The following is a 144,179-nucleotide window of genomic DNA, read 5'->3' as shown; positions in this document are numbered from 1 at the left end:
GGATAATGTGGAGTCTAGTATACAGTCTTGAATTTTTGAGGTTTTTTTCTATAGTAAGTATGCTGCCTGATTGAATTTCAGTGCTGGTAATAAGTATATCTTTGAAACTATTTCATGGTAGTCTTAAATTTCAATTTACTGATTTTAACTTTACCTCATTCATTGTATCTATGTATATATTTGGACTTTTTACTATTGTTATGCTGTTAACAAAATTGTAAGTTTTAAGTTGAATTATACCTGCTGTACACCACCTTGGGTGAATCTCTTCAAAAAGGTGGTTAATAAATCCCAAAAATAAATAAGCTTTCCAGAAATACTAGGATTAGGGAGCATACAATGAAGCTACTAAGTAGTAGATTTAATAATAATAATACTAATAATTTTATTTCTTATATACCGCCAAAGCCATTGAAGTTCTAGGCAGTTTACAGTAAGAAGAGCTGGACAATCAGCAACATACTTACAATGTAGAATCAATGAATACAAATACAAAGAATGCAAATACAATAAGAAAAGCTGGCATACATCCAAGGGTTCTGAAGGAATTAAAGGAGGAGATAGCGGAACTACTGCAGCAAATTTGCAACTTATCCCTGAAAACAGGCGAGATCCCGGAGGATTGGAAGATAGCCAACGTTACGTCCATCTTTAAAAAGGGATCAAGAGGTGATCCGGGAAACTACAGGCTAGTGAGCCTGACTTCAGTTCCTGGGAAAATGGCAGAAGCACTGATAAAAGAAAGCATTGATCAACATTTTGAAAAGCACGAACTTCTGATAGCCAGCCAGCATGGTTTCTGCAAGGGACGATCGTGCCAAACAAACTTATTGCACTTCTTTGAAGGGATTAACAAACAGATGGACAAAGGAGACCCCATTGACATCATATATCTAGATTTCCAAAAAGCCTTTGACAAGGTGCCCCATGAACGCCTACTCCGGAAACTAAAGAACCATGGGGTGGAAGGAGACGTACATAGATGGATCAGAAACTGGTTGGAGGGTAGAAAACAAAGGGTAGGAGTGAAGGGCCACTACTCCGACTGGAGGAGGGTCACGAGTGGTGTCCCGCAGGGCTCGGTGCTCGGGCCGCTACTATTTAATATCTTCATAAATGATCTAGAAACAGGGACGAAGTGCGAGATAATAAAATTTGCGGACGACACTAAACTATTTAATGGAGCTCGGACTACAGAGGAATGTGAAGAATTGCAAAGGGACTTGAACAAACTAGAAGATTGGGCGACGAGATGGCAGATGAAGTTCAACGTTGAGAAATGTAAGGTATTACATGTGGGGAGCAGAAACTCGAGGTACAACTATACAATGGGAGGGATATTATTGAATAAGAGTACCCAGGAAAGGGACTTGGGGGTATTGGTGGACATGACAATGAAGCCGACGGCATAGTGTGCAGCGGCCGCTAAGAGAGCGAATAGAATGCTTGGTATAATCAAAAAGGGTATTACAGCCAGAACGAAAGAGGTTATCCTGCCGTTGTATCGGGCAATGGTGCGCCCGCATTTGGAGTACTGCGTCCAATATTGGTCGCCGTACCTTAAGAAGGATATGGCGTTAGTCGAGAGGGTTCAGAGGAGAGCGACGCGTCTGATAAAAGGGATGGAAAACCTGTCATATGCTGAGAGATTGGAGAAGCTGGGTCTCTTTTCCCTGGAGAAGAGGAGACTTAGAGGGGATATGATAGAGACTTATAAGATCATGAAGGGCATAGAGAGAGTAGAGAGGGACAGATTCTTCAAACTTTCGAATAATAAAAGAACAAGAGGGCACCCGGAAAAGTTGATAGGAGACAGTTTCAAAACAAATACTAGGAAGTTCTTTTTTACCCAACGTGTGGTGGACACCTGGAATGCGCTTCCAGAGGACGTGATTGGGCAGAGTACGGTACTGGGGTTCAAGAAAGGATTAGACAAATTCCTTCTGGAAAAGAGGATAGAGGGGTATAGATAGAAGATTACTGCACAGGTCCTGGACCTGCTGGGCCACCGCGTGAGCGGACTGCTGGGCACGATGTCAGCTATATAAAATGAACGCTGTCGCCATTTTACCAGCGATTGAGAAAACTGGCAGGTCTAAAAGCACACAATGCCTTAATGCCCTTTGGTTAGTGGCCCTGACGCAGTGGACTGTAACTGATATCCACGAAACGCTGGCCGCGTCGGCCCAGATAGGCGAAGGCTAAGGCTTAACACTCAAGCTTCAATGAATACCACTTGAGATAAGTGATCTAGCTGCCTGCTAAACAATTCATATGCTTTGTATTTCACTCGATAATATAGAGATTTTAGGATGCACTTAGGAAACTTTTGGACCTTTCTATTACAATATTAGTGCTACACTGTTTTGAAAAAAAGAGAAAGAAAATGAGAAAAAAAGTATAAGAAAAAAGATATTGGCATTACATTTTTGATAAATTTTTTTAAAAATAAGTTAAAAACTAGCTAATTTAGGGGGGCCTATGACTGGAGTGTGGAGCTGGGAATACGCTGATCGTTCAGTCCATGATAGGACTTCGCGTATACTCCGAATCTGAGGCCTCAGTTTGATACAGAGTGTATTTTCCATATTAAGTGGTTATTATTGGATGGGCTAGTGAGCCATAGAGAGGAGGACCTAGACCCATAAGCCACTCTAACTGCTACATTTATGGTGGAAAGTGTGAGGCCACCAAAACCCATATCTACTGCCATATAGATGCCACCTGTAGCCATGAGGGCTATTGGGATGGTAGACATGTGGGTATACACTTCTCCCTCTGTATTCACTGTGCTAGGGGATTAACAGAACCACAAATACAGAAAAACCGCGAATAACTTTTTCATATGTTATTCGCTGTTTTCTATTAAAAACCATTGTGAATATAGTGAAACCGTGAATAACATGGGGGGAGACCTGCTCTGTTCCTGAAGGAGAAGCTAAACACAGTGAAGAAAGTGCTGGGAATCAGTGATTTTCTCTGTAAACGCTTGGAATCAGCAATTTCTCTATGCAAGCTGATGTAATTTGGAGGGAGGAGCCAGCAAGCTAAAAACCGTGAATAATCGAAACTGCGAATGCTGAAACCGCGACTATGGAGGGAGAAGTGTAATAGGTTTTGGGAGAGTTTTGAAGAGCTCACTATATGGGTATATGATGAGATGTACTTCTGGTACTCTTTATGTGAAGTTCACAGCAGTGCCCTCTAAGGTGTCTCACTGTTCTGTTGGCAGTCCACCACAATGATGGTCACTCCCATGTCCAAATGGTATGGATTTGGTTTGGTTTTTTTTAAATTCTTTATTCATTTTTTTATGTTACAACAAGTGTAGCAATTAAACTCATATGAACTTAAAGATACACAATTGATTAACTCTCATATAAGCATAAAGTTTAAAATTTAGAATCTTTATGCTTCTTGAACTGCCTTTAATGGTATGGATTTGTATGTTTTCAACTTGGATGTTTGGTTGAAAATGGGGTATAAGGAGAGAGTTTGAGGACAGGAGGTTCTGGAGAGTGTTGGAATTGAGAAAAGTCTTCCATCTCAGCCTGCAGTATTTACAAACTGCACCCCTCTCCCTCGGTATATCAGCCAGCTCTGTTTCAGAGTGAGGTAAGAAAGTTTGAGGACAGGAGGTTCTGGAGAGTGTTGGAATTGAGGAAAGAGCTTTCCATCTCTGCCTGCAGTGTTCATAGATTTCACTTCCCTCACCCCTCTCTCTCTTTGAATGTGTTATCTCTGAGGCCTAACACTAGATCTCCTCTATCCCTGCCTGAAAAAGTAAATATTTAGGTGGAGTCCATACCTAAGGGGTTGCAAGACAAACCTGAAATAGTGCAAAATCCTATTGTATCATCTCAAGGGACTGGTAACTTAGCTAAATTGTAACCAGTCAGGTTGTTTTTGGGTTGTTTTTTTTTTTAAATAAATCTTTATTAATTTTTCAATCAAAAACAATGCATTAAAATATTCATATACATATAATAATCTTCCAAATCGCATTTTCATCAAACATAGAAGTACTTCAAAAACATTTTTCCCCCTCCTTCCATCCCAATATAAGAGCAAAACAAAATGCATTATTTCAGAGAAGAACAATCTTATTGATCAATGATGACATCAAAATACAATACCCCTTCGCCCACCCACCCGCCCACCCTCCCTGGATGTGTAACTCAATAAGAAATCAAGAGAATAATCCAGCTAATCAACTTTAACAATTTATCAATGGACTCCAAGTTAATTTAAATAACTTATTATTACCCAAAATTTCTGAGTTCATTTTCTCATATTTGTAGCATAAACAAAAAGATTCTCACCAAAAGGGGAAATGAAGTTGAAATTGGGCAACTAGTCAGTTTTGATATGCTTGAGATGGTTTCCACTCAGGATGTTCTTCTCACTCAAGATGTTCCTGAGGGTAATATTTTCCTAAAGGATATTTGGTGTTGTCACCCAGACTGAGAATTTGCTTAAAGGAAAAGTAGCACAATTATGTACTTTTTCTAGTCAAGTTGTGTCTTCTATCTCTGTATTACAAGATGATGGTACAAAAATTAAAATTTGCTAATGAGGAGAAGCAAATCAAGTGCAAGTACTTCAATCACTTGGTACCTCAGCTGTGAAAGATAGTCTGATTTTGCATCATAAATTGGAACAATTGGAAAATCGTTTGCGTGTTAATAATCTACATTTTAAAATTTCCCTTGTTCACCTTTACTTTCAGCTGCAATATTGCTTAGAAAATATTTTAGGGAAATTTTAAAACTAGAAATATCTGAGTCAATTGTATTTCAGAAGGTTATGTACCTGCCATCATCACTAGCAATGTTAACTAGAAGAGCAGCGGAATTTACTTTATTTCATTTATTTTATTTTTATTTATTGTTTTCTCAGGTACTTTAGCTAGATTGTGAGCCTTAGGGACAGCTAGGGAAATCCAAAGTACCATTTTTATTTATTTTATTTTAATGTATCTTTAATCTATCTTCATTGTAAACCGCTTTGAACCTCAAGGTATAGCGGTATATAAGAAATCAAATCAAATCAAATGTAGCCCCAGCATTAGCAACTGGGGAACTCACTGCCTTCTTAGAGGCCACTCAAGATATAATTTCCACTCATTCAACTTTGTTGGTAACTCTCTTGTTAGAAAGAGATAAATTGCTAGTTTTAAAGAATTACTTTAAATATTTAAAAAAGTTGTTTTTTGTGGTCAGCCAATTGAAATTTTTCCAGATGAAACAAGAGCCACTCAAGAATGTAGGAAACAATTCTTGGCCCTGACATCCAGGGTTTTGGCAATTGGAGCATCGTTTTTCCTGCGTTTTCTCTGTAGATGTATTTTACATTTATCAGGATAAACAATTTATATTTTTTGACCATTCTCATTTGGAAAATTTCTATTGGAATACAAAAAATAGGTAAATAAAATAGAAAATGGATCTCAATATTTATAGTTAGAATGCTAACAGGATTTCCATCAGGAATTATTTACTTTTAGTTTATCCTCACAAATCTTTCTTTGAAGTGGACTTTAGAATTAGTTTCTTTCTATTTGTAATATTTCTTATAAAATATGTATATCTATACTTGATATGTATAATTGAAATTAATAAATACAAAATAAGAAAATGGGGTATAAAGTTAGGTGTCCTAAGGGTTGGATGACCTGTCGGCCTAGATGTGCAAGTAGGTGATTTAAAAAAAAAAAATAATAATAAATAAATATATATATATATATATATATATATTTACGTTTAGCAGTTCCACTTTTGAAAATGGACATTTCTGTGCTTCCAATTATGGACGTTTAGCGGGAAATTTCCAGACTGGACTTAGATTTCCTTTTCAAAAATGGCCCTCCACATGTATTGTTTGTCTCTGCCCAGGTGATAATTTTCCCTACTTATCTGAGGCTTTAAAACATTGACATGACTTTTGATTCACCATCTAAAATTCTTATTCTTAACAGCCTCTTATAGGAATCAAATGAAATATATAAACAGGAACTAGAAGGCTTCTAGTTCCTGTTTTTAAGCAGAACTCTTCTTTAAGTCAGCAAAAATTTCTACATACTGAACAATTCCAGAAATACTATGAAACGCTTAATTTTCTGAACGAAAGAACAAATTTGCTAACAGTGTGAGGAAACAATTGTCTATTTTCCCAATGTTATTGTCAAACATGAATGAATAAGTATTGCATTATTTCAGAGGAGATGAAAATGGCAGAATTAAAAAAAGCATGGGATGAACACAGAGGATCTCTAATTAGAAAAAGAATGGTATAAAATGAAAAACTAAGGGCTCCTTTTACTAAGCTGCGATAGTGGTTTTAGCACGCACGCTAGACCTTAATGCCAGCATTGAGCTGGCATTAGTTCTAGCTGCATAGCTTGGGTTTAGTGCGCGCTAAAATCCTGCGTGCGCTAGAAACGCTATTGCAGCTTAGTAAAAGGAGCCCTAAGGCTGGTTATGGATCTGAGCACATCACAAAATTAATTTAAGACTTTTTGGAAATAGATTTTTTGATTTATCATTTGTGTTTTTGGTGTGTAGTATTTATGCATGGCACAAGTATTTATTTAATATGCTCCTAATTTTTTGATAATTTGTATAGATAGTATGAATTTTATTAACAAATATTCTTTTCTGGGTTACATGATGTACTAAGCACATAGGCCCTGATTCAACACATAGCGACTAAATCATAAATAGCGACTAAATCATAGGTGTCAAGGAAAATGGTGCATAGTTCACCTAAATCGAGCTTAGGGATCCCTATTTTTCTTGACCATCGCCTAAGTTCAGTTTAGGCACCTACCATTCCAAACACACATGGGGTCCTTTTATCAAGCTGCGCTATCGGGGTTAGCGCGTTGGACATTTCATCACGCGCTAACCCCTGCGGCCGGCAAAAAAAACTAACGGGTGCTCAATGCAGGCATTAGCGGCTAGCGCGGCAGGTGGTTTAATGTGCGGTATTACGCACGTTAAACCCCTACCGCAGCTTGATAAAAGGACCTCATGATCTCACTCCTAACCGTACCTACTTTCTGGTAGGCACTTACCATCCAACTAATTTTAATTTTTACCAATTATGAGTTGCTAATTGCTCATCATTGCCGATTAAACTTTTTTTAAAATTCCCCTGCCCCCTTATACAAAATCGTAGCATGGAGTTTAGTGCCGGTTGCGGCAGTAACAGCTCCAACGCTATAGAATTCCTATGAACATTGAAGTTTAAAGTTTTCAAGTTTTATTAAAATTTGATATAATTGCCTATCAATAAATTGCTAAGCGAAGTACAGGTATAAAAAAAAATACAGATTAAAACAAGAAGTACATAATAAATAAACCTCAAATATGGGATAGCAAACATCTTGAAACATGAAGGGAAAATGGGGAAGAAATACAATCATTATAGGACAGAGAGACATGTAAGGTTATAACAGCTAGGAAAGGGTAAAGAGAGAGAGAAGGTCTTAAAAAGGGATAAAAAATTTTAAAAGCTAAGTAGAGGTTAAGATGAAAAAGCATCCTTAAATTCGTGACATTTCAGTTTGCCTTTAAATCGGTCAAGTATTTTTTCCTCTCTTAAATGTAAAGGTAATGCGTTCCAAACATGAGGAGATGTGACAGAAAAAATTTCTAGACGTTTTGTACCAATTATCCTTAAAGATGGAGCAGATAATAGTTGTTGGTCTATGGATTTAAGAGCACGCGAAGGTGTGTATGGTATCAATAGTTTATATATAAATTCAGGCACCTATGAGATAATTGGTTTAAATGAAAGCAGTATTATTTTATATGAGATCTGATGTAACACTGGAAGCCAGTGAGCTTTTTCTAAAAGCGGTGTTACGTGATCGTATTTTTTTGCATTTGAGATTAGTTTTATTGTCGAGTTCTAGAGCTGGCTGGCGCTAAAATTTGCGCTATGGTTTTGTAAAAGGGGGGGAAAGGTAGGTGCCTAGATGTACTACGGATGTTGATCTAGGTGCCAATCTTTAAGCATCTTTTATAGAACCTGGGTCTTAGTGTGCACACCCATTAAGAAGAGTGCCCCCTTTATCACATACTGGCAAATTCTGTATAATCCGCCTAAAGTTAGGCACCTAAATCGGCACGCCTAGGCAATGTAGGCGCCTAATGTAATTGGATTAATAGGCTTAATCGGTGCTGATAATTGGCACTTAACACCTCACAATTGGCCTTAACTGGACTTAATTGAAAGTTAGATACCTAACTCGAAAATACGATTCTATAAAAAGTAAGCGCCTAGTCCAGTGGTCTCAAACTCGCGGCACGGGGGTCACATGTGGCCCGCCAGGTACTATTTTGAGGCCCTCGGTATGTTTATCATAATCACACAGTTTCTTGATCATATGTCTCTTTAGCTATAAATGACTATTATTATTGGAGACTTGGCCAAAAGGAAAGATTTATAAACTATGAAGAGTTTTACCTCATGCAAAATTGTCATTTCTTTAATAAGACGTTAACTATTTTTTCTGCGGCCCTCCAAGTACCTACAAATCCAAAATGTGGCCCTGCAAAGGGTTTGAGTTTGAGACCACTGGCCTAGTCCATACCACCTACATAAAAGTGCACATGGTTAGGATCAGGCGCATGTTTTCGAGTTAGGTGCCTCTTTATGAATTAGGTGTTATTTGGTGCCTGTCTTCAAGGGCCTGATGCTAGCGTTTAAATCCTTGCACGACATGATGCCGGCCTATGTGACAACCAAGCTTCCCCCTTATGTGCCGAACAGATCCCTTCGCTCCCAGGATGAAATACGCCTCAAAACTTCTCCTGGCCATGCCCTACAATTGCAAACCAGCAAATGATGTTCCTACTCCCACTTCATACCGAGCCACTGGAATCGACTGCCCCGGTAGATCAGATCCCTTGAAGGACTCCTCACCGTCAGGAAAGCAATAAAAAAAACATACCACTTCACCTAACTCCCCTGCCCAGGACCGATGGATTACAAAGAAATGTATGTGTCACGTTAGGATAAAAACTTGAATTGAAAAATCTTCCACTGTAACTATGGAAAATTTAATCTGAAAATTGTGCATTATGTATATTATAATAATATAATAACTTTATTTTTCTATACCGCCATAGTCAGGTGACTTCTAGGCGGTTCACACTGTAAGAAGGCTGGACATTCAGCGAATAACAAGGTCACAATACAATACAATAAGTCAACATACAATACAAGACAAAACAATACAATACAATACAATACAATGAGTGTATACAACACAGTACAGTATAATACAACGAGTCTAAATATAATACAATACAATAAGTCTAAAGACAACACCATACATAAGTCTAATACAGTGTCGTACAATGAGTCTAAATATAATACAATTGTGAAGAGGGGAAAGTTACAGATTGGGGTTCAATGGGTAAAGAGTAACTGAGTATTTCTTTAGAACTTCCATTTGAATTGGAGTACTATGGATAGCGAATATCTGAATACATATTGGTATTAAATCCCTAATATTTGTCAAGTTAGGCCACCTGTGTGGTTATTTTCTTTCTGTACTCAAGTGGTTGATTCTTCTGTTCTCCTCTATGGACAGTTTGCTCTGCTATAGCCTATTTTGTGAGATGGATTTTGATTTTTTGTTATGCTGTTGATTGCACTAACAATAAAAATTGTTATAAAAAAAAGAATAATAACTTGTTTTGGAAAAAAAAAACTTGCACTGTAAGGATAACTTTGACAAATTGTAACCTATAAACTGTTTATTTTATATAGTGGCATTAGACCCCCTAGTATGTATCGAGTTAGGATAAAACTTGTATCGTAAACTTGTTCTGTAATTATGTCAAGTCGTAACCTGTTAACAGTGGCGTACCAAGGGGGGGCGGGGGGCAGTCTGCCCCGGGTGCACAGCTTGGGGGGTGCACAGCCGGCCAGGCCCTTCCTTTCCCCCGGCTGCGCCACTACAATCTTACCTCCCCCCGCCGACAAGAAGTCTTTCCGACATCAATTCTGACGTCGGAGAGGACTTTCCGGGCTAGCCAATCACTGCCTGACTGGCCCGGAACATCCTCTCCAACGTCAGAATTGATGTCGGAAAGACTTCTTGTCGGCGGGGGGAGGTAAGATTGCAGCAGTGCAAATCAGGGAAAAGGCAGGGGAGAGGCGGTTTTTTTTTTTCCGCGGCAGGGAGGGCAGAATGTAGGCAGGCAAGCTGTCTGGCTTTAGCGCGGCAGGGAGAGAGGGAGATAGGTAGACAGGCAGGCTGGCTTTGGGGGTGGCCAAAATATGGAAGGTAGTGGGGGGACATAAGAAGGAGGCACTGGGGGCACTAAGGACATGGGAAGGAGGCACTGGGGGCACTATGGACACGGGAAGGAGGCACTGGGGGCACTATGGACACAGGACGGAGGCATTGGGGGCACTAAGGACACAGGACAGGGGCACTATGGACACAAGACAGAGGCACTGGGGGCACTATGGACACAGGAAGGAAGCACTGGGGCACCTATGGACATGGGACGGAGGCACTGGGGGCACTAAGAACACAGGACAGGGGCACTGGGGGCACTATGGACACAGGATGGAGGCACTGGGGGCACTATGGACACAGGACGGAGGCACTGGGGGCACTAAGGACACAGGACGGGGGCACTGGGGGCACTATGGACACAAGACGGAGGCACTGGGGGCACCATGGACACAGGAAGGAGGCACTGGGGGCACTATGGACATGGGACGGAGGCACTGGGGGCACTAAGGACACAGAACGGAGGTACTGGGGTCACTAAGGACAAAGGACGGGGGATCACTGGGGGGAGTGTATAGGGGTCTGTACTTTGTCCCTACAGTGGTTATCTGGTCACTTTGGATACCTTCTTGTGACTTAGACCTGGCCTAAGTCACAACGTCCAAGTTCCATCTAGGCAGTGTTGTTATACGTATGACTAAGTCTAGGATGGCCCATGTCCTGCCTAAATCCCACCCTCACCACTCCTCCTAAAATGCCCCTTTTAGCTATGGGCATACTGCAGCACTGTGAAAGCCTAAATCATTTTTAGATACATCTTAACCCGGTTCGATTATTGGCACTTGAACGACTTGTCTCACTGATCGTCTAAGTGCTGATTTAGGCCGGTTTGTAGACGTATTTCGATTATGAGCCCCTTAGTCTAGGTTAACATCAACCAGAAAACTCAAATAGCTTCATCTACTCCTTCCATCTCCCAAAGGGGTTGAATACAAACACACATTGGCACCAAGACCTGGAACAACCTCCCAGCTGACATCAGTATGGAAACATTCCTCAACAGATTCCCAAAAAATTTAAAAACTCTCTTCTTTAAAAGCATACACACAGTAGACAACTAACTCAAAATACCTAATGTCACTAAATCCCATACTCAATTGAAATGTTATACCAGTACAGTCATAGAACCTCTGTGCTCCCTTTCCTATTCATTATAACTCTCCCCTCCTCAAACAGATGTAATGTAACATAAACATTCTGAAATTCCTTATATTGTAAGTCACCATGAACCTGTTTAGATATAGCGTGACTCAGAAATACTAGATTAGATTAGTTTAGCAGAGTTTGCATTAACAGTCAGTATGAAAGCCAAATCTGTTTCATATATTAAGAAATGTACAAATCTGTTTTTTATTTGTTGAGGTTCATGAGGTTTCTGAGCAGCAAAGGATCCCAGTTATAATGTGACATCATGACATTCAGAGGGGGAACCTGCAAGGACTGGAAATGCTATGCCATCAAATGACAAAAATGGAAACAAATCATTCTTGTCAGAGCCCTCTACAAGTTTAGCTGTGGCTGAAAAAGTGTTAAGTATATTCTCTGGTTCTGATCTCTATACCACCCAAGTGCTTCATGGGAGGTGCAGATAGTCAGATCGAGATGGAAGAAGGAAAAGTGGAAATCTTTCATTATTTCTGGGATTATGGGAAAGGGAGATGCTGGTGCTGCTGTTTTCCAGATCCTGAACACAACACAAACAGAAATGTGCTTGCCCAGATTTTTTTAATCAAATCTTGGTAAATCACTTTTATTTATTTAGAACATATGCTGGTTCTGGTTCTAGTCTAATTTTGTTTTTAAATATTCTAGCTCACAGACTAATGATTACTGAAGATACGAGTAGGATATTCCTGATTTTATAACCTTGGAAAATATAAATAAAAGTATATAGTGGGTCAAAAAATAGCTTTGGACTTGCCTTACATTTTACTTTTTTAGATCGAGTTAAGCCAACAACAAAAAGGCAAAGTATTTTCCCACCTAGATCAAGAATAATCAGAGTGTCTCAGAAACTACAGTGGTCTTATTTACCTTGTGTTTATCACCCAGACAGCTAAGTTCATCTGCTAAATATGCAACTTTGAAGTTTAAACTATTTTTGCTTTAGTGTCTGAACTGTGCTTTAGATAAATCAATCATTAAAGAAAGAGCAATGTGAACAATACTAACTCAATAAATTCCAGCACCGGATGACTGACCACAACCACAACCTTCAAGCGAAACTAATGGTTTACTCTTCCTAAATGTATATCTTACATGCCTAAGAAATTCAGTATCAGTGAATCATTCTACACTAGATGAACTTTTAAGGTAAGAAAACAATGCAGCCTTTATTACACTCAATCCTAGATATATTTTTAATTCTGATTTCTTTCAACGTACTATAACTCACAATTAGCCTTAAGAACAACAATTTGAAACTACTTTATAGGAAATAACCTAACACTGCCAGTGTTTCGGCTATTAAGCCTGCCTCAGGGGTCTGCTTCCAAAATAGTCCTGCTTAGGAAGAACCAATGCTTTGAAATAAAATATCACGCATTAAAAAAGCAACTTGTGACTTCCGGTGATGTCATGGGGATGAGTGGTCGCTGAAAAGCGCGGCTCCCGTCCTCGCGTGCCCTGCCGTCTTTCTTCCCCAATTGTATTCGGGATCCGAGGGCTCCGGAGGTACCTTGTGGCTAGTTTTGCCAGGGAACGTTTGTGCAGCGTGATTTTGCAGCGCTAATGGCCTCAAAACCGGCCCGTCCTGCTCGTGATCGGGGCCGACTTCAGGATCCCAAGATGGCGTCGGACGCAGCTCCCTCTAGCCCGACAGCATGTCCCGCGCTGACTTCTGACCTCGTGGTGGAGGTCACAACGGTGGTGGAAGCAGCATTTCCTGGACAAAATCAATGCTGCACATGAAAGGCTGGATAGCATGGGGCTGGAGCTGGATGAAGTTCAGCATCGGATTAGCACTTTGGAGGACCGGGTGCAGCCTGTGGAGCTGGGATCTTCCCGGATGGCCAAGGAGCTGGCAGCCCTAATTCAGAAGGTGGATGACCTGGAAAATCGGGCTCGCCGGAGTAATCTGCATCTCGTCGGTCTCCTGGAGCATATCCTCGATACGGAATTGCCTGGCATCTTGGAAAGTTGGATCCCTCAATCACTAGCCTTGGATGCCCGCTTGGGAAAGTTCCGGGTGGAGAGGGCGCATCGCCTGGGGCCTCGGGGACCGGAGGGTTCCAGGCCTCGTGTGGTTATATTCAAGATCTTGAACTTTGCTCACAAGACTGCTATCTTACAAGCCCTCCGAGCTGGCAAGGGTCTGCGCCACGACAATAAAACTATCCTTTGTTTTCAGGACTATTCTACTGCAGTGGCGGCACGACGCCGGAAATTTACACCTATTTGCTCGGCTTTGTTTGCAAATAAAGTGAAGTTCGCCCTGCTCTATCCGGCCAAATTGAGGATTCAGAAGGATGGACGCACACAGACTTTTGATTCTCCGGCCACCGCTCTGCCTTTTGTCACCACTTTGGGTATTGAGGTGGTCCCTCCGGCAGTGTACAGGAGGCAGCCGGACGTAGCGGTTGTGGCTGTTGGGACCCTGTAGGGTTTGTACTTGGGCTTAGTGGTCTGTTGGGCTTGTTGGTTGCTCTGTTTGGGGGATGTGTGATGTGCTTCTGGGGAGGTTATTTTGTGGGTTCCCATGTGTGTCTGGCTGTGGGGTTTGGTGTGTGGGGATTGTCTGGGTATGTGGGTTTCCCATATTTGGTTTTGTTTAGCAGGGGCGAGGATTAGGACATCGTGAGTGAAGTGGATTTGGGGGGGAACATGGGGGAGTTGGGGGATGGACAGGGGGAGTTTCCCTCGGGGGGTGGGGTTGGGCTTGGGAGGGTATTGCACTCCAGTGTCGGGGTTTTTTGACTATGTTGGGCCAAGGGGACCTGTTTCTCTGGTGGTGGACCTGGGGGGTCTTATGTGGGCTGGGCGTTCGACCCCTCTCTTCATTTTTGGTAGTTTGGTGGTTGTTTTCTTTTGCTATAACTATGGGTGATTCCGCTCTGAAAGTGTGCTCCTGGAATGTGGCGGGTATAAACTCGCTGGTTAAAAGGTCTAAGATACTACAAACTCTTAGGCAGAAGGGGATGCATGTGGCCTGTTTCCAGGAGACGCATCTGTCTGATGCTGAACATGAGAAACTGTGTAGGAGATGGGTTAAGGAGGTTTATTATTCTACGGGTACTACCCATAGTGCGGGGGTGGCCATTCTACTTAGTAAACACCTTCCCTATACAGTGCATAGAGTGGTTAAGGATCCTGGGGGGAGATATTTATTTCTTCATCTGGACATTCAGGGTCAAGAGCTGATATTAGCCAATGTTTATGCCCCGAATGTGTTTATCCTGGATTTCTTTCAGCAGCTTGTGGGTCTGTGCGCCATCTTTCCAGATGTCCCCTTGATGCTTATGGGGGATTTTAATGCAGTCCTGGATCCTGATATGGATAGATTGGGAGGGGCCTCTCCTGTGGATTTCAGAGCGGCCAGAGGGTTTGCTCAATTTTGTAGGGTTTTGGATCTTGTTGATGTGTGGCATTTATATCATCCTTTATGCTCATCCCATCATGTCCAGATTAGATTATATCTTGGTTGTTTCTTCTTTTTTATCACGGGTGACTAAAGCGGAAATAGATGTACCTACTCTCTCTGATCATGCGTTAATTTGGGTGGAGGTTAGGGGTCTGCAATTCGGTGGTACACCTGGTCCGTGGCACTTACCTCGCTATTTGTATTGGGATAAACATTTTAGGACACATATAGTTCAATTTTGGAAGCAATTTTTATTAGACAATGCTTCTTCGGCCTCCAACCCTGTTTTGCTGTGGTAGACTGTGAAAGCGGTTCTTCGTGTTGAAACCATAGCGTATGTGGCCGCACAGCGCAAGGCTCAAACGCGTGATCTTTTATATTTACACCGGAAGGTGGAGGTCTGTAAACGTCAGTGGATTGCTTCCGGCTCTCAGAGGGACCATGATTCTCTTTTGGTGGCTCGGGTGGCCTTGCAGGTTAAGATTCATGAACATAGTCAACGGTCCCTTCATTCGTGCCGTTATCGGTTTTATAAATATGGTAATAGGTCTGGTAGACTGCTGGCTCGCTTGGTCCATCCTTGGCAGGGTCCTCATTTCTGTAAAGGTCTTCTTCATGGGGGTGTTTTTGTCACTGACTGAGACCGCTTGACGGAGATTTTTTATGACCACTTTCGGGACTTTTATGCCAAGCGCCAGTCAGTCCCGGAAACTTTGCACTTATTTTCGGGCTCTCCATCTGCCACGGTTCTCGGAGGAATCCACTCAGTTTTTACATGAATCCATCACTGCCTTGGAGATTGGCCAGGTGATTAAAAATTTGCCTTTGTCTAAGGCCCCGGGGCCTGATGGTCTCTCTTCTGAGTTTTATAAGATTTTGCAGGACCATGTGGTTCCGCATTTGGAGGCTTACTTTGCTTGGGTAATGTTGGATGGACATTTTCCGGCCCATGCCAATCGCGCCCATGTGGTGTTGCTCCCCAAACCGGCTAAGCATCTTGCGTCGGTGGATTCTTATCGTCCTATTTCATTAATTAACTATGAGCTTAAATTGTTCGCAAAAATCTTAGCTATGCGTTTGTCTTCCATCTTGCCTGAGGTTGTGCATCCGGATCAGGTCGGTTTCGTTCAGGGGCGGCAGGCGGTGTGGAACGTGCGTAAAGTTATGGCTGCTTTGGGACATAGTGTGACTTCTTCTATCCCGGCCCTCTTGATTAGTTTAGATGCCCGGAAAGCGTTCGATTGTGTAGATTGGGACTACTTGTTTTTGGCCTTGGGTAACTTTGGGCTGGGGGGTCTATTTCTGGACATGGTGCGGATTCTCTATGTTAATCCTAGTGCGGCGGTGCTGGTCAATGGTGCTATCTCTGCTGGGTTACAGGTGGAGCGGGGCACCCGTCAGGGGTGTCTGCTCTCTCCTCTACTTTTTATTTTATCCCTGGAGCCCTTGTTGTATCGCATTCGGACGGACGGCTCTATTTTGGGCCTTCCGGTGGGACAGGATGAAGTGCGGTGCCTGGCTTTTGCAGATGACATTTTGTTACTCTTGACTCAGCCCCGCCGTTCTTTTCAAAGGGTTTTACGATTAGTTCAGTGCCATGGGGTGGTTTCTGGTTTTGAATTGAACTTGGACAAGTCGGAGGCCTTGCCCTTTAGTGGGTATGCTTATGAGGATTGGACATCCCCTTTTCCATTACGAAAGGTGGCGCACAGACTTAAATATTTGGGGATCTATATTACTGGTGATCTCAAAAGGGCTTATGGGGAAAATTTCAAGGTATTATTGCACAAATCCCGGGATTTATTGGCTCTCTGGACCAATTTTTCTTAACTTTGCGGGGGAGGGTAGCATTGTTTAAAATGGTCCTGTTTCCGAAATGGCTATATGTGATGCAAACTTTTCGTAATATGTATATTACGAATAAGGACATTGGTCTGTATCATAAAGTGTTACGTAGATTTCTTTGGAATAATAAGAAGCCCAGATTGACTTTAGCACAACTTTCCTTACCACTGGGGAGAGGCGGTTTGACATTGCCGGACCTGCGGAAATACAATGTTGCCTGTCTCCTTCGTCACCTGATCGACTAGATCAAGAATACTACCTATTATACTCCTGTATCCCTGGAACAGCAATTGATGGCGCCTACGCACTTGTTGTATTATCTCCATGCGAAATGACCCCATCGGATTTTTCCGACTCGTTCTCATCCTTTGTTGAAATCTATGCGTCAATGTTGGCAATGGTTATACAAACGGATGCAGGTGCCTTTTACTTCTACAGTGCTTTTACCCTTGTGGGGAAATCGGGACTTGGATCCGGATGACTCTAAGACTTAGTCGACCAATGGCCTTTGTTATGTGCGGGACGTAGTGACGGCACAGGGCCTTCCAGTTTCCTTCCCTGCTCTCCAGGCTCGGGGTGTTGTACAGGCTCAGGATTGGCTTTCCTATGGTCAAGTCAGTCACCATCTGCACTCCCTGGATCGCTCTACTTTGCATGAAGATAAGGCGGACATGGTTTGGGAGACTTTGACCCTGTCCCGTTCGACCAGTATGAGTATCTCCTTTCATCAGATCAGCTTGGGCAGTTTTTCGGCACCTTGGAATTATGATGCAGTGGCTGTTGTTTGGAATCTGGACCTTGCCTCTACTGAGCAGATCACTGGTGAGGATTTGCGTCTCCTCATGCGACATCTTCCAAGACTGACTCGCTCGGTTGTGTTGCAGGAACAGCACTATAAATTCTTGTTGAGACTTTACATTTCCCCAAATAAGGTCTTGGTGGCTGGTATTGCTACTCATGCTGCATGCCCTAAATGCCATTCTGCCCCTGCTGGTTTGTTTCATATGTTTTGGTCCTGTGACAGAATACAAACCTTCTGGTCTTTTGTTGGCCTTCATCTACAGATGATCTTAAAGAAACGACTTCCCCTTGGAGCGAAGGTTTTCCTTTTTTATCACTTTACCTCTTTGGGACTTTCTAGGGGTAATTCCCTGTTGCTGAAGAAGGCTTTTTTGTTATCTCGTAAATGTATCCTCTTGTTATGGAGGCAGGCCGAGGTGCCTACCCTCACAATGTGGAAAAATGAACTGTTTACTTTGTTGAAGTATGAATATTTGGATACTAAGAAAAGTGGCCCTGGTCGATGGAGGAAATTCCGAGCGATTTGGGCTCCGGTCTGGGACAATTTGTCTCTGGGTGCCCGAAGTGCTCTTCTGAATTTCTGACACTGGAGTGCTTGGGGGGTGAGGGGTGGGGTTGGGGGGGGGTTTGGGGGGTGGGTTATTCTTGGCTTTTGATGAGTATCTTTTGTCTCCGTGCAGAAACCACGTGGTAGACCCTTTTGTCTTGTGTTTTGATTTGTTCCTGATTCTTTGTATTCAGATTGTGGTTTACTTCTTTGTATTCTTCTTTTCTTAATAAAAGAAAATTTAAACAAAAAAAAAAAAGCAACTTGTTAGTTTCTCTCCCATCTGGATTTTGTTGTACAAATGAATAGTCAGAGAGAAAATTTTATCTGCTGCTGGGTTTTTTCATCTTCAGATCCCTCTCCTTTGGTGTTTAATGTACTATAATGCGATATGCTCTATACTTGTATAGGCATAGAGGAGCATAATCAAAAGAAACATCTAAGTCTGATTTGGACATAGAGTGCTAGTCACCCAAAGTCAGCAGCGGCAAAATGTCCATTCTTGAAAAGTACATGCAAAATATAAATTTTGAAAATTGTCTATCTGTATGTCCAGGCTTTTGATCATCCAGACTACCAGTATGTCTATCTTTATACCACATTCTCAACCAAAAATTTGTCCAAGTCTGTAACATCTAGAACAAGACCTTTTGGACATGGGAGGGGCAAGCATTGTGATGGACTGGCCACCCAGACATGGCAGTGGGGCACCTTACAGGTCACTGCTGTGAATTTCACAAAAAGGGTACCACATAAATATTTCACCAGAACTCCCTTATAGGTTATAGTGAGCCCCCCCCAAACCCAGTATACCCACCTGTCTACAACTCCAACAGCCCTTATGGCTGCAGGTGGCACCCTTATGGCAGTAGAGTAGGGTTTTGGGGTTTTTGGTGGGTTCACATTTTCCACCATTGATGTAGTGGTTAGAGTGTCTTATGAGCCTGGGTCCTCCTCTCAATGATTCACTAACCCATCCCCCAGACTACTTAATCCACCTCTGTGCAGCAATACTAGGCTTTCCTATGCCAGGGCTGATGTTCCAGAGGCAGGTATGTACATTTTTATTCTGAACTTTGTGGGGGTGTGTCAGGGTCAGTGAACAAGGGGGGGGGGGAGTGTGTGGGCATCTTTGTCTCTGCAGTTATCTGGTCACTTTGGATGCCTTTTAGGCACTTATACGTGTCTTTACATCATCTAAGTCACAACGTATAAGCTCTGTCCTGCCCACATCCTGTCCACAACTCACCCTAACCACTCCTCCAAAATTGCCCCTTTCAGCTCTGGGTACACAGCAGGATTCAGAAGCCTAAAAATTCCCTGGATATGTCTAAAAAAACATTTTGATTACATAGGTCAACACATCATTTTCATCAGAGTTAATGTTGGGTGGGTTTTGTAGCAATTTTCATGCTGATTTCAAGCCTGTGTTTAGTTTTCAATAGCACACCACATTTTTGTAATGAGGCTCATATTGGGCGATATATCATGCGTTTATAGGATAAACATATAAGGAGGGTTAACTACAGTAGTCTTTGTTTTTTTATGCTACATACAATATTTATGCCAGTTAATATCAGTCTTTATCATGCCAAGACATTGTATTAATCATATAGACAGTTTCTGTTACAACTGTGGTTCATCACGATGAAAGCTCAACATTGTCCAATTACCGTAGATCTGAAGAAGGTATACAAATTGTCCTTTGGCTGTCCACTGGGTGACCAGAATAAGTCTTGGGCTCCACATATCATCTGTACCAGTTGTTCCAATGGACTTTGTGACTGGCTCAATCGACATAAGGCAGTGATGTCATTTGCAATCCCAATGATATGGAGGGAACCGCGAGACCATATTAAAGATTGCTACTTTTGCCTTGTGAACACAAGTGGATTTTCAGCTGAAACTAAGCACAAAATTAAATATCTTACTCTGGATTCTGCTATTAGGCCTGTTCCTTAAGATGACTCACTGCCTGTCATTGTACCTCCACAAGATGGACTCACTTCTGTGGAACAAGATGAGGAATGTGATGATGATGCAGCAACTGGTCACAATCCAGAATTATCTGATCCTGATGATAAAGATTCAGAACCAGAGACCTTTACACAAGCTGAGCTCAATGATCTTATTCGTGATCTAAATCTTTCAAACGAAAAAGCAGAACTTCTTGCTTCAAGGCTTAAGCAAAAGCACTTGTTTGCGAAAGATACTAATATAACTCATTACAGAAAAAGGAATCATAACTTGGTAACGGAAATCCATGCAGAACGTACACCCTGAATGGTGAAAACCTAACAAGAACTGCAGCAGAATGGGACTTGGGAGTAATCATCCAGGATGATATAAAAGTTGCCAATCAGGTGGAGAAAGCGTCACAAAGGTCCGATAAATGTTGGGATGCATTAGAAGCTTTATCAGCTGAAAGCCTGAAGTTATACTGCCATTATACAGATCCATGGTGAGACCTCACCTGGAGTACTGTGTTCAGTTTTGGAGGCCACAAAAGGATGTGAAGAGAATGGAGTCGATTCAGCGAATGGCCACTACCTGAAGAAGGATATAACCCTGTTGGAAAGGGTGCAGAGGCGAGCCATGAAGCTAGTAAGAGGCATCGAGAATTTGAGCTACAATGAACGCCTCGAAAAACTAGGATTGTTCACCCTTGAGAAGAGAAGGCTGCGAGGGGATATGATAGAGACTTTCAAAATACTAAAAGGATTTGACAAAATAGAGCAAGAAACATCGTTATTCACATTGTCAAATGTGACTTGGACAAGGGGTCATGGACTGAAACTGAGGGGCGCCAGGCCCAGGACAAATATCAGAAAGTTCTGTTTCTCACAGCGAGTGGTGGACGCTTTGAATGCTCTCCCGGAGGGGGTTGTGTCGGAGACCACCATTTCAGGATTCAAGGGCAAGTTGGATGCACACCTTCTTGCAAACCACATTGAGAGATACGGGTAAACAAGGTCTCAGCATGGAACCCCGGGATTGGCCTTCGCGTGTGTGGGTCGCTGGACATGATGGACCTAGGGTCTGATCCGGCGAAGGCATTTCTAATGTTCTTATGTTATGTTCTTAGGATGGTCTCAGGACTCAAAGATTTCCCATATGAAGAACGTCTGAACAGGCTACGTTTATATTCTCTCGAAGAGCGCAGAGAAAGGGGGGACATTATAGAAACATTCAAATACATCATGGGCCGCATTGAGGTAGAGGAAGAAATATTTTATCTTACGGGTCCCACAGCGACAAGAGGACACCCGCTAAAACTCAGGGGGGGGGGAAGATTTCATGGGGACATCAGGAAATATTTCTTCACCGAAAGGATAATTGATCGATGGAATGGTCTTCTATGTCAGGTAGTTGAAGCTAGTATCACGCTCGACTTCAAGGGACGATGGGACCGTTCGGTGGGGTTGCTCCAGAGGAATGCTTAAAAGATGGAATCTCGAGGAGGGAGGGTTCTTGAGTCGGCAGACTTGTTGGGCCGTCGGCCCTTTTCTGCCCTCATACTCTATGTTTCTATGTAACTTAACAACATTCTTTACTGTATATAATATAATAATAATAATAATTTATTTCTTATATACCACCAAAGCCGTAGAAGTTCGAGGCGGTTTACAATAAAGAAGGGCTGGACAATCAGCGAAAGGGTACAATTAGAGAAAGGGTACAGTCAGCAAATTACAATAGGTGAATGGAAACAATATGCAAAATAGATACAATTAATAGATGTAAGTAGTGGAGCTGGTACAATATAAGGGGTTAGGAGTAAGGTGAGCGGGAGGGAGGAGAAGAAGATCTAGGGGCCAAGGGTAGGGTAGGGGTCTTGGGCTACAAATCGGTTAAATAGATTCATTTTTAATAATTTTCTGCAGTTTAGGTAGGATGAGGAGTGCGAGAAAATATTGCACAGCCAGTCATTTAGATGACCTGCTTAGAAGACTAGAGTTCTGTTCAGATGTCTTTTGTAACAGCAAGCTTTTAGAGTTGGATGGCTGAAGAGATGAGCTTTGCGAGTGGGTCTGGATGGACGATCCATGGTAAAGTGGGGGACCATGTATAAGGGGGCCAATCCATGGATGGATTTGTAGCAGAGGCAGGCAAACTTGAACAGCACTCTTGCTTCCAGGGGTAGCCAGTGGAGTTTTTGGTAGTAGGGAGTAATGTGTTCCCATTTTTTCAGCCCAAAGATCAGTCGAATTGCTGAATTTTGGATGATACGTAGTCTTTGAATAGATTTTTTGAAGGAACCCAGGTAGATAATGTTGCAGTAGTCGAGTAAACTTAGGATGGAGGATTGGACCAGTAAGCGGAATGAGGGAGCATCAAAGTATTTTCTGATGGTTCTTAATTTCCATAGGGAAGAGAAGCATTTTCTGACTAGTAGGTCGGTGTGAGTTTCAAAGGTGAGGTTGCGGTCTAGAGTCACTCCAAGAATTTTTATGGAGGCTGTGATGGGAAAGATTTTACCGTTTAGGGAGATTGAAGAGTCTTTGATTTTGTCATTAGGACTGGCCAGGAAGAATTTGGTTTTATCTGAGTTGATTTTCAATTTGAAGTCGGACAACCATAATTCGATTTGCTTGAGGATGGATGCCAGATGGCTTTTCGTCTCGGGTGTTACGCTGGTTAGGGGAATTTAAGAGCAAATGGGATGCCCATGTGGGATCCCTTAGAGGGTTAAGCCAAGGGAACCTGTCACCAGGAGTGGGATCCCTAGGATAGTAGACTTGGGGATGGGTCAGTAGAGTGGGCAGACCTGATGGGCTATGGCCCTTATCTGCCGTCATCTTCTATGTTTCTATGTTTCTATGATTATGGAAATGTCGTCGGCGTAAATGTAAAATTTAATTTTCAGGTCTTGCAAAAGGTTCCCTAGTGCAGCCAGGTAGATGTTGAAGAGAGTGGGGGAGAGGGGAGAGCCCTGCGGGACCCCACATGCGTTTACCCAGCTGGAGTAACGTGTGTTGTCGCTGTAAACTTGGTATGACCTTTTTGTAAGGAACCCCTGGAACCATTTTAGAACATTGCCTGAGAGACCGATTGACACTAAGCAGTCTAAGAGGATGGAATGATCGACTAAGTCGAAGGCATTACTTAAGTCGAACAGGAGGACTAGCGCACTTGTGCCCTGGCTGAACAGGGAGTGGAGGGAATCTAGTAGGGAGGCAAAAATGGTTTCAGTGCTGTGACCGGGTCGGAATCATGACTGGTTGTCATTTAAAATGTTGAATTTGTCCAGATAGTTTACTAGGTCTTGATTGATTAGTTTACTAGGTCTTGATAGGCCTTCATTGTGCTTTTGTCATGACATCAACGGGCTCTTCAACAGTTTGTCACAAGTGCATTGTCCAGATAAATGGTGTCTCTTCATTGATTCTTCACAGAGAAGCTTGAAGGCAGTATTACTGTACAACGGAAATTCCAAACCAAGTATACAAATTGCCCATTCTGTTCATCTAAAGGAGTCTTTTGAGAATATGAAGCATTTACTAGAAGCAATCAGTTATTAAACACACCAGTGGAATATCTGTGGTGATCTGAAGGTCATTGTTTCGGAAAACACGCCTTCTTCAGGGGGGTCCATGATAAGTAAGATAAACAACAAGCCGCAATTTAAATGGATAAAAAGCAACAGCCTGTATTTACAATGAGCTGATGATGCAGCACAAAATGGATACTGCTGGGTCTTTTGGTTTGTAAAAAGGTGGCATTAGTTACAGCATTTAACATTGGGTAAAATAAACATAGCCTGCATCTTGTACATATTGTCTGCATTCTTTTTGTTTTTGCTTGTAGTTTCTGTACTGCAGACACCTGTTGGATTTCTTTTGTTGTTTGATCTGAAGGTCATTGGCATGTTAATGGGAATGAATGCAAGGAGGATTCACTAAATACTACTGTTTCTTGTGCTTATGGGATAGCAGATCTACAGCTGAACATTATGTCAAGCGTGCCTGGTAGCTGAGAGATACCTATACCCAGGGACAAGCAGTGTAAAATTTATGCCATTGGTGGATCCTCATAAAATATTTATTTCACCTCTTCATATCAAGCTGGGGTTGATGAAGAACCTGGTAAAGGCCATGGGTAAAGCAAACTCACCAGGTTTTCAATATCTTGTTAAGAAATTTCCAAAAATCAGCACTGCAAAACTGAAGGAAGGGATATTTATAGGCCCACAGATCAAATCCATTATGCAGGATGAAGATTTTAAGCAATCACTCTCAGCAGCTGAGCTTGAAGCTTGAGAGGCATTCAAGTGGTTAGTGGAAAACTTTCTGGGCAACCATAAATCTCCTTCATACAAGGAACGAGTTCAGAATCTCCTTGACTCATACCAGAAACTTGGCTGTCGAATGCCATTAAAAATATACTTTCTGCACTCACATCTTGACTTTTTTCCAGAAAATCTTGTATGGTGAGTGACAAGCAAGAAGAATGTTTTCACCAGGACATTCAGTTAATGCAGCGTCGCTACCAAGGTTTCTGGAATGAGAGTATAATGGCCGACTACTGCTGGATGTTGTGCCGTGACAATCCAGACACAACTCACAAAAAGAAATCATACTCTAAGCTTTTTTGAAGAAATATTGGTTGCTAAGTGACACAGTCCAATATAATTATGCTATGCTGTGTGCATATTTGACTTTGGACCGAAGATATTGCAACATTTCTTTAAGTTGATCCTGCAATTCTTAAAACGCTATAAACTAACATTAGTCATAACTTTAAAAGTTTACGTGACTGAAAAAAACTAACAGATCTGAAATCAGTGTGAAAAACTGATTTAGAAAAATGTGCTGTGTTGTCGGATGATTCCGAAAAAAAAATTTTTGTTGCCTTGTGTTATCAGCACTTGGACAACCTGTCTTTTATATTGTCCAAGTGCTGACTTGGGTGAGTTTTTAGATGTATTTCAGTTTCGATTATGAGCCCCATACTGTCAAAAGTTCAGAATCACAAGCACATTCTGGTTTTATGTATTTATATTTTAATTGAACTTGTTATACATCCAAAGAATGTAACAGAAATACAGTTTGTTTTATCTTTAGCAATAGATAAACTACTTAATATGAAGAAACCATATGTATACAAGTTCACGTTAAGGACTACCAAAAGGCACATCTTTATTATAATATACAGTGAGAAAATGAATACTTATGTAAGCCCTATTTACCTGCTAAACATAAGTCAAAAAAAGAAAAGTTAACAAATAAGTTTTAGCTTTCTCTTTCTCCATTAAATGGATTTATGTATTTAAACCAATTTATATGGCACTAGGGCCAGCCCAAGGATATATGATGCCCTAGGTCAGTGTTCTTCAATGCAAGGCCCAGGGGTCAATGGTAGCCCCTCGAGACCTCTGGGATGGCCCTCATTCTCATTCTCATTTATTTTGTGTAACTCTCTGTCTCTCTACCCAAGCTCATGATAGAAAGAGGAAAGTAGATGGGAGGAAAAGCCTTATGATTGAAGAAGGTTTTTCTCAGTAGATGATGAGAATGCATTTGGAAATGCCCACCGCCTTGATGATACCCTCAAAAAAGGTTTGAAGATGGGCTTGTGGTGTAGATATAACTGACACACACTAGTTAGCAGTGTCACAACATCACATTTATTTTGTTTCTTTATATATTGTTCGCTTTGTATAAAGTGAAGCACAAGAAAACATACATAATAAAATATACAGACAAAAAAACAGACATCTCATGATATCACACACATACTTTGCTACAGGGATGAAAGCAGTTGGGGCTGAAGGACAAGAGGTATGGGAACTGAGAAACAGACAGGTGGGACCGGAGAAAGCACAGAAATATGAATCTGTTCAAAAATGCCATGAAAACACCAAATCAAATAAGATGAATAAGTCTCATCATAGGACTTGAGCACACCCAGTATTGAACATACTCCTTGACTGTATCTAAGGAGAGGTACATTTTCATTGGGTTTAGCACCCCCAATAATTTTGAAAAGATAGCTTCTTTGTGTTTCCCAAACTCTCAGGAAAATAATAAAAGATATAAAACTCATGTTTGCTGTTCATCAAAGGAAGTGGACATTTCTGATGCACAACCTTGACATCATCAATATGCCGTGTGCCGGGTTGGCACTGAGAAAAAAAAGGCTGCTTTTGGTAACCTAGAATCTGTGCTGGGGTTTCTGACCATATCTTTGTTTCTTGTGGATTTCAACCCACCTCCTGGGGAAAATGGAGCAAGCAGCCTTAGTACTATGCAGACCAGTCAGTTCTCTCTACCATGTGCAATGATGCCTTTGGAGCACATAGCCATCTCTTTGTGTAAAGATGATTTTCCCTCTGCACAAAGGAAACTGTAAACAACAAAGTGCTCTTACTATCCACAACCCTCAATCTCTTATGTGGCAAAGAAGAGCGAGGATCATAGATTGGCAAAAGGGACTGTGTAACACACATGTCAGAGTTTCTTGTGGATTTGAACCCACCACCTGGGAAGATGGAGCAAGCAGCCTTCATCACTAAACTATATCAGCTGACAATAGTTCCCATGGGGAAGGGGGCTTTCAAAGTGCAGACAGAGGAAAAGGTTCTCTCAGCATATTTAAAATATGGTTTTCATCAGCCTGTTGGTACTCTACCCCCCTAGACCCTCTATAAATGTGAGCACACTGTTAGAGAGAATCTAATTTTCACATTAGTAAACCACTTTGGACATGAGGTTTATACAGCTCCAATAAAGGCAATGTAGTGAATCTTGCTTAGTGGCGCCTATCTGGAGCCATTTAAAACATAGGCCAGGAGGTCACGTGACGCTATGAGCCGGTGAGAACGTCTCTCACATCGGCTCCGGGCCCCAATCCACACAATCAAGCCTCACCGCACCGAAATTCGTCCTGGCCGGGTCCCCCGCAGACGCCCAGCATCGGGCTTCGATGGACCACTACCTGACCCGATCGCAAGAGCTACCGCGATCGAAGCCGGTCAGGGCTGGAAAGCTAAAAACTACTCCGGGCGCGACCAAGATGGCGGCCGCATCGGGGACGGCGGTATCGGAGTTTACAGATGCCGCCCTAACTGAAATCAAGGCGGCGGTGACCCAGGCGCTGGGGCCGCAGTTGGAGGCTCTGACGGCTAAACTGACCCGACTGGAACAACTTCTAACTGACACTACGGCCCGCACGACGGAACTGGAGCATCGGGTGTCTGCATCTGAAGATACTATCACATCTCATGAAATGGATTTAGCCTCCTTACAAGAAACTGTGCACAGACAGGCTGAAAAAATTGAGGACCTGGAAAATAGGTCCAGACGCAGTAATTTGCGGTTTCTGGGAATCCCAGAACTGATTCCTGATGCTAACCTACCTGCGGAATTGGAAAGCTGGCTTGAATTGGAATTCCCGGAAGCTATGGAAGCTGGCACTCTTTGCCTGGAACGGGCCCATCGGTTGGGTAGGAGGCCAGCTCAGGAAGACAGACCGAGAGTGGTGATAGTAAAATTCCTGAACTACAGGCACAAAGCTGCAGTTTTACACCACTACCGGGTTAAAAAAGATGCCTTAAAGATGCGAGGATCAACTATTCGCATTAGCCAAGATTACTCGACGGCTCTAACTGAAAAAAGAAAAGGATTTTATCCACTTTGTAAACGCCTGGAAGACCTTAAACAGCGTTTTCTGTTTCTGTATCCGGCTACCCTGAAAATCCAGCATGCAAGTACATGGCATTCATTCACAGAGGCTTCTGACGCAGCTGACTTCATCAACACCCAGCTGGAATCCCAGGGGGACCCTCCTTGAGGATCATACCACGTAACTGTATTGGGTTTGGCTAGGATGAACTTTCAGGATTTTAGAATTGAATCTGTTGTTATGTTAAGGCTTTCTAGTTTGAGACAGTATGTCGGATGTTTGAAGGATTGGGGCTCCGTGGGTGTCTCCTCGGACCTCTTGCATATACCTCCGGGATATGCTAGTTGGGAAAGTTGGGGATATGGGGGGAGGGGTTGGGTTTGATGGGGGGAGGTGGGAACAGCCTTGGGGGACCGAAAATGAATCAGTTTTGTGTTTTTCACGGGTCAGATTAGAGATGTTTCTGCTATGTTTACAACTGCTGTTCATGCAATTTGATTGGGTTCATATGCTGACCGTCTGGGGGAGGCTGGGTGCCCAGACGTGGGTTCGGAGCTTTACTGTCACTATGCAATTTATAGGGGGTACACATGGGGGATAACACACTTCGAATAATTTCCTGGAACGTTGCCGGTATAACATCTCCTGTAAAGAGGTCTAAAATCCTGCAACAATTGAAACGCCACAAGGCGGATTTGGCCTGTTTGCAGGAGACTAAATTGACTGCTGAGGAGCATGAGAAATTGAAGCGGGGATGGGTAGGATCTGTTTTCCATGCCTCCTCTACAGGCAAGAGAGCTGGTGTTTGCTTGCTAATTCGAAAGGGTTTAAAATGTGTAGTCACATCCTGCCATAGAGACGAGCTAGGTAGATCATTGCTGTTGCATATAACCTTGCAAGGAGCTGCTTTCCGATTACTGATAACTTATGGGCCAAACAACTACTCAACCACATATTTCAATTCGTTGATTACTTTAGGCCTTAGGGACAATTCAGTTCCTCTTCTAGTGGTGGGGGATCTCAATCAAGTTCTGGATGCCTCCCTTGATCGATCCAGAGTGTCTGGGTCTCCAACTGCAACTGACACTAGGGGACTGCCCTTTTTGTGCAAGTCCCTGGGCATGGTGGATCCCTGGCGGCTACTACACCCGTTCGAACGAGACTACACACACCAATCACGAGCACATGGAACCTTTTCCCGATTAGATTACATCCTAATAACAGAATCCTTGTTCTCGCGAGTAACAGAGGCGACGATAGGGCCATTAGCCTTGTCCGATCATTGTCCTATTTGGTTGGATATATCCTGGACTGTTCCCCCCATGGGGGACTTCAGGTGGAGATTTCCCTCCTATCTGGCTGATGACCCTTCTTTCCAAACATATTTACGAACTAACTGGGAAGAGTTTTTAGCAACTAATGGGCAACATGTACAAACCCCGGACCTATTTTGGGACACGGCTAAGGCAGTACTTAGAGGGGTGATAATTTCGTATGTATCAGCTCGCTGCAAGAGAATCACCCAGGGTATTATTAGGCTGGAAAAGCGATACACTCAATAACAGAATCCTTGTTCTCGCGAGTAACAGAGGCGACGATAGGGCCATTAGCCTTGTCCGATCATTGTCCTATTTGGTTGGATATATCCTGGACTGTTCCCCCCATGGGGGACTTCAGGTGGAGATTTCCCTCCTATCTGGCTGATGACCCTTCTTTCCAAACATATTTACGAACTAACTGGGAAGAGTTTTTAGCAACTAATGGGCAACATGTACAAACCCCGGACCTATTTTGGGACACGGCTAAGGCAGTACTTAGAGGGGTGATAATTTCGTATGTATCAGCTCGCCGCAAGAGAATCACCCAGGGTATTATTAGGCTGGAAAAGCGATACACTCAATTGAAAGCCAGATTTCTTCACAATCCGTCTCGTCTGCTCCGTGAGGACATGAACTCAGCGCAAGTAGCTTTGAATGCATTACTACATGAAAGGATCAAGCGTTCTTTGTTCTACAGAAAATATAGGTTTTACCGCTATGGTAATAGAACCGGCAGGTTGCTAGCCACACTAACTAAACACTGGCAGGATGACCGATATATTCCCCGGGTGAAGTCTGGGGCACACACTTACCATACTGCTCCATCTGATATAGCTGAAGCGTTTTACAAACACTTTTCAAACTTCTATGCTAGCCATACGACATCTATGGGCCCCGATGTTCTGGATTATTTGGAAGACGCGGGTATGCCTAAATTCACTGACCTGCAGAGATCAATCTTAAACAGACCCATCCAGGGCACAGAGATACAAAGAGCAATCACACAGCTAAAATCGTACACTGCCCCGGGACCAGATGGGTTTTCCACAGAATTTTACAAAACGATGTCTCTGCAGGTGTGTGAACCTCTCCTGGGCTATTATGTGGTGGCGCTGGAGAAGGGCCGCTTTCCTTTGCATGCCAATGCGGCCACCATAACCTTAATACCGAAACCAGGCAGACCTAAAGACGAAGTAGACTCCTATCGTCCGATATCCCTCCTGAATGTCGATATAAAAATATTGGCCCGCCTATTGGCAAATCGATTGTCTCCACTCCTGCCACTAGTGATATCCCAGGCTCAGGCAGGGTTCGTCCAAGGCCGCCACTCGGTAGTGAATGTTAGAAGGGTGTTGCTGGCAATGTTCAGAGCCCAACAAGCGTCAAACCCGGGCATATTGGTCAGTCTAGATGCTGCAAAGGCCTTTGACCAGGTTGATTGGACATACTTATTTAAGGTACTGGAATACATGGGAGTGGGGGGTTGGTTTGGGTCTGCCTTGCGGGTGTTATATTCGTCTCCAACAGCTTCCCTCTTGGTAAATGGTTTCTTGACACAACCATTCAATATTGGTAGGGGCACTCGTCAGGGATGTCCATTATCCCCGCTGCTATTCCTTCTTTATCTAGACCCTCTCCTACGAACTTTATTAAAGGATGATATTCTGGTTGGGCTGAGGGAGGGCTCCTCTCAGATACGAGTACTGGCATTTGCCGATGACATCTTACTTACACTAGCTCAGCCACATAGTTCATTGCAGCGTGCCTTGGAGATATTGGATGAATTCCACATATATTCAGGCCTGACGTTAAACAAACAGAAATCTCTAGTGCTTCCCTTACAACCCTCGCTGTGTGACTCGTGGCCCGGCCCTTTTCCTCTAGTTTGGGCCCCAACATCTATTCGATACTTGGGTATCCACATACCGAGGGATTTGGCAACACTCTATTCACTTAATGTTCAACCACTGCTTACCCAAACTACACAACGGTTGCAGGCATGGAGATCCTATCCACTGACACTAATGGGCAGGATTGCATTATACAACATGATGATGATTCCACAGTGGCTGTATGTTCTACAAACTTTACCCATTTATTTACTGCACAAACATATCCGGCTTCATCATCGTGCATTGTCTCAATTTTTATGGAGAGGCAGGAGATCCCGAATCCCCCTATGCAATTTAACTTTACCTATCTCTCAAGGGGGTCTGGGTCTCTTGCACTTGGGGAGGTTTAATGAGGCTTGTTTATTGCGGCACTTGAATGACTGGTTCTGTGGGACATCTCACTTCTCAGCCACGAGGGTGGAGTGTTTGGCACATGCCCCCTATCATTTTAGTTATATGTTACATGTTAAATGCCTTCCTAAACGGGACACCGATTATGGGGATGTGTTTCTCCTCCCCCTGCGTAGACTTTGGAGGAATCTCTGCCGGCGATTAGCCGTTCGACCTAATGTGACTCCATATCTACCGGTGGCTGGTAACGGAGATTTTCTCCCAGGTATGGATATGGGCGCCCAGGCCTGGTGGAGCGGGAGGGGTCTATTTTATTTATTTCATGTACTGCAATCTAACAGACAATTACAATCTTTTCAAATGTTATGTGATTCATCAGTACTAACACCGGCGGACTGGTTCCAATACAGGCAGCTCCATCATTATGTCAATACTTTGTCAATAGCGGCCTTATCTGACACTGTTCGAGAACAACTATCAGAAGCCATCTGCCTAACGGCACAAGAACCTGTACCACTACGTTTCCACCACAGATTTTTACAAGAATTGGCTGGGGAATTGGACTATGCTTTATTGGCCTCGAGATGGACACAAGATTTGCAGATTACTATTTCGGTGGACATACTGAAACGGAGCTTTTCCATGGGCATGAAACTTCAGCTGTCAGTAGCAGAAAAGGAACGATACTACAAGTTCCTAGTCCGGGCATATTTTGCTCCTGTTCGGGCGTTTCGGGCACGTATCAGTCCTACTGATTGTTGTTTGAAGTGTATGGTCCCGAGAGCCTCTTTGGGTCATATGTTCTGGCACTGTCCGGGCATACAGGCCTACTGGAAACGTATCTGCCTACATGTACAATCTATCTGGAAATGCACTTGGATACCTACTAATACGTACTTATTCACGTTAAAACTTACCATGAAGCCCATCCGTCCAGGTGCAGCGGCGTTAAAACTATACTTCAATGCTGGTTGTCACCACATACACCAACAGTTTCCCACTGGCGCACGCAAATGATCCAGTTGGCAGGTTATGAGCGATTATCCATTGCAGACATGAACTCTAAGGCTGGAGTTTTGTACCTACGCTGTTGGATACCATTCTGTTCTACACTAGCACCGGTTGTACGCAGTAGATTGTTGAATTGACCTAACTGTTAGAGGCTGTTCCCACGGGGGGTGGGAAGGTGGGGGGGGGGAGTTTGAAGGGGGTTGGCAGGGGTTGGGGGTTGGTGGGGGGACCTATTGGGTACAGTTGTGATGTTTAGGTAAACTGCTTGATGATCTGGCTGATCTTGTCTCTATGTAAATGTAAAACCTAATAAAACTGTTTTAAATAAAACATAGGCCAGCTTTTAGCATGCTTAAGATATACAGTAGGTGTCGATAAAGGCTCTTACTAGGAGCAATTCTGAGAAAGGCTACCTGACTAGAAACCATGCCCATGCCTATCTTTCTAGGCACCTGTTTTTTTTAGAGTGCCTATAATTTTCTAGGTGGCCTCTTACAGAAAGATTAGAGAAACTGGGCCTCTTCTTCCTCGAACAGAGGAGATTGAGAGGGGACATGATTGAAACATTCAAGGTACTGAAGGGGATAGACTTAGTAGATAAGGACAGGTTGTTCACCCTCTCCAAGGTAGGGAGATGAGAGGGCACTCTCTAAAGCTGAAAGGGGATAGATTCCGTACCAACGTAAGGAAGTTCTTCTTCACCCAGAGAGTGGTGGAAAACTGGAACTCTCTTCCGCAGTCTGTCATAGGGGAAAACACACTCCAGGGATTCAAGACAAAGTTAGACAAGTTCCTGCTGAACAAGAACGTATGCTGGTAGGGCTAGTCTCATTTAGGGTGCTGGTCTTTGACCAGAGGGCCGCCAAGGGTCCCACTACAACAAGAGGGCATCCGTTGAAAATCAGGGGCGGGAAACTACGAGGTGACACCAGGAAATTCTTTTTCACTGAAAGAGTGGTTGATCGCTGGAATAGTCTTCCACTACAGGTGATTGAGGCCAGCAGCGTGCCTGATTTTAAGGCCAAATGGGATCGGCACATGGGATCTATTCACAGGGCAAAGGTAGGGGAGGGACATTAAGGTGGGCAGACTAGATGGGCCGTGGGCACTTATCTGCCGTCTATTTCTATGTTTCTATGACTGCTGGGCAGGATGGACCACTGGTCTGACCCAGCAGCAGCAATTCTTATGTTCTTATCTACTTAAAGACGCCTATTTTTCAACTATCCTTTTTAACAGTGCTGATTAGGCTTGCTATTCTATAGGACAGGTGCTAATATTACACACAGTACAGTAATTATCCTGGACTGGGAGCTATAGAAACATCACCTTATAATTACCTGAAGTTCTACCACTGCCAAAGTATGAATAAATCTTATCATTAGAAGAATAAACAAATGACTTAGAAAAATATTGCAAGCAGTACAAAAATATACTAATGACTACAAATATGAGTATGTAAGCAAACAATTTGTATATATACGTAAACAATCTGTAATACCACAAATATAACTAAAATAATACCACATAATATATTTCCGCGAAGGCAGGCCCCGACAGAGAGGAAGGCACAATGCCAGCAGAGCAACAAATTGTGAATGCTGCCACTGCCGGAAGAAGTTCACGGCCCTGGACCTCAGAGCACCCTCTTATGGGCTGCACCTAGGGTGGACTTCCAACCCCCCCACCCCTTAGTACACCACTGAGGAAGTGGGAAGATATTGGTCATCTTCCCTTCCGTGGATAGTGAGTACAGAGCTAGCAGTGCATTGGGCTCCCCTAACCTCCTCAGGACCGAGGCACGTGTCTACTGGGCTTTCCCTTTAATTTGTCTCTGGTCATTAGGCCTCCTTAACCTTTTAACCAACATATGAAGAGAGACTGGAAGCCCTGAATATGTACAGTATACCCTAGAGCACAGGTGTCAAACTCAAGGCCTGCGGGCCAAATCTGGCCTGCCTGGCAGTTTTATGCAGCCTGTGGTGCAATGCGGTGTTTTAATTGCCACCCTCCGTGTTATCTTCTGGCTGGCTCATTCCTCCTCGCTGCCGCAGTGTGCACAAAGCCGCGGGAGGCGGCTCCTACGCGCATCTTTTGCCTGAACTGGAAGTCTTCTCTCTCCTGATGAGATGTGGGATGCGCAAGGAGCCGCCACTCGCGGCTTTGTGCACACTGTGACAGTGAGGAGGAGGGAGCCGGCCGAAGATAACACCGGGGGCGGCAATGAAAACGCCACATTGCACCGCAGACTGCATAAAACGGCCAGGCGTGAGCAGGCCAGAAGGCAAGACACCAGCTGGAAAGAGGCACATAGTTGAGGCACAGGATAGAGGGAGGGAAACAACAAAGGTACAGGGAATGGTAAAGGACTCCCACTAGGGATCTGTGGATCTTCCTTTAGTCTTTCCTGTTGATTTGGCAGGAGTCTCTAGCATCTTTTATTTAGTCGATGTCATTTTAGAGGATTTTATAATTAAATAGAAGAAGAATTGTTGCTTAAAAGCTTAATAGATGATGCTCAGAGGAGGGCGCTCAACTGTCAGCCAGTCATCCACCAAGCCTCCATGTTTCCTCTGCGACTAAGCCATGTACTTAGTATCAAAATGCCCAGATTACATAAAGAAAATAGATTATTTGTAGACACATGAAAAACATTGAGATATGTAAGTAATTTAACACCCATTCCAATTCACCAATCAACAAATCAAACTATATGGCTGAACTCCAAGATTCAAATTGGCAGATTTAAGGTCATCTGGAAGCATTGGATGATTGCAGGAATATGTGTATTAGAAGATGTTATTTCTAATGGTAAACTGCTTGAGTTTTCACAGTTGCAACATAAATATGGCCTTAATAAATCACAAAGTTTTAGATGGATGCAACTGAAGCAGGCCATTCATGTGGGGTTCCCTGAATGGAAAAATCTTAATAATCAATATAGTCTGGAATTCTTATGCTTTCAGGTGGACTTCCTGGGACATCAGGCCGCTCAGTGGTACAAATTACCGTATTTTCACCCATATACCGCGCACCCGTGTAAAACGTGCACACGCGTATACCGCGCATGCTAAAACCTCCTCCCACCTACTCCGAACCAGCATCCTCCCCCCCACTTGCTTACCCGAGAGAGCATTTTTTTTTTCATTCGAATCCAGCATTCCCCCTGCGAACCGGCATCCTCCCCCCCCCCCCGCTCGCATCACCCCCCCCCCCCCGTAATCCTACATCCCCCCCAGCACTGCAAAACATCTCTTACCTGATTGGGCACCGGCACCAGCACCAGCACCAATGCACAGGATGTGACAGTGCGAGTGCCCGAAGATCCTCCCTCGTTGGGTTGGGCTGGGCTGGGCTGGGCTTGGCGGGGCGGTGCGAGAGAGATCCTCCTTCCTGCGCCGGGCTAGACTAGGCTTTGAGCATTTGCGCATGCTCAAAGCCTTCTGGTCTCGCTCTCTCCGAGATTATCTGTGGATTGGTGCTGGTGCCGGTGCCGGTGCCCAATCGGGTAAGAGATGTTTTGCGGTGCTGGGGAGGATGTAGGATCGCGGGGAAGGGGGGTGACGCGAGCGGGGGGGAGGATGCTGGTTCGCAGGGGGGATGCCGGATCGGATTGAAAAAAAAAGTTGTAAAACGCGCTCACACCTATAACGCGCACAGTTATGCACGGTTTGTAAAAATCGTGTATAACGTGCGCGTTATATGCATGAAAATATGGTAATATCTGGATTTATGAATAAAAAAACAAAGACTGGTCTTCGGGACATTTGGAGTATTGAGATTAAGCATCAAATTACTGCATCTCAATGGCCATGAATTTTGTCTTGGAGGATGAGATGTGCAATGTCTGCATCTATGAGACAAACATGGTTTTTCCTGTTGCATAGAGCATTCTGGACCCTGTTCGTTTACAAAATTAGATTGCTCTAAGTCTGATAGATGCATTTCTTCCTGAATAGTGCAAAATATAGACAGCAGATGAAAATTCTCAAAATTGACACAATTCAATCACTAAATTGAAAATAAAATCATTCCCTCTGCCTTTGTTGTCTCCCTCCCTCCATGTTTTTTTGGGTTAGTGTTTTTTTTAACTAGATTTCTCTTTCTCTAATTAAAGATAAATAGTACATGACCAGCTATACTTCTACCTTCCCTATAACCGTTTACAGTTAAAAGGAGGCAATTTTAACAAAAACTCTATCAGACACTGAATCAGACAATTTTGCTTAACTCAGTTAATGCTTTGTTTTTTGTTTTTTTCCCCAAAGTTTTATTAGGAAAATGAAAATACAAAGAAAGTATACCATAATCTGGAAACAGAAACAACCAGAAACTAACCAAAGCACATGATAAAAGGGTCTACCACATGGTGTCTGCACGGAGACAAATGAGGTAAATTGGTAGAAAAGGAAAACATTTGCCCTAAGGGGAATTCTTTTCTTTATGATCGTCTGCAGATGGAAACCAACAAAAGACCAGAAGGTTTATATTCTGTCGCAGGACCAAAACATGTGAAACAGACTAGCTGGTGCAGAATGACACTTAGGGCATTCAGCATGAGCAGCAATACCAGCAACCAATGCCCTGTATGGGAAGATGTAAAGTTTCAACAAGAATTTGTAGTGCTGTTCCTTCAACACCACCGAGCGAGTCAGGGGCGGGAGATGTCGCATGAGGAGATGCAAGTCCTCACCAGTAATCTGCTCAGTAGAGGCAAGGTCTGATTCCAAACCACCACCACTGCATCATAATTCCAAGGAGCAGTAAAACTTCCCAAACTGACCTGGTGAAAAGATAAACTCATGCTGGATGGACGAGACAGGGTCAAAGTTTCCTGAACCATATCCGCCTTATCTTCATTCAAAGTAGAGCGGTCCAGATAATGGATGACTTGACCATAATAAAGCCAATCCCGAGCCAGCAAAACACCCCGAGCTTGAAGATCAGGGAAGGAAACAAGAAGGTCCTGTGCCGTCACCACATCCCACACATAACAAAGACCATTGGCATACCAAGTCCGCAAGTAAGTCTTAAAGTCATCTGGATCCAGGTCCCGATTCCCCCACAAGGGCAAGAGCACAGTAGAGGTAAAAGGCAAATGCATACGTTTGCATAACCATTGCCAACACTGTCTCAAATATTTCAGCAAAGGATGAGAACGAGTAGGAAAAATCCGATAGGGTTGTTTCGCATGAAGATAATACAACAGATGTGTTGGTGCCATCAACTGCTGCTCCAGGGAAACAGGAGTATAATATGCAGTATTCTTAATCCAGTCAACCAGATGTCGGAGGAGACAGGCAACATTGTACTTCCTCAGGTCCGGCAATGCCAAACCGCCTCTCCCCAGCGGCAATGAAAGTTGCGCTAAAGTCAATCTAGGCTTCTTATTGTTCCAAAGAAATTTACGCAAAACTTTTTGATAAAGACCAATATCCTTACTCGTGATATACATAGGAAAAGTCTGCATCACATAAATCCATTTGGGAAACAATACCATTTTGAACAAAGCAATTTTCCCCCGCAATGTTAACGGAAAATTGGTCCAAAGAGCCAATAAGTCCCAGGTTTTTCCCAATAATACAGCAAAATTTTCCACATAAGCTCTTTTAAGATCACCAGTGATATATATCCCCAACTATTTGAGTCTGTGCACCACCTTTTGCAAAGGAAAAGGGGAGATCCAGTGCTCATAAGCATACCCACTAAACGGCAAAGCCTCTGACTTGTCCAAATTTAATTCAAAACCTGAGACCACCCCATGACACTTAACTAGCTGCAAGACCCGTTGAAAAGAACAGCGGGACTGGGTCAGCAATAACAAAATATCATCAGCAAAAGCCAGGCACCGCACTTCATCCTGACCCACAGGAAGGCCCAAAATAGAGCCATCCTCCCTGATACGGTGCAACAAGGGTTCCAGAGATAAAATAAAAAGTAAAGGAGAAAGCGGACACCCCTGACGAGTGCCCCGCTCCACCCGGAACCCGGCTGTCACAGCACCATTAACCAGCACCGCCGCACTGTGATTGGCATAAACAACCCGCACCATGTCCAGAAACAAGCCTCCCAGCCCAAATTTACCCAAAGCCAACAATAAATATTTCCAATCTACACAATCAAAAGCTTTACGGGCATCTAAACTAATCAGGAGGGCCGGGAGAGAATAAGTAACACTATGTCCCAAGGCAGCCATAACTTTTCTCACATTCCACACCGCCTGCCTTCCCCGAATAAAGCCAACCTGGTCCGGATGAATCACCTCAGGCAAAAGAGAAGATAAACGCATAGCTAGAATTTTTGCTAGCAATTTAAGTTCATAGTTAATTAATGAAATAGAAACATAGAAGATGACGGCAGAAAAGGGCTACAGCCCATCAAGTCTGCCCACTCTGCTTACCCACCCCCTGTCTATGCCCTAATGACCCAATTTCCTTATCTTGACCCTCGTAGGGATCCCACATGGGTATCCCATTTATTCTTAAAGTCTGGCACGCTGTCTGCCTCGATCACCTGCACTGGAAGCTTGTTCCAATGATCAACCACTCTCTCTGTGAAGAAATACTTTCTAGTGTCGCCATGAAATTTTCCGCCCCTGAGTTTAAGTGGGTGCCCTCTTGTGGCCGAGGGTCCCTTGAGAAAGAAAATATCATCTTCCACTTCGACACGTTCCGTGAGGTACTTAAATGTTTCGATCATGTCTCCCCTCTCCCTACGTTCCTCGAGAGTGTAGAGCTGCAATTTGTTCAGTCTCTCTTCGTACGAGAGACCCTTGAGCCCCGAGATCATCCTAGTGGCTGTCCGCTGAACCGATTCAATTCTGCGCACATCTTTACTGTAATGTGGCCTCCAGAATTGCACACAGTACTCCAGATGAGGTCTCACCATGGCCCTGTACAACGGCATCATGACTTCAGGCTTTCGGCTGACGAAACTTCTATTGATACAACCCAATATCTGCCTTGCCTTAGATGAAGCCTTCTCCACTTGATTGGCAGTTTTCATGTCTGCACTGATGATTACTCCTAAATCTCGTTCTGCTGAAGTCCTAGTTAAAGTTTCTCCGTTCAAGAAGTACGTCCTGCATGGATTTCCGCTTCCGAGGTGCATGACCTTACATTTCTTAGCATTGAAGCCTAGCTGCCAGGTTGAGGACCAACTTTCCAATGTAAGCAGGTCCTGCGCCATATAATTCTGTAAACTGCATTCACTTACTATATTACATAGTTTGGCGTCATCGGCGAATAGTGTTATTTTACCTTGAAGCCCTTGAGTCAGATCCCCTATGAATATGTTGGAAAGGAGTGGACCCAGGACCGAGCCCTGCGGCACTCCACTGGTCACCTCCGATGTTTTAGAGAGGGTACCATTAACCACCACCCTCTGAAGTCTGCCACTCAGCCAATCATTGACCCATGCAGTTAGTGTCTCTCCTAACCCCATCGATTCCATCTTGCTTAGCAGCCTGCGGTGTGGGACACTGTCAAAAGCTTTACTGAAGTCCAGGTACACGACGTCCAAAGACTCTCCCAAGTCCAACTTTCTTGTTACCCAGTCAAAGAAGTTGATGAGATTGGATTGGCAGGACCTACCCTTGGTGAATCCATGCTGACTGGGATCCCGAAGATTCCCTTCATTCAAGATCGTGTCCAATTTGCTTTTAATTAGTGTTTCCATGAGTTTGCACACTATTGATGTGAGACTCACCGGTCTATAATTCGCAGCCTCTGCCCTGCAACCCTTTTTATGCAGAGGAACGACATTAGCTAATTTCCAGTCCCTTACTTAGGGAGAGATTGAATAGCTCAGCCAACGGTTTCGCCAGGACATCGCTCAATTCTCTGAGCACTCTTGGGTGCAAATTGTCTGGTCCCATGGCTTTGTACACCTTGAGTCTTGCCAGTTCACTGTAAACTTCACCTTGTGTGAACTCAAAATTCTGAAACGGGTCTTCTGTGCTTTGTGTTGCCTTCAACTGCGGACCGTGTCCCAATGCCTCACAGGTGAAGACTGAGCAGAAGTATTCATTCAGTAGTTCGGCTTTATCGGAGTCTGCTTCCACGTAACTTCCGTCCGGTCTTTTATCAGGTTTGGGCATCAATACTACATGAGCATGATTAGCATGGGCCGGGAAATGCCCATCCAACACTACCTGAGCAAAATAAGCCTCCAAATGCTTGACTACATGACCTTGCAAAATTTTGTAAAACTCTGAGGAGAGATCGTCAGGTCCCGGAGCCTTAGACAAAGGCGATTCTTTAATCACCTGACTAATCTCCAAGGCAGTGATCGGTTCATGTAAAAACTGAGTAGACTCCTCCGAGAATTGGAGCAAATGGAGAGTTTGGAAATAAGAGTGTAACGTAGCCAGGACGAACTGCCGCTTGGTGTAAAAGTCCCGAAAATGTTCATAAAAAATCTCCGTCAGGCGGTCCCGATCAGTGACGATAACACCCTGAAAATAAAGTCCTTTACAAAAATGAGGGCCCTGCCAAGGGTGTACCAAACGGGCCAGAAGTCTACCAGACTGATTACCATATTTATAAAACCGATAATGGCAATAGTGATGGGACCTCTGACTATGTTCATGAATCTTAGCTTGCAAGGCCACCCGAGCCACCAAAAGAGAATCATGATCCCTCTGGAAACCAGAAGCAATCCACTGATGTTTACAAACCTCCACCTTCCGGTGTAAGTATAAAAGATCACGCGATTGTTCCTTGAGTTGTCAGGCTACATACGCTATCGTTTCTCCACAAAGAACCGCTTTGGCAGTTTCCCACAGCAACACTGAATTGGAGGCTGAAGAAACATTATCTAATAAAAACTGCTGCCAACATTGTATAATATGGGCCCAAAAACGCTGATCCCAATATAAAAAACGAGGAAATCTCCATGGACCAGGCTTACCTCCAAATTGCATACCCCGTACCTCCACCCATATCAAAGCGTGGTCGGAGATAGAAGGGACATCAATTTCTGCTCGAGTCACCCGAGATAAAAAAGAAGAGACAACCAAGATATAATCTATTCTGGACATGGTGGAATGAGCACGGGCCACATGTGTGAAATCCTTATCCAAAGGATGATATAATCTCCAAATATCAACAAGGTCCAAAACCCTACAAAATTGAGTAAACCCTCTGGCCGATCTGAAATCCACAGGAGAGGCTCCTCCCAATCTATCTATATCAGGGTCCAGGACTGCATTAAAATCCCCCATAATCATCAAGGGAACATCCGGAAAGGTGGCGCACAGACTCACAAGCTGCTGAAAAAAATCAAGGTTAAACACATTTGGAGCATAAATATTTGCTAATATCATCTCTTGACCCTGAATATCCAGATGAAGGAACAAATATCTGCCCCCTGTATCTTTAACCACTCTATGCTTTGACACGCAGCTCCTGATTGGATAAGGCTTGACTTAGTGCAGGAAGAGGCAGTCGGAGCGTACCGCGAGTGATTTCCTGCACTTGCGGCACTCCGGCTGCTCTCTCCTGCCTCTCCCACTGCCCTCTCCTTGGCGGTTCGCGGTCAGAAAATACCGTGAATGACCGGGATCGTGAACCGCCGACTGCGAACCACTGGGGGAACACTGTACCTTCAAGACAGGATTGGAAAACACTGGACTAAAAGCTTTTGTATAGGAACTAGCAGTGGTTGACAAATATGAATCGCTACAGCCAATGCTGACACCATTCCAAAAATAGGGGAGGGTGTGGCATAGTAGTTGGAGCTACAGCCTCTGCACCCTGAGGTTGTCTGTTCAAACCTATGCTGCTCCTTGTGACTCTGGGCAAGTCTTCCTTAGGGAGGAGTCTAAGGAAGTCCCTGATTAGCCATTGTTTTTGGCCAATCAGGGACTTCAATAGACTCCTCCCTAAGGAAGTCCCTGATTGGCTGAGGCGCCCTAGGCCCCTCCCAAGAGAGGAGCCCGAGGCGCCTCAGCCAATCATGGCCTTAGGCCCTTCCCTGTGCATCACATGATGCACTTGGGCATGGCCTAAGGCTGGCAGAGAAGCAGGAGGACTTTGCACTTCCTCCTGCTCCCAAAGATCACGGGAGACCTGAGGAGCAGGTGGTACTGGGCACCCCTCCTGCTCCCAACGATTTTAAAGGTATGGGGAGGGGGGGGTGGATCCGGTCGGGAACTGGGAAGAGGCATCTCTTAGGTGGCAGGAGGGCATCGGCATCCCTCCTGCTATTTGTTTTTGGGGGTGGGGGAAATAGTTTAGATGGCAGGAGGGAGTGGGAACCCTCCTGCCATAATTTTAAAAGCGGGGCACACAATTTGTTCGGGGAGGGAGGAGGAAGGGGCATTTGTTGGGAGAGGGAGGGGGGGGTTAATTTTTAATTTTTTTTTTTAAATCGGGCTGATATTTTGCATGTATAAAACATGGAAAATATCTGCCCGATTTAAAAAAAAAATTTTTTTAAGCCGGTAGAAGCCTTGACAGCAGTGACAAGAGGCTGCTTCTCCTCTCACTACTGTCAGGGCTCTAGCAATCTGAGTAGTCAGTTGGGGGCATGTCAATGATCGTCACCATTTGCATACAAGCCTTTTGTGAATTCGTTGGCCTGCATGCAATCGGGCACGGATCAGACATGGAATCGGGATTCACTAAACCAGGGGTAGGCAATTCCCGTCCTCGAGAGCCGGAGCCAGGTCAGATTTTCAGGATCTCCACCATGAATATATATGAGATGGATTTGCATGCACTGCCTCCTTGAGATGCAAATCTATCTTATGCATATTTATTGTAGATATCCTGACCTGGCTCCAGCTCTTGCAGACCAGAATTACTATCCTAAAATCCGACTGCTGCAGACCTGTCGGTAACTGTGTTACCAGATTCTCCAAACAATGCAACACTCATTAAAGCTCGTATTAATCAATATTTTCTTTCTCTTCTTCTAGCATGCTTCAATAAATAACTTCATCATTCATTCATAAATTAAAGATTTTTTCCATAGTCTTCCATTCTTCAATTGACCTCAGGGCTACACTTGAATTATCTATTTCATGTACAATTCAAGTTTTATGTAGCAAGCCTCCTCATTGGTCAGACTTTCCTGTATTTTATAAGATTAATATTATGCCAATAGCACTTATCTTGATTAGCAGCAAGGAGGGACTCTGACGTGAATTCGCGTTTCGCTATTAGCTGTTTCAAGAAAAGTCCCCTATAATAAATATGAAGCACCATTAGAAATCTAACTATCAAAGTTAAATAACCCAGGAAAATAAATCTCTTTATATTCATTCTCACCGTTTAGATCAGACCACCACACTCTCTGTGCTGTTCTAATATAGCGTTGTCGTCTTAGTGCAACAGTTAAATATATATTCAACTCTCATTCATCCAATCGCAAAGCTCTCCACACAAAGCCCTCCCACTTTCAGAGCAACGTCATCCATTCTATCTCTGCGTTCAGCCCCATAGGGCTGACAGCTTTCAATTCAAAAATCCATTTCTGCTTGTGGTAATTAAGAAATCTTTCTAGATCACCACCCTCCCACCCTGCTATGATCTGATCAATAACACGCCATCTAAGATCTTTTATGCTGTGACCTTTTTCCAGCCAGTGTGTCACTATAGGGGTTTGTTCAGACTTCGTAACAATCCTAGATTTATGTTCTGTCAGGTGGATCAATGCTACTTCTCCCTATGTATACTAGATTGCAGGGGCATACCAATGCGTACACTACATAGCTACTATTACAGTCAGTATTAGTTTTAGATATTATCCTCCTCCCTGTACAAGGGTCCTGCCAATTAGATCCCTGAATACTTAGTTCGCACCATTGGCAGTTCCCACAGCATCCATGGCTATTTTGCTGCTCTCTGGATCTATCACTCTCCAATTTAACATGCCGGAGAATTTCACCCAGATTCTTAGATCTCTTATAAGCAAAAATGGGGGGCTCCTGAAACACAGGGTGCAATTGAACTACATGCCAGTGCCTTCTAATAATGGAGATAAATCCAGAAGATAAAGTAGAAAGGGGGTGACTACACACCAATCTATCACTCTTTTCTTCATTCTGATACTGTAAAAGCAGATTCCTTTGAGCATAATAAGCCCTCAAGTATACTTTCCTCACTGCCCATTTAGGATACCCTTGGGAGAGAAACCTATTCTCTGAAATCTTGGATTGATCTTTAAAGTCTTGAATGAAACTACAAATCTGACGGAGCCTTAAAAAGTGGCTCAGCGGAATGTTGTACTTTAAATGAAAAGGATGAAAACTATGAAAACACAGTAAGGTATTTTGTTCGATTGGCTTCTGGTATAAAGTGGTACATAATTTCTGATCATGTTTGAAAATCAGCAGATCTAAAAATTCTATTGTTGTATAATGACTTATATCTTAGTGGGGGGGGGGGGTCGTCATGGCAGGAGGGGTTCTGCTCCTTCTTGCCCGGATCGGTGGGGGGATGGATCGTGGCAGTAGAGATTGTCTATCGCTCCTGCCGCAATAGCGATCCGAAGTGCCAGGAACCGCGGCACTTCAGGGTGAGGATTACGGCAGGAGAGATGCCTCATCGGCAGGGGAGATGAAGCAGCTCTCCTGCTGCGATCATTGCGGTGGGGGGTGGGCAGGTTGCTGGGGCTGCTGAGCTGATTGTGGCAGCTGCGATCAGCTCAGCGGCCCCTTTTCGGCATTTATACCTGTTTTGACTTGGTCTAAGTCAAAACATATAAATGCCAACTAGGCAACCTGTCAAAAGTTTTGGTTACACCTGCTGTATGACTAAGTGTAGGTCAGCCTACCTCCTGCCCACCTCCCGCCCTTTCCCCTCCTCTAAAAATGCCTGTTTTCGCTCTATGCATTTAGAGGCAGAGGAAAGGCCTAAGCTGGTTTTAGATACAAACTAGCTTTGATTATCGGTACGTGGACGATCTGGTTTTTTGATCGTCGAAGTACCCATTTAGGCCACTTTTTAGAAGTTTTTTGTTTTGATTATGAGCCCTATATTGTCTAAATTTCTCAGCAAAGAATTATTTTTCCTGCTGTAGTAAGATGTAGTCCATCAGTACAATATAGCTTTTTGTCCTTCCATATATTTCCCCATCCTCCTATGTACCTAAAGCCTTCTTGATGACACCAGGCTTTGAGCCACCTATTGAAGTCCTCTGTGGTTTTAACTCTTTGCTCTCCCTTTCGATATGCAGGCAGAACTTCTGAAAAAGCTAGTCTTTACAAAAGGTTTCAAGCCCTCACCAAGCTCCCTTAAGGCTTTCTGAGCTGCAAATGTGGAGTTGTTGGCTAGGTCATTTGTTCACAGATGAATAACATCAGCTTTAGACTTCTTACTTTCTTATTTAACTACTAGTGTTTAAGCCCGTTACATTAACAGGTGCTAGAATATATGTCTGTCTGTCTTTCTTTCTGTCTCTCTCCTTCCCGCTGTCTATCTTTCTTTCTTTCTGTCTCTCTGTCTGGCCCCCTTTGTCTGTCTGTCTGTCTCTCTCCGTGGCCCCCTGCCTATCTGCCTGCCTTTCTTTGTCTTTCTCTGTGGCCCCCTTCTGTCTCCCCCCAAAGCAAACCAAGATTGCTCTCTGCCCCCCGAGCATATCCCTCCCCCCAAAGCAAAGCAAGTTTGCTCCCTGGCCCCCTTTTCCTCTCCCCCTTCCCTGTGCAGCAGCACCATTTCCCTCCCCCTTCCCTGTGCAGCAACAGCATTCCCTCCCCCTCCATTTCTCTGTGAAGCAGCATTTCCCTCCCCCCACCCCACTTCACTGTGAAGCAGCATTCCCTCCTCCTCCACTTCCCTGTGCAGTACACGGGGCCGGTTCTGTACTTCGTGCGCTATGGGCGGTGCTCGGGGCTTTCCTCTTCATTGGCTTGCTCTTCCTCACATTGGAGGTGGAGCGGCATACAGGGCTACTGGCGCAGCGGGGGATCCCCCTTTTTTGCAGCATCAGATCTGGTGCTTCGGCCAGCCGTCTTAGCCCCGTATGCATCGTCGGCCTGGAGGAGCCGGTGGGGGCGGGGCTCCCATGTGCGATTCAAAGTTCAGCTGCGTGGGAGTTTAGGGACATGGGTGAGCAGCAGGTGTAGGGCTTTGGTTGGGGAGGGTCTGGGCTCTGATCCGGCAGTAGTCGGGTCGCTGCTGCTGGCCTCCTTTCTCTGGGTTCCCTCGCCGTGTGTGCCTTGCGTGAGGCCACAAGTCCCGCTTCCTTTCTCTGCAGTTTGTATCTCCTGCTAGTACTGTTGGCTGGCTTGGCTCAGTTGGTTCCTCAGTCTAGACTGAACAGCATGGGCCCCGTGCAGCAGGAACTAAAAGCAGCGCTGGAGTAGGGGGGGACGCTGACCGGGATCCTGTCCTGGTGCAGGAGGAGCGGGCGGTGGGGAGGGCTGCAGACCATCGGACCTCACTGCGCATGCGAAAGCAGGGACCTACGGATCACGCAGGTAGGAGTGCGCATGCATGCTTAGGGTTTTATATTAGATAGACAGTATTTGTTGGGTACTCCGAGTAGCTGAGGATCCTGGGAGACACTTCACTATTTTAGGCTCCTTGTCTTGTGTTTCAATGTTAATGCTTCTGATGATAGAATCCCCTAAAAGCAATAATGTATTGGCTTGAGGTTTCTTACTCTTCCTTTGTGAGTGCTGTTACCAAGGAAGCATAATGTATTGTCTATCTCTAGAAATGAATATTTTCCATGTTACAAAGACTGAATCTTGTCAGAATCAGAATAGATAACAAATCTGGTTAGAAATGGTGATAAGGTAGATCAGTTGTAATTTTCAAACAACACAAAAAGTCACCTTGCTGATAAGTAAATAAATAGCTAGAAAACTGAATTTTTCTGAACTATGGACAAAGAGCATTCCATAACTCCATATGAGCATGCTCGTGCTTCTCAACCTATGAAATGTAAGATATAAGTCATGAGTTGAGGATGGACCTTTTGGTTGAAATTGAGAACCTGTACAATATTGGGCACAAGGGAAGAGAGAGAGAGAGCAAAGAGAGGGAGTTAAATATTTTGCCACCTAGCCTAAGTGCTGAAATAATTACATTCTGATAATTGCCGAAGCAGGACTAAACCTGCTATTAAAAATCCTGCCATGAGCGACTTCCGGCGGAAGCATGGGGCTGTGAGCAGGACGGGCTCGTGGCTCCGGCGCGCCCGCTGCAGACTCGACCGATAATCAGCCTTGAAGATCTCAGCTTCCGGTGTCGGCGTGCAGGGGAGTGCGGTCGGGTGTTCCTGCAGTGATCTCGCAGCTGTCTGGGGGATGGCCGCGCGTCAGGGAGCCACGGACCGTCAGCGCCGAAAACAGCCCGCTCACAAGATGGCGGCGCACGTGGCATCAGCATCGCCAGAATCGCCTGAAACCCCCAGCTCTTTGTGGGTCGCGGAGGTCACTGCTGAGGTGCAGGCCGCGCTGGAGGGCACGCTGGGAGATAAACTGCAGCGTATTCTCGACAAGCTGGACACGTTGGACCAGAGGTTTGCAGCCCTGACCTCGGAGGTTCGGGAGACGCAGCAGAGGGTCAGTTCTATGGAGGACGCGGTGCAGAGGATCTCGCAGGAACAGGTGTACCACTCTACTTCGCTGGCGGCGCTCCGGGCCAAGGTGGAGGACCTGGAGAACAGGTCCCGCTGGAATAACCTGAGGTTCGTGGGCTTGCCTGAGTCTCTGGGGGACGCTGATTTGAGGGACTTTCTGCAGAGCTGGCTGCTGGAGTCTTTGGCCCTTCCGCAACAATTGGGTCCTATCTATATTGAGCGGGCGCATCGTCTAGGGTCCCGGCGGGATGGAATGGAGCTTCCGCGGGTGGTTATCTGCCGCCTGCTCAACTATCGCCACAAGATTGCGGTCCTGCGGGCGCTGCGCCAGGGGAAGAAGCTGCTCTACAACAACAAACAGGTCCTCTGTTTCCAGGATTACTCAGCGGAGGTTTCGCAGGCTCGACGCAAGTTTTCTCCCCTTTGTTCCAGTCTTGTCCGGCGCAATATTCCTTTCTCTCTTCAATACCCTGCATGGTTGCGGGTGTTACACTCCAGCAGGCCGCACCATTTTGACACTCCAGAGGCGGCTCAGCGGTTTGTGGAGGAGAAGTTCCCGGAGGTGGCACCGTGATCTTCCGCTGAGCTTCGTTGGGAGAGTTGTCCCCGCTGGGAGTTGGATGCTGTGGTTCTAGGCTTCGAGAGTGCTGCACTGTCTCCTTCGAGGGCCTTCCTCCATGGATGTGGGGGCTTTTGCTGATTTCCCCACTGTTGCCCACTGTTTTTCACTTGTTGGGTTTTCTGCATTATGAGTTTGTTCTCCTTTGCTGTGTGTGTGTGTGTGGGGGGGGGGGGGGGGGTTTGCGTGTTTGGTGTCCTGGTGAATGTGGGTGGGGGTTGGAGTGGCAGTGGATTGTGGGGGGTATGTTCTTTTGCGTGCAGGAAGGGTCTGGGTCGGGTCTTGCGGTGTGGTTGCGGTGAGTTCAGTCTGATCGTCTGTAGGGGGGTTGGTGGGTGTTCTGTTTGCTTGTTGGATGCCTGGGGTGCGGGTGGAGGTATTTTTTGTCTGGGGATCCTGTTATCTGGCTCTGTTTTTCTTGGGGTGGAGCATGGCTTGCCAGTTATGGGGTGTGTCTGGGGGCTGAGGTGTTCTGTGGGAGGCCTGCAGTGGGCGTGCCTGCTTTCTGGAAGTGGCACCAATTGGGGTGCGGTATATGGTTTGGTGTGGGTTATGGGGGGGGTGGGGTGGGGGCGGTTGGGGGGGACCAGGGGGAGGGTGTGGGGGGATCGGGGGGGGGATGGGGATCCTTTTTGGGTTCGACAGGTGGGGGATTGGCGGTGTTTTTTGTGTGTGTGGTTAGAGGGGTGGTGGCTGGGATGCTCCTCTGGCCTTTTCAGATGGGATATTTTGTATCTGCTTTTGGTTCTTTTTTTAGTCTTTTCTGGAATCTAATTTGATATCTTGGAATGTGGGGGGGATACACTCACCGATTAAACGGTATAAAATTTTGCAAGCCTTGAATCGTAGGAGGGCCTCTATTGCTTTTCTCCAGGAGACCCGGTTGTCCTCTGCTAAGCTCTGTTCTTGGTGGGTGGGTACACACTTGGAGGCTCCGGCTCGGGGGGGGAAGGGAGGGGTGGTGATACTTTTTCACAAAGGCCTTCACCTCCAAACTCGCAAGGTGCTTCGGGATCCTGAAGGTCGGTACCTTATTGCTTCGGTCTCTCTAAACAATAAACCCTTATTGCTATGTAATCTGTATGCTCCTAACAATCCCTCTGCCAAATTTTTTCAGAAGTTGCGTAACCTTTTGTTGCAGTTTGGGGATATTCCTTTGATTCTCGGGGGTGACTTCAACGAGGTCCCTGATCCACGGCTGGATCGTTCTTCTTCGGTGGGACGGGAGTCATTGAGGGCCTGTACTGGGGCTGGCCTGCTTGCTTCCTCTTTGAACTTATTGGATGTTTGGAGGGTTCTTCACCCGGTGGAGCGGGATTATTCCCATCTGTCTCGCGCACATGGGACGCTTTCACGCATTGATCTTATTCTCCTTTCCAGGGATCTCCTTCCTATGGTTCGGGAAGCCATCTTAGGTCCGATTGAGATCTCGGATCATGCATGGGTGGGCTTGCGTTGGCTTTGGGGAGCGCCTCGGGGGGGAGGTGTTTCTTGGCGGTTCCCCTGTCATTTATACCGTAATACCCGCTTTCACAACTTTTTGTTGGCTAAATGGAGGGATTTCCAAACCACAAATCTGCAGCATCGAGAGGATCCCATCCTCTATTGGGAGGCTGCGAAGGCCGTGTTGCGTGGGGAAATCATGTCGTTTGTTGCCTTTGAGGCTAGAACGCGTCATAGAGAGATTCTGGCCTGGGAGCATAGGGTTCGGATTCTGCGGCGCCGTTTTGCTAGCGCCGCCACATTGGCGCTTAAGACGCAGCTTTTGGAGGCGCAACAGGCCTTGAATGAACTTCTGCATAGGGGGGCTCAGAGATCTCGGGAACATTATCATTTTCAGCTTTTCCGGTTCGCCAATAAGAGTAGCAGGATGTTGGCGCGTTTAGCTCGCTCCTCTCGTGGGTCCGCGGGGGTCATGGCTTTGCGCGATGCACAGGGCATGCTTCACCATAAGACTGAGGATTTTAGTCGTATTTTGCGGGACTTTTTTGCTGACTTGTATGCTTCGCTGGGCCCGGATGATCTTGCTGGGGAGGTCTATTTGGACAGCTTGGATTTGCCCCATCTCTCTCCTGCTGACGCGGCGTTGTTGGAGTGCCCTGTGGGGGCGGAGGAAGTGGCGTGGGTGATTCATGCTAGCTCATTGGGCAAGGCTCCGGGACCCGATGGTTACTGTGGTGAATTTTATAAGTTGCTGGTGGATGAGGTCGCTCCGTTGTTGTCTGAAATCTTTAATTTGAATGTGGCAAAGGGGTTTTTGCCCCGTTACTTGAACTCAGCTCAGATCATTGTTCTTCCTAAGCCGGGTAGGGACCCCACTCTGCCGGACTCCTATAGACCCATTTCCCTGCTGAACTTTGAGACGAAATTGATGGCTAAGGTGTTGGCGAATCGCTTGGCCTGTGTGCTGCCTTCCTTAGTGTCGGACCAGCAGGTAGGTTTTGTGCGTGCTCGGCCGGTATCTAAGAACCTTCGTCGTATCTTGCTGGCCCTGGAGAAGTCTGGAGTGGATGGCACCCCCGCTTTACTTGTAAGTTTTGATGCCGAAAAGGCTTTTGACCGGGTGCAGTGGGGGTTCCTCTTTGCTACGCTGCGGGTATATGGTTTTGGCCTTTTTTTCTTAATGCCCTTTTAGCGCTTTATAGTGATCCGGTGGCGAGGATCTCGGTGAATGGGGGCTTTTCGGAGCCCTTTTCCATTAATAGGGGGACCCGTCAGGGCTGTCCCCTGTCGCCTTTGCTGTTTGTGCTTTCCTTGGATCCCTTGATCAGGGAGCTGCAATCCAATGTAGACATTAGAAACATAGAAACATAGAAACATAGAAAATGACGGCAGAAAAGGGCTATAGCCCACCAAGTCTGCCCATTGCAATTTGCCTCCCCCCAGAGTTCATACCCTTAGAGATCCCACATGAGTATCCCATTTCTTCTTAAAATCAGTCACGCTGCTGGCCTCAATCACCTGCAGTGGGAGTCCATTCCAACGCTCCACCACTCTCTCGGTGAAAAAGTACTTCCTGGAGTCGCTATGAAATTTCCCTCCTCTGATTTTCAGCGGATGCCCTCTGGTTGTTGAGGGTCCCATGAGACAGAAGATATTATCTTCTGACTCGATACGTCCCGTGATGTATTTGTACGTTTCAATCATGTCTCCCCGTTCTCTTCTTTCTTCAAGTGAGTACAGCCACAATTTTTTTAGTCTTTCTTCGTACGTGAGATCCTTGAGCCCCAGGACCATCCTGGTCGCCATTCGCTGAACTGACTCGATCCTCAGTATGTCCTTACGGTAGTGTGGTCTCCAGAACTGAACACAGTACTCCAAGTGAGGCCTCACCATGGATCTGTACAACGGCATCATGACTTCAGGTCTCCTGCTGACAAATCCTCTACGGATACAACCTATCATCTGTCTTGCCCTGGAGGAAGCCTTCTCCACTTGATTGGCAGCCTTCATGTCCTCACTAATAATCACCCCTAAATCTTCATCTGGGTGCCTCTCATTTTAAGATTGCGGCCTTCGCCGATGATCTTTTGGTCTTTCTGACTGACCCGCAGCATTCGTTATCTACTCTCTTGGAGAGTGTTCGGGAGTATGGGGATTTTTCCGGGTTCACCTTAAATTTAAAGAAATCGGAGGCGTTGGCCTCTGACGAGGGTCTGTGGCGTTCTTGGAGGGGGGCCTTTCCCTTGCACTGGGCGGATTCCTCCTTTCACTATTTGGGCGTTCAGTTGTCTATGGATGTTCGGGAGCTTTACCGGTTGAACGTCGCTCGTTTGCTCTCCACTACAGGTTCCGTGTTGGCCGCCTGGCGTAATCTGCCTCTTTCTTTGATGGGGAGGGTGCAACTTTTTCGGATGGTTTTATTCTCTAAGTGGCTTTATGTTTTACAGACTTTACCTTTGTTTCTCTTGCGTAAGGATATCCGGGCTCTCTCCTCCTTGTTGTCCAGGTTCATTTGGGGAGGTCGGAGACCTAAGTTGCGGTGGCAGTTGCTGGTGGGCTCCTGGGGCCGGGGCGGTTTTGGGGTGCCGGATATTGCTCTTTATAATCAGGCGTGTCTTTTACGCCACGTCAGGGACTGGGTCTTGGGTACTGCCCTTTATACTGATGTTTTCCTGGAGCGAGATTATTTTTATCCTTCTCATCTTCTCTCTCTATTGCAGTCTCGGCTGGCGGCTCTGCCGGTTTTCTGTCGCCGTAGTGTTTTGTTTCGCCCCCCTTTGGGAAGTGTGGCGACAGGTGCTGCCTTTTTGGCGGCAGGATCCTCATGTTAGTGTGTTATTGCCTCTGACCGGTAATCCTTCCTTTCTTCCAGGGCTCCTTCCCTCTGTCTTCGGGCGCTGGCGGGCTCGCAGGTTTGAGTTTCTTTTTCATATGATGCGGGATGAAGGGACATTGCTCTCTTGCGATGAGTTGCTGCGTTGTGGTTTGCCTTCTTCGGGTCTTATCTTTGCTCATTGTCAACTCCGGCATTATGTCCCTTCCTCGGAGTTCTCTTTCTTTGGATTTTGGGATTAGTTTTCGTGCCTTTTTGGAGGGGGGGAGGACTCTGTCTCGGGGATCTCGGTCTCCTTATATCATAAACAGCTTGGGGCTCTTGGGCCTCTGAGGGATTTTACCTTGGTGCTGAGGGCTTGGCAGAGGGATTTGGGGCGGGAGCTCGGGGTAGGTTTTTTGCTTCGGGCTATTCGCCGTATTCCTACTTTGGTGTATAGTGCGGAGCTTCGAGAGTGCCACTTCAGGACCTTGTTGAGAGCGTATGCCTCCCAGAGCTGGGCCTACCATATGGGATGTGTTGATACCCAATACTGTCTCACCTGTCATGTGGAGGTGAACTCTTATTTTCATGGTCTCTGGGAGTGTGAGAGTATTCAGAGCTTTTGGGGGGCTCTGGCTTCCTTTCTTCAGGGTCTCCTACAGGTTTCTGTTCCTGTCTCTGCATACCATATGCTGTTCGCTCATTTTTCTTTGTTTTCTGTGTATACCTCTGCGGAAAAACTGTTTTTGAGCAAATGTTATATTTTGGGGAAAAAGTGTATATTGAATTTCTGGCTGGCGGATGTCTCTCCCTCCTTCTGGTACTGGAGGAATAAACTACATGCTCTTCTAGGATGGGAGGCCGCGCTGGCTTCTTCCTCCCGTCAACGGAGCAGAGACTTTGTTCATATTTGGACTCCTTATTTGGACAGTTTGTCTCCCCGGGTTCGTAGTCGTATCTTAAATAGACTGCAGTTGTATTCCCTTTCACCTGTCTGAGCTGGGGATGGGGGGGTTTGGGGGTGTTGGGGGGGTGTTGGGAGGGGTCTGCTTTTGGGGGGGGGATTAGGGGGGTGGGGCGTTTTGTAACCTGAGAGGACATAAGAGTCCAGTCCTCTTGGGGGAGGGGAGCCCTGTTTTTACATATGACTTTGCCTGCTGTTTGTACCTGTTGTGGTTTGTTGCTTAATAAAAAACAGATTTCACCTAAAAATCCTGCCATGAGCAAGAAATTATACCTTGAACTAATGGAAGTTCCAAATGGAACCTATTCTCCAGGATATTTACAGACACACACTCCAGAGTCTTCCCTCCCCCCCCCTTTGGAAAGTAGGCTAATTATAACATGGAGATTCTATAGAAGGGCTGAGCATTTTATTTGAGAAAGAAAACCACATGGCTGTCAAACCAGTGTATATTTTCAATACTGCGTGGGCAGGTCTCAGGGTGGCACAAAGTTTCAGAGTTTAAATATAGACAGAGAAAAAGGCTTCCTTCAGCCAAAAGAAGATTGTATGTTTGTAGCTTGAAAGGTACATGGATCTACTTATTAGCATATGAGTAACTTCCTAACCCTGTACTTTCCCAAAACCAGATCCCAATGATGATAAACAGATAACTAGACCGTTTTTGGCTGTTCTTTGCTGAATCTCTGAAGGTGTTATGTTTTCTGTTAGGTACAACCTACCAAACATTTATTTTGACTGCACAGAACTTTACAGTACCTTTTTCTGCATGGAGAGAATCTTAATGTAGAGCTTTATTCTCTTTAGGCTGAGCATTCTTATACAGATGGAAATAGCTATTGGGAAAATGCCTTTTTGCAGATAATACCAAATTTGTGACAGGATAGATACCTTAAAAGGAAAGTATGAGGAGAGCTCTAACAAAGCTTGAGGAATGGTCTAGAGCAGTGGTCTTCAACTGCCGGCCCATGGACCTGTGCCAGTCCACAAAACATTTTGCCGGTCCGTGAAGGATTCGGGTCCCTGCAGCAACAAAAGGTGCCAGCGTCAGCTGACATTCAACTTCCTGTTGCTGTCGCTACGCAGGACTCCTGCCTTCCACCGACTCCTGCCGAGTATGCCGCCTGCCTTTGCCTCCGCACCCCCAGACCAGCAGCGGCAGCTTTATATGCTTTTAGCTTCGGCACACAGCTGCCCCTAAGCAGTAGTTTAGCTGCTGTTTCATGAGACAGCCTTGGGACCTTTGCTGGGCCGGTTTACCAAAAGCACACAGATCTGCCGCTAGCCTACATAGAGGAAACATTTGCTGGAGAGGGAAGGGGTACTCCTGGACAAGGGAGGGGGTACTGCTGACAGGGGAGAAAGGAAAGGGAGAAGGGGTACTCCTGGACAAGGGGAGAAGGGGGTACTGCTGACAGGGGAGAAGGGAAAGGGAAGGGAAGAGTTACTGTTGGATAAAGGAAGGAGGAAAGGAAGAAGGGGTACTCCTGGAGAAGGGAGGGGAAGGGGGAACTGCTGACAGGGGAGAAGGGAAAGGGAAGAGAGTTACTGTTGGATAAAGGGAGGAGGAAAAGGAGAAGGGGTACTCCTGGACAAGGGAGGGGAAGGGGGTACTACTGACAGGGGAAAAGGGAAAGGGAAGAGAGTTACTGTTGGATAAAGGGAGGAGGAAAGGGAGAAGGGATACTCCTAGGCAAGGGAAGGGAAAGGGGGTACTGCTGACAGGGGAGAAGGGAAAGGGAAGAGAGTTATTGTTGGATAAGGGGAGGAGGAAAGGGAGAATGGGTACTTCTGGACAAGGGAAGTGAAGGGGGTACTGCTGACAGGGGAGAAGGGAAAGGGAAGAGAGTTACTGTTGGATAAAGGGAGGAGGAAAAGGAGAAGGGGTACTCCTGGACAAGGGAGGAGAAGGGGGTACTGCTGACAGGGGAGAAAGGGAAGGGAAGAGAGTTACTGTTGGATAAGGGGAGGAGGAAAGGGAGAAGGGGTACTCCTGGACAAGGGAGGGGAAGGGGGTACTGCTGACAGGGGAGAAAGGGAAGGGAAGAGAGTTACTGTTAGATAAGGGGAGGAGAAAAGGGATAAGGGGTACCGCTGGACAGGAAAGGAGGAAAATAGGAAGGAAACAGCTGGCAGGGAGATTAAAGGAGGGGAAGGAGTCAGGATGGAATGGAGAGATCAGATGAGGGAAAGGGGAGAGACAGAGGAATGAGAAAGTAGAGAGAGATTGATGCTGGGAAGGGAGTCAGATGAGAAATAAGGAGAAAGGGACAAAGACGCTAGATCTAGTGTAGGAGAGATAAAAATGATGAGAGCAGTGAAGCTGGAATGAATCATGTAAAGGGAAAAAGGGAGAGGGGCATAGAAAGAAGGCAGATACCATATTGAAGGTGGAAGGGGCAGATGCTGGATGGAAGAGAGTGAAAAGACAATGAAAGCAGAAACCAGAGACGACAAAAGGTAGAAATAAATAATTTTATTTCTATCTTGTGATTAGAATATATCAGATTTGAAATATGTATCCTGATGTTAGACATAAGTGCAAAGCCCAGGCAGTGCTTCTTTAGCTTCCAGCTGGCTTAGGGCTCTCTCTGACCAGGGGGCAGTTGCCCTAGTTGCACTCCCTCTAACACCATTCCTGCCATGTGTGACTGCGGTATTCTGTTAGCATGATATTTGTTTAGCATTCTATAATAATTTGGCTTATTCAGTTTTCTTGATAGGAGAGGGGATATATGTGAAGGGGAGGGGAGACGGGGGTTTTGTTGATCCTTGCCCTGTATTATTTGTATTTATAAAATGACAATTGTACAGAATATTGTTTCTTTTTATACTTTAATAAAATATGTTCAATATAAAATCATAAATATTTGAGGATTGTGCAAATGGGATCAGATGTTTTGCAGGACCGAGCTTGCAGGGACAGGGCGTCGATGGGGTTTTTAAAATTTCAGTCTTAGTAGTTTGCCGGTCCACAAAATAATTATTTTATTTCCGCCGGTCCATAGGTGTAAAAAGGTTGAAGAACATTGTTCTAACAGACAGCACTGGAGCAAGTAAAATTGTTTTTCACTGTAAAATGTATTTATGATCTGGGATTTAAGTCATTTCACACTGTAGCAGGATGGTTCAGACTTGAACTGTCCCCGCTACTAGAGAATGACACAGGGACAAAATTTCCCCTGTCCCCATGGGAACCCATTCCTGCAAGCTACATCCTCATCTACACAAGCCTCAGATACTTTAAAATCATAAGTGTTCAAGGTTTTTGCGGTTATGGCAGAGCTGGCAGGGGAAGTGGCAAAACTCATGGGGACAAATTTGTCCCCATGTCATTCTCTACCTACTGAGCTGGTAATCTTGTTTGCAGGCACACTTTCTGTAATCAATTGTACATCCAGCCAGATTTTCAGGATATGCATGTACTACCTCCTCTGTACGCAAATCTATCTCATACATATGCATTGTTGATATCCTGAAAACCTGACTGGCTGGATGTTAGCCCAAGGACTGGGTTGAGAATCACTGTTCTAAAGAAGAGCTGACATTCTAATACTCTGAATATGGTGTCCCGTCATGAGATGGCAACAAAATATGTAGAGAAGGGATAAGGGTGTGTGGCCCTATCTGCGAGTAAATAGAAAATACAAAGAAATTTTAGCCTGCATAAAAACAAAAAACCCAAACCCTAACACAAACAATCCACCCACAAATGTGCCAAACAACAACATATTATAGGAAGTTATCAAGGACCATAATGAACTTAGGTGGCTCCAGTCTCACTGAGAACTCATAGAATCAACTTGTCTTGATTTTCCCCAAAAGTTTTATTAAAGATTTAAATTGATTTTTTTTTAAACTTTGTGAACTGTACAAGTAATGTTTCAATTTACAAGAAGCACAAATAAAAAATAAAAATTTTCCTGAAAAATTACAATTTCCAGTGAATACAATTGTTTGCAGTAAAAACAGCTGCTACACAAATCGCTCCTGATCTCTGAAAAGGAGTCAAATAATTAAATTTTCAAAATAGAGTTCATACATTTATCATTTTACATTAGGGGAAAAAGAATGAAACACAGATCAACTTACAAAAAAAGGTCATATAAAAACAGAACGATATTAAAAGAACACTTTGTACAAATGTGAAAAAATATACAATTTATCCAGAAAAAAAAAAAATGCTGTTTACATCCCCCCTTCACTAAGAGCTCCTTTTACAAAGTCATGGTAGCGGTTCTCATATGGCAAATGCGACGAAGCCCATTCAAGATATGAGTTTTGTTGTATTTGCTGCACTGAGAATCGCTATGCAGCTTTGTAAAAGGAATCGTAAGCCTCTCTAGAAAACAAAAAATGAGCTTTGGCCTTGTTTAGATTTAACTTTTAATTTATATGATGTGTAATTATTAAAAAGGAGATAAATTGTTCAGTCTAAAGTGCATATTTTCCCCATCAACTTTAAACTAGTTTGAGTGTATGTGTGGTTTTTCTTTTGCTTTAATGTTTTTTTTAATGTGGATATATGTGGAAATTAAGCACACCACACACATACAAAAAGTAATATGTTGACAGCAAATTAAAATCAGGTGACCCTGCCCAAGATGCTCACTCTTTGTTTCCTGGTTCTATTGCTCTCCTTTAAGTGATATATTTCCTATGTTTCTGTATACTTTACTTTTTTTTTTTTTGGGGGGGGGATGGGCCCGGTGACAAATCTTCATTTGAAAAAGAACTCTGCTTCCCTGATGTCACTCTTCTGCAGTTTATAATACACGTGCATTAGGTGTGGATGCAAGTAATATGAGACTTGCAGAAGTAGCAAAGCAATTTTTTTTACAAAACATTAAATGCTTTATCTCTGTTTTATTTTATCTGTTGAATGAATACTTTAAAACAAAGTTGCTTCCAAAAATTGTCTCATCCTATTGTTACATGAGTTTTGGGTCTTTTATTAATAGCCAGCACGTGCTACTGCTTTAACAGTGCCTGCTTTCACCATCCCTTATAAGCGAAAAGGCAAAGGGTTTCAACAGTATCTGGCCAAGTTCCTCACTGTTTTAATGCTTTGTAGCAGCAACCTCTGCATGTGTATGCATTTAAATCACTGTTTTCCCTTTCATATGTCCTTCTAAAACAGGGGTGTCAAAGTCCCTCCTTGAGGGCTGCAATCCAGTCGGGTTTTCAGGATTTCCCCAATAAATATGCATGAGATCTATTTGCATACACTGCTTTCATTGTATGCTAAGAGATCTCATGCATATTCAGTGGGGAAATCCTGAAAACCCGACTGGATTGTGGCCCTCCAAGAGGCTTTGACACCCCTGTTCTAAAATAAAAATAAAAATTCCAAAAATGTAAGGTAGCATCAAATATGACTTTTTAAAAGCACCCTATATTCATTCAAGACCTCCTTGTGTTCTCTAATTACAGAAATCAGCCTGGTTTTACTTCTCAGTCTGAACAAATTGAAGTGCCGGGTGCCAAACAAACTTTATTTGGTTTTAGAGCTCTACTGAGTATTGGTAAAGATCGAAACCTAGAAGCTACAGACTCCCTTTTTTCAAATGCCAATTTTTTAATTATTTTAGGTTCAAAACTTTATTGACTTTTTTAATGATTGGTTGGCTTTTTTTTTTTTTTTTTTTTTTTTTTTTTTTTTTTAAAGTAAAAGCTATTCACCAGGGCCTATTAACCCATTCTCTACCAAATTCGATCTTGCCAAAAAAAGGCACAACTGCATACACTCCCTAATGTGCGTTTGTGTGTGTATATATGTGTGTGCATATATACATATACTATATATATATACACACACATATATATATATATATATATATATATATATATATATATACATACACATACATACACACACACACCCCTAAGTAGGAGCACTGATATAAAATCATCTTAACTGCAACATACAACTTCATAATTACAGAATTCTCACTGAAAATATGTACAGACCAATTTTTGAAATGCAATTTGCAGGAAACATTTTACAGCAAAAACAAATAAAGCAATGCTCTGTAGCACATGCTTTTGCACAAAAAAGTAGGAACCATCTGAGTAATCCATGGAAATTGGTAAGGGGGGGTGACAAGAGTGTGAGGGGAGCTTTGTATCCTATTAAGAATACTGCCGTCTTTGGTCTTCAAAAAGCAATTTTATCCTGGAATCTTGGGCTAGTAATGTCCACCACATGCAGCGCAATCCAAGATTTGTGCTGGCTGGAAGATATGAACTGCACTGCTCGTTCCAAGTGCTCCAAGGATTTGTACAGCACTATTTAGAAGTTAAACACTTCACATGGGCTTGGAAATTGGGCTGCTATTTCCTCCTGTTCTCTCCAATACAATTCCTCTGTATACAGGCCCATCTCTAGAGTTCCATTTCCTTGACAGGCCAACATTTTGGTCTCCCCATGTCCATGTACACAGTGCAGTGAGTGAACGCCTAATCCTCAGTACAATAGTCAGGGCTCAGTCCTCTGTGTCCGGCTGCACCCCCAGCATAGTGTGCAATTCCTCTGCTGTATACCCCAAAAGGTTGTGGAGGTCACACACAAAGCGGTACACGTAACGCTTGCCAGATGTCTTGTGGATGATATTCTTGTCGTAATAATAGCGCAGGCCTCTGCTTAGCTTCTCATAATTCATCTTAGGCTTGTTTTTCCTTCTTCCCCACCTCCTTGCAACCTGTAACCACACAGAAGAGAAGCAGCAAAATAAATAAGGGTAAAATCAGGAAACTAAAACCAAAAAAGAAAGCCATCACCACACTAGGAAAATCTTAAAATATTCTTTGTCCTTTTGCTCTATTCCTTCCCAACTTCTCCACAGTTATACAACAAAGCATAGTCTACTGTATCAAAATAGTTAAACTACCGAGATATCAGCTTCCTACTATACAAAAAACAAATTCAGAAGTCATCAGCTATAGGATGTTGCAGTAGCTCATTGATATGTGTGGGTGTCCAAGAAAACAAACATTTCAGAAAGCTAGCAAACAAAAAGTGACCAAGAATACACTAGTTGTGCACTATTCAGACCCCTGCCCCCTCCAATATTATCATGTCATAAGCTTCCAATTCAGTACCTTAAAAATGTTTTAGAAGGCTCCTAAATAGTGTTGAGAGGTGCATAACCACCTCAGAAATTACAGTGGAAGATGGAAAGTGCCTTGGTCAACTATGTTTCAACTGCATGATATGCAACTAATGAAGGGATCTTTTCATAGTTTCCATCTTCCAACCATCCATTAATTTCACAAAATTATCATTGCTAGCCAACATTTCATTGATTCTCATTTAACAATTTTTTTTTGGTGAGCTAAAAGAATATTCCTTCTGATATTCAAGAGCTAAGCAACCCTGTGACTTATGTAACTAATGCTTAGTGCAGTAGGCTGAGAAACCAGGATCAAGTCCCAGTGCAACTCCTTGTGACCCTGGGCAAATCACTTAACCCTCCACTGCCCCAGATACAAAATTTAGATTGAAAGCCTACTAAAGGACAGGAAAAATACCTGTACAACAGTATATAATATGCAAACTGCTTTGGTTGTACCACCATTCAGTAGAACGTCAAATGCATTACCCTCACAGAAACAATACAAGTTTCTACTCAGAATATTTGTGTTGCCCCACTGAGCTCTCACTTTTCAGATAACCCAACATGCCCTAAATGTCATCATTCTCACCTGCAACACTGTTGGCTTTGCAAGAGAATACAAATATTTTGGACAAATATTGTAAACTATTTACATGGGGTGTTAGAAAAGAAGGATCCCAATACAGGCAGATATACAGCTATTTTCTAATACTGTATTCTTGGCAGAGTGGATAAAAATCAATGATTTAAAAAATATATATATCATTTTTTTAAATAAAATGTTTTGAGTAAAAAAAAAAAATTCCACGTAAAGATAACTTTCTATTTAAGAAATATTATAGTACAAAAGTTATTCAATCATGAAATGAGGATTTGTTTTTAATTATGTAGCATGAGGCTTTATATTTATGCAATGTTTAAATTTTTTGGTAAATGAATTCAATTTATTCATTCATAATATTACAACCATGATTTAAATCAAGTCTCTGACTAGTAATTTAAATCAAATCTGGTCTCTGGAAGGAAGGCAATGCTTTACTTCACAAGGTCTTTGTGTTGGCCAAGCAGTATGCATTTGGCTGGTGGCAGACCAAGGCTCCTTCCTTTACCTTGTGGAGAAACAAAATTCAATTAATGAATATGGAACATTTAGATGCCAAAAGGATCACCTAGAGCAGTATTTCTCAACTTGGCCCTGAAGTTCCCCCCTGCCAGTCAGTTTTTCAGGATATCCACAATAGAATATGCATAAACTTGATTTGCATACACTGTCTCCATTATTTGCATATGCATTGTGGATATCCTGAAAACCTGACTGGCAAGTGGGGTACTCCAGGACTGAGTTGAGAAACACTGGACTATAGCATGGAGAATGTTTCAGTAAACTTGGGGCTAGATACAGTAAACACAGTCACTAAGACCATGCAAGTTCTGTTGCTTGATTTTTTGGCAGATTGTGGAACAGTGATCAATGTTCCAAAATGTTTCCATGCAAATGATTTGCACAAAAGTTCACCGCAGTCCCGTCCGACCAGTCGTTTTGACAGCGACTTTGACACATGCGCAGAGCCAATTTGGGGAAACCTGAACAGCTGAGTGGCAGGGGAAACCTCAAAACAGCCTCCTGCCTCTCAGCTGTTGGGGCTTTTTTTCTTTTTAATGGCACAGATGCTGTGTATGTGTTACACACTCACAATATCTGCCCTATGAAAAAAAAATTCCATGCCCCCCACCCTCTGCCAATGGCTGCCCTCCCCGGAACCAGAATGGAGGTAGGAGGGATGCCCACTACCTCCTGCTGCCGTAAACCTCCCACCCCGAACAGACCCCCCTCTGCCATTCCCATTCCTTTAAAAAAAAAAAAAAAATAATCAGAAGGGATGCCCACTCCCTCCTGTCACCGGATGCCCCCAGCCCCAAATCTCCCCCATACCTGGAAATTAGGTTGACGGTAGGAGGGATGCTCAATCCCTCCTGCTCCTCAGGCCCACCACTCCATAAAAGCAGAACTTCCCCTTCCCGGTGCATCCTGGGATGCACCGGGAGGGACCTAAGGCCTTGATTGGCTCAGACACCTAAGGCCCCTCCCACAGAAAAACCAAACAGGCAGACATATCGGTAACACAGTTGCTGACACGACTAGACCTGTCAAGTTTTCTGGGATTGATCCTACTGACCCGATTCTGGCATGCAAGTTTAGGGCATCGATCAGATGCCTGGTTTTAAAATTAATGACCTCATTTGCACGCCAGAATCGTAGAATGTGCGACAGCACAGAAAACCACATGGTGAGCCGTTTAGAGCATCGGGTTAGCAAATATGATCGGTCGCTAAACCAGTCAAACCGGTTTAGCGATTATTGGAGGTTTTAGCGCACCTAGCCCTTGTTTTCCTACATGGGAGAAGCTTCCACACTGGACCCACAGTTATCATGAATTTATGATAATAAGAGTGCTAATTTGAGAGTTTGAGGTCCTTCAGTGGGGATTATACTTTACGCTATATTTAGATCACTGTGAAGAGTCAACATGGGCTATCTGTTGATGACTTCGATATGTTAGGAATATATTTTGGATTTTGTCTTTTGCTCTGTTGTATTTTGTGAAAATAATTTTTAAAAATGCATTGCCCTCTACCCTCTTTAATCCATGATGTAGTTAATCAAGCTTAAAATTGTTTTCTTTTTAAATTTTAGCCCACACTATATATTGCTTAAAATTTAAAGAACTCACAAGTTGGGTCTTACTAATATGTTATTAATTCTTCCTCCTTAACTAAACACTCTGTTCCCTAGGAGTTTACCCAAAATGAATACAAAGTAGGTGAAAGCCACCAGTAAAGAAGTCTTTCTGACATATCATATCTAGATGTCACATTATGGCAGTATATTTTTGCCACAAACCTCATCTGGGTCAGTGAGCTTAAACTCCCAGCCATCACCAGTCCAGCTAATAAAAGACTGACAAGATTTGTCAGTTAGCAACTCCAACAAGAACTGCCACAACTGGATTGGTCCACTCCCTGTCAAGAAAGAAAAAGATAATTGTGAAATACACTAATATCGTAACTGATTTACTTAGTCATATACAGATAAGGACTAGAAACCATCACATTATTTCTCAAAAGTGTCTGTTTAATCATACCATGTGTTAACTTTTCCCACCTAAAGGAGTTAAACTTAAAGGAGTTAAAAACAGACACGTTTATAAACTATAATGCACCTGAAGAAAAGTTTGCTTTTATTCCAGGACAGGCTTTCATTTCTGCTTAGTCAATTTAAGTCCTGGGTTGGTTTAATTATTAAACAGATTAAATTAGCAGATTTTAAGATGGTCCTGGATCAGTCTGGTATCAGGATATACATGAGAAATACATGAGACTGCCATGCCCTGCCTTCATTGTATGTAGATGTTTCATATGTATTCATTGTAAACACCAGATTGGCAAGGGAGCATTCCAGAATTAGCTTGAGAAAACCTGATCTAGAGCACCAGAGTCTGAAGTGTGGCACTGGCACACAGGCTTCAATCCTAATCAGGGCAGAAGTCAGCATCCTCCCAGGTTTCCTCCTCCATGGAGTGAGTGACTTAATGGTTAAAGCAGGTGGTCTATGAACAAGGGGAAGTAGGGTTCAAATCCCATCTTGTGAACTTGGGAAAGAAACTTAACCCTTCATTGCCTCAAGTGCAAACTTATTATAAGCCCTCTGATACCTATTATTTACTAAATGTATCCTATCTTGAGCTAAACTCAAATCCCTCCTATTCTCTGAACAGGGCTTGGTGAGGAAAAGAGAAAAGGTCTGCCTTCAGATTCAGCTCTTGCTATGCAGAATACCATAACATCAATGGTTAAGAAGATATTTTGTAAGCTTAGGTTAGTGCAGCAAATTAAGGCAGTCCATTCAGGTTGTTTACACCTTCTATTTGAAAAATTGAGAAGCATATGGTGTTTCACCAATATACATATCAAAAAACATATGCTTGTCTTGGTCTATCTGGTATACAAGACCACGAGGTGGAACAAATCTAAACTGGAGCAGTGCAAGAGCAATCTTCAGTCCTCAAGGGCCACAAATTAACATATTAGATCAGTGTTCTTCAACCACCGGTCCGTGGACCGGTACGGGTCCACAGAAATTTCCTGCCGGTCCACAGGGCCAGCACGTGCATCAGGCCAAAACAGTGTTCTTCAACCGCCAGCCACCATGCGCTCAGTGCGGCGTTATCTTCGAGCCAGCTCCCTCTTCCTCACTGATTCAGTGCACAAAGCCACGGGCAGCAGCTCCTACGTGCGTCCTGCGCCTGAACTGGAAGCCTTCTCTCCGATGTCGCAACATCAGAGGGAAGGCTTCCAGATGAGGTGCGGGACGTGCAAGGAGCCGCTGCCCGCAGCTTTGTGCACTACATCAGTGAGGAAGAAGGAGCCGGCCTGAAGATAACACCGGAGATGGCATAAAATGGCCAGGCGGGAGCAGGCCAGAAGGTAAGGCATAGCATAGAGGGAGGGAGACAACAAAAGTGGGTGGGGGAATAATTTTATTTTTGAATTTAGTAATTGAATTATGTCAATTTTGAAAATTTACATCTGCTGTCAGTGTGCTTTGTGTAGTTTAATTTTGTGATTAACCATTATGTGTTGTTAATAAGATTATATTGTGTGTATCTATGAAAAATGAATGGAAAAATAGTGTTACAATTAGTACTATTATGGGGACAGGGTCTGGGGTGGAGATTGGGTAGAGATGGGCGGGTCTGGCCCACGACTTAGCTCATTGTTCTTAAAACGTCGGTCCACGGACTGATGCCGGTCCACAAAATAATTCTTATATTTCTACAGGTCCATAGGAGTAAAAAGGTTGAAGAACACTGTATTAGATGATGGCAGAAAAAGGCATGTATGGTCCATCCAGTCTGCCCAATAAGATAAACTCATAGTGTGTGATGTGGAACTACATATGCATATTTGATTTGTCCTTCCCATTTTCAGACAACAGACCACAGTAGTCCACTCAGCACTGGCTTTGTTTTTCAATTGTGTTGATATCTAGTCGCCACTAGGTTTGTTTGGTCCCATGCCTTCCATACTGGCTTTGTTTATAGAATATCTTGATTCATATGCATCAGCCTATTTGTAAAACTCACACACACATTTACACACCCCAGATGACTGGAGATTCCCCATCTTTGGCTTAAGCATAGGAGATATTTGGGTTTCTCTTCACTTCACAACTAACTCATCAACTGAAGTCTACTTGATGGACCTTATGATATTTATAGTGCTTGTCATAGTCCATGTTTGGTAGATGGAAACAGACTTTGTATTTTCAATTGAATATTAGTGAAATGTGTTTGTATAGTGTTCTTAGAATACAAAGTATATTGTGACAGATATAGCTGTAGGGTTCCTACCACAGAGTAGCATAGTATTTAGAAGTAAAATATAAATTTTGTCAGCCATGGCCAGCCTTCTTCAGAATTCCACTTCTCCTGAATTTGAATTGCTTATGTACTTAGCAATGAAAAATATATGTCTTGTTCATTCTTGAACTTGCTATATAGTTAAAGGAACATAATGATGCTATTCCTTAACCATCACATCAGCTCGACACACATTTTTAAGCTATCAACCAATAAGGGCTCAGCTAAAGAATCAAAATTGCAGGCACAGAAAAGAGGTATTAAAATAAAATGTCTCTAATAAAAAAGAGAGACGTACCATATTTTAAAGCCTCAATTCAAATAAACAGAAGCTTATTAGATCATACTGAATGCATCTGTATGATGTTGTTTGCTCAATTATGTGCCTTTTTGTAACTTTTGAATAGATGGAGGTCCTTGAGCAGACATCAGATTCTGAAGCTTTCAAAGCTGGCAGGTAGTTTAGGAAGACAGCCCAAGTTGTCATTCTGACAATAAGAAATGCTTTGGGGTTGAATCTTCTGTGTTGCTTGTATTATTGGACTGTTCCCCCCACAAAAATATCTATAGTAATATACTGTACTTGCTTTTTCCCAAGTAGAACCCAATTGCACTGATTATTCTCCTTCATGTTTGGAGTGCAAGATAGTTGTAATGTTGCACGTGTAGCAAAAATTATGAGCTACATATAGTGACTGGTTCAGCCATCGGAGGCTTAATGCAAGTGATGAGTCACCACCATAGGGGCTGAATGCCTTAAGTGACAAAGATTCTCTTTGATTTTTGTTTGGTTTTTTTTAGACTTAATTCTAAATTCAATCCCTCTGTAAGGCAGGCAAACTGGTAGCGAAGGAGAAGGGAGGGAGGGGGGCAGGTAGAATTTCTTCATAAAAAAGGAAAACATTTTGTCTATGTGGTTTTATAATGATGGATTTATTGTATTTTTTAATGTGAAGTATGGTTTTTTTAAAATTACATTTTATGTAAAATGCGCTGCATCCTAGAAGAAGAACTGGATAAAAAATTAAAAGAATATGGGAGCCATTAACATCGTTTTGTCATGAATAAATACCATTTTTCTTTTGAGGATACACCATTTAAGATAGGGAGTGGGGAAGGTATGTATTGGTGAAGTGATGAAATAGAATTATTAATAGTGTTGGAGGGAGGGTAGGGTAAGGATTTCTTCAATATATAGTATAATGATAAGATTTTCAAGTGATTAACTAATTGTTGTTCTTATGATTGTTGTACACTTGATGAAAGATTAAATATGAATAAAGAATTAAAAAAAAAAAAAAAAAGAATATGGGCTTTACTCAGCTAGCTCATTAAGGATTCCTTTTTACAAAGTTGCAGTAGAAATGTCTACTGTGGGTTGGTGAGGTAAATGCTCCAACACTCATAGGAAATCTATGAATGTCGGAACCCTTACCTTGCCGGCCCGCAATAGAAACCTCTATCACAGCTTTGTAAAAGCCAGTGTAAATGTTGCACTGGACTAGGTGAGGTCTGTCAAATTCAACAACTGACTGCTCATATGAATCATTAATGATATGGAAGGAACAGAATATGAATACAAATGCTAATTTATTCTAGATGAGCAAGTCTAAGTATATGGAAAAGGTACTCATATAAAACACACTCAAAGCCTACTGCAGTCACATACTTTACCTGTAAATCCTGCCAGGATTGCTGCTGGTATGACAGGTTTGTCTTGCTCCACAGGATCATTTCTGTCTTGAATGTAGTCTTTAAAAGACATGGCTGGTTTGTTTACACATAGAGACTGGCTGCAGTCCTCTTCAAAGCTCTCATAGGAAGGCACACGCTGTATGTCCACTAATGACGACTGGCTAGTCCAAGAATGAAGTAGTGAATCTGTACCCTCATAACTTTCTGTTCCACTGTCACCAGAGTCATGATCTCTGGATACTCCTAAAAAAAGGGCAGTGCATGGTATAAGATGTATAAGAATTAATGTTTGTCCACATTTTCTGCTTTTTCACTTCAATAAAAGTATACAAAAGTTTTAAAAATTAAACTAACAGCATTAAGCTTGCCAGTCATCATCAGTAAAATTTTCTGACCACTGCCAGAGATTTATGGGTTTTGGGTTTACAATGAAAGATAAAATATTGTTAAATGGGTGGTTGATTTGCTTTATAAACAATGCAAAGCCATAGTTTCACAATGTAAAAAGTTCTAGTTATAAAAACAAAATGAAGCTCCTGTCACCAGGACAGGTCTCATTAAGCCACGCTCACAAACACTGCCCATGGTGCATTTGGGTAAATTCTCTAGAAAAGTTTAAATGTAATTTGTGTAAAATTTAAGAAAAAGAGTTAAAGGCACTGGACTGATTCAGACCTTAATGACAAGCTAAAATGAAAACACAAACAAAAAAATAAACCTTAATAAATTCTCACCTGAGCTATTGAGGAGCAAGTTCACGTTGCTTCTTGTGAAGTCCTGATTCATGTTGCAGTAACTGTTCACATTGACTGTCTCAATATGAGACTTGGGGTACCCTTGAAATTCTTGATCTGGTGTACACATTTCAGATCCTGCTGGTACCCGGCACAGTTCATTCAGGAGCCTGCCTTTAGGGTAGCAAGGCACTTGTGCAGCACACTGTAGATGGTCCAAACCAAAACCTAGAAAAAAATGCAAGAGCTATTATTTTCATCTTCATTTATTGATAAATTCAGGATTAAAAATTATTCTCTTTTTTCTCTGGTTTTTTATTCTAAACCAAAAGATCACACTAGAATACTGCACAGCTAGAATCATAGAACACACCCCACTGCTGTCCGGAATAGCACTCCTGGACCTGTGCTGTGGTTTTGTTAGTGCTCAATCATAACCAATGGGCTTTGAGGCTACAACATCTGGTCACTGTTGAGAAACAGCTCCCAAGATGAACTTAAGCATAACATGGTGGCATCAACCTAGTGATTCATATATTAAATGCATTAGTTCCTCATTACTTTCCAGTAAAGATACTTGCATCATGAGAGTGCAAGCTCATTTGCATCACTTAAAACACTTACACAGCAACTGAACACATCAATGGATTTCTCAGTTAAGGAAGAGATGCACACCATGGTATACATAAAGTCGCAAACTAGTTATTACCTAGTGAGGTATCAACCAACCCATTATGCATTTTAGCTACCTCTTTAAAAATTGGTTTCATGCAGGACTTTGAGTCAACAAAAACACAATTCTACGTATAGTTCAAACAGCAAATTAAAAATTTTTTTTGTAGGGTCTGGGAAAATTGGGTCAGAGGTGGAATTTTATTGACTTTCTAAAGTTCAGTAGACTTTCTAATGTAATGATCTTATGTGCGATAGAAGTAAAAAAATAAAAAAGAGTTAATATTTTCTTTTTTGCTTCTATCACATCATTCTCCCCAGAACCACCACTGTGCATGCCACATCACTAAAAATCTTGCTAGCAGTGAAGGTGGTAGAGAAGTTTCTAGTTACTGGTCAGTGTGGTGGGGGTTGCTGCCTTCCCTCCCTCTTTGGGCCTGAGTGCATTATCCCCATGGCATGCTCAATCCCCACAAGCTTATTAAGGCAAAAAAACTTAACCTTGGTTCTCAAACTTTTTCTCAGGATATCCCTAATGAATATGCATAAAGCCTAAGCTTAGGGGGTTTTTCAGTTAATTAAATAGCTGCCTATTGGATAACTCAAATTCTTAAAACCAAACATTTGATACAAACAAGTACCATATTTTCACATAGGTAACGCGCACCCGTGTAAAACACGCACACGGGTATAGCGCGCAAAAAACACATATTTATGTACATAAATTTTTATATACCGCGCACACCCGTATACCGCGCATGCTGCCCGACTCTCCTTTCGCCCGCCCCGACTCTCCTCTGGAGACCCCGACTCTGTTTTCGCCCGCCCCGACTCTCCTTTCCTCCTTGAAGTCCTGTCCCTACCCTGAAAGCCTGATGCCCCCTCCTGATTCACCCCCCCACAGGACCGCTCGCACCCCCACCCCGAAAGACCGCTCGCACGCACCCGCACCCCCACCCTGAAGGACCACTCGCACCTCCACCCCGAAAGAGCGCTCGCACTCCCACCCCGAAGGACCACTCGCACCCCCACCCGAAGAACCGCTCGCACCCCCACAGCCTCACCCCCCTCCCCCATGGAGAAGCTGTCTACCTTGTTTCCGGATGCCAGCGAGCCCAGCTGTTTCCTCTGCCGGTGGTCCCGCCCCTTCTCTGAGCCCTGCTGCGCAGCTTTTTCTTCCGGCAGTCCCGCCCTTTCTCTGACATCAGAGCACCCTACACATTTAAAATGCCCCAGTTGTATTGTAGCCTCACTCGCTGTCACTGTAGGACTAGAAAACAATTCCTTCAAATTCCTACCCCTAGTGTAGGCAAACCTGGGCATTTCCACTAGTCAGGGATGAAAGTGACGAAGCAGCCATAATTTCTATATACTTTTCCTTAGCTCCTGTGCCTGATAAGAGTGTGGTAGCACACATGTGACCGGCTGCGCACATCGTGTCTGATCCTTTTGCGTCAATAACCATCGCCTGCCAGCATAAGTAGCTCGCTTACGGGTTCTCTGAATCACTCTATAGGGATATCTCCGCTGAGTAAATCTTACACTCATTTCATCCGCCCGTCTGCAAAACTCTGTCCTTTCAGTACAAAGCCTTTTTAATCGCAAAACTGCCCAACCGGAACACTGTCTCTGAACCTTTGAGGGTGATAGCTCAGGTCCGTCTCTTTACGATAAATTGAGGTGATAAACTGCCCTGCCCTTAGTGTCAATTCTAAATCCAAAAAATGGATTGTTGTTTGGGAAATGGTGGACTGAAATGATATACTGGGGGGTCACATGTTTCCAAATATTCAAGAAACTGCTGCAACCTAGCGATGGACCCAGTCCAGAGCAGCAGTATGTCATCTAAAAATCGTTTCCATGAGACAGATCAACATGTCAATTTGTCTCATGCATATTCATTAGGGATATCCTGAAAATCAGACTTACTAGTGGGTCCCAAGACTGGTTTGAGAACCACTGTTCTATACCGCACTGAATGGAATGGAGGCAGTGCATGCAAATTTGTCTCATCCACATTCATTGTGTATATCCTGAAAAACTGACTGGCCAAGTGTGTCCCAAAAACTGGGTAGAGAACCACTGCAGTATACTACTCTAGTTACAGCAGAGCCATAAGACTGGCACAACTATTAATGCTCAGCTTATTCAATACAGAAAATCTTAACACACAGTTCTAAATTTTTTCACCATTAAACTGTTTGAATGGATTGGCTCAGTTGGCACAAACTTACCCAATGAATTTGTATTGATCCAGTGAGAGCCTGAAGCAAGTTGTGAATTACAGAGATACTGATCCTGGGCCTTCTCTTGATAATCTAAAATAGAAATCAAGATTCTGGTGTTCACATGTGGATTGGACCTTTTCAAATCACTGTCCAGGAAACACCATCTTTAAGGTTCTAGATACCTTTGTCTATTGCATTATTCTTAGTTATAGCCAACAAAATCAAGTACAACATATTAGATATAAGGATGCATCACAAAATGTACAAAGAACCTAGAATAATTTACTTTTTAATTGAAAATATAGGTAGAAAAGCAAACAAATGAAAAAGCTCATAGAGAGTAAATTGAAGAAAAAACAAAAAGACAGACTGACTGACTTGCAGCTTTTATTTTCATTAAATGATCCCACAAACCCCAGAAGACAATCACAAGCATATTCTCTGTTACATCCAAGCTTTACCGTCCCCCACAGAGCCTCTCTTTTTCAATTCTTTCAATACACAGGCTTCTAAAACTTTCTTGATTTCTTTCATGCTTTCCATGCTATACTGTCATATGGCATAAGACTACAAGATAGAGTCACTAAATGTTTAACTGTACTGACCAATTGAGCACTGTTTGGCCAACTCTTCCTGCACTGGCTGGCCTGAAATGTAAAAAAACTACATTGATTATTCAAACCCAGCTCTCCTACTTAATTCAAAGCACTAACCATGATGCCAAGGGCCTCCTCAGTATGCTGTCTTTAAAAGTGGACCACGGAGACAGGAAGGGAGTGGTGAAGGAGAAGAAGGAGAAAGAAGTCGCGGAAAGACTTAACATGTTCTTTTCGTATGTATTTACAAACAAAGACACAATCAATATACCGGAACCTAAACAGTTCTTCAATGGAAATCAAGCAGAAAAACTAACATCCATGGAAGTGAGCCTTGAAGATGTGCGCAGGCAGATAGAAAAACTAAAAACTGACAAATACCCGGGTCCGGACGGAATCCATCTAAGGGTTCTGAGGGAATTAAAGGAGGAGATAGCGGAACTACTGCCGCAAATTTGCAACCTATCCCTGAAAACAGGCGTGATCCTGGAGGATTGAAAGATAGCCCATCTTTAAAAAGGGATCAAGAGGTGACCTGGGAAACTACAGACCGGTGAGTCTGACCTCGGTTCTGGGGAAAATGGCAGAAGCACTGATAAAAGAAAACATCGATGAACATTTTGAAAGAAACGAACTTCTGATAACCAGCCAACATGGTTTCTGCAGGGGGAGATCGTGCCTAACTAACTTATTGCACTTCTTCGAAGGAAAGAGACCCCATAGATATCATATACCTAGATTTCCAAAAAGCCTTTGACAAGGTGCCTCATGAACGTCTACTCCGGAAACTGAAAAACCATGGGGTGACGGAGACGTACATAGAAGGATTAGAAACTGGTTGGCGAGTAGGAAACAGAGGGTAGGGGTGAAGGGCCACTAGTCGGACTGGAGGAGGGTCACGAGCAGTGTTCCCGCTAAGCTGCGCTGGCGCACAAAATATTACATCGCAGCGCACAAGTTTCACGTCACAGCGCACACTCGAGCGGAGGTGAGAGGAAGCGGCGGCGGTCTGCCCTGATCGCCTAAGATGCAGCAGCGGCGGCTCCTTTCATGATCCCCGTAAATTACGGGGATGCCGCCGCTGCTGCATCTTAGGCGATCAGGGCAGACCGCCGCCGCTTCCTCTCACCTCCGCTCGAGTGTGCGCTGTGACGTGAAACTTGTGCGCTGCGATGTAATATTTTGTGCGCCAGCGCACGCCAGCGCAGCTTAGCGGGAACACTGTAAAGTATTCCGCAGGGCTCAGTGCTTGGGCCGCTGCTATTTAATATATTCATAAATGATCTAGAAACAGGGACGAAGTGTGAGATAATAAAATTTGCGGACGACACCAAACTATTTAGTGGAGCTCGGACTAAAGAGGACTGCGAAGAATTGCAAAGGGACTTGAACAAACTAGAGGAATGGGCGACGAGATGGCAGATGAAGTTCAACGTTGAGAAATGTAAAGTATTGCATGTGGGAAGCACAAACCCGAGGTACAACTATACGATGTTATTGAATGATGTTATTGAATGAGAGTACCCAAGAAAGGGACTTGTGGGTAATGGTGGACATGACAATGAAGCCGACGGCACAGTGTGCAGCGGCCGCTAAGAGAGCGAATAGAATGCTAGGTATAATCAAGAAGGGTATTACAACCAGAACAAAAAAGTTATCCTGCCGTTGTATCGGGCGATGGTGCGCCCGCATCTGGAATACTGCGTCCAATATTGGTCGCCGTACCTTAAGAAGAATATGGCATTACTCGAGAGGGTTCAGAGGAGAGCGACACATCTGATAAAAGGGATGGAAAACCTTTCATATGCTGAGAGATTGGAGAAACTGGGTCTCTTTTCCCTGGAGAAGAGGAGACTTAGAGGGAATATGATAGAGACTTACAAGATCATGAAATGCATAGAGAGAGTAGAGAGGGACAGATTCTTCAAACTTTCAAAAAATAAAAGAAAAAGAGGGCACTCAGAAAAGTTGAAAGGGGACAGATTCAAAATGAATGCTAGGAAGTTCTTCTTTACCCAGCGTGTGGTGGACACCTGGAATGCGCTTCCAGAGGACGTAACAGGGCAGAGTACACCAGTACTGGGGTTTAAGAAAGGATTGGACAATTTCCTGCTGGAAAAGGGGATAGAAGGGTATAAATAGAGGATTACTGCACAGGTCCTGGACCTGTTGGGCTGCCGCATGAGCGGACTGCTGGGCACGATGGACTTCAGGTCTGACCCAGCGGAGGCATTGCTTATGTTCTTATTCTGTAAGAAATTTGAATCGTAAAAACATACGAATTGCCCTACTGGGAAATACAGAAGATCTACCAAGACCAGTATCCTGTTTCCAACAGTAGCCAATCCAGGTCACAAGTACTGACAAGATCTCAAAAGAGAAAAGCAGATTTTATGTTGCTTATTGTAGAAATAAGCAGATGGGCTTTTCTTTTAGAAAATTATCCAAACCTTTTTTAAACCCTGCCAAACTAACTGCTTTTATCACATTTTATGGCAACTAATTTCAGTTTCATTACACATTGCTTGAAGAATATTTTCTTCTGTTTTAAATTTACTATATTGTAGCTTTATTGCATGCCCTCTGGGCCTAGTATTTTTGTATGAGTAAAACATGTGATTCATATCTACTCATTCCACTCTAGTCAGTACTTTATAGACCTGTTATCATTTCTCCCTTCATCTGTCTCTTCTCCAAGCTGAAGATTTCTAACTGCTTTAGCCTTTCCTCACAGGGAAGTTATCCCACCTCCTTTATCATTTTTTTCACCCTTCTTTGTACCTTTTCTAATTCTGTGTGCAGGTAAAAATCACATTACTAGGAAGGATATTAATCTTTTTTTTTCTCAGCTGAAACATATAGGAATAACCCGAATATTAGGAAAAAATGAATTATATTGGGGGGGGGCGGCAAAGGAAGGAATGTACAGTACAGATGTAAAGATGTATACAAGGTAAACTGCTCTTTAAAACAGCCTATTTTAAGTGTTTTTAGATAATTTACTCATCAATTACAAGAAACAAACATTAAAAAACCCACACTTTATTACTAAGAAAGAACTGGATTCAAAGAGAGGAATTTATATGGATCTGCCTATAGTTAGGCAGCATTCATACAGTCATTTATCCGACTGGATTGCGGCCCTCAAGGAGAGACTTTGACACCCCTGCTCTAGAGGTATCAATGAACACAAATCAGCCAAATTTGCTATTTTAAGACTTTCTTTAAGAAATTGCAGGGATAATACAAATTGAAACCGAAGGAAGTCAGAAAATGCTGATATCAAAAGAAGAAGAACTGACCTCACTTATAAGCCTGTCTATGGAGAGTGATCAAAAGGTTTGTTAGTTGCTCAGAGGCATGAAACTCTGCAAGGAAGGTTTACACCCTCCTATTGTTGATATAGAGTTTACTTTCCAGTCATTGCAGCTTTTTTTTTTTTTTTAAAACAATGATCATGCTCCAAGACAGGGTTGAAAAAGTAAATAAAGAAAGTTTCACAGACCTTCACAAACACTTTAAGAGATAAAGTTGTTTCTTCTTCTTATACTTCTTCTTCAAAATACACATCGCTCAAACAGGGAGACCCCTAATCTTTTACAAAGCTAAGTAATAGTGTTACAACCTACTTATTTTGAGCGATGTGTATTTTGAAGAAGTATAAGAAGATCTCTTAAAGTGTTTGTGAAGGACTGTGACACTTTCTTTATTTACTTTTTCAACCCTGTCTTGGAGCGTGATCATTGTTTAAAAAAAAAAAAAAGCTGCAATGAATGGAAAGTAAACTCTATATCAACACTAGGAGGGTGCAAACCTTCCTTGCAGAGTTTCACGCCTCTGAGCAACTAACAAACCTTTTGATCACTCTCCATAGACAGGCTTTCAAGTGAGGTCAGTTCTTCTTCTTTTGATTTTAAGACTTTCAGCATTGTGTATGTTGAACTTCTTAGAATTCAAATATTTGATATTCTCTTCAACATAGCCACTACACATAACCTAAAAAGTTCTCCATTACCTTTCATCATCTGTTCCAGATGCTCCCAGAGAATGTCACCTACAAAATCAGGAGCTAACTCCAGGAAGCGCTCCTTGCCAAGATTACAGAGGGTTTGACCGTTCATGATAAATCTTTGAAAATTCATATTCTCCAAGCTAAACTCATTCACTGCCCACAGAAGCCACTGGCACACCTGGTTCTCAGTCCATAACCAGGGATCTGTAAATACAATAAAAGGAAACAACCCTTAGAGAAATGCACAAAAAGTCTGGTAGTTGGAAGAACCTAGAACTATGTACAAAATAGTAGAAATGAATCCATACAATTTAAGCTGTGGGGTAAAGACAGGGATACATTTTTCCCTGTCCCCGCGGGAACTCATTTTCCCGTCCCATCCCAGCAAATTCTTTTCCAGTCCCTGCCCCATTTCTGCAAGTTCTATCCTCATCTGCACAAGCCTCAAATACTTTAAAATCATGTGTTCAAGGCAGAGCTTAGAAGAATGGGACAGGGACAACGACAAAACTCGCAGGGCTGGACGGGGAAATCGAGTTCCTGCGGGGATGGGGAAAAATTTGTCCCCGTGTCACTTTCTACTGTGGGGGTTTCAACCTTTACTCGCGGTCAGTGTTTTTATGATGCATATGTTAAAAGAACCCTAATCCCCTCTAAAAAATAATTTCCTTGTTATGGCAGGCGTGGTAACCGAAAACGACACACAGCTGCTTTGATCTGGTAAGTAAATAAAGATGGGAGGTCTCATACAGCAAACTGTAGCTCAAGGCTTTAAGTTTAAAAACATTCGTAGAAGATGCATGATATAGATGAAACATAGTTCTTGAAATGAAAACAGAAGTCAGATTTAAGAGTCTTTTTAACTATTCTCCTCAGCCCTTCTTTGTGTGTCCAGGTTCTCTCAGACTTGTGTAACACAGTGCTGACAATCCACCCTCTGTAACAAAACTAAAAAACCCACTTTTTCCTCACTGGAAGTTGACATAAGAACATAACAGCAGCCCTACTGTGTCATACGGATGCTCTATCTAACCTATTATCCTGCTTCCTTCCTGTGGCCAATCCAGGTCTCAAGTACCCGGCAGAATCCCAAAAAGTAACACGATCCCATGCTACCAATCCCAGGGCAAGCAGTGGCTTCCCCATGTCTATTTCAAAAGAAGACTATGAATTTTTTCCTCCAGGAACTAGTCCAAACCTTTTCTTTAAACTCCGATATACCAATCACTGTAACTACACCCTACATCAGTGGTCTCAAACTCACAGCCCGGGGGGGGGGGGCCGCATGTGGCACGCCAGGTACTATTTTGAGGCCCTCGGTATTTTACAATTGTTCTGGAACGTTGCCCGCCTCACTTCTGTAACCTCACACAAGCGCTTTTCCTGCATGTTGCACTGCTTTCAGCTGTGCATAGCTGAAATTATCAGAAGAAATTAAGGAAAGATTTATAAACTATAACGGAGTTTTACCTCATGCAAAGTTGTCATTTCTTTAATAAGACATTAACTATTTTTTTCTGCGGCCCCCCCCCCCACGTACCTACAAATCCAAAATGTGGCCCTGCAAAGAGTTTGAGACCGCTGACCTGCATTAACAAGTAACCACATCCTTCAGCAATATTTCCTCCTGAAATGTCCCTTAGTCTTTGTACTTTTTGAAAATTGATTCATTTGTATCCATTTCATTCACACCCCCTCGTCTAATCCCACATTTTCTCACTGACACGAGTACCCCATAAGCTCTTCAGTAATAGCTATAGGTTGTAAATAATGCTAATATGTTGCACTGTTGAAGAGCAGAGTATTACTAAAATGGTTAGGTACTTACTGTTTGGAATGCCCAGCCGATGCTGCTCCTTGGTGAAGCCATTAAATGTGGCTTTTAGGGCCTGGCTCATCACTGCCTTACTGCATGGTGTCAAGAGAGGCAATTCACAGCTGTTCAGGTCTGAGGAGAAGGTAAAGTACATGCTAAAAGTTCTCCTATGAATTGCACCTAGTTTCTATGTGGAGAGGACAGGAGTGAATAACTCTCGCACAAAAACTGCTTTTCTCCTTCAACTTACACATGAATGTTTCTTTTCAAGCTCTTAAAAGCACACTTATGATAGAAACTCACTCTAGCACTTTAGAAACAACTACTGCAGTCATCAGGACAACTTTCAGACAGGTCAGCTCACCTGAATGAATCACTGTTTACTCAGGTAAAAGGCTTTCAAAATTGTTCTTTGTTTTTGAAAGCTCCTCCTAATGGGTAAGTCCCATAATTATGGACCTAATCTAAGGTGCTACTTGCTGTCCATCAGAAACCACCCTGATACTTCCAAAACGTGAACACAGCAAAACATTGCTGATTCCACAGGAGGAGATTTAGAAATAATCTAAAAGTATGGCCGATTAAAAGGTGGATGTCTTATTAAAACACATAAGGCTGAAAAGTGTTTTTTTGACTCAGTTTCTTCCTAACTTTGTAATACCTAGGGATTTTTTCTATGTTATATAGGCTCCACCTCTCCTTAAGCATTTACAGCAATAATCCGGGGGGGAGGGGGGTAATACACCAGAAAGTGCTTCTTGTCTAGGTTACAATGGGTTTGACCATCTAAGATAACATCTCTTAAAAATATATGTATATCACATTCTCCAGACTAGCTTTCACTGCCTTGAATCATAAGAATTGCCGCTGCTGGGTCAGACCAGCAGTCCATCGTGCCCATCAGTCAACTCACGCGGAGGCCCTTAGGTTAAAGACCAGTGCCATAACTGAGACTAGACTTACCTGCGTACGTTCTGGTTCAGCAGGAACTTGTTTAACTTTGTCTTGAATCCCTGGAAGGCGTTTTCCCCTATAAAAGCCTCCAGAAGAGCGTTCCAGTTTTCCACCACTCTCTGGGGGAAGAAGAACTTCCTTACGTTTGTACGGAATCTATCTTCTTTTAACTTTAGAGAGTGCCCTCTTGTTCTCTTTACCTTGGAGAGGGTGAACATCCTGTCTTTATCTACTATGTCTATTCCCTTCATTATGTTGAATGTTTCAATCATGACCCCTCTCAGTCTCCTCTTTTCAAGGGAGAAGAGGCCCAGTTTTTCTAATCTCTCACCGTACCGCAACTCCTCCAGCCCCTTAACCATTTTAGTCGTTCTTCTCTGGATCCTTTTGAGTAGTACCGTGCCCTTCTTCATGTACGGGGACCAGTGCTGCACACAGTATCCCAGGTGAGGCTCGGTACAGCGGCATGATAACCTTCTCCAATCTGTTAGTGATTCCCTTATTAATCATTCCTAAGATTCTGTTTGCCCTTTCCGCCGCCACCATGCATTGCGTGGACGGATTCATTGACTTGTCGACCAGGACTCCCAAGTCTCTTTCCTGGGGGTTTTCTCCAAGTACTGCACCGGACATCCTGTATTTATTTATGTATAAGATTTTTGTTACCGACATGCATCACTTTACACTTATCCACGTTAAACCTCATTTGCCATGTCGCGTTCCATTTCTCGAGCATGTTTATGTCCCGTTGCAAGTCTTTGCAATCCTCCTGCATCTTCACTACTCTGAATAACTTTGTATCGTCTGCAAATTTAATCACCTCATTCGTCGTACCAATTTCCAGGTCGTTTATAAATATGTTGAAGAGCACTGGTCCAAGCACCGAACCCTGCGGCACTCCACTCATAATGCTCTTCCAGTCCAAATATTTGTTAATTTACCCTTACTCTTGCTTCTATCCACCAGCCATGGCCAGCAATGGTCAGTGCTCCCTCCCCTGGTGACTTGCGAATGCCATTTCCACAACCCCAGTCAATCTGGGAAATGAACTCCAAATTCAGGAAATACAACCAATTACCTTCTAAATGGTAGTACCACTAAACCAATTGGTCAGGCATGCAAGAACCAAATCTTATTAAATAAATATCACTCACTGGCCACTAGAGCAGGAACATGCGAGGATGATGAGTTACATCATTAACTTTTAATGCAAAAGTCCATATATTTATATATATAATAAACAAAAAAGATTTACCATGAGAAATGGAGTCCAGACCTGTTGGTACCTCTTGCTCTTCATCAAATGAGGAAAATAAGCCTGGCAGCAAGCAAGTGGAAGCAGCAAAAGTGTCAAAAGCAGCCTGGCGCTGGGGGGAGAAAAGAGAAGAAAATGTAAGTTAAAGAAAAAAAAAAAAAAAATAAACAGATATGACAGAAACTGATCCCTAATACTCTTATGATTTAGTTTTTGTAAAATTGATTGTTAAATGCTTAAAAAAGAAGTTAGATATAGCAAATGCATCATTCTAAAATAATCCCATTAGCAGTGGTTTGAGCTGTAACAAGCAACACCGAGTATATAGATTTGGTACCCCTTCCCACCTTAAGATCCATGGGATCTGGATTCGCCATAAAGGGGAGGGGGAGGTGAGAAAAAGGGAACACAGCTTTTGTGTAACCCCCTTTCTCTCAATGAACAGTATGTCTCAGGAGAGGGAACCAATCCAGCCTTTTAGTTGGTGAAGTTCAGATTTGCCATCTTGGGAGAGGAGAATAGTAGAGATGGAGATTACATTTGTAGAAGCTTTTCTTCCCTAGAGCCTAGGACTCCATTTTATTACATTACATTACATTAGGGATTTCTATTCCACCATTACCTTGCGGTTCAAGGCGGCTTACAAAAGATTTATAAACAGGGTAGAGAGTACATAAGCACATAAGCAATGCCTCTGCTGGGTCAGACCTGAGGTCCATCATGCCCAGCAGTCCGCTCACGCGGCGGCCCAACAGGTCCAGGACCTGTGCAGTAATCCTCTATTTATACCCCTCTATCCCCTTTTCCAGCAGGAAATTGTCCAATCCTTTCTTAAACCCCTGTACTGTACTCTGCCCTATTACTCCCTCTGGAAGCGCATTCCAGGTGTCCACCACTCGTTGGGTAAAGAAGAACTTCCTAGCATTCGTTTTAAATCTGTCCCCTTTCAACTTTTCCAAGTGTCCTCTTGTTCTTTTATTTTTTGAAAGTTTGAAGAATCTGTCCTTCTCTACTCTCTCAATGCCCTTCATGATCTTATAAGTCTCTATCATATCCCCTCTAAGTCTCCTCTTCTCCAGGGAAAAGAGACCCAGTTTCTCCAATCTCTCAGCGTATGAGAGGTTTTCCATCCCTTTTATCAAGCGTGTCGCTCTCCTCTGAACCCTCTCGAGTAACGCCATATCCTTCCTAAGGTACGGAGACCAATATTGGACGCAGTATTCCAGATGCGGGCACACCATCGCCCGATACAATGGCAGGATAACTTCTTTTGTCCTTGTTGTAATACCCTTCTTGATTATGCCTAGCATTCTATTTGCTTTCTTAGCGGCTGTTGCGCACTGTGCCGTCGGCTTCATTGTCATGTCCACCATTACCCCCAAGTCCCTTTCTTGGTTGCTCTCATTCAATAATATCCCTCCCATCGTATAGTTGTACCTCGGGTTTCTGTTTCCAACATGCAATACTTTACATTTCTCAACGTTGAACTTCATCTGCCATCTCGCCGCCCATTCCCCCAATTTGTTCAAGTCCCTTTGCAATTCTTCGCATTCCTCTTTAGTCCCAGCTCCACTAAATAGTTTTGTATCGTCCGCAAATTTTATTATCTCACACTTCGTGCCTGTTTCTAGATCATTTATGAATATATTAAATAGCAGCGGCCCGAGCACTGAGCCCTGCGGAACACCACTCGTGACCCCCATCCAGTCCGAGTAGTGGCCCTTCACCCCTACCCTCTGTTTCCTACCCGCCAACCAGTTTCTGATCCATCTATGTACGTCTCCGTCCACTCCATGGTTCTTCAGTTTCCGGAGTAGACGTTCGTGAGGCACCTTGTCAAAGGCTTTTTGGAAATCAAGGTATATGATGTCTATGGGGTCTCCTCTGTCCATCCGTTTGTTAATTCCTTCGAAGAAGTGCAATAAGTTCGTTAGGCACGATCTCCCCCTGCAGAAACCATGTTGGGTTGTTTTCAAAAGTTCGTTTCTTTCCAGATGTTCATCGATGTGTTCTTTAATCAGTGCTTCCGTCAGTTTCCCCGGAACCGAAGTCAAACTCACTGGTCTGTAGTTTCCCGGGTCACCTCTTGATCCCTTTTTAAAGATGGGCGTGACATTGGCTATCTTCCAATCCTCCGGGATCATGCCTGTTTTCAAGGATAGGTTGCAAATTTGCTGCAGTAGTTCCGCTATCTCCTCCTTTAATTCCTTCAGAACCCTGGGATGGATTCCGTCCGGACCCGGGAATTTGTCAGTTTTAAGTTTTTCTATCTGCCTGTGTACATCAAGGCTCACTTCCATGGATGTTAATTTTTCTGCTTGATTTCCATTGAATATTTGTTCAGGTTCCGGTATGTTGGTTGTGTCTTCGTTTGTAAATACAGACGAGAAGAACATGTTGAGTCTTTCTGCGACTTCTTTCTCCTCCTTCACCGCTCCCTTCCTGTCTCCTTCGTCCAGCGGTCCTACCTCCTCCCTAGCTGGCTGTTTCCCTTTAACATATCTGAAGAACGGTTTGAAATTTCGTGCCTCCCTGGCTAGCCTCTCTTCATACTCTCTTTTGGCTTTTCGAACCACACGGTGACATTCTTTTTGATACTTCCTGTGCTCCTTCTGGTTCCCTTCAGTTTTGTCCTTTTTCCATTCCCTGAATGAATTTTTCTTATTGCCTATCGCTTCCTTCACTATTTTAGTCATCCATACTGGGTCTTTTGTTCGACCCTTTTTGCACCCCTTTCTGAATCTGGGGATGTGCAGATTTTGTGCCTCGCTCACTGTGTCTTTGAAAAAAGACCAGGCATGTTCTACTGTTTGCCATTTTTTGGAAGTGTTCCTAAGTTTCTTCCTTACCATTTCCCTCATTGCTTCATAGTTTCCTTTCCTGAAGTTGAAAGATGTCGCTATGGTTCTCTTTCCGTTCGGTATGCCTACTTCAACCTTGAACTTGATCATATTATGATCACTGTTTCCCAACGGTCCCACTACTTCCACTTCCTTTGCAGGTCCCCTTAGTCCATTTAGGATTAAATCCAGAGTGGCATTTCCTCTCGTCGGTTCTCTAACAAGCTGCTCCATGAAGCAATCTTGTATAGCCTCCAGGAATTCTGTCTCCCTAGCGCATCTTGAGCTTCTTTGGTAGTTAAGAACAAGGAGGCTTAACAGAAGATTTATAAACTACAATTGTCCTTGCTATAATAGTAAAGGGTAGATCCTTTGTCTATTTTAGTGTTGTTGAGAGCACGTGAGGTTAGGGCTGTTTCAGGAATTTCTTGAAAAGTATAGTTTTTAGTTTTTTTCTGAATGTATTTTAGTGTGGGGTGGACATCAGAAGGTTGGAGATCTGGTTGTCCAGTCTTGCTGCTTGAGTGGCTAGGAGGCCGTCGGTGTAGTTTTGATCGTTTTACTTCTTTGATCGGGGGAGGAATGAATGGGGAATGGGGAATGCGTTTTTCTGTGTCTGGTTGTGGATGCTGGGATGAGGCGGTTGTTCAGGTAGGATGGGTTATTCTGGTCACATTCCATGTCTAAAATATCTGCTTCCATGACATCCCCATTTAGGTTCCTGATGAAAGCTCAGTCAGGCAACTCCCTCAATTGATTACATTCTAAAATGATGGGCGTGACAGACACAAAAGGACCTTTCAAAATTCAGAAACTAATCTCTGATCAGAATCTAAAATCAGAATGCAGTGCAATTTTGCTTTGTATAAGGAGACAATGCTGTTTTTAGGAGACCCTCTCAATATGTATGAAGGCCATAAAACAATCAATTGCTGGAGCTGAATAAAGCCCACCCCCAAAAGGAAAAAAAAATGTATGACACACTATTAATGGTGCTTTGGGCATGCAACTTATCTCAATGAACCAATTAGCACTGATAATTGGCTTAAGTAATTAGCATTAATTGGTTTTAATTTAAATTTATGCATGGCATTAAATAGAGGGGGCAAGGAAATAGACTTATGGATGGATTGGGGGAGTTCCTCAAAGTTACACATGTAATTGTAGAATAAGGGGCATCCATGCCTAATTTTGATGCATGAGGTTTTTACACCACATTCCCGTTGGTGCAAATGGTTGCGCCTAGTTAGGTATGGCTCTCAGGTGTAAGCGGTATTCTATAAACCATGCCTAACTTTAGGCACCAATTACAGAATAGCACTTAGGCAGGTTTTTTTTCGGTGCAATAGAATTCAGTCCTAAAAGAGAAAAGCCATAATTGTATTTGAGCAAAACCGATTCCAATCACAGTGTTGTAAATGGTCTTTAAAAAAAAAAAAAAAACCTATTTCTTTCCTGCTTCGATTTATTACTGCACTGGCCGAGGACTGAAAAATAAAAGTTTTCTTCCAAACAAGAGCCCCTATGTACCCTTTTGGCACTTGTATAAAGAAAGAAGCACTCCTCTGAAATATACCAAAGCTCCCACACCCAGACCTGCAACTTACACCCAAGTTCCCAATATAATGGTGTTTGTTCACTAAAAAGACCATTCATGACTACCAATTAAGATCTGGGTTTTGGTTTTTGTTGTTTTTTTTTTTTAAATAAAATTATACTGCTGCTAAGAATAGTAAGCAGGATGACTAAAGTGGCTGACTTCAGTTCTGGACATAATTTATGCTCCATCCTATTTACAGTCTGTGAAAAGGACTAACGTCAACACAGGGTGCATTCTTTCCTTCTGCCTCATATTTATGGAGGAGCAGTCATTCCCCAATCACAAAGCCTATTCATTGTGTTAGTAGTAGAAACACAAAGCTATAAAACCAAAGCCAGAAAAAGATCGGAGCGCTTCAGTAAACACAAGCTACCAACACAAGCACACAAAAGGACGATCTCTTTGGCATGCTGCAAGTATTATGACAAGTGTTAACAGTAAATTTGAGACAGAGCATATTCCCAAAAAATGAACCTCACGCTTAAGCTAGGGTAATTCCAAAATGAATTACTTTTGCATATACCATACCAAAAAAAGAAGGGAGGAAGAGGACTTATTTGAATACAAACCCATAACATTTTACAAACAAAAAACAACTTAGGGCTACCTCCACAAGGATATAGGGCATTTCACATACATGATTAAAAAACAAAGCATAGATACCTCCAGAGGAATACTGAAGCATTACCCTGGACATTAGATCAGGGTTTAGTTGTTCGGTTTAAGTCCCATTTAAAGACACATCTTTTCGAATTAGCTTTTAATTAGAATTAGGTAGGGTCTGGTTGTCTGGATGGTCCAGCTTGCAGCTCCAACCCCCCCCTTCTTTGCCAAATGTTTGTTTTTATAATTCTAGCTGTCCTTAACTACGAGTATTTTGACTGAAGCCCTGAAAAGCAACACAATCACATTTTTAATAAACAAATGTAAAGACAAGAGCCTAAAGCACCCTACAAAGATACCAACTGATTCAGCCACCACAGGGTGAAATCATTAACCGATAAAGCAGCCATCCTCTGGCATTTCATGTAATCTTTATGGATTGAGCATGTCACAAACACAAGAAGAGGGCAACGACTTAGAGCAGTAGTCTTCATTAAATTTTTAAGCTGAAGCCACTTTGGGTCCAACTGAACTGAAAGAGAGCCGCCAACTACTGTATCTTAAAAAGTGAGGCTGTGACACTACCGACCAGTGTGTGTCAATGATATCTACTCCACAAGTCTGTCCTCAAACTTTTTATAATGTATATGCTGAAGTTGGTAGCCATTTCTAAATGCATTTTCTTCATCTACTAGAAATGCCTTCTTCAAGCATGTGGCTTTTTCTCCCACTCGCTTTCCTCTGTATCATGAATAATGACATTGGGAAAGAATTTGTTTCCCGTCCCCCGTGTCATTCTTTATAGGAGAGAGGGAAAAATCATTATGGATGGGCATAGCTATTGACCCCTCAAGCCTTGAACTGAAGAATGCTGGTGTAGAAGGACTTAGGTTCAGATAAGACACTAAAGAATGATCAGGGATAGTTTCTCGTGGTTATCCGCAGGGATGGGGATATGAGTTTGGGTGAAGAGGCAAAAAGTAGCAGAAAAACAGCCAGAATGATGAGAAGAGTCACTCCAGAAGAACCCTGGACTAGAGGTCTGCACGGGAACGGGGATCGCGGGAATCCCCTCTAACCCATGGGACTCCCACGGGGACCCCCCTCTGGCCCACGGGACTCCCATGGGGATGGAAGGCTTTGGAAGCAGGGTTCGTCCATATAATATAATGGACATGTCAGCCTTAGTAAAAGAGGGGGCTTATAAGTTAATTACCTGAACAGAAAACAAAAAAAGGGTTCCACCAAAGAGATTCCACAAGGAAAACAGCAGCGCAAACACAAAAGAAACTGTGGAATTGATGATCCTGTCAGAAGTAATTGCTGCTTTTTATGGGGATGGGCAGAGATAGAGGTAATTCCTTGCGGGGATGGGTGGGAATGGAGAGGATCCTGACGGGGACGGAGAGAATCCTGGCGGGGACGGGCGGGGATGGGTGGGATTTCTGTCCCCGTGCAACTCTCTACACTGGACTAGAGTGAAAAATGATCTATACACCGACAGTAAGGCAGTCCCCTCCTTGAGCATTGGAATGTGGGGTTTACAGAGAGGAATGGCATTCAAGGAACCTACATGAGTTCAACCGGCATATACGATCTTACTGAGAAAGGTAAACACTTGAAAAGAACCTGCCTATGTTTTAAGAAAACATCCTTCAGAAAGGAGTTTCTCCAACGAGTGTGGATTAAGGGCACAGATACAAAAACCCAGCAGGTACAAGAACAAATACCCTCATCTGTGGAACAAATTCAGCTTTGCCTCAGGAGGCCTAGTGTGAGCTTAGACAACCACAGCCTGCAACTGTAACCACCATAAAAGTAATTTTTTTCCAAATGATTAGCAGTTTGAACATTTATGTTTTTAAATTACAGCCAAACAAATTATGAAAATGTTGTTGTTACCATACATTCCAAAAATGTGATCCTTTACATCAGTGGTTCCCAACCCTGTCCTGGAGGACCACCAGGCCAGTCGGGTTTTCAGGATAGCACTAATGAATATGCATGCCTGGCACCTCCATTATATGTTGATCTCTCTCATGCATATTCATTAGGGCTATCCTGAAAACCCGACTGGTCTGGTGGTCCTCCAGGACAGAGTTGGGAACCACTGCTTTACATAAAAGGAATACATGACAAAGTTAATCCTATTGGGGGTTTTTTGTTTTGTTTTTTAAAATTTGAGCACAAAATAATGGGCTGCAGTAGTTCTCACAGTACTGATGAGATCGGATGTTGAATATATTGGAGGTGAGGATAGGGCTGTGTTGGATCAAAAGCACACCCTTCTGCTCTTTCTGGCATCTGTTATTTAAAAAGGGACAGCAATAAAATCCTGCAATGAATAGATACCAGAGGATAACAAAAACAACTTCCCTCCCTCACACACAGAATAGTGTGTGAGGGAGGGATCCAGGTGGCCCAGATGCACAAACAGGTTGCTGAGGCAGGAATGAGTGGGCATCCCTTCTGTCTCTCTGGGTGTATGTTGCTGTCACGGGGGCGGCTCATCATCAGGGGGCTGCTCAGCTTGCTTCTTTTTTTTTTTAATTAATGGAGCAGATATTTTGTGTGTGTGTAATACACGCACAGCATCTGTGCCCATTTAAAAAAAGATATGTTATGTTATGTTATAAAATATTAATTTCAGGGCTGAATTAATCAGTAGGACAGGTAAGCGACTAGTTTTGACCAGTCGCTTTTATTGGATCACTAAAAGCAATCACTTTTTTGTACATCGTGAAGCTATGTTAGAGTAATCAATCGCTGCTAGTTTACATGTCATTTCAATATTAATGACTTTATTTGCATGGCTGGATCAGAGAATGGGCGATCCTGCAGAAATCAAGTGGCAAGCCATTTTGTGCATCGGGTTAGCAAATCCAATCATTGTTAAACCAGTCAAAACCAGTTTAGATCATTAGACGATTACCGAGTTTAGTGCCATCTGGACCTTAGAAGCTAGTATATGAGGTCAGGGTTTTCTTGGGCTACAATACTGGTGCATAACTCTGCCTCTAACCTCACCTACTTTTGGGTAGGCACCTCAGTGTAGACACCTACCTCACGCCTACCAAGTTAAGCACCTAAATGAAAATTAATTTTTAAAAATTGGTTTTCTAATAGCACTGTTCAATTAATAGAGCCGACTGAACCAATTAAAAAATTTTTAAAATAGGTGCCTACCAGTAGGCGCCATTTATAAAATCAGGCATTAAGTGCTCCGATCACCCCAACAATTACAGTGGTGCCTCACACAACGAACTTAATTGGTTCCAGGAGCAAGTTTGTTATGTGAAACGTTCGTTATGTGAAACGCGTTTTCCCATAGGAATACATGTAAAAAAAAATAATTCGTTCTGCAGCATAAAATATGCTAAGATGACATAAAAAAGATAAATTTTTGGTTATTATTTTTATTTAGATACATCTAAAAACATAATTGTTTTTTAAAACAACACACATTTTTTAAATTTAAAGACAGACTAAGTAGAGTCTAATTTTACAGTGAGAGGGCAGAGTCTCAGCGGCAAAAACTGGGACTTAACTGTTCATTTTTTTTTTTTTCTACCGTGTTTCCCCGATGATAAGGCAGGGCCATCAAATAAGACAGCCCCCCCTTTTTAGAAAAAAATGTAAAATAAGGCACCCCCCCGCAAATAAGCCACCCACCGATACCTGCGCTTACCCGAATCGGGTGGTACGGTGGGTGACTCCGTGTAGTCCCTGGCACCCCCGACACGATCGGGGCAAGAGGGAGCTCAAGCCCTCTTGCCCCCCCGACTCCCCGACACGATCGGGGCAAGAGGGAGCTCAAGCCCTCTTGCCCCCCCCCCCGACTCCCCGACACGATCGGGGCAAGAGGGAGCTCAAGCCCTCTTGCCCCCCCCCGACTCCCCGACACGATCGGGGCAAAAGGGAGCCCAAGCCCTCTTGCCCCGCCGATTCCCCAACTCCCCGACAATATCGGGCCAGGAGGGAGCCCAAGTCCTCCTGGCCACGGCGACCCCCTAACCCCACCCTGCACTACATTACGGGCAGGAGGGATCCCAGGCCCTCCTGCCCTCGACGCAAACCCCCCCTCCCCCCAACGACCGCCCCCCCCCAAGAACCTCCGACCGACCCCCAGCCGACCCGCGACCCCCCTGGCCGACCCCCACGACACCCCCAACCCCCTTCCCCGTACCTTTCTGTAGTTGGCCGGACAGACGGGAGCCAAACCCGCCTGTCCGGCAGGCAGCCATCGACGGAATGAGGCCGGATTGGCCCATCCGTCCCAAAGCTCCGCCTACTGGTGGGGCCTAAGGCGCCTGGGCCAATCAGAATAGGCTCGGGAGCCTTAGGTCCCTCCTGGGGGCAGGGCCTGAGGCACATGGTCGGGTTGGGCCCATGTGCCTCAGGCCCCGCCCCCAGGAGGGACCTAAGGCTCCCGGGCCTATTCTGATTGGCCCGATCGTGTCGGGGAATCGGCGGGGCAAGAGGGCTTGGGCTCCCTTTTGCCCCGATCGTGTCGGGGAGTCGGGGGGGCAAGAGGGCTTGAGCTCCCTCTTGCCCCGATCGTGTCGGGGAGTCGGGGGGGCAAGAGGGCTTGAGCTCCCTCTTGCCCCGATCGTGTCGGGGAGTCGGGGGGGCAAGAGGGAACCAGGCGGAGAGAGGGCAGTTAAGCGCAGTGCCTGCGCAGAAGGATGCAGCTCGGGCGACTTCGTTGTGTGAAACGAAGTTCGTTGTACGGATCAAGACATAAAGTTCGTTGTGCGCAGCGTTCGCTGTGCGAGGCGTCCGTTATGCGAGGCACCACTGTATTAGTAGTTCCTATGTTCAGATATAATCAAATTCAAAGTATAATGTTTAGTGTTAATGGTCTCACTACATGGAATTCTCTACCAGCTCAATTAGGTTTGAAGACTTATTTTCCAAAATTCCAAGACTGGCCTAAAAACTTCTTTTTCAGAATGCCTTTACATAATCTAGCCCTCCTAAAGTAATAATTTCATTACTTTATTCCTTGGTATGCAGGTGCAGCCATGCAGCAGAGGGTCTGAAATGCACAATTCTATTCTTCCTACCTTTTCTATTACTATTCTACCATGAAATGGGAGTTCATGTTCCCCTTCTACTATTTACATCCCTTCTACTATTGTACATCACTCAGGTGGTCCCTGGATGGTAAAACAAAATACAAATTAAATTTGAAACTTGAAATTTGGAACTTCAATGAATTCTTAGCTTGCTTTAATCTACATAACACCACTAGGAAGTGAATTTCTGCATTTGCCAGAATTGTATCAGCAATGTTAGCTTAGGCTTGTGTGGTATTAAGACACAGGCTTGCAAGGATAAATAATAATAATGTTAATAACCCCACCTACTGCTCAGAGACCATTAACCTTTTTACATATGGAAATACCCATGTGCAGCTGTCTGGACTATCCACAAGACTTCCCAACTTGACCTGTAGGTCCCAGAGGTCATTAGGTTTTCAGGATATCACCAAATGAATATGAACGAGTGTGCACGCTAATGTCTGATGTATAGCAAGGCAGATTCTCATAAGCGTTTCTAGTTTTGTAAGAGACAGAGGTGGGGGCTCCCAGAAACACCTTTCTTAAATTGTTTTATGAAAACAAAGAGATGGTTAAGTCCCTTGATAAGAAAGTAGCACCACACTCCTAAAGGATGACACAGGGCTTAAAGAAAGTCTGAACTGCTGAAAGCAGTTTTCATCCAAGTCATTACTAAAGACAAACCCTGTTGTATTCAGATTAACTGCAAACAGAGGTAAAGTTTCTGTTTAGCAAACAAAAAAGAGCAAATAAAATGAATGCAAAATAATTTTAAACTGTCAGAAAGGCATGAATATAGGCACGTCGACAAAGTATAATGAAATGTTAACTAATCTTATCTGTGAAGACCAAATCATCTTAAAAGCAAAATGGGGTAGGATGTCAGATTTTGCAACCACCTCATCTCTTTAATCTTCCTTCCTAGCAATGGCCTTATGACCAAGTGGGTTCATAGACAAAGGCGCGCCGAGAAACTGAGCGCAAGGCGGAAGCCCGCGCCAAAGAAAAACAGTGTTTTAAGGGGCTCCGACGGGGGGGGTGTTCGTAGAGAACCCCCCCCCCACTTTACTGAATACATATTGCACTGATGTTGTGGGGGGGTTGGGGGGTTGTAACCTCCCTCATTATATGGGAAACTTCAGTTTTTCCCTGTTTTTTAGGGAAAAAGTGAGTTTTTCAGTATAATGGGGGGGCTACAAGCCCCCCAAACCCCCCACAATGCCGGCGCGATCTATATTCAGTAAAGTGGGGGGATTCCCCCCCACACCCCCTGTCAGAGCCCCTTAAAACACTGTTTTTCTTCGGCGCAGGCTTCTGCTTTGCGCTCAGTTGTCTGGGCGCGCCTTTGTCGGCACGCGCTTTTGACCTGTCACCGACCAAATGAGCCCCTAACAGCACACATCCCTGTAACTATAATATTAACCCACTAAAAGACTAAGGCTCTGAATCAGCCAGTGATAAGCAGCACGCCGTCCACCAGATGCTGCCATTCAACCCGGATAGTCAATGCCGGGCTATTTGCAGCTAGCAGCATTGAATATCCGCGGGATTTTTTTGACCAGCTCTAAAACTTAACCAGCAAAGTAAATATTCAGTGCTGGCCAGTTAAGTTAATAGCAAGCAAGATGGAATGAATAAATAGCAGCCCTAGTTTGACAGCTAAACTTAGCTAGCCAGTACTTAAATATTCATGACATAACTATGAATATTCTTTGGAGATATCAGCTATCTCCTGCTAAATATTTGCAATTAGCTAGCCAAATGTCATTTAATTGGCTAGAAGCTGTTCCTGGCTGGTTAAATAGCAATGCTTTTTTTTTTGGGGGGGGAGGAAAGGGAAAATGTTTTATGTTTTTAACAGAGTTAACTCAAGAGAACGCATGATATTTAAAACAAATGAAATGGGCTAAATCATTTGAAATGTAATAACAAAGAAAGACATTATATTGCAACATACATATTGCTAGATGACCCGTCAAAAGCGCACCGGACTTTGGCACACCGACAATCCCGCAGTGACATTTGCACGCAGGACGTATGTGTGCCGCCGCTTCTGCCACCTTGAAGCCTTTCTGTTAGTGTGGTGAAGGGGTGTCTGGGACCCCCCACTACATTTTCAAGTTCTCACGCTCCCGTTGGGGGGAGGGAACTTCTCCCACAACAATGAAAGCTTACTAACAGCGAAAACGGAAAGGAGAATGGGAGTTTTTAGCGTACTTGGGAGGTTCTCCCCCCCCCACCCAACAGGAGCACGAGGATCCCCTCCCCTCCCAGCACAGCACTAACGGAAAGGTTTCAAAGTGGCGGGAGTGGTGGCGCGTATATGTCCTGCATGCAAATGTCACCACAGGATTGTTGGCGTGCCAAAGTCCGGCATGCTTTTGACGGTGTACCATATTGCTATTATGTCCTTGATGCTAGCTTAACTTAGACCGGAAGTGTTGCCTTCTAACAAGAAAGCATCAGAGAATGCCTCCATGTCACTAGGACACCTTCCTAACTATGGCTTCCAGATATGGAGTAAGGGTAATTGTAAACTGCAGAGAAGTTGCAATTTGCTGTATTATCAAGCAACTGTAAATTAAAAAAGCAACAACAACAAAAAAATCTAATCTTAACCATCAAGAACAATCCAGCCTATCTGATTTTCAGAATATTCACAAATGATATAGATATGAGAAGTTTATACAAAAGTGGGAGGTCACTAACTTCTCATGCATATTCATTTGTAAATGCCCTGAAAACCTGAGTGAGCAAGCAAGTGAGCTTCAAGGACCAGGGTGACAGCCACAAATTGACTGATCTTGATGCTATATATATACAAAATATAAGAGATACCATTAACCCAAAAGTCCATCAGTTCAGTATTCTGCTTTCAACAGTGGCCAATCTAGGTCACAAGTATTTGGTAGGATCCCAAAAATAAATCAATATGGCATGCTGCTTACCTCTTCCTTCCTCAACCAAAGCTATCTTAATACATAGTTTACTGACTTTTCCCTCCAGGAACATGTCCCAATGTGATTAAACCCTAGCTATGCCAACTGCATATTTAAACACTGAAGTACATGGTATAAGCAAACAAATAGAATATTCTATCTGAATTGTGTTAAATATACTAAGTAATTTCATGGTATGTCAAAGAGTTTAAAAAAATTAATTAATGTTTCCCCATTCTACTCTGCTCATGATTTTATAGACACAGGAAATGACAGCAGATAAAGACCTGAATGATCCATCTAGTCTACCCATTAGTTACACACATTATAAATATAGGATTAAATTGTCTTTTCTTTGATATTTCTGGGCCATAAACCATAAAGTCCACCCAGTACCATCCCTAGGTCCCAATTACTGGAGTTGCCATCGAAACTCACTCCAACCTATCCAACCAGCTTGTTATTTGCGGGATATATATAGTAAAGTCTGCCCAGCAATGTCCTCATGTTTCAAGTTACTGGAGTTTCCATTGATGCCTTCCCCAGCCCATCCTAAACCGAATCACCATACACGGGACACAGACCGTGCAAGTCTGCTCAGAACCGGCCTTAGTTATTCAGTTTATACCATTCATAAGAACATAAGAAACGCCTTCACCGGATCAGACCCTAGGTCCTTCTAGTCCGGCGACCCGCACACGCGGAGGCCAATGCTAGGTGCTTTCTGATGGAGACCTTGATTACCCGTATCCCTCAATGTGATTTGCAAGAAGGTATGCATCCAACTTGCGCTTGAATCCCAAAATGGTAGCCTCCATCACAACCTCCTCCGGGAGAGCATTCCAAGCGTGTACCACTCGCTGTGCGAAACAGAACTTCCTGACATTTGGCATTTTCTAATTAGGAGATCCTCTGTATTTATACCACGTTTTTTTAATTCCGTCACTGTTTTCCTCTTCATCACCTCCTTCAGGAAAGCATTCCAGACATCAACCACCTTCTCTGTGAAAAATAATTTCCTAACATTACTCATAAATCTACCACCCCGCAACCTCAATTATGCCCTCTAGTTTTACAATTTTCCCTTCTCTGGAAAAGATTTGGTTCTATATTAATACTTTTCAAGTATTTAAACATCTGTATCATATTTCCCCTGACCCTCAGGTCTTCCAGTCTCTTCTTGTTTGTCTTTTGGCACAAACCTCTTGCCATTTTTGTCACCTTCCTCTGGACCACTTCAACTCTTTTTATATCCTTCACCAGATAGGGTCTCCAAAACTGAACACAATACTCCATGTGTGGCTTCACCAACGACATGTACAGGGGCATCAACAACTCCCTCCTTCTGCTAGTTACTCCTTTCTCTATACAGCCTAGCATCCTTCTGGCTACACTCACCGCCTTATCATACTGTTTTATCACCTTCAGATCCTCAGAAACCATCACCCCAAGGTCCCTCTCCCCACCTGTGCAAATCAGCCTCACCTCCCAGCACATATTGCTCCTTCGGATTTCTACACCTCAAATGCATCACCCTGCAAGTCTTTGCACTGAAATTTAGTTGCCAGACTGGACCATTCTTCTAACTTTTGCAGATCCTTTTCATGTTTACCACTCCCTTCAGGGTGTCACTTTTCTCCTCATCTGGCTCTTCTTCAAATTAAAGATCCCTAATCTCTTTAACCTTTTCTCACAGAGGAATGGGCTCTATCACCTTTATCATTTTGTTCGCCCTTCTCTGTACCATTTTCTAATTCTAATGAATCTTTTTGAGATGCAGCGACCAGAACAATACACAAAATTCAAAGTGCAGCTGAACCATTCTCGTTCTAATTAATTCTCAATATTATGAGCAGAGGATTTTATTGTTCACAGTGATGACTTCATCCTTTCCCTGGGTAGCAACTCCTAAAGTAGAACATAACAACATGTAGCTATACTTCAATTACCACCTACATTCATCACTTTGTACTTGTCCACATTAAATTTCATCTGCCATCTGGATGCCCCATCATCCAATCTACAAGATCCTCCTGTAATTTCTGATAATCTGCTTATAATTTAATAATCAAATAGATTTGTGTCATCTACATTTTTTTGCTACTTCAGCTTGTCTGCGGTGTTCTTTGCTCACATGTTTAAAGACAATGTTTTCAGTCCAATTCTTTATATGCGAGGTTGCAAACCACTGGACCCCTGAGGAAGGCGTGTTCGCCGAAACACGGACTGTGTAGGGTCCGGTTGGATTTTCATGGTTTTATATGTCAGTGTTTAATAAATTATCTCCAGAACATTACGACCAGGACGAAGGAAGTCATCATGCCGCTGTATCGTGCAATGGTGCGGCCACATCTGGAGTACTGTGTCCAGTACTGGTCGCCGTACCTCAAGAAGGACATGGCAGTACTTGAGGGAGTACAGAGAAGAGCAACTAAACTGATAAAGGGAATGGAAAATCTCCCACATACCGACAGATTGAAGCAGTTGGGACTTTTCTCCCTGGAAAAGCGGAGACTTAGAGGAGACATGATAGAAACCTTCAAGATCCTGAAGGGCATAGAAAAAGTAGACAGGGACAGATTTTTCAAATTGTGGGGCACCACAAGTACAAGGGGGCACTCGGAGAAATTGAAAGGGGACAGGTTTAGAACAAACGCTAGGAAGTTCTTTTTCACTCAGAGGGTGGTGGATACATGGAACGCGCTTCCAGAGGCTGTTGTAGACAAGAAAACATTAAATGGTTTCAAAGAAGGTTTGGATAGATTCCTAGAAGAAAAAGGGATTGGGGGGTATAGATAGGTATAGACCACTACTCAGGCAATGGGCCTGATGGGTCGCCGCGGGAGCGGACCGCTGGGCAGGATGGACCTATGGTCTGCCTCAGCGGAGGCAACTTCTTATGTTCTTAACATCTGTATCCACAGTTTTTGTCTTTGTTTTCATCTGCAAATTTTGATCATGTTCTCATCTCCAGATCATCTATAATAATAAAATGCTAAGCACGCATGCGCACTCTTAAGCCATGTTCCCTGAGATCTGATCTGTCAGGAAGTGGCCACAAGAGTGTGCATGCGCGCTTTTTACATCACACATGGCAACTCGGCTCACTCAGCAAAAGCGAAGGGCCCGACACGGTGGTGGAAGAAGAGCAGCAGCCCCTGAAGCTCCTCACCAGTCCAATCCCTCTCCAACATCACCGACGACGAAGAAGCTGCAGCTGGGGCAGTCGGGGCCTCCCCCGCCGCGCACAACCCGCTCCCTCTCCTGCAACTCAGGCACCATAGAAGCCGCAAAATCTACTGAGCGTGAAAGCGTGCAACCCGGTCCCTGCGCCTGCCTACCCGCCCCCCCCAACACAGCGCATCTAAGCCGCCGCTACGGCTACTCTCTCGAAACACACCAGGCGGGGATCGAGAGAGAAGCCGCGGTGTCGGCTTTGAATTAAAAAAGGGAAGCGCATTTCTGAAAGGGAAGTGCTAAGGGCTAAGAAGAAACTGACCCCTACCCCTCGGTATAGCTGGAGTATTTGTGCCTTTTAAAGCTTGAAGTTGCCACATCACCGTTCCTATGCCTGCATCAAGTTTGACTTCCAGTAACACGTTTTAATTCAGCACACTTGAAAGCGATCAGGTAAGAGTTAATCTGTCCCTGCCTCCTTGCATCAGGTCTGCTGACGGCTGAAAGACCTGCCTACTGTAGAGCACAGACAAGACTTGCAACCAGTGCTGGGCCAGCATGCGGCAGGGGGAGCAGGAAGAGGTGCTGATGGATAGGGGTGGAAAAAAGGAAAGGAGGCCTACTGCTGGACAGGGGGAGCAGGAAGAGGTGCTGATGGACAGGGGTGGAAAAAAAAGGAAGAGAGGCCTTCTGCTGGAAAGGGGGAGCAGGAAGAGGTGCTGATGGACAGGGGTGGAAAAAAAGGAAGGGAGGCCTACTGCTGGACAGGGGGAGCAGGAAGAGGTGCTGATAGACGGGGGGGAGGTAAAACAAAGGGAGAAGGGCTGCTGCTGGATAAGGGGAGCAGTGAAGGGATGATGATGGACACAGGGAGGTAAAAGGAAGGGAAAATGGACAGGGGGAGCACGCAAGAGGTGGTGGTGGACAGCTAAAAGAAAGACAGAAAGAAAGAAAGACAGAAATACAGAAACGGCTAAGGAGACAGAGAGAGAAAGAAATAAAGACAGACACACACACATATATTCTAGCACCCGTTATTGTAACGGGCTATAAAGCTAATATTTAAATAAGCATCAGCCACAACACTACTCATCTTTCTCTATTGATCATTTAACCCTTCTCTCTTTTTCTAACATTTAGCTAGTTTTCAATTCAAGTAATACCTTTGAATCTGAACGTCCAAGTACTCGAACAACTTGGAATCTGAACGAAAATTTTGAGCAAATTTTGCCCCGGAATCCGAACGCTGCTTTAGAAACCGAACACCCTGCACGTGTGTGTTTGTACGTACATTTCCCCAGCGCTCGGGACACCCATACGTCATAATAGAAGACCCAAAAAGGAGCAGAAAAATTTCCTGGGACAAAAAGAGGTAAGCAGGAGATGAGCAATTGTTACATTACTCAAATTAGTAAGTTTTAGGAGTACATAAGTCTTGATTTATCAATTAATACAACTGAGTTGTAAAAACAGTGACATTTACAGACAATGATTGACAGTTTTCCACTTACAATAATGCCAAAAATGGGGAAGTTTTTGGTTTTAAACAGTTTTCCATATTCAGTTGAGAATTTTTACCACTTCTTCATAGATAACAAAAACAATTGCAGCACCTAAGCAAACTCTGCATTGTTAAAATTCGAATTTGTGGGGCCCAGGAATGGATTAATCCTGTTTCTATTATTTTGAATGGGAAAAACTGTCTTGGAACTCGAAAGATTTGGAACTCAAACAGGGTTCTGGAATGGATTAAGTTCGGATTCTAAGGTATCACCGTAACTAAAAGGACACTTTCTTCTAACCTATGACTTGTTAATTTAAAGGGCTATGTCAAACACTTTATGGAATGGCACACATCCTATATATCAATCAGTTCAACTTTATCCACATTTTGTCATGCCTTCAAAAAATGGCAGATTTGATAAGCAAATCCATGTTGGCTCATCACTGAACATATACTGTACATAAAATCATGATGGACGATAAAGGCCAAATGGCCCATCTAGTCTGCCCCTCAGCAGTAACCATTATCTCTTTCTCTCTCTGAGAGATCCCACGTGCCTATCCCAGGCCCTTTTGAATTCAGACACAGTCTCTTGTCAACACCACCTCTTCTGGGAGACTGTTCCATGCATCTACCATCCTTTCTGTAAAAAAGTATTTCCTTAGATTACTCTGGAGCCTATCACCTCTTAACTTCATCCTATGCCCTCTCACTTCAGAGTTTTTTTTCAAATGAAAGAGACTCGCCTCAGGCGCATTTACATTACGTAGGCATTTAAACGTCTCTATCATATCTCTCCTCCAAAGTATACAGATTGAGATCTTTAAGTCTGTCCCCGTACGCCTTATGATGAGAACCACATACCATTTTAGTAGCCTTCCTCTGGACCGACTCCATCCTCATTATATCTTTCTGAAGGTGCAGCCTCCAGAATTGTACACAATATTCTAATGAGGTCTCACCAAAGTCTTACACAGGGGCATCAATACCTCCTTTTTCCTACTGGCCATACCTCTCCCTATGCAACCTAGCATCTTTTTAGCTTTCGCCATAACCTTTTCAACCTGTTTAGCCACTTTAAGATCATCACATACAATCACACCCAAGCACCCCTCTTCTATTCTTCATCCCCAAACTATACCATTCCCTCGAGTATTTGCAGCCCAAATGCAGGACCTTGCATTTCTTAGCATTAAATTTTAGCTGCCAAATTTCAGACCATTCTTCAAGCTTCGCCAGGTATTTCTTCATGTTATTCACTTTCGTTTTAACAGCGTTGAGCGTTACCTGCTACAGCACGTGCGACAGCTCCTCACTGCGGTCAGTGAACCTTATATACAAGTGTCCCCCTGATGAAGGCATTTTCATCACGCCTAAACTAGCATCCTAGTTGGGACTATAGGTAGGCACAAGTACTATTTTCATGAATAAAGATTTTCCCATAGGTTGAAGACGCCTCCCTTGCCTTTTAATGGCTTGTTCATGTTATTCACACCATTCAGCGTGTCTACTCTATTGCAGATTTTGGTATCATTCGCAAAGAGGCAAATCTTACCCGACAACACTTCAGCAATATTGTTTATAAAAATGTTAAAGGGAACAGGCCCAAGAACAGAACCCTGAGGCACACCACTGGTAACATACCTTTCCTCAGAGCGATCTCCATTGATCACTACCTTCTGTCGCCTTCCACTCAACCAGTTCTTGACCCGGCCCGTCACTTTGGGACCCAACCCAAGGGCACTCAAGTTTATTTATTAGACGTCTGTGTGGAAAACTGTTAAAGGCTTTGCTAAAATCTAAATACACCACATCTAGCGCACATCCTCTATCCAATTCTATGGTCACCCAGTCAAACAAAAATGGTTATATTTGTCTGACAAGACCTACCTCTAGTGAATCCATGTTGCCTCCGGTCCTGTAATCCAAAGGATTCCAGAAACTTCACCATTCTCTGGTGTTTCCATTAATTTGCTTATCACAGAAGTCAGACTTACCGGCCTATAATTCCCTACTTCTTCCTTACTTCCATTTTGACCAGCACTGACTGACATCAGGCTTATTGTTCTGCAGTTTCATGGATCATACTTGGAACCACATTTAAAATCTTGCATTATATTGCCCACCCTTCATGCCATAGAGGAGATACTAATAGGATGCCTGAAATTTCATGTTTTGAGTTTTTTTCAGTTCTTTAGGGGATATATTACCTGCTACTCTTTGTTAATTTGCCTTTTTACATTGTCAAGGTTCACCAAGATTTCATATAGTTCATTAATAAATAAAATTTCCATTATGGATATCTCCTTCTATCAATACTGAACTAAAGAATGTATTTAAATCTCTGCTATGGCCTTGTCCTTCCAGAGTGTATCCACTACCCCTTGATCAAGTAACCATCCTTCTTGCAGTCTTAAATTTCAACTAGAAAACTACTTCCCTAGCATGTATTGATATGAATTTTACCCAGTTCTCACTGGGGTAACTAAAACGACTCATTGTGTTGCCAATGTGTTAAGCATTTCATTGTTAACAGAAATTAGAAAGGCTCACCAGGCAGTACTCCCCCCCACCATTTCTTGTCAAACTTTTATCCTGTTTTGACTCAATGTCCTACTTAACATATAGCACCATTCCTCTACCAATTTGATCCTCTTTATCACTGCAACATAAATTTGCACCTTAGTATTACAGTGTCCCATTGGTTATCCTTGAATAAGGTCTCTGAGATGCCTGTTATATCTACCTCTTTATTTAGCGCTATGTATTCAAAATCTTACAAATACCTGCTGCTCCTGAATGCAACTCACCTAGAGCTACAACAGAAAAGGTGTGAGATAAATCTAAAATCCCTCTTTTTATAGCTTCTAATATTTGCATGCAGACATTCTAAATTACGTCTTGTTTGCATTTACAACCTGCCTAGCAATTGATATGGGAAGGGGGAAAGGAAGAAAGGTAAATATCACTTCATCTTCCTATGCATGTGTGACCCATATGATAAATAAGGCTTTCCTTGCCAATAACAAACAAAATAATACAAATAGTCCTAATATTCTAGGATCTAAATTTGATCTATTAACTATTGCTTGAACCAAAATATGTTATTGGTGATGATGCAGTGCCTCAATTTATTTTCTGTACCTTTACTTTATCTTTAAATCAAAGCTATACATTGCTATATGCCCAGGTCTCTTAACCAGCTGGCTGTACCTTTAACAATAATCCTGACAAAAAGCAAAAGTGTCACAATTCCCACCCCCATATTTTCCTAGTTTTTGGGGGGCTGTTTTAATATTGGGCCCTGTACCTCAGCACCCCCTCCACCTTCCCACCACCTTCTTCCTCACAGCAGCAGAAAACTGAAAAGTTTGACTGTATACGAGATATGGAAATGCAGAGTGGATTAATGCTCTATATGGAAGTATAAAATGAGGTAGATTTAGCAAAAATTGCAGCAGCTGGCAACAGAGGAACGAGAATCACACTTATCACAATTGTTAAAAAGTACAAACTCTCTAAAATAAGACAGTAACTACTTTAAGGACTTTTATCCAAGGGTTAAAAGCACATCTGCTAAAGATATCATCTGGAAAGAAGCAACTTCTTGAACTATTCCTTTTGCTGTTTGGTAATAATCTGCCTCTCTGACTCATTAATTCCTTTGGAAACATGCCCAATAACTTATCATTTGCAGATAAGACCCAGCCACTTCTTTCTTGGTTCCTGACAGTTATAACTGGAAAACTGTTTTTTAATATAGCTCAGCATTTGATAGAGTACGCCAACATATTATGACAGCTATCATAGTTAGATCTGTAACCCTTATACAGCATTGACCTACCTTTAGTGTTCCTCTGTAGCCATTATACACAGGAGCTACTTGGTCCATACCCTTTATTTCAAAGTCCATCATTAGCTCTAAAAGGAAAACAAACACCAACTTTTAGAAACAATTTTACAAATGCATCTTTTCCCACGGGTTTTCTGCAAAATGATAAAAACAACTGCAACAGCTTTGATACAGATAGTATTCCATATTAGAGCCTTATAGAAGAAAAGCTCAAGTGAAAAACAGGCTGTTGGTTTCAGTCCAGATTCCCCAGTCAGATGTACAGCATCTCCTATGGTACAGGTTTGGGAATCATGGTAATGCTTTAAATCTGATAAATGTGGCACAGGAACTCTGCACATACTTGTACAGTCTGAATTTGCCCTTTGGCATCAACCTTGAACCACACTTGCATGCACAACGGCTTAAACTACATCTATGTAAAATTCTAAATATTTACCTTTCACTGGTGCTGAATCACCAAAGACCTCATTTATTAAAATGCACTAAAGCATAATGCTGTTACTGCATGTTAAATTAGTACAGGTCCCATTTTATTCAGTAAGACCTGTTTACTAACACCGTGTGCTAATGTATAGCGGACTTTAGTATAATTAGACCCAAATGATACTAAGCTGAAGAGCATCTCTCCCTACTTAGTATTCAGAGTCAAGTTCTCACACTTTAATAACTTTAAAGGTTTGGAATGTGATTATGAGACATGCATGGAAGAGCTGCAACACAGTTCAGGGTGCTCCTCCTCAGCAGCATCCTTTTGTCCTTCTCACATATCACAGACAAGAGTGCAGCAGAATTCACAGATAAGAATACTTCCACTTCTGTCCTGACATCTCACTCTGGCTCTAAAGATTGTCAGCAACTTAAACTCATTGAACCTGCAGCCTATAATTACATAAGGCAATAATTTTTTTTTTTTTTTTTGAATCATCTGACAACACAGCACCTTTTTCTAAATCAGTTTTTCACGCTGATTTCAGATCTGTTATTAGTTTTTTTCAGTCACATAAACATTTAAAGTTATGACTAATGTTAGTTTATAGTGTTTTAGCATTTAAGGTTTTAAGAATTGCAGCATCAACTTAAAGAAATGTTCAGTATTTTCAGTCCAAAGTCAAATAAGCACACAGCATAGCATAATTACACTGGACTGTGTCACTTAGCAACCAATATTTCTTCAAAAAATGGCTGGGATGGTTAAGATGGCCTGGAGTAAGCATTGATGGAGACTCTAGTAGATGGAACCTACGCACACTACTGGGCAGGGCTCTGGGTTTCTGGCCCAGAAATATCTAAGAAAAAGAACCATTTAAACTAAATAATTAATTTTTGGAGCATGTATGGACTACTTGGGTCTTTATCTGCCATCATTTACTATGTTCTTTTTGTGAGTTGTGTCTGGATTGTCACGGCACAACATATAGCAGTAGTCGGCCATCATGCTCTTATTCCAGAAACCTTGGTAGCGACACTCCATTAACTGAATGTTCTGGTGAAAACGTTCTCCTTTCTCATCACTCACCATATCAAAATTTTCTGGAAAAAAGTCAAGATGTGAGTGCAAAACAGTGTATTTTTAATGACATGTGATAGCCAAGTTTCTGATACGAGTCAAGGAGATTCTGAACTCCTTCCTTTGATGAAGGAGACTTATGGTTACCCAGAAAGTTTTCCCATTAACCCCTTGAATGCCTCCAAGCTTCAAGCTCAGCTGCTGAGAGTGATTGCTTAAAATCTTCATCCTGCACAATGGACTTGATCTGTGGGCCTATAAATAATCCTTCCTTTAGTTTTGCCGTGCTGATTTTTGGAAATTTCTTAACAAGATATTGAAAACCTGTCAAGTTTATTTTACCCATGGCCTTTACCAGGTTCTTCATCAACTCCAGCTTGATATGAAGAGGTAGAATAAATATTTCATGAGATTTCTGGCTCTAAAACGAATGGCATAAATTTTACACTTCTTGTCCCTGGGTATATGTATCCCTTAGCTGCCAGACACGCTTGACATAATGTTCAGATCTGCTATCCCACAAGCACAGGAAACAGCAGCATTTAGTGAATCCACCTTGGATTCCTATTAGCATGCCAATGACCTTCAGATCACCACAGATGTTCAACTGGTGTGTTTTATAACTGATTGCTTCTAGTAAATTCTTCATATTCTCATAAGACTCCTTTAGATGAACAGAATGGACAATTCGTAAACTTGGTTTGGAGTTTCCATTGTGCAATAACACTGCCTTCAAGCTTCTCTGTGAAGAATCAATGAAGAGACGCCATTCATCTGGACCAGGGGTAAGGAACTCCAGTCCTCAAGAGCCATATTCCAGTTGGGTTTCAGGATTTCCCCAATGAAATGCATGAGATCTATTTGCATGCACTGCTTTCAATGCATATTCATTGGGGAAATCCTGAAAACCCGACTGGAATATGGCTCTCGAGGACAGGAGTTCCCTACCCCTGATCTGGACAATGCACTTGTGACAAACTGTTGAAGAGCCTGTTGTTGTCATGACAAAAGCACAATGAGCCATTTACAGTGAAGAATGTTGTTAAGTTATGATTCCTTTTTCTGTAATGAGTTATATTAGCATTTTTTGCAACCAAGTGCTTTTGCTTAAGCCTTGAAGCAAGAAGGTCTGCTTTTTCTTTTGAAAGATTTAGATCACGAATAAGATCATTGAGCTCAGCTTGTGTATTGGTTTCTGGTTCTGAATCTTCATCATCAGGATCAGATAATTCTGGATTGTGACCAGCTGCTGCATCATCATCACGTTCCTCATCATGTTCCACAGAAGCAAGTCTATCTTGTGGAGGTACAGGGACAGGCAGTGAGTCATCATGAGAAACAGGCCTAATAGCAGAATCCACAGTAGGATATATAATTTTGTGCTTAGTTTTAGCTGAGAATCCACTTGTGTTCACAAGGCAAAAGTAGCCATCTTTAATATGGTCTCGCGGTTCCCTCCATATCATTGGGATTGCAAATTACATCGCTGCCTTTCGTCAATTGAGCCAGATCTACAGTAATTGGGCAACGTTGTGCTTTCGTCATGAATGAACCACAGACGTAACAGAAACTATCTGGATGATTAGCACAATGTCTTGGCATGATAAAGACTGACATTAATCATCGTAATCAATGTCTGTAGCATAAAAAAACAAAGACAACTGTCGTTAACCCTCCTTATACATTTATACTATAAACGCATGATATAGCGCCCAATTAACGTTTATAATTATATATAATGAGCTTTATTACAAAAATGCGACGTGCTAGTGAAAAACTAAACACAGATTTGAAATCAGCAGTGAAAAATACTACAAAACCCACCAACATTAACTCTGATGAAAATGATGTGTTGGCTCCAGAGTAATCTGAGAAAATACTTTTTTACGGAAAGGGTAGTAGATGTATGGAACAGTCTCCTGGAAGAGGTGGTGGAAACAGAAACAGTGTCTGAATTCAAGAGGGCCTGGGATAGGCACGTGGGATCTCTCAAAGAGAGAAAGAGATAATGGTTACAGTGGATGAGCAGACTGGATGGGCCATTTGGCCTTTATCTGCCATCATGTTTCTATGACCTGTGTTATCAGACTGGACTCTGTGGTTCCTTAAACAAAGCTTCTTTAATACAACTTAAAACAAAAAAATAAATAAACTCACAGTTCAGTTGTTCTTAGGATTTTGTCTTCTACTAAATCAACATTCTACCAACACATTCCAGAGGTAGAAATGACCAGAAGTGTATTTCACATACTCTATGAAAGATAATATTTTGCTCCAGATTGGCAGATTCAAAGTTTAGCAATACTAAGTTACTTAAAGGCTAGCAGATTCAAAGCAAGTAAATTCAAGGCTAGCAGATTGAAAGGTGTAAACCAGATGGGTAACAATACTTTCCTATTGATGCTCTCTGCACGGGCAGAAGAGAGGGGGGCTCCAGCCCATTGAGCATACAGCAGTACACACTGGAGAGCTTGAGTTAAAGAAACACACTCTGTGTACATATTTCAATGCAAGCAATCTGTTCCCATGAATGTGGGGCAGAACATCTACTATGGCCACTGCCAAGTTTCTTACCATAATGTCTTCTGGAATAGTATACAAAGCAATTCATATACTTGTACCAAATAGCTATAAATCTGAGCATTTGTGTACTACTACTATTAATTATTTCTACCCTCCTAGTACTACTTGTCCAACTTTGGTAAAGGAAATGAACTAGAGTTTCTGTGTTCACAACTGTGATATAATCACTATATCACAATGCTGAATAACAGCTATTTCTTATTGAGATTCACTTTGTTCAGCTGAATCTAAGGATCCTGTATACAGCACTGCACATTTTGCAATAGTGAACACTTAGGTGTATTTCCTATTAGATGTATTCTTTAAAAGCAGCTCTCAGCTATTCACTATAGAAAAAGCAGATATACTCACCATTAGGCAATAAAAATAAAATGGGGATTTTTTTGGCCTATAACAAGCCATTCAAAACTTACTGACAGCACCCTCAATCAAGGACCTATACTATACTAGAAATTCCATTTTTTCTATAGTCGCACCATTGCTCTGGAATGCAATGCCACTTTATCTGCGAAGTGAAAATTCCCTAAATAAATTAAAAACAAATATTAAAACATTTCTTTTTAAAGATGCCTATTAATGAGGGAATATTTTTTTAATGCTTTTAAGAAGCGACATCCCCGTCTCCCTCTTGTTACTTCCTATCCCTCTACCCCTTCTTTTTATTTTTATTTACATATTGTAATTAAAACTTCCCTATCCCCTAGCACCTTTTGTTTTTAACAAGTCTTAATCTGTCTTAGTCCTAGTTTTACCCCCCTTTTATTTTATATTAACTAAGGGCTCCTTTTACAAAGGTGCGTTAGGGTCTTAACGCATGGAATAGCGCACACTAAATTGCCGTGAACGCTAGACCTTAACGCCACCATTGAGCTGGCATTAGTTCTAGAAGCGTAGCGTGGGTTTAGCGCACGCTAAAATCCTGCGTGCGCTAAAAACGCTAGTGCACCTTAGTAAAAGGAGCCCTAAATCTTAAATTTTATTAGATTTTTCTAATTTTTAATATTGTAAACCGTCCAGATATATGTAATGGTCGGTATATCAAGCCATAAATAAACTTGAATAGCTTAACACGATCATTCTCAGCCACTACACACCAAACAGCAGGAATAAATACTACTTATTACCGACATCAGGTCACAGGTAAAACTTCTACAAAAATAGAGCTTCTTGCAAGACACAGCCAAAATCACTTAATAAAAGAAAAGATGTGACTAATAAGGTACGGTAAAATTATAAGAACATAAGAATTGCCGCTGCTGGGTCAGACCAGTGGTCCATCGTGCCCAGCAGTCTGCTTCCGCAGCGGCCCCCAGGTCAAAGACCAGTGCTCTAAATGAGCCCAGCCTCACCTGCATACTTTCCAGTTGAGCAGGAACTTGTCCAACTTTGTCTTGAATCCCTGGAGGGTGTTTTCCCCTACGACAGACTCCAAAAGAGCATTCCAGTTTTCTACTACTCTCTGGGTGAAGAACTTCCTTACGTTCGTACGAAATCTATCTCCTTCCAACTTTAGAAAGTGCCCTCTCGTTCTCCCTTCCTTGGAGAGGGTGAACAACCTGTCTTTATCTACTAAGTCTATTTCCTTCAGTATCTTGAATATTTCGATCATGTCCCCTCTCAATCTCCTCTTTTCAAGGGAGAAGAGACCCAGTTTCTCTAATCTCTCGCTGTACAGCAACTGTTAATTTTCTTTCCTTTAAACGCAGCAGATGTATCCAGAGACAAGTGGGATAACACACATCTACCAGCAGGTGGAGATAGAGAACTAACTTGCAGGTGAATATCTTGGATGGAATCCCTCCTGGCCAGCCAGTATCGCTCTTGCCAAAGCATCAGCAACAATTCAGCCCCATATCAACAAACTTCTTTCTCATAAGTAAAAAGAACATTCTGATCCACCAAGGAAACCAACTTGTAAGAGAAAAAACAAAAAAACCCCTCTGAGAACACACAAGGGTGGGGCTCTGGATTCATCTGCTGCGTCTAAAGGAAAAGCAGCAGATGAATCCAGAGACAAGTGATATGCAAACCTAAAACCGGGTGGGACAACCAGCCGCTTCCTGACAGATGAAAATATCTAAGGCCTTAGAGGCCGCACAGCCCTTCCTACTACCAGGAAGAATAAAGAGGTGTACCGACCTCTGAAATCATAAAGAACATACGGATAGTGCCAGAGCACAATTACTCTCATCCAAAACCTCTGGGAAACCCCCCCCCCCAAGCAGCCTCATGAGGAAGTAAGACCTGCTTAACTCCCTGTATCCCACCAGATAACTAGAAGACGGGGGATTCCAACACAATCTACGTTGTGAGAGAAGAATCCAATGCGTAACTCACGAAAATAACAATGAGGACCTAATGTCCTATACCAATTGGCCCACAGCCCCAGAGGCCAGCCGTCCCTCTCCCCAAACAGAAGGATCCCCTGACCCATCACTTAGCAGACCGTAAAGTCTGAGGACCATCTGACTGGGCAGAAGAAGGCTTGGTAGGACACCCAGATTGCTTCTGAGCAAACCTTGACCTGGCACTGTAGAACGTGTCATATGATGCACTATATGTTGATCTCCCTGGGCTATACCGCCTGGTATCCCTAAAATGTGGCCTAGAGGGTGGTGACTGAGACAAACTCAGCCTATCCTCTGGTAACCTCTGAGACTTAGAGTCTCCAAATTCCTTAACTAACCTCTCCAGGTCTTCTCCAAACAACAATTGACCCTTAAACGGCAAATGTACTAAACGTAACTTAAGAGGCTGCGTCCGCTGCCCAATACCGCAGGCATAAACGCATCCTAGACTGAAGCCTTCAAGGTAGACTCAAGCTTCCTGTCCTGTGAATCCTTAAGTCCCACTCCCCCTTCCATTGGAAGAGTAGTTATTCTAGAAATTGCTGTCACCAACGCGTCCACCTTCAGAAGCTGAAACTTATCCAGCTCCTCTCGAGTCACAGGACACAACCGCCTCATAGATTTAGCTACCTTGAGACCTGACTCCGGAGCGGTCCATTGCTCTGATATTAATTCCTGCATGGCCTCATGCACCAGGAAGGCTCTAGGAGGCTTCTACGTTCCAGCCATCAGGGGATTGGATACCCTAATCACTCCCGAGTCAGGAGGAAAAATATGCAGACAGTCTACTCCTTTGGAGATAAATGCAGCTAGCTCCTCTTTATGAAAAAATCTCAATACAGAGGAATCAACCACCTCTGCTCCCACCTCCACCTCCATATCTTGTTCATTATCTGCCTCCTCGGGGTCAAACAAGGGAAACGATTGCTCAGAGTTAGCAGACCAAAAAACCTCTGCATCCTGCACTATCTTGTGCCATTTGGCAACTTGCTGGCCCTCCCCCACCCCTAACTGAAGTCAGGACAAAGATACCTGCGCCATTCTACCACTTGAATCCTCCCCTCCGGGTTTGTCCGTTGCGGCAAAAAAAGCATTGTGTAGCAACCAGACAAACTCTGAAGAGAAGAGCTGCGTGCCTGCCTTCGAATCCTCCCCATCTGCCTCTCCCTGTAACAGCCACACACTCACTGCCCCCGCTGAAGAAGACGGATGGAGCTCACTCACTGCCGTGGCCTGCTCTCGCGAGGGGGCCGACTTCACTTCGTCCAGTGCTCCTTTTATCAGTGGCGCCAGTGCGCACTCCTGGGTGAAACTAACCGCTGACACATCTCCTGAGCTTGTGGTGGAAGCCACTACTGACGATGTGCGGCGCTTACCTTGCTTCTGCACCATTCCCAGCATAATTGCTGTTCACATTCCTCCTGAATTCGAAAGGCAAACACCACCGGAAAAACCAGACTCGGGCTCTTTTTTTTTTTTTCACTTATGGGAAAGAAGTCCTCAAACCAACAAAGCTCCTCAGGTATTCGGGTTCTTCAGGTGGAGAGGGTGGGGAAGGGACCTGAGAGGACCCAGGTGTTACCCCCAAAGTTGGTACTGTTCAGCCAACATCCCACAGCTCAACTGAGGCCTAAGCCACAGGAGAATTTCACCTTTCTGATCCAGGAAACTTAAGCCGGTAGCTGAAGCTAGGAGCCTAGAGAAATAGCAGTCATCCAACCTGCTGGAGATAGAGCATACTGGCTGGCCAGGAGAGATTCCATCCAAGATATACACCTGTGAGTCAGTTCTCTATCTCCACCTGCTGGTAGATGTGTGCAATCCCACTTGTCTCTGGATTCATCTGTTGCCGGCGCTAAGGAAAACATGTTAACTTTTTCAACCAGAACACTGTTTTGGGGATTATAGTTCTAGACTTTTCAGAATATACAGAATTCTCTTTGGAAGGGACCTACCAACTGTGCCCAAATTTATAACTTGCTTTGAGCTTGGATTTGGAAAGGCAAGTACTTAAATCCAAATCAATTATATGAATATAAAGGCTGTGCTGTGGGCTATCAAGATGGAACCGTATGAGACAAGGGAGAGCGTGGCTCAACCAGCAGGCTTGGTTAGCATATCTGTTTTATGGTATCTGTTTTATGGAGCGCTGTCTGTGTCAAGAACCTTCCATAAAAACTGCACCTGCCTTTCAGATCCAGATACAAAAAAGATAAAAAGCAGCTTTGATGTGTGTCTGGTCAGATGTTTTGCAATTACAAAGCACTGTAAGCCAGACCCTGATGACTAATATATGGCAGAATGCTGTAACAATATTATCTTGTTGAGTGATTTTAAATATATAACCAATCAATATCAAACATATTAAAGAGTAACACATTTCCTAGTATAATTAACCATAGGCCTAAGGTGTGCTACATTGCATCAGCACTTTTATCCTTTATTGCAAAAGGGATGGGTATAATATGTTATTCAACTTTTACAGTGTTTGCCGATTGACCTATGTGGAAACATACATGTAGAACAGTGGTTCCCAACCTTTTCTATATCCCCCCAGGAAATGTTTTATTAATGTTTGCACCCCCTACAAAAGTAATATCACAGCCACCTACAATCACTGCTCAAGGCACACTGGCTGAGTGATGACTCGTCACTAAGTGACACAAGCCATAGTCACTCCTCTTGAAAGTCCATGTTTGCACCTCAGGTTGGGAACCCCTGAAGTAGGGCGTGTATATGTGGAGGTTAAGGGGGGTTAACATGCCTTAAAACTTCTGGAATAATGTAATCAAGCTAATGTCCACCAAAACACTTCTATACTTCAAGATAAATTGTTTCCTTTTACACTTGTTATTCATGTTACATACAAAACCAGAAGACAAAAGTTAAAACAGACCAAACGTTAACTAGAAATATCAGATATGTATAAAGGCTCTCTCTCTGTAACAAAAAGCCAGATGAACATGGTTTCTTTGTAACAATTTGAGGCCAGGTGTTTTAAAGGGCTTTTAAAAAAGTAAATGTCATGATCCATGGTACATAAAGTGGCACAAGCCATAAAAGCAACTTCCGGAAAAAAATTTTGCCCAGTGTGGAAAAACAAAGGAAATTTATTTAAATATTTCTGGATTTAATCTGGTAGAATTTAAGAAAAGAAGCTGTTGTAGCTGGTTTGCTTCTCTTTCCCACCCATTAAATTTAAAAACGTTTTAAAATTGTTAAAATTGCTTCCATGCAGCACTGGCAACTGCATGGCTGCAGCAGTGCTTACATCAGCCTTGAGCAAATTGTCTGGGAGCTGCTGTGGAGGTGAAAAAATGCACAACTAGCTAAGCAATAATAATTTATTGTTGTATACCGCCAAAGCCATAATAGTTCAAGGCGGTTTATAATGAGAAGTACTGGACAATCAGTGAAAAAAAATACAATACAAATCATCAGAAATACATACAAGATAAAAGAATAAAAACAGCAAATCAGGTTACAAATTGATCAAACTGTGTTTTTACTAATTTTCTAAAAGTAAAATAAGATGGAGCATGCATAATAATATTACCCAATCAGCCATTCAATTTGCCTGCCCGAAATGTAAGAGTTCTATACAAAAATCTTTTAAAGCGACAAGCATTTACTGTTGGGTAAGCTTCCCCTATCTGTCTGAATTCTGAAGTACTTGAGACAATGACAGCTATCAGGTTACTGGGAGTGACATTCGACAACAACTTACTGTATATACTCGAATATAAGTTGGTCTGAATATAAGTCGAGACCCCCATTTCCCCCCAAAAGGGGGGGGGGGGGGGGGAAAAAAACTGTTGACTCGAATATAAGTCGGGGGTTTAATGTTCAAGTGCCATGCCCTGCCAGACCTGCAACCAGTGTCCCCTCAGTCACACCCTCCCCTGCAAGGTTCTGCACTCAGCCCCCATTCCCTCCCTGTCCTGCACTCAGTCCTATTCTCTACCAGGCTCTGAATACTGTTCCCCCTCCTTGCCAGGCTCTGAACACTGTCCCACCTTCCTTCCCTGTACCCTCTTCCCCCTAAAAAGAGCCAACATCATCAGTGATGTCACAATGGCTTGATTGTCCCATACTCCCCTCTGCCCTCTATCCCAGCCAGCAGATTACCGGTAACCATTCCCCTAGGCCGGGACTCCTCCCATCTAATGCCTCGGCCGACACTAACAATTACCACCCTCCCTCCTTCCCTCCCTCGCGTACCCGTTTGTTCCCTGGTGGTCCAGTGTGTATCCCGCGCTGAAATCCTCCAGAAGATTGTAAAGGTAAGTAGCCAGCGGTGCACCCAAGCCGACACGCAGCAGCGAGCTTTCCGTGCTGCCAGCCAGCCCTGCACCGCTCCTTGATAGGCTGCCACAAGTTCTTGTGGCAGGCAATCAAGGAGCAGTGCAGGGCCGGCCAACAGTACGAAAAGCTTGCTGCTGGGTGCGCCGCTGGCTACTTACCTTTACAATCTTCTGGAAGATTTCAGTGGGGGATACACGCTGGACCACCAAGGAACAAACAGGTACGTGAGGGAGGAAGGGTGGTAATTGTTAGTGTCGGCCGGGGCAGGAGATGGGAGGAATCCCTCCTGTCCCGGCCTAAGGCAGGCCTGCAGGAAGTCCAGGAGGGTTTAGGGTAGTCACTGGGGGATGACCCGAATATAAACCGGGACCCCCATTTTTGGGCCAATTTTTTGGCCCAAAAACCCTGGTTTATATTCGAGTATATACGGTAGTACTATAGAATGGATTATACGAAATCTATGAAAACATTTTTGGACTATCTCCTTGAAACCCCTTCTCATCATTTTACACTTTCTAGTCATATCACAACTGGATTACTGCAATGCCTTATATAAAGGCATTACTCCCCAAATAACTCAGAAGACACCAAATAATCCAGAACACCGCTGACAAACTTCTATTCAAAGCAAAGAAAAAAAATTGATCATATTACCCCTCTCTTAATTAAGGCACACTGGTTACCCATATCGACTGACTTATAAAATTATTCTTTGAACCTTTAAAACAAAAATGACACAATCCCCGGGATTTATCAACAGATATCTTACTCCATATATTCCCTCACAATCCTTACGTTCCAACAATCATAACTTGCTAGAGATCCCTTCAACCCGTCACATAATTTATGATATGACCAGAAAATCAATTTTCTCTGTTACTGCTCCAACGCTATAGAACAATATGCCATCCCATTTCCATGAAGATACCTCTCTCTCTCTAAATTTAAATCAAACTTGAAAACATTTCTGTTTAAGGATGCCTTTGATTATTAATATCTTCATAAGCATTTTCTACCAGACAAGGCTCTAGCTTCCCTCCCCCACTCTGTGTTTCCCTTTTATTATATTTCTTCCCCTGCCTCTTCTTGACCATGTTTGTATGTCCTTATCATTGTGATATCCTGAATAATTATATATTTTAGTCTTTTTAATTATGTACACCGCTTAGACAATATATAAGCGGAATATCAAATTTTAATAAACTTGGAAACACACATTTAGGGCTGAACGTGTGTGCACATATCTACGATGAGCAAAGGGTATTAACAAACTGTTTATAGCAGGGGTGCACAATTTTTTTTTTTAAACCTGGGAGGCACCCTAAATTTTTTAGAAACCAAGAAATACCAATTTATTTATTTTTTTACTATTTTAATTTTTATCTCCCTTTCCTTCTGTTCCTTTCCAGGTGGTCTCCTCCCTCCCAATTTAGGTACTCTTCAAACACCAGGTCCCTTCCTTTCAGTTGCTTAGCAATGGAAGTATTCCAGGACTATTACAGCTCTCCCAGGTTCAGGTTCCACTAGTGTAGGTATTTTCTGCCAAGCACCAAATGTTTAAGCACTTCGATTTTTTTTAAAGCCCTGATCTGTGGCATTTCCTCCTCTTATATGAATAATATTGTGCACTTGTATATTTGACAATCTTTGTACAACAAAACACATGTATTCTGCTAATCAATCTTCATAGGTCAAAATGAATTTGGAAAAGATTAAGCCCACAACACCTACATTCTGGACATGAAAACAGTATGTAAGGAAAATGAAAACTAGCCCTTTTTCAATTTTGATGCTAGCTGTTGGTTTGTTTATCACAAAGACCACACTAACAGTGTTACATAGAATAATTTCAAAATAGGCATATCAAAGTTTCAGATGGGAATACGCAAATTCTCAAGCCCTAACCCATATGAAATAAACATAACAGCACTACCTCTTAGACAGCTGTTTATTTTATTTATGCAATAGACAGCCCTGCTTATAGTTTATTTAACAGGGAGTGCAATGGAGGTTTTCTGCCAATGAAGATTACCACCCAACCACCTTTTTCCACCATTGTGGTGGTGGGAGGGCATTTGCCTGAGGCTTTTTCCTCCGTTTTTGAAACACACATCTCCTGAAACTAAAGCAGCACTGCCTACACTGATTTATGACATTTACATAATAAAAAGGATCACACCTTTTTATTTACAAGCTACTTGGAACTCACAAAATAAAACCAAACCAAACTGAAAATCCAAAATAAGACCAGAAAAAGATGCATTCAAGCTAAGAACCAGACAAGATGATAGCCTATTATATTTAAAGTAGACTCTGGGCAAGTCACTTTAACACTCCATTGTACTAGGTACCAGAGTAAGATTGGGAGCCTCCCCTGACAGATAAGGAAAATACTAAAGAGTACCTGATGTATTGTAAATCTCTTCATGAAATCTAAATAACAACAACATCAGCCACCGAGAAATCCTGAAAAACTGCGCACTTCGTTGTTTCAATGGCCACTTCCTATTAAACAGATGCTCCACAAACAAGGTTGCTGCCTGTGCAGGCTTTTTCGTAAATAAAAGCGTTTATCGCATTTTTTTATGTCGATTTCTAACTACTTTTCAATCTTTGAACTTTCCACGTCCCCCACTGATTCGGAGCGGCTCGCCTCTACAAGAGAAGGCAATTAAGAATAAAAAGGAAAAAACAAGAAATAGGGGGAGGGGAGGAAGGGGTAATTGAGCACAAGTGAAAATATCCCTTACCTATCCCGCTGGGTTCCTTTCCAGCAGCACCGTCTAGTACCAGTGTCCACCCAACACCACCAGTTCTTCGCCTGTCGCCTCTTTAAAATCCACAAACGAATAAAGCCGAACCACACTGTAATTCCACTACCCGCAGGGGGGACTCGCCACCAAACCACGCACGCGCACTCCCTCACTTCGGCTCTCCCAGTCCAGCGAGCGACTGCTGCAGGGGAGGAAGCGCGAGGCTTTCTCACTCGTCCTACTTTCGCGAGGGCGGAGGCTGCCGGTCTGGGGAGGAGCTCGACTTCTTCCCGCCCCGACTGCGTCGTCTCGAGCGGAAGCAGAGACAAGAGGCAAAAGCTCTGTGCAGTGTCACGCACGAAAGTAAACAGTGAAGATTGAGCGCGCGTGCACACACGAGCAAGATGGCAGTCACACAGAGCCAATGCTGCAAACCGATACACAGAAGTACTTAACACACAGCCAACAGTGCACATACAGCAGTATACGCACACACACACTGGCAGTGTGTGGCTAGGAATGAATGAGCCCCTTTTAACACCATCATTCGGAACAGGTAAAAAACCAGGATTTGCAGGATTCTCAGTATCTCTAGGATGTAGGGCAGACCACCTTAAGAAAAGATTGCTCATTTTTAATGACAGCAACAGGCTGTCTTTCAGTGGGGAATTTATCTGTAAAGTCCTGCCCCCTATGATGCAGTTCTATTCTTCTGTGAGTGGGCATGGCAGAAGACAATGATGTAAGCAAAAGGGGAGGGGACTTCATGCAGAATGATAGAAAATCAGTCAACACAGAAAATAAGTCAACTCAGCTGGTACAAATTGCAGAGCTAAATAGTGGAAGCTGCTGCAGGGAGTGATTGTGGGGAACTGAAAGAGGCATAAAATATAATCAATATGTTCTAGAAAGAAGAAATAAAAATAGCATACAAAATAAAGTGAACGGGTGGAGGAAGACAGTGGCCGAAAACATCCACATATTTTACTCCTTCCTTATCAAAAGCACAGGACCAACCAATATCCTGTAATTCTGACCCCAGGAAGAGCTGCATATATCTGGTTTCAGCACCTTCAACCACCTATAGGGCAAGAAAACATCCATTCCATACACTCTTTCCCTATCAGAAGCACAGGATATGCCAGGATGTACAAGGATCCTGCAATTCTGACTCTAGGAAGGGCTGCATCTATCTGATATCAGCATCTTCAACCACCTTTAAGGCAGAAAACATCCATTCCATGCACTCTTTCCCCATCAGAAGCAGAGGATGTGTCAGGATGTACCAGGATCCTGCAATTCTGACCCCAGGAAGAGCTGCATCTATCTGATTTCAGAATCCTCAACCACCTATAAGGCAGAAAACATCCATTCCATACACTCTTTCCCCATCAGAAGCACAGGATGTGTCAGGATATACCAGGATCCTGCAATTCTGACCACATCAACGGCTGCATCTATCTGATTTCAGCATCCTCAACCACCTATAAGGCAGAAAACATCCATTCCATGCACTCTTTCCCCATCAGAATCACAGGATATGCCAGGATTTGCAGGATATCCAGGATCTATCGGGATCTGTCAGGATCCTGCAATTCTGACCCCAGGAAGGGCTGCATCTATCTGATTTCAGCACCCTCAACCACCTATATGGCAGAAAACATCCATTCCATATACTCGTTCCCCATCAGAAGCACAGGATATGCTAGGATGTGTCAGGATGTATCAGGATCCTGCAATTCTGACCCCAGGAAGGGCTGCATCTATCTGATTTCAGCATCCTCAACCACCTATAAGGCAGAAAATATCCATTCCATGCACTCTTTCCCCATCAGAATCACAGGATATGCCAGGATGTGCAGGATTTGCAGGATATCCAGGATCCTGCAATTCTGACCTCAGGAAGGGCTGCATCTATCTGATTTTAGCATCCTCAACCAACTATAAGGCAGGGGGTTCTGGAACGGATCCAAGATGGCCGATGGTCTCTGAGGCTGAGCAGCACGCCGGAGGAGATTTCTTAAAACTCTTCCTAGAGGGAAGTTACTCACCCGAAAATGCCGAAGAGGAGAGGTCGCAGCGCCGCTGAAGCCTCGCGGCGTTCTGCGGTGTCCTCTTTCGGAAATATTGAAGAACTCCTGCGTCGGATGCAGGATATCTCGGCAGCGTCGGCACCCCCGCTGGAGACGCCTCAGAGGGGCGGAAATGAGGCGATCTCCCTGGGGCTAGAAACAACGCTGAGTCCCGACGCTAGGGCACCTCCCCCCACCTCCTCAGATTACTAGCTCCCCACGAGTGGAGGAGCTACCGGAAGAAGGCATGCACCTACCCTCGGAGGCTAGGAAGAACACGGAGAGGAGCAAGGAGATGGACTCCCTGAGTTTTCAGGTGAGTCCAAGAAGTACTGAGGACCTGCAATTCTGACCCCAGGAAGGGCTGCATCTATCTGATTTCAGCATCCTCAACCAACTATAAGGCAGAAAATATCCATTCCATACACTCTTTCCCTATCAGAAGCAAAGAATATGCCAGGATGTACCAGGATCCTGCAATTCTGACTCTAGGAAGGGCTGCATCTATCTGATTTCAGCATCCTCAACCACCTATAAGGCAGAAAACATCCATTCCATGCACTCTTTCCCCATGAGAATCACAGGATGTGCAGGATTTGCAGGATATCCAGGATCTAGCAGGATCTGTCAGGATCCTGCAATTCTGACCCAAGGAAGGGCTGCGTCTATCTGATTTCAGCACCCTCAACCACATATAAGGCAGAAATCATCCATTCCATAAATCAGAAGCACAGGATATGCCAGGATGTACCAGGATCCTGCAATTCTGACTCTAGGAAGGGCTGCATCTATCTGATTTCAGCATCCTCAACCACCTATAAGGCAGAAAACATCCATTCCATGCACTCTTTCCCCATCAGAATTACAGGCTATGCCAGGATGTGCAGAATTTGCAGGATATCCAGGATCTAGCAGGATCTGTCAGGATCCTGCAATTCTACATCAGGAAGGGCTGCATCTATCTGATTTCAGCATCCTCAATCATCTATAAGGCAGAAAACATCCATTCCATATACTCCTTCCCCTTCAGAAGAACAGGATATGCCAGGATGTACCAGGATCCTGCAATTCTGACCCCAGGAAGGGCTGCATCTATCTGATTTCAGCATCCCTAACCACTTATAAGGCAGAAAACATCCATTCCATACACTCTTTCCCCATCAGAATCACAGAATATGCCAGGATGTGTCAGGATGTACCAGGATCCTGCAATTCTGACTCTAAGAAGGACTGCATCTATGTGGATTCAGCACCCTTAACCACCTATAAGGCAGGAAACATCCATTCCATGCACTCTTTCCCTATCAATAGCACATGAAATACCAGGATGTGTCAGGATGTACCAGGATCCTACAATTCTGACCCCAGGAAAGGCTGCATCTATCTGAATTCAGCACCCTTCACCACCTATAAGACAGGAAACATCCATTATCCCAGTCAAGCAGGCAGCATACAGTGTTCTCCCTAGCGTGTTGTAGCCGGGCGCTGCGCCCAGTTAATTTAGGTGAGCGCCCGGCTTTCATCTTGCATCCGCACCACCAGCATCAAAGCCGCGCTCCAATCCTCTTCCCTGTCCAACTCCAGGGGTGTCCAATCCGCGGCCCAACAAGGAGTTTTTTGCGGTCCAGCTTCTCCCTCCCTCCGGCTGGTAGTTTTCTGGCCAGCTGCCTTCTGTAGTCGGCTGCGGGTGGCGTCGGCTCCTCGCGCGCGATCTGTGGCTGTGTAAGAAGCGTTCCCTCTGACGTCACGACATTAGAGAGAAGGCTTCCGAATCAGCCATAAATCGCATGCGCGAGGAGCCATGCCACCCGCAGCCGACTGCAGAAGGGAGCCGGCCAGAAAACTACCGCCGGAGGGAGAGAGAAGCTGGGCTGTACAAAACTCCTTGTTGGGCTGCAGGTTGGACACCCCTGGAGTAGAGACAGGGAAGAGGATTGGTGCGGGGCTTGCAAAAAAAGTGTGTCCCACGAACCAAAGTGACTGTAGGAGTCCTGAGACTCTGACTGGAGTTTCTGAATTATTAATTGGTGAAATTGGTGAGTATTTTGGGGTATTTCATATATGTGGTCTTGAATAAACTCAGAACTTTGTATAAGGGATTGAAACCTTCATATACAGTACAAAAAGGGAACAGACCAAAATAACTTCACCCATTTCTTTAAATTTATTTCTAATTTCTGCACTGGCAGCTATGACTATTTGAATGACAATCAGTCTATCCAAAAGGAAGAAGACTAAAAATTATTCCCAGAGAATAGTTCCTCATGTAGAGGGATAAAAGATCACTGCACACAGCTGATGGAAATGCCCCAAACCAGGTGCTCTAGAGCAGTGTTCTTCAACCGCCAGTCCGTGGACCGGTGCCAGTCCGCAGAAATTTTCTGCCGGTTCACAGGGCCGGCACATCCATCGGGCCCAAGACAGCGTTCTTCAGCCGCCAGTCCACGGTGCGATCAACGCGGCATCTTTGGGCCAGCTTCCTGAGTACTGCAGTGCACAAAGCCATGGGAAAAGGCTCCTCCATGCGGCCTGCGCTTGAACTGGAAGCCTTCTCTCTGACATCGCAACATCAGAGGGAAGGCTTCCAGATGAGGCGCGGGACGCATGCGAGGAGCTGCTGCCCACAGCTTTGTGCAATTCAGCACTCAGGGAGCCGGCCCGAAGATGCTGCATTGATCGCAAAGTGGGCCGGCCGAAAGATAACACCGGGGGGGCAGGCCAGAAGGCAAGGCACATGGAGGGAGAGAGACAACAACGGTAGGGGAAATGCTTTTATTTTTTTAATTTAGTGATTGATTTGTCTGTTTTTTTAAATTTAATTATTGATTTGTCTATTCATGAAGAAATGCATTTGTTTCTTTTCGTCTGGGGTTGTACTGCTTGCAGAGGCTTGCATCTTAGGTTTGTTTGTAAATATTAGTACTTTTAGTTTTTGGTCCTGCATTTGCATGGGGTTATCTGTTTTAGGAATGATTGTTAAAAAGCATACGGTGTGCTTTGTGTATTTTAATTTTGTGGTTAAGCATTATGTGTTGTTAATACAATTATATTGTGTGGTTATATGAAAAATGAATGGAACAAATGATGTTACAATTAGTACTATTATGAGGGCGGGGTTTGGGGCAGAGATTGAGTGGAGATGGGCATGACTTAGCCCAGTGTTCTTCAACTGCCGGTCTGTGGACTGGTGCCGGTCCACAAATAATTATTTTATTTCCGCCGGTCCATAGGTGTCAAAAGGTTGAGGAACACTGCTCTAGAGATCCAGATCAATTGTAAATACATTTGATAACTCTTCAAAAGCATTCTAGAAATGGTCTCGTTCATCTTACCTGTATAATCCTGATACCCTGCACAGAATTTATAGCATTGGTGTGGAGGAAGAGGGAAAAAGATATTTGAAGGGAGAACTGTTGGGAAGAGAAAGGAAGAAATGGTGGACCTGGGGAAGGGAGGCAGGCAGGCAGGGGGAGAGATGGGATGGGGTCAGTTGGGAAGAGAAAGGGAGAGAAGTTAGATCTTGGGAAGGGAAGGAGGGAGAAATGTTAGGTCTGTGGATGGAAGGCAGAGATGCAGCATCTCTCTTTTTTTCCCCTCCATTTCATTGTTCAGCATCAAAGGGGGAGGGAAAAAGAAAACAGAAAAGAGAGGGAGCAAAATGTTGGACCATGGAGATAGAGGAGGAGAGATGGACCCATGGGAGGGCAGGAGGGAAGAGAACTGGGATGAGAAGATGCTAGGCAGGAGATGGAAAGAAAGGGACAGAGAGTTACAGCCTGACCAGTGGAAAGAGGGAGGGGGATTCTGAAAGTGGTGAGCCATGTGGATGAGGTCAAAAGGAAAATGACAAGATGAGTGAGAGAGCAGTGAGTACAGTGGTAGAAATGTGGTAATGGGGAGTAGATAGAAGGAAATAGGAGGCTGGGAAAGGAGTGAGATAGGAAATGGGAGAGCTAGGGACTGAGAGAAGATGGACAATTGAGAGGTAGCTGAACATTTATAAAGAAGAAGGGTGAGAAAGAAGGCAAGATTTGAGTGGACAGAGGCATAAAAGAGAAAAAGTTAAGAAGGCTGAAAGGGAAAAATCAATACGTTGGAGATAGGCATAAGGAAAGAATGGAACAGTATTGAGAAGAGGAGAAAAACTAGACAGCAGACATTGGAAAGAGAATTGGTAGAAGATCGACAAAAAGCAGAAAGAGAAACTGGACCAAAATGATGGAAAAACAAAACATCCAGACAATAAGGTAGAAAAAATTGTTTTATTATGTATTTATTAACTGGAATATGTTAGCTTTGGGATATCTGCATCACAATTATTTTTGTATTCAGTGGTGTAGTCATATACAGCTGATTTGGAGGAGGGACTGGAGCCCAAAATTAGTGTTGGAGCACCAAAGCTTCTCCCTGCCTGAGTGCAATTTATAAATACTTGAGCTAGTGGAGATTCCCAAGCCCTGCCAACTGAAGACATCTTCCTCCAGTCTGGCAACTCAAAATCTCCAAGCTTTGCAGCCAAAGGCAATATCCTCAAGCTGCCCCTGCTTTCATGCATACATGAAAATCAAGAGGGGGGCAGGGAGGAGGACCAAAAAAGCAGTAATATTTACCCTGATTAAATGATCCTCCACGTGCGCTGCTGACAGCTGATTCAGCATCCCCGCTCTGATGAGGCTCACCTCTGAAGAGGCTCACCATAGCCGTAATAGAAGTGAATGGGAGAACCAGGAACCCGCATCCCTGCTCATCAGAGTGGAGATGCGGAAGCCTGTGGCTGCTCCCACTGTCAGCGGTGTGCGTGGAGGATCACTCAGTCAGGGTAAGAATTACTGCTTTTTTGGGTTCCTCTCCACAGTGTCCCTTTAATGAAGGTTTATTATTAGATACGTACATCTTCTACATTAGTGATTGCAAATTTGGGACCTGCTCAGCCTTTTTTTTTTGCTCATCAGCTAGTGTTGGTGTTTGTGCGGCCCCAGAAAATTTTTTTTGTCCAATGTGGCCCAGGGAAGCCAAAAGGTTGGACACCCCTACCCTACTCCTTCACCGTGAGCAGGGAGGGGTATCTTTCATAGCGTTCCAGGTCGTGGGCCAACCCTCTTCCAAACTCCTGCTCCTTCACTGTAAGCAGGAAGGGTTAATTTGCATAGCATCAAATTTGCACCAACATATTTCCCCGTCCCTTCCCACCCAGCTATTTTTTCGTGCCACCCAGCTAGAAAAAATTTCTGGTGAGAATACTGGCATATTCTCACATGTTGGTGACGTAATCCTTGGAGCCCTGGTACAGACAGCTTAAAAAGTGTATTGCCACATTAAGATTTTAAAAAAGTTCATGACTGACCGCACCACACTTGTGAGAGTGCCTTCCTGCCCGACCTAGGCTTGCAACTCCTCCGTTTTTAGTTTTCCACGGAGCTAAGTTGTATTTTTTGAATGTCATTCAATTTTGCCTTGTTGCCTTCCCACTCTCGTGTATTTTCTTTTCTCCCTATTTTCTTTCTTTAAAAAAAATAATAAAGCGGGGGTTATTTTTTTCCTCTTGCAGGCAGAGAGCTAGAGGAGGTGAAAATGGTATGGGTGAGGGTAGGAGAAGTGAGAGAGCTCCTGCTGCTGTGACGTGGGTGAAGTTCAAGCAGGAAGAGACTGGATGATCGAATGAGAGGGAGAAAGTGTTGGATCTTTAGAGTGGAGAAGAGGAAGGGAGAGGCAATGGATTTAAAGAGTGAGTGGTGAGGTGTTAAGGGATTCAGTGACTTGGGGAGAGATTGGGGATCGTTAATACCAGTAGGAGGGGAAGTAAGGGAGTCATAACAATGGAAGGAGGAAGAGGAACAAGGAAGAAACTGTGGGCTAGTCTAGAGAGCAGAGTGTCACATGTCCATCTCAGTCATTGAGTTTGATTTGCCTGAGGTGCTCTTCCCATCGATGTCCCATCCATTGATGGGTTATAAGAAGTGTAGCAGGTGTCAATAGCCCATATCTCTCACCGACCCACATTGCTGGTGTCTGTAGTGCCTGGGCCTGGAACATCATGTTGAGTCCTGTGCATGTTGTTCATTGCTTCAGAATCATACCATCAAAAACCACAAATTAAAGCAGGAAAAGTTATTTGGCACCAGCATGAACGTTGATAAAACTTCCCAGCTATCAAAACCAACACTGGTGTCAGAGGACATCGCTCCCTCTGGTAAGCCTGTTAAGAAGCCACCAGCTTCCCGGTCCGTGTCGCAGGCCATTATGGCATCGAGTCCAATCATGCCGGCCAAGTGATAACCTCTCTTAAGACTCGCTTCTTTTCCATCGGAGTTACCTTCTCCGAGGCGAGTCGAGGCACCTTTGGTACCAGCAGAAAAGCTGACAGTACTGGTGCTGTCTTTTTGGGAAAAGCTGGATGCGTTTTTTCAACTTAGAATTTGGTGACATGTTTCACCTTATGACCTCTGCACTGACTGCTCTGGTACCGGCTCAGCCTGAGCATGACACTGTGAGGTCTGGCTCTTCGGTACCTCATCGAAGCACCTCTTAACACCGATCATCTCATCAATACTGCACAGCATCTTCTTGTCATTCAAGTTCATCAAGGCATCGTCGATCATTGCCGTCTCATTCCAGCAAATGTTCTTTCAAGAGGAAACACCATTCTCTTGCAGATGCTTCCCAATGTCACAGGTCTCTAACACTGATCCAATGTAAGAAACATCACTCTTCTCATTATGCTTCTAAACATACCAAGTCTTCCACACTGACTTCGTCCAAAAAGAAGCATCTTCCTGACCATGCTTCTAAACATTCATAGTCCACAACTTCAGCTTCAACTTCATCATCTGATGGGTATCGGTGCAAACAATTCATCTTCACAACCATGTGGAGAAGTCCGCATCTTCAGTTTGATTCAGATGCTGACTTCTCCATTTCCTCTACTGAGATTTGTGACACATCTAAGGAAAAATCTCCATGCCGGTCTCCTCCTAGAGTGAAATCTCCCACTGAGAGACTTTCTGCCACCAAATTTATTAGACAATTGGATAAATATCTCTCTGTCAAACTTGATGCTGATTCTGCATATAGTGCTGAATTTTTAGAGATGCTACATTATGATCAGCCTCCTAAAGAGCTCTTAAAACTCCCATTACATGGAATCCTTAAAGAACTGGGAGATCCTTCTCACTATACCTGCGGCTCCCAGAAAGTTGGACTCTCTTTACAAAATCGTCTGTATTTCAGGTTTTGACAAGCAACAGCTTCAGCACCAATCATTAGTGGTGGAATCTACTTTAAAGAAGTCTAATCCATCCAGAGTTTAAACCAGAATTCCCTGTTGGCAAACAGGGTCATTAATTACAATTTCTATTTTTCCTGTTACATGAAACATCTTCTAAAGAAATTTCCTTCTTATAAGAAATATCTTCTTACTAAACATCTGAAGGAGTTTCAGTCCATTATTCACACTCTCACTCAACTATGGAAGTATATGGTCCTATCTGCTTATGATACTTTTGAATTTCCAGGGCCTTTGCCATGTCTGTAGCCATAAGATGCTTAGCCTGGTTTCAAATGGCAAATATGGATACTAATTAGAGAATGACATGATAGCAATTACCCGCAGCAACCCACCGAAATGGTGTGTGTGTGTGGGGGGGGGGGGTAGTGCTCACTGTGGGCACAGGAACCAGGCTATTCACCGCCCCATGGCCTTTCCCGCAGTTAAGTGAGGGAAGGCACGCGGTCAACGATCGCATGTGGCTCCCTACCTACCTATGGCCAAATCTATCTCCCTCCCCCCTCCCCCTTACCTTCACGGCGCTTTAGAAAAGAAACTTATTGAAGCCAGCAAAGCCTGCCTGTATCTGCAGTCACGTGTGTGTGGGCAGAAGCTTCTCCTCTAACGCAACTTCCAGTGAAGGGGATGGCGGGGACGGGGCTGTGAAGGGGACGGTGGTCCGGTGATAGGGCAGTGACGGGGACAGATTTTTTCCTCGTGTCATTCTCTAATACTAATCTCCAGGACAGATTGGCTAATATCCCATATTTGGGGGAAGAACATTTTGGGGACTCTATTGAAAATGCCACCCAAAATCTCACTGACCATGAGAAACATTGGAATGCTTTGGTCAAATCCAAAACAAGACCAGCTACTATAAAGTCTTTTAAATCTTCCTGTTCTTATCAGAGGCATTTTTCAACTAAACCTTCTGCTCCTGTTAAACCGCAGCAGAAGAAACAGCACAATGTACCCCATAATCTCAACCAGCAGCTCCTCTGAAGTTCACTTAGTCTTTCTGATGGGCTTCTAGAGAGCAAAGCCACTGTTCCTTTGTTTCATTCCCTCCCACAGCCAATCAGAGGTCGTTTTCAACTCTATTTTCAGCGATGGGAGTTGATGACCATAGACTTCTGGGTTCTAAGGGTCATTCAGGAGAGGTACTCTCTTCATTTCCTCACTGTTCCTCCAGATGGTCCTCCAAGAGAGTCTTTTTCAAACCCTTATCAGACATCTCTTCTTCTTCAGGAAATAGATTATTTTCTCCTTCTCAATGCCATCGAGAATATACCCTCAGCACAGAAGAACCAAGAATTTTACTCCCGCTATTTTCTTGTCTCAAAGAAGACGGGAGGTCATCGACTGATCTTGGATCTCAGAGGCCTCAACAAATTTCTAGTCAAGGAAAAGTTTTGGATGTCCCTGGCGACTTTGTATCCTCTTTTAGATCGCAACAATTGGCTATGCTCTCTGGACCTCATAGAGGCCTACACTCACATTCTATCCATCCAGCTTAAAGGAAGTTTCTCAGGTTTCAGGTAGCACACTATCATTATCAATATAAGGTTTTACCTTTTGGCCTGGAATCCTCTCCCAGGGTGTTCACGAAGTGCCTGGTGGTAGTTGCAGCAGCCTTGTACTCTCAGGATCTTCAAGTTTTTCCCTACTTGGACGATTGATTCATCAAGGATATTTCTTCTCAGGGCTTCCTTTTAGCGACCCATCGGACAATACTCGTCCATCAACATTTGGGCTTCGAGATCAATTTTCCCAAGTCACAACTTTGCCCTCTCAAACGCTCCAGTTCATAGGGGCACAATTGGACACTATTCAGCTCAGGGTGTTTCTTCCCCTGCAGCAGCAAGATGCTTTGATTCAGCTCTGCCAGCAAATTTCTTAACTCCCTCCATCTCAGCCAGGCAAATGATGGTCATCCTGGGACACATGGCCTCCACAGTCTATGCAACTCCATTTGCAAGGCTTCACCTCCGGACACCTCAATGGTCTCTGGCATCTCTGTGGTCTCAAGCCCTCAATCCTCTTTTGCAGCACATTACAGTCACGTTGTCTCTTTGATGATCGCTACAGTGGTGGATGAGCTCTTCCAATCTTCCTAGAGGACTGCTATTCCACTCACCTCCACATCTGAAAGTTCTCACCGTGGACTTATCCACTTATGCTTGGGGGGCTTATATGGAAGGGTTTCACATTTAAGGTCACTAGTCTTCCCGGGACCAGCACCATCATATCAATCTACTGGAACTCAGAGTGATTTTCAATGCTCTCAAGACTTTTCAGCATTTAGTTTCAGGTCATGTCCTTCTAGTCCGCATGAACAATCAAGTGGCCATGTAATATTTAAACAAACAAGGAGGAACAGGCTCTCTTCTTCTTTGTCAATAGGCGCAGAAGATTTGGTTCTGGGCGACTGCTTGGAACATTTTTCTCAAAGCAATCTATATTCAAGGAAAGCAGAATTCATTAGCAGACAAACTCAGCAGAGTTCTTCAACCTCATGAATGGACAATCAACTCTCCTGTTCTTCATCAGATTTTTTCTTAATGGGGAATGCCTCACATCGACCTGTTTGCATCTCTCCAAAATCACAAGTTGCCCCACTTCTTCTCCAGGCAGTATTCGACTCATCACCTGGATGCGGACACTTTCCTACTGGATTGGACACATCAGTTTTTCTATGCATTTCCTCCCATTCCTCTGGTCCTCAACAAACTTGTCAAACTCAAACAGGAATCGGCCACCATGATTCTTATAGCTGCTCGATGGCCCAGACAGCCTTGGTTCCCCTTTCTCCTTCAACTCAGTTCCATGGAGCCAATAACTCTTCCAATTTTTTCTTCTCTTCTAACACAGTGTCAAGGATCTCTTATGCATCACAATCTTCAGTCTTTATACCTGACAGCTTGGTACCTATCGGGCTGAGCTCAGCTGATCTCCATTTTTCTCAGCCTGTTTACCTCTTCTCGGAAGCTTCCAGAAAACTGTTAAGTTTTTCTTCTTGGTGTACCCTGCATCAGCAGAATCCAAAATCCATCTTTGTCTCCTCAATACTGGATTATCTGCTTCACTTCTCTGACTTTGACCTCAAATCTACTTCCATTCAAGTCCATCTCAGTGCTATCAATGCTTTTCATCAACCAGTGGATGGAAAATCTCTCTCTGCTCATCCATTAATTTCCAGATTTATGAAAGGTCTTTTCAATATCAAACCACCTCTTAAGCCACCTTCAGTGGTTTGGGACCTTAATGTGGTTCTTGCTAAATTGATGAAGCCTCCTTTTGAACCAATGTCTATGGTTCATTTAAAATACCTTGTGTGGAAAGTAGTTTTTCTCTTGCCCCTAACTTCTGCTCAAAGATTAAGTGAACTTCAATCGTTAGTAACGGATCCACCTTTCATAGTGTTCCATCATGATAAGGTTGTGATTCACACTCATCTGAAGTTCGTACCAAAGTTCATCACTGATTTCCATCTCAATCGATTGTTCTTCCAGTATTTTTTTCCTAACCCTAATTCTCATCCTGGTGAAAAAGCTCTTCATTCTCTGGACTGCAAATTAGCACTCCTATAGTGGGAGGGGTCTTAGGCGCCTGGACCAATCAGGCCCTAGGATCCTGTGGATTGGGCAGGAGAGGGGTGGGCCCACCTCCTTTGGAAGGAGGCGGGCCTGCTGGCCGGACATGCGAGGAGCCTTCCGGTCCAACTTGCAGGTAAGCCCAAGGGAGTGTGACAAACCCAGCACCAGCACTAGTCCAGTCCCTGATAGGATTAAGTGCAGAAGAATGGACCAGATTGATTCTGGCGCTCAACTTGAGGCTGACCTCCCTTGCCCCTATAATCAAAGTGATAGTGAGCTGGAACAGAGGCAGGCAGGTTGGCAACAGCAGCTTCCGGGCTTTAGAACAGCTAGAGAAGCCACAAGGAAAGTTGCTGCAGTTGAAAAACTCAGGCAGAGGAAAACTGCTGTAGAGCCAAAACCCATCCCCCGCTACAAGCTGAAGGGGATTGGCTCTGATCTGTTTAAAAGCAGGCAGAGACAAACAGGTAGAGGAGGAGCGAGTGACGAGGGCGAGTCACTCCCACAGCCCAAGGCAGGAGAGGAGCTGTGGAACAGGGCAGCAGAGGAAAACATGCTGGATTATCTCATGCAGGATTTGGAGGAAATCTTAACCCCTTCAAACTATCCAGTGCCAGACCAGGTAGAAGGCATGGAGGTAGAAATAGCTGGCCCTAGGGTAGAAGGCCAAGTAGAAGGTATGGAATTCTGAATGAAAGAATACAGCAACAGGAAAACTGTTTGTGCTTTATGTTTTCTTTTTGCATATCGGTTTTTCCTCTCTCTCTCTCTGCTGCCCAAGTTAAATCTGAAGAAGGGGATATATATTGAGCTGTATAAGCATGAGAAGTTGGAGAATAATACTTGCCTGAAGTCTGAATCAAGTAATGCATTCAAAGACAAGTTTATGAACCAGAGGCAGGCTGCACTGTTTTAGAGTGTAGTTGGAACTGTAAGAGAGTTACTGTGACTCCCGTTGCAGGGAGCTAATTAGATTAACCGTCTCAGCTGTGTGATTTGTGCCTGCATGTAGGAGCAGAGAGAAAAGCTGTACTGCTAACAGAGTGTGCTGTGACGATTTTTGCCTACTGAGTTCTTGTCTGCTTGAAAATGTACTGTAAGTTTGATTTTTTGCCAATTTACTATTTTTGTTCAATGACCTGCAAAGTGATATTGTTTTGCTGTTGCATATCTTTTGACCTGGAGGTCAGAATAAACCACTTATGTTTTCCTAAAGAACTCGTTTGCTTGGTGATATAATGAAACCTTGTACTTACCCTATATCTCGAGGGGCCTAGACCGTTGTCTGGGGCCACCTAAAAATCCTGAAGGTACCCCTAGTTGAAGGGGACGCGCCCGAATCTGTGTGTTTGTCACACGCCAGCCCTGAACTGCAAGGGGGTTTGTGACAATTTGGTATCAGGAGTGCGGTCTGTTACCTCTTCAGGTGAAGATTGGGGAGTGCAAAGGTGGAAAAAAAATTTTTTTTTTTTTTTACTCTCTACTATTGTTTGGTTCATCGGAACCAGGATTATAAATGCTGGTGAATGGAAGCGGCTTGAACATTCCAAGGATATCGGTTCCAGTGTCCGGAGTTTGGCGGCTGCAGGAAGGGTGAATAGCAGACCGGGGGTCAAGGCCATCATCCTGAGCTGGCGAGGAACAAAAGGGGGACCAATAGGTCTCTGAAGAAGGGTGGTGCACCCTGTAATGAGCACGCAGGCGATGATGCATCAGTACCTCTGGTAAGCATATACAACAGAGGGGCTGGTGAAGATAGTTTCGGGGAGAAAGAACTGTGTGGTATCGCACTTGGAGTGTGTGTTTTTTCTTTTTTTTTTACAGAGTCAGCATGGAGCCGGCGGCGTTAGCAGTGGTTGCGGGAAAACGTCAGAGGCAGAATGAGGACTTAAAGAAGGTCCTGGAGACTAGCCACGGACTATGGCAAGCAAGCCAGGAGGCTAGTGAACGTCATCACAGTGACTTTATGCGAGCCATGGAACAGCAGTCTCAATTAATGGCGCAGCTATTGAAGCCTACGACTGGTGGACAGATGCATATACCGGTATTGGGGACTGGGGGTAATCTACCTGTGGTAGGGCAAAACTCTCTAGGTTTATTGAATTTGAACAAAATAACACCACAGGATGCCCCAGATGATTTTTTTAACTCTTTTGAGAGGGTTGCTGCTGCAGCAGGTTGGCCTCCAGAGCAGTGGGCGGTTCGCCTTCTGCCATGTTTGGCTGGCGAGACCCTTGCGGCTTTTCAGACCATTGCTGCGGATCAGGCCAGTAGTTACCCAGCTGTGAAAGCACATATCCTAGATTTTCTGGGATATACGAGAGAGTATTACAGGCAAACCTTTCGTGCTCTCCAGTTAAAGGTAAAAGAGAGACCTAAGGCACTGTTACAACGCCTAACGAAAGCTGCGGAGAGATGGTTACAGCCTTTCTTGGCAGACCCACGAGCTATGTTTGCTGAGTTAGTCAGGGAACAATTCCTAGAGGCTCTGCTCCAGAACATAAAGGGGTGGATCCAGAGACAGGGATGCCAGGATCTGACACAGTCACTATCTGTGGCAGAAGCCTATCTGGATGCCCAGGGTCTTCCCGAGAAACCAGGCCCAAGTTATAGACCCCAGACACAGTTCCAGAGGGACACTACACTTCAGGCTCCTACTATTAATAACATACCACCCAGGAACCCTCAGAAGCGAGTACAGAAACCCTTTAACCCAGCTCCCATCGTTTGCTTCAGGTGTGGGGGAAAAGGACACCGTCAAAGGGAATGCAGGGAAAGAAGGGACTTTACTATTGCCTGTGGGGTAAGGAGAACTAGTCACGGGGAATATTTTCAGAAAGTACGAGTGGCGGGCAGGACAGTGTCTGCCCTGGTTGATACGGGGGCAGAACAGAGTGTTATGGCACAGAAATTATGTCATCAAATTAGGGGTGCCAGCCCCAGTGAGAAAGGGGTGGATACTGTGAAGGTGTGGTGTGTGCATGGGGATATGAGGGAGTATCCCCGTCAGCGGGTGAACTTGAGAATTGGGGGAGAACTGATTGACTTAAAGGTAGCCATTGCTCAGAATATACCTCATGCCTTGATCCTGGGGCAGGATTGGCTCAGAACCAAGGTTAGGGGTGATTGCAAGACCTCGACTGGAAGCAGGAGGGGGGAAGAGACCCGGATTAAGGGTGGGCTAGTATTGGGAGCATGGGCTAAACAATGTCAGTTCCAATCCAGGAGGGCCAGAAGAGCAGGGGACTGGCGAGCTAGAAATGGTGGGAGAGGCTGGCAGCCCACAATAAGGTGGGTGCCCTTGTCTGAGAAAGCAAAGGCCCCTACACGAGCGTATGGAAAGGCGGCAGGGTATGATCTTTATGCCGCACAGGAACAACTGATTCCCGCTAAGGGGAGAGCCCTGGTAAATACTGATTTACAGTTGTCTCCGCCACCAGGCTCGTATTTAAGAATTGCGCCCCGCTCAGGCTTAGCGTGGAAAGCTTCGGTTGATGTAGCAGCAGGAGTAATCGACCCTGATTTTCGGGGTAATATAGCGGTCCTATTGGTAAACCACGGGTCTGTACCATTCCAAGTACAGCCTGGAGATTGCATTGCCCAGATAGTGTGTGAACGTATATGGGTGGCAAGACTGGAGAGATGGGTTTACTTCCCTGAGACTAAGAGGGGTATGAAAGGCTTTGGGTCATCGGGGAACACACACCCTAGTACACACGAACGATTGACTGACCAGGATAAAATACCTACACAAGTGGAAAGTAAGGGGACAGAAACCATCCAAATACAGAATTTGGAAACACATACTCCGGCAACCTTCCCGGTTCCTGGGGACTCACACAAGGGGGAACACAGTGAGGGGGCCGAATGGAGGAAGGAGATGGAGGAATTACAAGCACAGATAAGAGCTCTGACAAAGGATAAAGAGGATCAGGGTAAAGAAATACAGCAGGAACTTGAAGAACGAAATCAACAAAAGATAGGGTCCTTTAATAAAGCTCTAGAGGAATTGACCAAGCAACTTGCCCAAGTAGGAGAGCAGGTCGCAGGAAATCAGCGACAGCAGACTGAGTTTAAAAAGTTTATGGAAGGTTGGGCAGGGAAATGGAAAGACAAGGAAGGTGAAACAGGTAAATGGGTAAAGCAAAATCAAATATTTGAAACCCAGCTAGGCCAGTATAAATCTCAGTTGAACCGAGTGGAAGAAGTGTTGGGAGACTTACAGGCCCAACTGGAACAGACAAAGGAGGGTAGTATGGGTGAAATATCGGAGGCAGTAGCAGCTTTAGCCCACAGGGTATTCAGTTTAGAGGGGTTGGAGTGCACAAAGGGCGTAGATGTGGGTGAGCCAAACGAGGTCCCAGTGTTACGGTGGCCTGATGACTTCTGTGATACAGGCCCTAGTCCGAACCCTTCTGATAAAAGAAACAAAAATAGGAAACGCCATTGAATGTGGATATTCTGTCACGTATGCCTGAGAATATAGGGACTCCTCAGGGCACAAGTGAGGGTCATCCTTTAAGGGTGGGGGAATGTGACAAACCCAGCATCAGCACTAGTCCAGTCCCTGATAGGATTAAGTGCAGAAGAATGGACCAGATTGATTCTGGCGCTCAACTTGAGGCTGACCTCCCTTGCCCCTATAATCAAAGTGATAGTGAGCTGGAACAGAGGCAGGCAGGTTGGCAAAAGCAGCTTCCGGGCTTTAGAACAGCTAAAGAAGCCACAAGGAAAGTTGCTGCAGTTGAAAAACTCAGGCAGAGGAAAACTGCTGTAGAGCCAAAACCCATCCCCCGCTACAAGCTAAAGGGGATTGGCTCTGATCTGTTTAAAAGCAGGCAGAGACAAACAGGTAGAGGAGGAGCGAGTGACGAGGGCGAGTCACTCCCACAGCCCAAGGCAGGAGAGGAGCTGTGGAACAGGGCAGCAGAGGAAAACATGCTGGATTATCCCATGCAGGATTTGGAGGAAATCTTAACCCCTTCAAACTATCCAGTGCCAGACCAGGTAGAAGGCATGGAGGTAGAAATAGCTGGCCCTAGGGTAGAAGGCCAAGTAGAAGGTATGGAATTCTGAATGAAAGAATACAGCAACAGGAAAACTGTTTGTGCTTTATGTTTTCTTTTTGCATATCGGTTTTTCCTCTCTCTCTCTCTGCTGCCCAAGTTAAATCTGAAGAAGGGGATATATATTGAGCTGTATAAGCATGAGAAGTTGGAGAATAATACTTGCCTGAAGTCTGAATCAAGTAATGCATTCAAAGACAAGTTTATGAACCAGAGGCAGGCTGCACTGTTTTAGAGTGTAGTTGGAACTGTAAGAGAGTTACTGTGACTCCCGTTGCAGGGAGCTAATTAGATTAACCGTCTCAGCTGTGATTGTGCTGATGTAGGAGCAGAGAGAAAAGCTGTACTGCTAACAGAGTGTGCTGTGACGATTTTTGCCTACTGAGTTCTTGTCTGCTTGAAAATGTACTGTAAGTTTGATTTTTTGCCAATTTACTATTTTTGTTCAATGACCTGCAAAGTGATATTGTTTTGCTGTTGCATATCTTTTGACCTGGAGGTCAGAATAAACCACTTATGTTTTCCTAAAGAACTCGTTTGCTTGGTGATATAATGAAACCTTGTACTTACCCTATATCTCGAGGGGCCTAGACCGTTGTCTGGGGCCACCTAAAAATCCTGAAGGTACCCCTAGTTGAAGGGGACGCGCCCGAATCTGTGTGTTTGTCACACGCCAGCCCTGAACTGCAAGGGGGTTTGTGACAGGGGGTTCCGGGGTGGGGGGTTCGTTGGGGGGGCTGGTAGGAGGGATTCAGTACCCTCCTGCTGTGATCGTCGAGAGGGCCGTTGGGGGGTCCAGCAGGAGGGGTTGGGTACCCTCCTGCCACTATCTTCAGGGGGGTCAGGTTCTGTCGGCAGAAGGGGTTGCGCACCCTCCTGCTGTGATCACTGGGGGGAGGGGAGATTTGCGGCCATAGCCGCGACTGCTATACTAATCACGGCAGTGAGATCCTTGCCGTGATTAGGTATAGCGGCCGCGTCTACATACCATGTAGGCCAGCATTTTGCTAGCCTACATTGTAAGCGTCTCCCGTTCTGCTAGGGAGACGTGTAGGGCCGACTAGGTTTGCTTAAGGCTACCTCCTAGTCTTAGGTGAGCTTAGGCGGGCTTGCAGGCCTCTCTGGGCTCCCTGGAGGTGCCTTCAATATAGGCGGCCTGCCTGGGGAGCATTTTTTTTTTTTAAGAAAAAGTGCCTCCTGATTGGCTGATTAGATTGCTGTAGGACGCCTACAGCTGCCTACAATTGGGAGCACTTTGCAGAATCAGGGCCCAAAAGTCCATTCAAGTCTGCCCATCTGCAGTAACCATTATCTCTTCCTCTCTCTAAGAAATCCCAAGTGCCTATCCCATGCTTTTTTTTAAATTCAGACACAGTCTCTGTCTCCACCACTTTTTCCAGGAGACTGTTCCACGCATCTACCTGCATTTCTGTAAAAAAGTATTTCCTTAGATTAGTCCTGAGCCTATCACCTCTTAACTTCATCCTGTGCCCTCTCATTCCAGAGCTTCCTTTCAAATGAAAGAGACTTGACTCATTCACATTTATGCTACATAGTTATTTAAATGTCTCTATCATATCTCCCATTAATGTAATTATATTTACCATTCCCTCTTTCCAAATTGATCCACATTGCCTCTTCCCAGGGCTGGATTAATAGGTAGGCCCAGTACGCACGTGCCTAGGGCCCAAAACTGTCGGGGGGGGGGGGGGAGGGCCACTAAAGGTAAGGTAAAAAGTCAACTCACTTTACAATTTTTTTTTTCAAACGGAAACGACCCTTCCCCCCGCGACATCAACGGTGACAGCCCCTCCCCCGGCGTCAACGGCAATACGGAAGGTCCCGCGATGACTGCGTCTGCTGGTCCATCCTCTTCCGATGTCACTTCTTCCATAGTAAGTGATTTCGGAAGGGGATGGACCTTCCTGGAGCATTGTCGACCGCGTTGCTGTCCATGCCGCCAGCTGTTCTAATGATTTCTGCTTTCGGGCTGCCTTTTGCCAAGGAGCTTAGAGAACAGAGCCGGAAGCACGGGATCTTGCATTTGTTTGGAGGGAGAGAGAAAGAAGCATGGAAGGGTGGTGGAGGGAGAGAAAGGGGGCAGATGCAGATGGAATTGGTGTATAGGTAAGGGGAGAGAGACATAAGGGGGAAAGATACTGGAGGGAATTGGGTTGGAGGGAAAGAAAGGGGGCAGATGCTGATGGATGTGGGGGGAAGGGAGAGGAGAAAGTGAAATACCAGACCTTGGGGGTATGGAAGAGGGAAGGGGAGGAGAGGAAAGAGATGCCAGACCAATGGGGGTGAAGGGAGAGAAGATGCCATATAGAAGGGGCAGAAAGAGGGTAGACAGTGGATGAAATGAAGAGAGTGACAAGAAGATGAGGAAAGCAGAAACCAGATAAGACACGGTAGAAAAAATGTTTTTTGGGGGTTTTTTTTGCTATAGGGGAGATGCATCGCTGTTTCTGTGGTGCCGCATTTTTTGCAGAGTTCAGCTTTTTGGTGGTTCAATTTAACCTTTGTCTATGTATTTCTATTTTATCCCCCCTTTTGCAAAACCATAGAGCATTTTTTTACTGCTGGCCGTGGTGGTAACAGCTCCAACGCTCAGAATTCTATGAGCATCTGAGCTGTTACCACCAAGGCTAAAAACCACACTACAATTTTTTAAAAGGGGGAGGGGTTAATTTGTGATTACATATTCCATACTAGGTGAAGGTGTGTTCTGTGTGTTCGAAAGACATGGTTTTCTGTTAGGATTGACTTAATGAAACATTAATGAGAGACAATATGAATATGAGAAGAAAATTGGAAGCTTTGGACAATCTTTCTCGCAAATAATAATCTCAGGTTAATTAACTTCCCTAGAGTGGCAACAATACCTCCGAGAGAAATGATGAAAAGGTATATGATAGAAATATTGGGTATATCAGAAGAATTGCTTCCACCTTTTGCTCAGGTTTATTATCTGCCCACATGAAGGGTTGAAGGACAACATCAAGAACCACAACAATCATCATCAGAGGTCCAACAGAACTTAAATGTTTCATTGATGTTGGAACAGTCGGATAAGGAAATTGCGACATCTGTAACTTTACTTCTTACTGTTGCCTTGGCACCAGATAAAAACTGATTGCTGAGACTTTACTTTAAAAACAAGTCAAAAGAATTTTTGGGATTTAAAATACAAATATTTCCGGATCTGGCACAAGACACCCAGAAGCATCGCCGTGAATTTTTGATTTTAAAGCCGGGAGTTATTGCTCTTGGAGCCTCCTTCTTTTTAAGACACCTATGCAAATGTGTGATATTATATCAAAAGCAAAAATATGTTTTCTTTGATCCTATTCAACTGACAACCTTTCTGTCAGCTGCACACCTGAAAGCTGGGACAACAATAACAATATGAGTGCTCATTGTTTGATTTGGTCACTTCCTCAGCTATCAGTATCCCTGTTTTTCTTTTTTCTTTATATTACTATGATTTTCTTATTGGTTCACTGCTTTACATCTTGGATTTATGAATTGAGGACTTGAGGAGGAGATTATGATTATTTTTGCCTTGATTATAATTAATATTTACTTGGAATGTGTATTTTTCTTTAATGCCTCTCCTTTCTGTACAAGTTATATACTTGACTGTTTATTTGAAAATTGATAAATTAAAAAAAAAAAGATTGACTGTGCAGGATTGATCTGTACTACTCTAGCTTGTTTAGTTTTACAATGGGTGTATTGATGTTGTACTGCTCACTGCAGTTTTTCTAGGTACACTCTTGTGCGATGTGTGGATTGTTTCTAAAAATCATGTTTTTCATACAGATGGGGGTATCAAAAAAATTATGGGCCCCGGGTGTCCCATATGCTGGGTAGGCCACTGTGCTGAGGTTTTGCTTTTTCCCTTGGAAAAAAAATGACACACTTGTAACATCGGCATCTCCCCTCTCTCTCTCTGTGCTACTAATTAAAAATAATAAATAGTAATACCATTGATTGGCAGCAGCGAGAAGGGGGCAATGGCTGCCGTGCAGGGCAGGAGAAGGAGGAGGAGGCAGTGGCTAGAAGTGGCACAGGGCACAGTTCCGCGGGCTGCTCTGGGGAGGACTAGATTTTAAAGTGAATCCTGCGGTGGTGTCTTTGGCTGGTTACAGCCTGGAGATCAAGGCGAGCTGCAGGTAAGTGAGGATCTGCCCAGGGATTGTGTCATGGGATCCGGGGAGGGCGGGAGCTGCAGGCAGGTAGGTGATCCTCCAGTCTAGGGAACACTGACTGCAGACGGAGTGGTAGATGGGGACATCGTGTTTAATATAGTAACATAGTAAATGATGGCAGATAAAGACCTGAACGGTCCGTCCAGTCTGCCCATAAGTTATACCAAATACATGATTAGATTAACTAGACTCTTCCTTGGAGGCGGGGCAGGGCATGGGTAGGGATAGGGGGCCAAGTGTACTTGTGTGCCTAGGGGCCCTCGAAGAATTAATCCTGCCCTGCCTCTTCCTTGCTCTGCAGATCCTGCAATTGTGTGGCTTTAATAAGATCTTTAACATATAATGCTACTCCCCCTCCTTTTCTTCCATGTCTCTCCTGAACAGATTATAGCCCAGTATAACTACATCCCAGTCATGGGTCTCCGTGATCACCACTATATCCAACTCATCTTCTTCAATCACAGCTTCTAGATCCAGAATCCTGTTTTCCATACTTCAAACATTAGTATATACTGCTTTCCAGACATTGCCACCTTTTCCCATCCGTGTAAAGCAGCGGTCTCAAACTCAAACCCTTTGCAGGGCCACATTTTGGATTTGTAGGTACTTGGAGGGCCACAGAAAAAATAGTTAATGTCATATTAAAGAAATGACAACTTTGCATGATTTAAAACTCATTATAGTTTATAAATCTTTCCTTAATTGCTTCTGATAATTTCAGCTATACACAACTGAAATCAGTGCAACATGCAGAAAGTGAAGTTTAGAGAGTTTTTCACTTTCTGCACGTTACATAGAAACATAGAAATAGATGGCAGATAAGGGCCACGGCCCATCTAGTCTGCCCACCCTAATGACCCTCCCCTACCTTTGCCTAGTGAATAGAACCCACGTGTCGATCCCATTTGGCCTTAAAATCAGGCACGCTGCTGGCCTCGATCACCTGCAGTGGAAGACTATTCCAACGATCAACCACCCTTTCAGTGAAAAATAATTTTCTGGTGTCACCTCGTAGTTTCCCACCTCTGATTTTCCACGGATGCCCTCTTGTTGCCGTGGGTCCCTTGAAAAAGAAGATATCTTCTTCCGCTTCAATGCTTGAACGTCTCGATCATGTCCCCCCTCTCTCTGTGCTCCTCGAGCGAGTATAGCTGCAGTTTGTCTAACCGTTCTTCGTACGGGAGATCTTTGAGTCCCGAGACCATCCGGGTGGCCATTCTCTGAACCGACTCCAATCTCAGCACATCTTTGCGATAATGTGGCCTCCAGAATTGCACACAGTATTCCAGGTAGGGCCTCACCATGGATCTATACAATGGCATAATGACTTCCGGCTTACGGCTGACGAAACCCCTGCGTATGCAACCTAGGATCTGTCTTGCCTTGGATGAGGCCTGCTCTACTTGACTGGCAGCCTTCATGTCCTCACTGACGATCACCCCCATGTCCCGTTCTGCTACCGTTCTTGTTAGGATCTCACCATTAAGGGTATAAGTCTTGTATGGATTATGGTTGCCTAGGTGCATGACTTTGCATTTTTGGGCATTGAAGCTAAGTTGCCAGGTCCTAGACCAGCGCTCCAGTAGGAGTAGGTCGTGCATCATGTTGTCGGGCATTGAATCTTTGTCCGTTGTACATTTGCCCACTACATTACTTAGTTTGGCGTCATCGGCGAATAATGCTATTTTACCTCGAAGCCCTTCTGCTAAGTCTCTTATAAAGATGTTGAATAGGGTCGGTCCCAAGATCGAGCCCTGTGGCACTCCACTGATCACCTCCGTCATTTCTGAGGGGGTGCCGTTCACCACTACCCTTTGAAGCCTACCACCAAGCCAGTTCCTAACCCATTTCGTCAATGTGTCACCTAATCCTATAGAACTCATCTTGCTCAGCAACCTGCGGTGTGGTACGCTATCGAATGCTTTGCTAAAGTCCAGGTACACGATGTCCAGGGACTCCCCAACATCCAGCTTCCCCGTCACCCAGTCAAAGAAGCTGATCAGGTTGCACTGCTTTCAGCTGTGTATAGCTGAAATTATCAGAAACAATTAAGGAAAGATTTATAAACTATAAAGAATTTTTAAATCATGCAAAATTGTGATTTAGATTCTAAAGTATCAACTGCAAGAGACAAGATTTTGGTGTAGTCCTCTATGCTTTTTTGTAGAGGGGAGAATCAATAACCGACTTGTGCCTGGAAAACTTGTGCCTTAAGTGTCTGGTGGTCGCATCTGCAACCGCCTTCAGCTCTCACCTCCTCCAGTACCGGGACACAACCACCATCTTACATCAAACAGTCACCGCAAGGAGAGGTGCCAAATTTTGCAAGAGTTCACAAAATTACGTACACATGCACAAGTTGCACTGCCTCTAATGGTTACCTTACGTTCTGGAACGTTGCCTGTCTCACTGCTGTAACTTCACACAAGTGCTTTCCTGTGTCTGTACACGATTGTCCTCTCCACTCTACCTCACAATTGCATACAGATGCAGGAAAGTGCTTGCGTAAGGTTACAGCAGTGAGGCAGACAATGTTCCAGAACAATGGTAACATACTGAGGTCCTCAAAATAGTACCTAGCAGGCCGCATGTGGCCCTCATGCCACAAGTTTGAGACCATTGGTGTAGAGGTATACAGTGGTTTACTTACCTGAGGGCTTATACTCACCTATTGCTTCTGGTTTAAAGCCCTCTTCAGTAGATTAGCCAGCCTGCTGCCGAAGACACTTCTTCCCTTCTTTGATAGTAGCCCTTAGAAAATCATCACATTGTCCAGGAAGCCAAAACTCTCTCCGACACCATCCACATAGCCACGCATTCATCTCCAAGAAGTAAGCTTCTCTGCCCTGGACTTTACTCTCGACAGGGAGGATGGACAAGAATACCACCTGCATACCTGACTGCTTCATCTTCTCTCCCAGAAATACAGTTACTTTTGATACATTTACAGGGGTACCTGGTATACTCATTAGTGCTAACATGGATGAGCAGCATCAGATAATAGTTTTGAAGAGGCTTGATGAGTCTCGGCAAACTCTCCGTAACATCTTGGATTTCAGCACCAGGCAGACAGCTTACCTCCTGTGACATCTTGTCTGGTTTGCATATGGACGTTCTGTACCCCTCAGAAGGTAATTGCCAACCACCACCACCTTACGTCTCCTAGTGGTCACGGATCCAGCAATTTTGGGGATTTCAAGCTTTGGTCCTTACTCTCCCTGGGATGCTCTCATCTCCTCCTCTTCCAGGGTAGTATACCGGCTCTTCAGTTCCAGGGCAGGTGGAGTCACAGTACTAATCTTGCAGGGTTCCATAATCTGAGTCCAGCTGTCTTCACTCAGCACAGCCAGGGCCGGCGTTAGGGGAGGGCAAACAGGGAAGCTGCCCTGGGCACCACAGCTCCTAGGGGTCCCACAGTCTGGGCATCTCTTCCCCTCATCAGGCCATCTTCCTCCCTTCCCATCACCTTCGCAGGTGCTTTTCAGAATCAAAGTTTTCTCTCTGAGGGATGCATCTCTCTCTCGTTCATGATCTCTATTATGTCTCTTCTCCATTCCCTTCTTCAATTTCCTGCATCTTTTTTCCAGGATCCCTTGATGTCCAGCATGTCTGTTCTTCCTATGCACTTGTTGATCTCATAAATATCCTCTCCATGTTGTACAGTATGTCTGCCTTTCTCCCTTACTAGTTTATAAATTCAAAATCCAACTTATTCCCTCTCTCTCTCTCTTAACCATTCCCTCCACCCATATAACAAATTCCCCTCTTCCCACAACCCCAGCCAGGGCAGGATTAATTTGTCAAGGCCTTCTGCCTCACCCCATGTACTTACCCTTTTCCTTATTTCCTTCTTTATTTCCACTTTATTTCTTTTTTTTATTATTATTATAATTTGAATACTTACAATATCCAATAATTCAAAAGGAAAAAAAGGACACTTTATTTCTTTTTTACTTTTATTTTAAAATTCAAAACAAATAACAAAGATTACCATACTAGTGCCAGTGTACAGTTTTTCTTCTATGCAACCTCCAAACATCTCTGAATAAATCCCCCCTTCCTTCCTAAAGGAAGAAATCTTCAGCTGGCAACGCTTTGGGAAGCCCACCAATTTATATTTTTGTAGGAGGAGGCATGGGACATTTGAGTAGGAGGCATGGGACATGGCAGGAAGAAAATTTAGTGCCCGCTATTTTATTAGACGAATACATTTCTCAATTGGCTTTCATAGGTTAAAACCTCTTTCTTCAGGTCAGTAAACTATACAGTATCCCTGTCCTGTCCTGAGGAAAGGAGTTATGGTCTGTGAATTAGTAAAAAATGTAATAAAATTAGTCCAATAAACAGGGTCTCCTTATTTCCATAAACAAATAAAACATAGAAATTTATTTCTGCCTTTGTTGTCTGGTTTCTGTTTTCCTCATCTTCTCATCATTCTCTTCCTTCCATCCATTGTCTGCCCTATCTTTGCCTCTTCCATATGGCATCTGCTTTCTTTCTATGCCTTTTCAAGAAACTATCTGCCTTCCCCCCCCCCCTCCTCATTGGTCTGGCACCCATCTTCTCCCCTCCACTCTCCCCATGGTCTGGCATCTTTGTCTTCTTCCCTTCCATCTCTCCCACCCTCCCCCAGGTGGTTTTTAGCATTTCTCTCCTCCTTCCCTCCCCCCCTACCTTGGTATCTCTCTCTCTTCTCCCTTTCCTTTTCTTTTCTGCTCTTCCTTCTCAATTTGTTTTCTACCTTTTATCTACTTACTTTCCAGTCCTCAATTTCCCTTTTATTATGTTTACCTACAACTTGCCACCTCTTTCCCTCAATCCTTCCAGTATCTCACTAACTCTAATCTCTTCCCCCAATCTAGCATGCACCCTTTTTTCTTTATCCCCTCCTTCCATACAGTATGTGCTTTCTCTCTCCTCTCCAATTCCATCCAGCCTCTGTTCCCCTCTTGCTCCCCTCCCATCCAGAGTCAGCTCCCCTTTTGCTCCTCCCCACTTCCTTCCATTGACTGTTCCCTCTCTCTCCACTTTCAGCATCTGCTCCCCTTTCTCTCCTGCCCACTTCCCTTCAGTGTCTGTTCCCCTCTTTCCCTTCCCCATATTCATCCAGTGACTGTTCTACCTTCTAGCTCCAATTCTTTTCAGCGTATGCTCCCCTCCTCACTTCTCTTCAGCTCCACTCAAACTCTTCCCCTCATCAGGCCATCTTTCTCCATTCCCGTCACCTTGGCAAGCGCTTTTCAGAATCAAAGTTCTCTCTCTCAGAGGAGTCCAGACACAGCAGCCATTATCACAAGTCGCTCATGGCTGCCCCAAAGCTTTTCCTCTGATGCAATTTCCTGTTTCCGCCTGGGCAACTTATGTCAGAGGAGAAGCTTTGGAGTAGCCGCGTGCGACTTGTGAGAATGGCTGCAGCATCTGGGCCCCTCAGAGAGAGAAAACTGATCCTGAAAAGCGCCCACAAAGGTGATGGAAAGAGAGGGAGATTGCTTGATGAAGGGAAGAGATGCCCTCACTGAGTGCCCCCCTGGAGCTGAGGGGCACTGGGCAGCTTTCATGAATGCCCTCCCCTAATACCAGCCCTAGCTGTGCTGAAGGAAGACAGCTGGATTCGGATTAAAGAACCTTTGCATATCCAGCAAGATTCTAGCAGGTCCTATGCTTTTCATGGTGAAAGAGTGCAGGGAATAGATGTTTCCAAACAACCCTTTATGAGGTCAGAAATGCAGGATCCTGGCATGACCTGTGCTTCTGATGGGGAAAGAGTGTATGGAATGGATGTTTTCCTACCTTATAGGTGGTTAAGGGTGCTGAATCCAAATAGATGCAGCCCTTCCTAGAATTGCAAGATTCTGCCTTATAGGTGGTTGAGGGTACTGAAATCAGATAGATGCAGCCCTTCCTGGGGTCAGAATTGCAGGATCCTGACAGATCCTGGATATCCTGCAAATCCTGCACATCCTGTGATTCTGATGGGGAAAGAGTGCATGGAATGGATGTTTTCTGCCTTATAGGTGGTTGAGGATGCTGAAATCAGATAGATGCAGCCCTTCCTAGAGTCAGATTTGCAGGATCCTGGTACATCGTGACACATCCTGGCATATCCTGTGCTTTTGATAGGGAAAGAGTGTATGGAATGGATGTTCAATGCCTTATAGGTGTTGAGGGTTCTGAAACCAGATAGATGCTGCCCTTCCTGGGGTCAGAATTGCAATATCCTGGTACTGAATATTGTGCACCTTGCCTTAGCCCACTATGTTTAAGAGGGCACTCTACTCTTACTCCCAATGTGTTCTGTCAACCAATTTTGGATACTATTTAAAGGAGGCCAGATGGCACTGCTAGAGCCAGAATGAGAGGGCTGGGGTGTACTCAGGTAGGGTTACCAGATTACCCATTTGGAAATCCGGACCCCCTAGACCCACCCAGTTCACCCATTCCTGTCCCATCATGTCCCAATCCCGCCGCCAATCCCACCCTAACCCTGCCCACACTGCTTGCCGGGTTTTCAAAAGCCATCCGGATCTCCAGACGTTCTCAAAAGGAGGGCATTTCTGGGGAAACCTGGATGTCTCATAACCCTACCGTCAGGTATCCCTCAAAGCTACACAAAAAGCAAAACTGTGTTGCAGCTGGTGTAACTGCAGGCAGAAGCGTTTTGCACTTCTTTTACAGGATGTCTGAAGTTAATTTACATTCTGGGTTACAGTTGAAAAACTCATGTCCAAGA

General features: G+C 43.9%; 1 protein-coding gene across 1 annotated transcript; it reads right to left on the bottom strand.

The window, feature by feature from the left end:
* Nucleotides 1-58,285: 58,285 nt before the first annotated feature.
* ETS2 (ETS proto-oncogene 2, transcription factor) lies at nt 58,286-115,871 on the bottom strand. The gene is made up of 10 exons (XM_033941958.1): nt 115,235-115,871; nt 101,730-101,806; nt 80,160-80,271; nt 77,963-78,082; nt 76,138-76,338; nt 71,533-71,616; nt 68,627-68,854; nt 67,872-68,135; nt 63,680-63,798; nt 58,286-60,363 (listed from the first exon to the last, which is right to left on the bottom strand). The coding sequence occupies exons 2-10, from the start codon at nt 101,799-101,801 to the stop codon at nt 60,148-60,150; spliced, it is 1,416 nt and encodes a 471-aa protein (XP_033797849.1). The 5' UTR covers nt 101,802-101,806; nt 115,235-115,871; the 3' UTR covers nt 58,286-60,147.
* Between the last annotated feature and the right edge of the window lie 28,308 nt (nt 115,872-144,179).

This window comes from Geotrypetes seraphini, chromosome 4 (genome assembly GCF_902459505.1).
Source record: "Geotrypetes seraphini chromosome 4, aGeoSer1.1, whole genome shotgun sequence".
Lineage (NCBI taxonomy): Eukaryota > Metazoa > Chordata > Amphibia > Gymnophiona > Dermophiidae > Geotrypetes > Geotrypetes seraphini.
Note: the sequence above shows the minus strand (reverse complement) of the source record. Positions and strands in the feature narration are given on the sequence as shown.

Bases quoted from the DNA above. Each gene is read 5' to 3' on its own strand.
- ETS2 (XM_033941958.1), bottom strand. From the start codon at position 101,801: ATGATGGACTTTGAAATAAAGGGTATGGACCAAGTAGCTCCTGTGTAT. The intron at 76,339-77,962 runs GTAAGTACCTAA...TTGTATTTACAG, and splicing joins TCGGCTGGGCATTCCAAACA to ATCCCTGGTTATGGACTGAG. The intron at 68,136-68,626 runs GTGAGAATTTAT...CCCTTTTTTTAG, and splicing joins CTTGCTCCTCAATAGCTCAG to GAGTATCCAGAGATCATGAC.